Below are 118650 nucleotides of genomic sequence, written 5' to 3'. Positions count from 1 at the left end.
TAACACTGCTAAACAGAGTTGGGCTTAACATTATTCAGCACTGCAGTTCCGCTCCCGTCTTCTTCACTTGTCCATAGGGGACACGGACTACGCTAGGGTATAGGGTAGCAGATGGGTCTGGGCACCAGTTAATTCCCCCCCCCCCCCCCCATACCTCACCCCCAACCAGGGCAGACCAGTTTATTTTGGTGCCCCAGAAGCGTGCACCTATAAACATGGCTGCTGCTAATGTAGCCTCATTTTCTTCATTTTTATTTATTTCTACTGTAGCCTCATTTTCTTCATTTTTATTTCTACTGCGGGGTCCACAGGAGTATAGGCGACGGCAGTTGTCATCGGGCACCGCATAGTTAAACTTTAGTCCCAGGATGCACCGGGGCCCCCTCCCAGGCCAAGGCACCTTCAGTTTCGTAGGTGCCCGGCCGGAGTTGGTTCACTGCAGGAAGGGGCTGTTAGAACAGCCCCAGAAGATCTTTAGAGCGTGCTGCCACTCCGACACCACGCCGACGCCGGTAACAATCTGGGGATCTCGGCGGGCGTCTGGGGGTTTCCGCTAGCAGGAACCCCCGGGGGACTGTGACTGGGCTGCACGGGGTTCAACAGCGGGCGTCTGTGGTAGGCATCCGCTGGTGCACAGTCCTCTATTGTCCCCAGGGTTGGGGGCTCCCTGGGGACAGCAGCGTGTGTAGCCAGGCACTGAGCCTGCGCTACCACTGGACCACCAGGGATATCGGGCTGCAGCGTTGCGGAATATGCTCCCGGATGCCAGGGGATGACGCCTTCCCTGTACAGCACAGCCGGCTCCGCTCCCGCTGCACATCGCCTTTCCACTTCGGCCTGGAGGGCTGTGTCAGTGCTCCTCCGGGTCCGCCTCCTCTGAGCACTCCGGTGGCCATTTTAGAGCGAAAACACTGGTCTCATCGGAGCGGTGCGGAGCCTGGGTCCCCATGCATACCTCTAAGTAGTAATCAGAGATATATACATCCCTTCACAAGATGGAGTCTTTTTTTTCTCTTTTTTTTTTTTCCCCTTCCTGTTTTTTCTTCTCCAGGTAGAATGGAGATTGTGTATTAGATGACCTCCTCCTCAAGATAAGTTGACATGTGGAAAAATATATCCGTGTATAAATACTCAAATATAAATTCTAATCGCAATTTATAAAGCAGAGAAACCAATCTCCCCAAGACCCTTGTGGCTCAACAGCGTACCCCACTCACAGAAGAGACACAGTGTATAAACCTCAAAAGGTTTATTTGTAAGGTACCATCACCTGGAGATTTCAGAGAAATAGAGACAAAGGATATATCCTGCGTACCATAACTCACATTAAGGAGAATGGAAACAGTACATATAAAGGTTTCTTTGATGGAAAGCTATAGCAAGAGTACCAGGACTCACAATCAAAGATGGTGGTTATATACCCATGACGGTTTCTTTTCCTCGTGATTTGTCATATATAAATTATGTTCTACAAATGATGGGGTTGGTGGATACCGGATCAGAAAAAAGTATTTATTATAAATGTGGAAAGAAAATTCAATTCCACAAAATTAACAATTTTATAAACCTATAAAAATAAATAAAAGATAACAATGAGGAAAAACAAAAAAATTTTAATTATTGATCTCCCTTGTGGATAATGTGAAATGTAGAGTACTTTGGCAGAATAATCTCAATGTTGTATTCCAAGAGACTATTAAGACATACCTCAGCACAGGGGATCAAAAAATTAAATCACACTTCCTAGTCGAATCGCGCGTTTCGGCTCATGCAGGAGCCTTTGTCAAGACATGTGGGATAGTGTGAAGGGAGCTACTATTTAAACTGGAGTCCTCCCAATCATATCTTTTGTCTCTGAAATGTCCAGGTGATGGTACCTTACAAAGAAACCTTTTGAGGTTTATACACTGTGTCTCTTCTGTGAGTGGGGTACACTGTTGAGCCACGAGGGTCTTGGGGAGATTGGTTTCTCTGCTTTATAAATTGCGATTAGAATGTATATAATTGAGTATTTATACACTGATATATTTTTCCACATGTCAACTTACCTTGAGGAGGAGGTCATCTAATACACAATCTCCATTCTACCTGGAAAAGAAAAAACAGGAAGGGGAAAAATAAGAGAAAAAAAGACTCTCTCTTGTTAAGGGATGTACAGTCAGGTCCATAAATATTGGGACATTGACAGAATTTTCATATTTTGTCCTCTATTCACCACCACGATGGCTTTGAAATGAAACAAAAAAGATGTGCTTTAACTGCAGACTTTCAGATTTAATTTGAGGGTAATTACATCCAAATCAGGTGAACGGTGTAGGAATTACAACGGTTTCTATATGTGCCTCCCACTTTTTAAGGGGCCAAAAATAATGGGACAAACTAAACAATCCTAAATCTAACTTTCACTTTTTAATACTTTGTTGCAAATGTAAACTCTCACTAGCAGGGACCTCTTCCCTCATGTGCTTCTCTTTACATTTTCTTCTACTCTCTACTCCCCATTAGGGCACCTAACACGGGACCGCCAATTCCCGGCAGCTTATTGTGAGTGCTTTAATCACTATTTCAGCAATGTATATAAGTTGTGTCCTTGTCCTGTACTGTAATGTACTGTATGTTACTTGTTTCTTGTTCACCTATTAGTTCTATGCACTATGTAAGGTGCTGCGGAACACTTGTGGCGCCATATAAATAAAGGATAATAATAATAATAATCCTTTGCAGGCAATTACAGCCTGAAGTCTGGAACGCATAGACATCACAAGATGCTGGGTTTCATCCCTGGTGATGCTCTGCCAGGCCTCTACTGCAAATGTCTTCAGTCCCTGCTTGTTCTTGGGGCATTTTACCTTCAGTTTTGTCTTCATCAAGTGAAATGCATGCTCAATCGGATTCAGGTCAGGGGATTGACTTGGCCATTGCATAACATTCCACTTTTTAGCCTTAAAAAAACTCTTTGGTTGCTTTTGCAGTATGCTTCGGGTCATTGCCCATCTGCACTGTGAAGCGCTGTCCAATGAGTTCTGAAGCATTTGACTGAATTTGAGCATATAATATTGCCCGAAACACTTCAGAATTCATTCTGCTGCTTTTGTCAGCAGTCACATCATCAATAAATACAAGGGAACCAGTTCCATTGGCAGCCATACATGCCCACGCCATGACACTACCACCACCATGCTTCACTGATGAGGTGGTATGTTCTCTTCTCTTCCCATCACTCTGGTACAAGTTGATCTTTGTCTCATCTGTCAATAGGATGTTGTTGCAGAACTGTAATGGCTTTTTTAGATGTTGTTTGGCAAACTCTAATCTGGTCTTCCTGTTTTTGTGGCTCACCAATGGTTTGCATCTTGTGGTGAACCCTCTATATACACTCTTGTGAAGTCTTCTCTTGATTGTTGACTTTGACACATATACATCTACCTCATGGAGAGTGTTCTTGATTTGGCCAACTGTTGTGAAGGGGTTTTTCTTCACCAGGGAAATAATTCTTCTGTCATCCACCACAGTTGTTTTCCGTGGTCTTCCGGGTCTTTTGGTGTTGCTGAGCTCTCCGGTGCGTTCTTTCTTTTTAAGAATGTTCCAAACAGTTGATTTGGCCACACGTAATGTTTTTGCTATCTCTCTGATAGGTTTGTTTTGATTTTTCAGCCTAATGATGGCTTGCTTCACTGATAGTGACAGCTCTTTGGATCTCATATTGAGAGTTGACAGCAACTGATTCCAAATGCAAATGTCACACCTAGAATCAACTCCAGACCTTTTACCTGCTTAATTGATAATGAAATAATGAGGGAATAGCCCACACCTGTCCATGAAATAGCTTTTGAGTTGATAGTCCCATTACTTTTGGCCCCTTAAAAAGTGGGAGGCACATATAGAAACCGTTGTAATTCCTACACCGTTCACCCGATTTGGATGTAATTACCCTCAAATTAAATCTGAAAGTCTGCAGTTAAAGCACATCTTGTTTGTTTCATTTCAAAGCAATTGTGGTGAATAGAGGACAAAATATGAAAATTCTGTCAATGTCCCAATATTTATGGACCTGACTGTATATAGCTCTGATTACTACTTAGAGGTATTTCTACTTCAGGGTCCATAGGGGGTCCACATGGTTGACCTTGGGGTATAGCTGGATCTGGATCCACGGGCACCACGCAGTTAAAGCTTTGCTGCTCCCAGAATGCACTTGGGTCCGTCCTCCTCTATACCCCGCCCCCGAAGCAACAGCACCTCAGTTTTAGTTAGTGCCAGCCGGAGTCGGGTCACCCTGGGCAGTGGGGCTGCATAAGCAGCCCCATAGCTTTATTTTTATTTTATTTAAAAAAAAAAGATTTTATTTTTTACTATCTTCAGAGCGGCAGCATCAGACTGTCCATCTGGACGGCCACGCTGCCGCTCCAACAGCCCCGCTGGCGCTGCGACGCCAGTACTGATCTGGGGATCGCAGCGGGACCCCGGAGTCAGTACTAGCATCGCTCCGGGGCCTCCCAAGGACTGCTGCCGGACACACGGGGCCAGGTAAGCCGCGTGCAGCGCTACACGCGGGGGAATCAAAGGCAGTCTTTAGCCGCCGGTCTCTGGGGACAGACCGGCGGCGGGCTCCCCCCTCTGTGGCTTACCCCGCGTGACTGCTGGACCACCAGGGTGTAAGTCCCGGCGGGGAACCGGCTTCCCTGGGGGTTTTATTACTAGCAGGGGAGGCAGCCTTCCCTGCTTTAGCGGCTCCTCCCCTCAGCCCAGCGCGCCTTCTCATGTGTGATGGCGTTGCTGGGCTGTTATCTCCTGACCACTCCTCCTCAGGGCTCTATGGCGGCCATCCGCTCCAGGCAGCATCGCAGAGCTCCCAGGCGGTATACAGTGGACCAGTCCCCCTGCGTACCTCTCCCCCTACAAAGGACAGTGTTCGCAGCGCTATAGCCCTCCCAGACACTGAATCTGGGAGGTTGATTGTAGCTGAAGGTGCAGTGAGTAATACTTCTCTGCATGGTATGTGACTTTTGCTAGTGCTGCTGTCTGTGCTTATTTCTACTTGCTGTCAGCTTATGCCTATTCCTTTCCTTCTCCTACGGCCCACAGGTGCGTGGGGGAGGGGTGTTCTTGTATTTGTGAGGTCTGTCACATACAGCGGTGTGCTACTCCGTACCATATTGTGGGCTGTTTGTGTTGCATACTTGGGAGTGCGCAGGTGTTATACGCCTTACCTCGTTTCGGTGATACATTTTTATTGCAAAAGTTTTGTCATGTCTGATGAGGAGAATGAGCGCTCCGTGGCTCCTGTGTTGTTTTCCTGCCGACGCTGTTTGGCAGGGGTTGAGGGGGCGGATATGTCTCAGGACGGTCTGTGCGGGCGTTGCCAGCTGGTACCCTGGGTGTGAGCGTTGCCTCAGCCTACCATCCCCCATGTGTGATGCATCTGGTGCAGTCTCCTCCCGGGTCTCAGACTGTGGGTCCTTATGCGGGATTGCCTGTATACGTGCAATCTCCCACGGTGCCGCAGCAGTCGATGGTACCCTTTCAGGGGTATCCTCAACCGGTACCCCCTCCCTGGGTGGATGTCCTCTCCAGCTCTGTTCAGAGCCTGGCGGCTTCGTCATCGGCTTTTCAGTCTATGTTGCACAGTGATTTACCCCCAAAGGCGTCCAAGCGACCCGTTTCGGCTTCACTGGCGGCGCAGTTCACGGACACGGACGTGTCTTCAGATGACTGGGAGATCCATGAAGACTCTGACTCGGATGCCGGGGCCCAGGAGATGGAGGCTAAGTCCTCCATTAATGTGCCGGCATTGGTTAGGGCGGTGCGGGCCATCCTTCATATAAAGGAGGATGCGCCGGCTCCCAGGTCGAAGTACCCTAATTTTAAAAAGGCCAAAGTAGCTTCGACTGTTTTTCCCCTGTCCGACCAGTTGATGGATCATATGGCGGGGGCCTGGCAGTTGCCCAACAAAAGATTCCAACCGCAGAAACGGTTGGCTTCAAACTATCCTTTTCCTGAGGCTCATTGCAGGAAGTGGGAAACTCCGCCTGCGGTGGATTCCCATGTCACCCGCTTAATTAAAAGCGCTACGCTGCCTTTGCAGTCGATCTCCTCCCTGAAAGATCCCACGGACAGGAAAGTGGAGACTTGTTTAAAGTCTATCTACTCTCTCTCTCGGGCCATCTCTTGGGTGGCTAAGGCCATCGAGAGCTGGGCCAACACTTTGGAGGATACCTTTCCGGATGATACTCCGAAGATCCAGAGAGCGTTGATAGGACAAATGACGGATGCGGCTTCCTACATTGGGGAAGCATCGTTGGATGCAAGCCTGCTGACCTCTAGGGTGTCGGCTGCGGCTGTGTAGGTGCGTCGGTCCTTGTGGCTGAGGTCTTGGAGAGCTGACGCAGACTCCAAAAAGGGCCTGGAGGCCTTACCTTTTAATGGAGAGTTGCTTTTTGGTCCAGACTTGGACAAGATAGTGGATACTCTGGCTAAGTCTAAATCAGCCTTCCTCCCTTCGGCTTCTGCACCTACCAAGGTACGGAGCTCTGCCTTTCGGTCCTTTCGGGTTCAGGGCAAGGCCAAAGGTCAGTCCTTTCCCGAGGCAGTCGGCGACCATGGCCGCTTCTAAGCCCAAGAAGCAGGCCTGGAGTGCCAGGCGCCCTTCCAAGCAGGAAGATAACCTTCTGCCTGATGGGACGGGCCTCCCTCTGGGGGATCCCAGAGTGGGAGGCCGACTTCTTCTATTTGCCCAGTGCTGGCACAATACCACCACGGATGCCTTGGTTCGAGAAGTGGTCTCCCAGGGGTACGCCCTGTCTTTTCGGCACAGACCGCCCCACCAGTTTTTCTGCACGAGTCCTTCTCAGGACAAGACCAAGACTTTACAGATTCAGGAAGCTATAGAGTCCTTGCTGAAAGCAGGGGTCATTGTTCCCGTTCCTCAATTACAACGAGGGACTGGGTACTATTGTTCTCTGTTTCTGATGCAGAAACCCAATGGTTCTCATCGCCCTATCCTCAACTTGAAGTCTGTGAACAAATTCCTCTGAGTTCCCAAGTTCAGGATGGAAACATTACGTTCCATCATTCTGGCGATGGAACCTGTGGATTACATGGTGTCCCTGGATATCCAGGACGCCTACCTCCATATTCCGATAGCACCTTTGCACCAGCGGTATCTGAGGTTCACTATCCTTCAACATCATTATCAGTTCCGGGCGCTACCCTTTGGCCTCTCCACGGCACTGAGGGTAGTCACAAAGATTATGGTGGTCATGGCCGCACATCTTCGGAACCAGAATGTACGGTATCTGGATGACCTCCTGTTGCTGGCGAGCTCCCCGGAGGTACTGCTTCAACATCTCCACCTGACGATCGCTTGCCTGCAAGCGCACGGGTGGCTGATAAATTGGAAGAAGTCCTCCCTGATTCCATCACAGCGGATGGTTCATTTGGGAGCCCTGCTGGATTCTCGTCAGCAAAGGATCTTCCTGACTCCGGAGAAGGTCTCCTCCCTACAGCTGCGGATACACAGTTGCCTGAGCAGTTGCCGCCTGTCGGTCCATTCAGCTTTGAGAGTTCTAGGGTCCATGGTGTCGACATTCGACATGGTGGAATTTGCCCAGTTCCATTCCTGGCCCCTGCAGGGGCTGATTCTATTGGAATGGAACGGGTTACCTCACCGGATCCACTCTCAGATGCTAGTGTTGTCCCTGGATGTTCGGCAGTCTTTGGCTTGGTGGCTCCAGACAACTCATCTGGTCGAGGGGCGCCCCTTTTGGATCCCACACTGGGTCCTGCTCACAACGGCTGCCAGTCTCCGGGGTTGGGGGCAGTGAACGGCTCATTGTCGCTTCAGGGTTGTTGGTCTGCGGAAGAAGCACTTCTCCCCATCAACATCCTGGAACTGCGGGCAGTATACAGGGCCCTGCAGTCGTCCGGCCCCGCTCTTCACGGAAGGGCGGTTCAGGTGCAGTTCGACAACGCCACCACGGAGGCGTATATCAACCACCAAGGAGGAACTCGCAGTCGGGCAGAGATGTCGGAGGTGTCTCGCATTCTTGCTTGGGCGCAGTGTCACATTCCTGCGATATCGGCAGTCTTCATTCCCGGAGTCCTCAATCGGGAGGCGGACTTCCTCAGCCGTCACGATGTGCATCCCGGGGAATGGTCGCTACACCCAGAGGTGTTTCAGCTACTCGTGGACAGGTGGGGGCTGCCGGAGCTGGACTTGATGGCCTCCTGTCACAATCACAAGTTGCCCGTTTACGGGTCAAGGACAAGAGATGCAGGCGCCTGTCTGGTAGATGCACTGTCGGTGAAATGGACGTTTCACCTGGCGTATCTGTTTCCTCCGATATCCCTACTTCCTCGGGTCCTGCGGAAATTCAAGCAAGACGGTGGCACGCTCGTGCTGTTGGCTCCGGTGTGGCCCAGACGTCCATGGTACTCCGATCTGAGGAGCCTCTCCATCGACGCTCCGTACCTTCTTCCTCAGCGTCGGGACCTGTTGTCTCAAGGGCCCTGCCTTTACCCGGATCTGGGTCGGCTGTCTTTGACGGTGTGGCTCTTGAGACAGCCGTCTTGAGATCTCGGGGGTTTCTCCAGTTCGGTTATTGGTACCATGCTTAGGGCACGCAAGCCTGCTTCCGCACGTATTTACCACAGGGTGTGGCGCACTTACTTTCAGTGGTGTGAGTCCAGGAGCTATGATCCTCAGGTGTTCCGGGTTTCCAGAATCTTGGAATTTCTTCAATCAGGTTTGGACCTCGGCTTACGCCTTGCCTCTCTGAAGGTTCATGTGTCTGCTTTGTCCGTGTGGTTTCAGCGACGGATTGCTACACTGCCGGATGTTCACACCTTTTTCCAAGGTGTTCTCAGGATCCAGCCTCCCTTCGTGCCTCCTTGGGACTTGGCGGTGGTGCTACGGGTCTTGCAGGGTCCTCCTTTTGAGCCTCTTGAGTCGGTGGAGCTCAAGTGGCTGACGTTTAAGACCGTTTTTCTCCTGGCAATTGCTTCTGCCAGGAGGGTGTCCCAATTGGGGGCGCTTTCCTGTCGCCCTCCTTTTCTGATTTTTCACCAGGACACAGCGGTGCTCCACACTCGTCCTGAGTTTTTGCCCAAAGTGGTTTCAAAGTTCCACATTAATCAGGAACTTGTTGTGCAAGCTTTTCAGTCACCTGAACTTTCAGCTGGTGAGGCTTCCTTGGATGTGGTCCGGGCGCTTAGAATCTATGTGGACCGGGCTGCTTCGGTTAGGAAGTCTGATTAATTGTTTGTCCTCTTCGGTTTTCACAAGAGGGGTTGGCCTGCCAACAAACAGACGTTAGCCCGTTGGCTTTGTTCCGTTATTTGTGAGGCTTATGCACAGGAGGGTTTACCTGTGCCAGCCTCTGTTAAGGCTCATTCCACTCGTTCTTTGGGTCCCTCTTGGGCTGCTAGACGTGGCGGCCACTTGGTCTTCAATTCAGACGTTTTTGAGGTTCTATGCGTTTGACACCTTCGCCTTTCAGGATGCATCCTTCGGGTGCTGGGTACTCCTTCCAGCACAGGAGCGTCTCCGCCCTTAGTTGAACTGCTTTGGGACACCCCAAGGTCAACCCTGTGGACCCCCTATAGACCCTGAAGTAGAAAACAAGAGATATGGTAAGAACTTAACTTTGTTATCTCTGTTTCTATAAAGTCCATAGGGTCCACAGGGTGCCCGCCCGGACGCACCTGGCTTCATTTGGGCTGTGTGGCTGGTCACCGGTTTTCCGTCTCCCATTTCTGTGAGTATGGTTTCTTGTGTGTTCCAGTCTTCCTTCTCTCTGTTTAGTCTTCTCCTCCGGCCTTAGCTGCTTACCAACTGAGGTGCTGTGGCTCGGGGGCGGGGTATAGAGGAGGACGGACCAAAGTGCATCCTGGGAGCAGCAAAGCTTTAACTGCATGGTGCCCATGGATCCAGATCCAGCTATACCCCAAGGTCAACCCTGTGGGCCCTATGGACTTCGTAGAAACAGAGATAACAAAGGTAAGTTCTTACCATATCTCTTGTTTTTTTCTTAAGCGCCTAGGTGTAGCTCTTTTTACCATTTTGTGTATATTATGTGTTTGTGGGTGTGGTGACATCCAATAGCATTTAGAACTCCCTTTATTGGCTGCTGTGCGCAGATCAGGTGGAAACCCTTTATTCAATTTTTTGTATTGTACCCCATGCATACCTCTCCTCCATTAGGTCAGTGTATGTAGCACTATTTCTACAAGACTTTAGGTCTGTGCAGTTGATTGTAGTGCCATTAGTGCAGGTCATTCTGCATTGTATGTGATTTATGCTAGTGCTGTTTGACTGTATTTCTTTCTGTCAGCCATTTTGCTATCCCTATACCTTTCCTCCTCTCAGCCCTCACGGTGCAAGTACTGTCAGGGTGAAAATTTACCTCACAGTTATAGGTGTTTTGTTCTGTGTGGTGGGTCACATTCAGTAACTATGCCTGTGAGTGACGAATCTGTGCAGAATGGTGCCCCTCTCCTGCTTTCCTGCTCCAGGTGTAAAGCAGGTATTGGGGAGGGAGATGTACTTACTGGGGGCTTATGTACAACATGTTCTGCCCTTTCATGTAAACTTGCTGTTCCTAACTCTGCGCAGGAGCCTCCCTAGGCTTGTTTTGCACAAGCTTTAAATATCCTCGTGGGACGGTTGGCAGCTCCCCCCACATTTCCCCCAACTGGGCAGCAGGCGGTAGTCCAATCTCCCGTACAGGGGGTTCCCCGGCAGATGATGATGGCGCAGTGCCTCCCTCCACAGCCAGCACCTTCTCAGGTGTCTCTGGAGCCTATGTGGGTTAACTCCTTCTCTACCACGGTTCAGAACCTGACAGATGTTGCAGGGTGAATCCCTGCTTAGACCTGCTAGGAAACAACTAATGTCGTCTCAGTCAACACACAATGATGAGGATGATGGGGAGATACATGACTTGTCTGATGCTGAGCCCTCTCAGCGGGATGCTGAGGCTAAGTCTAAAATTTATGGCCACGGTCTCATACGTGCGGTGCGTGTGGTCATGGAGATTGGGAACGAGGCCTTTTAAAAGGATGTTAAAAGTACTGCTGCAATATTTCCTCTGTCTGATCAGCTGGTGGATCATCTAGAGGAGGCCTGGAAATCACCAGGAAAACGTTTCCAACCTCAGACGTTTGGCTTACACTTATCCTTTTGAGGAAAATTATTTCTCTAAATGGGAGACTCCCTCCTAAGGTGGATTCTCATGTGACACGCCTGTTTAAGAGTGCGACTCTGCCCATGCCATCCATGTCCTCTTTGAAAGATGTTACGGACAGGAAAGTGTTTAAAGTCTATCGATTCACTTTCAGGAGGGGCTTCCAGGCCAGCTATGGCCATCTGCTGGGTGGCCAGGGCCATGGAACGCTGGGCAAACTCACTGTAGGCGTCTTTTCCCTTGGATGCTACCAGTGAACAAATAGAACTGGTAGGTTATCTCAGGGATTCAGCTACATATATTAATGAGGCAGCTTCAGATGTTAGCCTCTTAACGTCCAGGATTTCAGCTGCGGCCATTTCGGCACGTCACTCCCTGTGGTTACCCTCTTGGAGAGAAGATGCTGAGTCCAAGAAGGGGTTGGAGTATTTACCCTTCAATGGGAAGGTTTTGTTTGGTCCGGTTTTGGACACAATTGTGGACACTTTGGCAGCTGCAAAATCTGTTTGTCTCCCCCCGGTCCCATCGGGATCTGGGACCTCGTCCTCTCGGAACTATTGTCCTCAGGGAAAACCTAAGGTCAGTCCTTTCCTAGGCCGTCAGGAGCCAAGAAGGTTACCAAGCCCAAGAAACAGGCTTGGGGCACCAGACGTCTGGCTGCCAAGTCTGATGATAAGTTCTCAGCCTGACGGGATGGGCATCACCTTTAGGGACCCCAAGGTGGGGGGCCGACTTCTTCAATTTGCCCAATGCTGGTGTCAGACCACCACAGACATTTGGGTAAGGGAAGTGGTCTCAAGGGTACGCCCTCTTTCCGCAGAAGGCCTCCTCATCAGTTCTTCACCACAGGACTTCAGTCAAACCAGGACAGAGCCTTGGAGATCCAGAAAGTAATACGTTTTATGCTTCAAGCAGTAGTTATAGTACCGGTACCGTTACCTCAGAGGGGAACAGGTTAATATTCCAACCTCTGTGCTACGAACTCACAGTTGGCTGATCAACTAGAAGAAGTCCTCCCTGACTCCTTCCCAAAGGATGCTCCATCTCAGGGCACTGTTGGACTTTCAACAGCAACGGATCTTCCTGACCAAGGACAAGATCTCTATTTTGCAGACATGAGTACGCAGGTGCCTGCACATTCGCCGAGTGTCTATTCACTCGATGATGCAGTTACTGTGCTCCATGGTGTCGACATTTGACATGGTGGAGTATGCCCAGTTTCATTCCCGGCCTCTACAGACATTGATCCTCTCCAGGTGGGATGGATCTTCTCTTTGGTTACGGACACAGACAATGGTGGTCTTTCTGGAGGTGCGTCTGTCCCACACTTGGTGGCTTCCGACGGGTCACCTCACCAAGGGGTGTCCCTTTTGGATTCCAGACTGGGTTCTCCTGACAATGGACGCCTGTCTCCGGGGTTGGGGCGAAGTGACTGGTCCACACTTTCAGGGAAGGTGGACAGAAGAGGAGTCTGCCCTACCAATAAACATATTGGAACTTTGTGCGGTCTTCAGGGCCATACAGCAAGCCAGAGTCATACTTCACGGAAAGCCCGTGCACGTTCAGTCAGACAATGGTGGCTTACATCAACCGTCAAGGAGGAACTCTGAGTCAGGCAGCTCTGACAAAAGTACAGAAAAAAGGGATTTACCCTCCAGCACACTGTAGCAAAATCAAAAATACTTAAATCCTACATGATAATAGAGATTCAGAGGTATTAGTTACATACATTTGCAAATATATGAATAAGCGCCAGGCCAATCGTCAAGGCTCCTCTATACTGGCGTCCCTAACATTAAGGGGTTCACGTCCGAGAAGCAAGGCACACCAGAAAATTCCAGCCAAGGGCCTATTATCATGTAGGATTTAAGTATTTTTGATTTTGCTACAGTGTGCTGGAGGGAAAATCCTGTTTTTCTGTGCTCAGTGTAAACCCCACCCTTTACAAGCATCTGTGGTATGTCATTGAGCAACTACCATCATTTTTGTTTGCAGCTCTGACAAAAGTGTCCCACATTCTGACGGGGGCGGAAGGAAATCTTCCCGACATATTGGCAGTGTTCATACCAGGAGTACTCAACTGGGAAGTGTGCTTCCTCAGCCATCACGCCGTGCATCCAGGGCAATGGTCTCTTCACCAGGATGTTTTTCAGCTCCTAGTGGACAAGTGGGGTCTTTCGGAGATAGACCTCATGGCATCTCGGCACAATTGCAAGCTGCCGGTGTTCGGGTCCAGGACAAGAGATGCCGAGGGTCTTCTTGTGGATGCTTTGTCGGTCAGGTGGACCTTCCGGCTTGCATACCTGTTTCCTCCGTTCTCCCTTCTTCCTCGGGTGCTTTGGAAGTTCAAAGAAGAAGCAGGCACAATCCTGCTGGTGGCTCCAGCGTGGCCCAGACGTCACAGCACACAGAGGACCCGAGCCAGATGCCGGGGGCAATGCAGAAATAGTCTCTCTGTTGAAGGGAGCTGCATCAGCGTGGCTTTCACTGCCGGTGTGAAGATCACCAACAGTGCTGACAAGAGGGGCGCCCGGGTCACCCACAGCCCTGCTAGACCACCAGGACACTTAGGCAGTAGGGGGTCTACAGTGCTGGTGGCATCACTGGATTATAGTGACCGCCAGCGGGGATAAGGAGGTCCCTTTGCTGTAGGCAGCCATTGCCCTGGGGGATCCATATCAGCAGGGAGATGTAGGCCCTCTCTGTTAGCCCCTCCCCCGGCCCTCAGTGTGTTCCCTCACGGAGGCTTCCCAACCACAGGGCTTCTCCTTCAGGCAGATGCTGAGTGGCTATTTTACACAGGTGCTGGCTATAGTTTGTCTCCAGCAAGGTTTGGCTCCTGTCTCCCTGTATACCTCAGGTCAGGTTATACCTGCTAGCTCCATCCAGCCAACTGGGGTTTTTTTGTTGAGCATTATTTGCCAATTATACTGCATTGAATGTGACTGTGTGCTTGTTCTCATTTTTCACACTATTGTCTCTGTCTATACTTCATTGCTATACCTGTGAAAGGGGTTAACTACCCTTCTGTTGCCCCACTCATTGTCAAATGTGTATGGCCCCTACATTCAGTGCACTGTTCCCTATTTCGTACCACTGTTATATAACCTGGTGTGTGGGACTTTTCTTGGAGCATGGTAACGTCTTCCAAGAAAAAAGCGCACAAAGAGAAGGAGGCTCCTTTGCTGCCCACATGTAGACACTGGTCTGCTTGTCTTTCCCCACAGGATGTGGACCAGGATGGTCTCTGTATCCGGTGTTAAGGGGGGTATCCACTTAGTGATTTAACCAAGCGATTGCAATAGTTTGCAAATTGTGCATGTATCGTGCATGTTTTGGCTGGAAGCGTCCAGCGATGCGCGTGCCCGCTGGTCGCTTCCAATATCGCCCATACATGCTGGTCAACCTGACGATCTTGTCAGGTTTAGCATGTGCGGGAATGAGGGATGTGCCTGGACTGAACGAGTGAACGTTCAGTGTAGGCACTTCACTAGCTATACAAATGAGAGCACGATAACAAATATTGTAATTGTGCTCTCGTTTGTATATCTATAAGTGGATACCCATTTTTACTCAGACACACAGCGAGACCTCCCTTCTACTGCTTCCAACCAAGAACCGACATGGACGGCCAACTTGTTGCAGGTAATGTCACAGTTGGATCGCCTTTACAGCTCCCGCACGTGTCCTTCCTACTTTGGGGGTCCAGACCGCCCCTATTATACAGCCTCATTTGCAGCTGCCTGTGCTGGAACCCCCATGGATGAGCACCTTCTCACGCAGTCAGTGCAAGGCCTAGCTCAGGTATCTGCCTCCTTTCAGCAAATGCTGGATAGGGACCGGACTCGGACCGCCCAGGCGTGAGAGCTCTGTCTTCGGACCAGGACGAGGATTCTTCCAGTGCCTCTGAGGATGAGACCTCGTCTGTTCAGGAGGTGCCTCTCCTTCAAGTAGATGTTGCCTTAGGGCAGTCAGATTGGTCCTTTCTATTGACTGCGAGGAACCGGCTCCATGACCCAAGGTGCTGGTTTTCAAACATCAGAAAAAAGGTCTCAGTAGAGTTTCCTAAATCTGAACAACTTGAGGAAATACTAGCGGAGGCTTGGGCCACTCCTAAAAGGTGGTTTCAGGTCTCCAGGCACATTGTGTCCTTTTACCTGCTCCCTGCTGAGGAGCATAGCAAATAGGAGTCTCCTCCTCCTGTTGATGCGCACATTGCCTGTCTCTTCAAGAGTTCTACCCTTCCCATTTCCAATACAGCTTCCCTCAAGGATCCGTCAGACAGGAAGTTGGAAAATTTCTTTAAGGGAATTTATACACATGCTGGTGCTATCGCACGTCTGGCCATGGTGTCTGCATGGGTGGTTAAGGCGATTAGCACTTGGGCGGATGTCCCGGAGGAGAGTCTTACTTCGGGGGCCCATGGTGATCAGCTACTACCTTTGGTGGTTCTTATCAAGCAGGCTGCTTCTTATTTAGATGAAGCTGCTCTTGACACCGGCATCCTAATCTTCCTTATACCGGTGACTTTCTATTTGGACCGGAATTGGATAAAATAGGTGCCACGGTGGTGGCTTCCAAGACAGTGTTTCTGCCTTCAGTGGCAGCCCCTAGAGCTGGGGCATAGTCCTTTTGCCTGCAAGGGAAAGCCAAGGGGCAGTGTTTTTCTAGGTCCCAGAATTCCGCTAAGACCTAAAACCCAAGCAGTCCTGGCCTATCAGACCCCGGCTACAAAACCAGCCGACAAGCCTACCGATTGACGAGGCAGACCTCTCCCTGGGGGACCCCAGTGCGGGAGGCCGGCTTTTGCTTTTCTCCGATGTCTGGATGACAACCACGTCGGACGCGCGAGTTCGCAAAGTAGTCTTGCAGGGCTACGCTTTGACTTTCAGGAGGCGTCTACCGGCACAGTTTTTTACCACAGGCCTTCTGGGAAATCCGGGAAAAGCAAAAGCACTGTGGGAGTCAATTCGCTCTCTACTAGCCTCCTAGGTAATAGTCCCTGTCCTTCAGGATCAGAGGGGTGCTCTGGCTTCTACGTTTCCAATCTCTTCTTGATTCAGAAGCCGAACGGCTCTTTCTGCCCAATTCTCAACTTTAAATCCCTCAAGTATTTGCGGGTTCCCAAGTTCCGTATGGAGTCTTTGCGCTCCATCAGTTTGGCTTTGGAACCGGGAGATTTCATAGTCTCCTTAGATATCCAGGATGCTTATTTACATGTGCCTATCTGAATCAGTCACCTGTGTTTCCTCCGGTTTGCAGTCAAGGAGGAGTACTACCATTTTTGGGCCTTGCCCTTTGGTCTTTCCACAACTCCTTGTGTGTTCACGAAGGTCATGGTAGCTCACTTGCGGCACAAGGGTATCAGAATTCTCCCTTACCTGGATGATCTTCTTATCCTAGCCAGATCTCCAGATATGCTCAGGGAGTACCTTCACCTCACAATAGAGCTTCTCCAGTCACGGGTGGGTCATCAATTGGAAGAAGTCCTCCCCGACTCCGGCCCAAGACATTCTCCACCTGGTCTCCACTTTCGACATGGTACACCCTGTTTCACTTCTGGCCTCTCCAGGTGGAGATTCTGACTCAGAATGGATCCCATCTCCAGATCAAGCTGCAGACAATAGTCCTATCTCGGGAGGTTCATTTCCCCCTTGCGTGTTGGCTCCAGAGCTCCCACTTGGACAAGGCTCGCCCCTTCTGGATTCTGGACTGGCTTCTCACCACGGATGCCAGTCTTCGCGGGTGGGGATCTGTAACCTGCCAGCAGTCTTTCCAGGGTCTATGGACAGCTCAGGAGAGTTGTCTCCCAATCAATGTCTTTGGAACTTCGAGCTGTCTTCAGAGCTCTCTGTCAGGCTCAGCAATTCCTTCAGCATCGCCCAGTCCAAGTACAGACAATGAAAGAGATCAGTTGCATACTCCGTTGGGAAGAGCATCATGTTCCAGCTCTGTCAGCAGTTTTCATTCCAGGGGTCAGAAAATCAGCTTCCCGATATTAAAGTTGTCAAGATGTCCACTCCGACAACTGGGCCCTTTATCTGGACGTCTTTCAGCTTCTAGTTTACCGTTGGGGCCTGCCGTGAGTCAACCTGATGGTGTCTCTGTACAACCACAAGGTGCCGAAGTACAGATTTGGCACCAGAGCCTCGGGGGTTCTTCTGGTGGACGCCTTGGTGGTTCGGTGGACTTTCAGTCTCATGTACGTATTCCCTCCGATCTCACTGTTGTCAAGGGTTCTCCGCAAGTTCAAGTTGGAAGGTGGCACCGTGATTCTGGTCAGACTGCATATCCAATCAGAAATATAGGCCAGTCTAATGGGAGTAGTCATAAATCTGGCCACTGATAGATTTGAGTGGCCAAACATGTTTTCTTTCTCTTTCATCCGCCAGGGGACACTGGAGCTCAAGACACTGGGGTATAGACGGTGGTAGAGTGAAGCCTGGCACTTTAAATTAATTTAGAAGTGTGACTGGCTCCTCCCTCTCTATGCCTGATCAGCCAGTTAGAGAAACTGAGCTGGAGAGCAAGACAACAAAGAAGGAGGAACCCAGACATAAGCAGTCCAAAGACCGAACAGAAGAAACATTGTCAACACACTGCAGACAAACATGCAGTTACACAACTGGAACAGAACAACGCAGGTAAAGCAGTGCTGGGTGGGCATTGAGTATCGGGTAAATGGATTTATCGGTAAGTACCAAAATCCTGTTTTTGCATCATAACATTTTAAAAGACTGTCTTCCTCACTGGAACTGATCTATCCACATACACTAAAGTGACAGAAATACTGAGAATCCTGTCTAGTAATGCATAGATCCTCCTTAAAGATTACAGATGCAACACAATGGGGCATGGACTCCACAAGCTCTCTGTAGCACTGTGTAAGTAGTGTACACCATGCCTCTTGAATAATTGGTCACAATTCCCTAATATTCCCCAGTGGTGAAACCCTGCCATTGATGCATCCAACATCTGTTCTACTGGGTTGAAATCCAGTAAACGAGAGGGCCAACTCAGGATGCCAAACTCTAGCCATAAACTGGTGGCTACAGCACTGTTCAGTAGCAAATTGTGCTGAAAGAGCCCACTCCCATCTGAGTGAATGCATGACATGAATTGGTGCAAATGATCCACAAAGATGGTAACATGGCATCCATCAGTGATGTTTGGTGGTCAATGCATACCAGCTGAAAATACCCCAGATCACATAGCCACCACCTCCCTGGACTGTTTCTTGCTGGGTCCATTGCCTCGTGGGGTTTTCTCCACACGTGCAATAGTCCAATTGCCCAAAATAGTTGGAACTTTAACTTGTCTGACCAAGATACACGCCTCCAGTCATTTTGCATCTTATGGCGGTGTTCACAAGTCCAGGTGATTGGTAGAGCCTTGTGTCGGGGGGTTAGCAATGGGATCCAAGTGGGTTACTGGCTCCTGTACTGCATAGAGAAAAAAAACGTAACGCTGCACTGTTGGAACACTGATGTTACTATTGGCCCTAGAATTAATTTTTGCTGTTATCTGTGGCAATGTCGCATGCAGGTCTGATGTTACAATGCGTGCCAGATGACACTGTCCACGATCGTCCAGATTTTTGTTCAGGCCAGAACTATGTTTCATGCTGGGTGTCTTCCCTGATGTTGCGTAGTCACGGTACACCCTTGAAATTGTTGCACGTGGTGATTGCAGAGATTGGGTGACTTCTCTCTCTGACACCTACCATGCCTCATTCAAAGTCACTTAAAACATGTTACGCTGCCTTCACTGAATCCAGCCCAGGTAGGAAAAAAAACTAGTCTATCCAGATTGTAGGTTCCACTAGAGCACCTCCACACTCCAGAATGTAGGTTCCACTAGAGCACCTCCTCACTGAGTGAGGAGGTGCTCTAGTGGAACCTATATTCTGGATGGACATTTTTTTTTTTTTTTTTTTTCTTTTCCTATCTGGGCTGAATTAAGAGGTGATTGCTAGGGATGCCTGGATACCTGTTTTTCATGCTTTGAAGTCTATTATTGCATAATAAACCATAACATCTGAAATTAAGGAGGAAGTACTGAAAGAGGCTCCAAAGTGGGTTGATATCCCTCTCCTGATATTGCACCTGTAGTCTAATTAACCAGTAGACACAATGTCGGAGAAAATTAATTGAAGATTTCTCTCTCCACTTCTATGAACTTGAATAACATCTACCTTGAAAGGAAAGTATTTAAGCTAGTGCTCAGTTGTTAACTATTGTGTATTTTTGATTTGGAAGAACATTTTCTTTTGATTTGATCTATGTGTATATGACCTTGTCAGAAAGACTTAGCCCATAGAATCATGGCTTCAACATCCATGCTGTTATATTCACCTGAGCTAAGTCTTGATGGAAAAGACATCCTTGACTTAATAGGTCTGGTCATGGGGAAATAAGCCACAGGGGTTCTGTTGCCAGTATGAGTATGGTGTACCAGAACCTTCGAGGCCAATTAGGCCAGCAAGACCACTTGAATGTTCTTTTTGATCACCTGAAGTGGTAAAGGGATAGGAAAGAGTTATGCACGACAAAAGTTCCAAGGTACTGCCATGGCACCCACCAGTGAAGCTTGCAGATCTCTGAATGGGCAAAGTAGAAGTTCTGCCAGGATGCCATTAGATCCACCTCAGGTTGACCACTAAGTATTACAAGCTGGTCAAACACTTCTGAAAGGAGAAACCACTCGGCTGGATGTTGTGTCGACTGCAAAGTTGGCTTCCCAATTCTGGATTCCTGGGATTAAGATGTCTGATATCGATGAGCCATGAAGTTCCACCCAGCAAGATATCTTGGAGAAAAAATAGTTATGGGTTTTGCGCTATAGAGTAGTACCTCTAGCAGCTGAGCACCAGGAAGGTAACCCCACCTTCTTTAATAGATTAATAATAGTACGATATGGTGTCTGCGCTCTGAGGTGCTTATTACGTCATGTGTTGTTATTAAACTTCAGGGTGTTTATGGGATATATCTGTTGCAATCCGTGAGTGGATTGTAGATGTTAGCAATGTCTGTGTTTGATTTGAGGGCTCCCCAAATTCAAAACTTTACTTGGAATGTCCTGGTGTAATTCACCTCATTGAAGCTGTAGGATGGTAGTTCTTAAAAACAGCAATCCTGGTGATGTTTACTGGTGGGCAAAAACTTTGGGCAGAATTTTCATCTGTGTATATACAAAGTTATTGTAATAATTGTTTTGAAGCTCTTGAATAATAGTTGGCGTGTATGGTCTCTGTCCTGGATAACAGCACCTCCACCTCAGGAATTCACAAAAAACACAAACGCAGTATCAGGTGCTGGTGGGCACTATGTTGCAGAGGTAAGTGAATGTAGGGACTTACCTGGGTCCCGACGTACTCCTGCTGGTCCACCAGATGTACCTCCTTACGCGTAGTGAGAAAGTGATGGGTGAAAAGGGCAAATGGTTGCTAGCCAATGTGTATGGACAGAACACTAGATATATGGATAGGGGGTAAAAAATCTAATTTATTATTCTGCACCTAGCCCAATTGGACAACAATCGGTGTCAGATAGTAAAATAACATTAATAACATGCGCAGACACCAATTGACATAGCGAGGTGTTCCTAGGTATGGCTATAACGCTTAAGTGATTGTGATCTCCGCTGTTGGTAAAAGCGGAGACTTTGTCTCCTACATGCGGGTGGCCATTTTTGGTGAGTTTTTAGGCATTCTTTCCTATACAGTATCGTGTAATGCTGAATCATGTGATGCTTGCTGTATTACAATGAGCTTTTGTGCATGGAACGATAAGCACATAAACCTAATTAGCCTTGGGTTCTGCAAGAACTTATCCATTAGATTGTGCTCTCCAATTTTTCTTTAAGTTAAATTAAATTATAATGGATATGATTATACATGATTAATGGGTTAGTTAGTTGCTGCACTGTAGCAGCACTGATAGTTAACTATAAGTTACAGTGTGATCTATTTCTAAGCCTATAGACAATGATTTATATTATTGACTTAATTGATTCCCGTCTTGGAGTCACCCCAATGTACTATTTCCTCATATTGTGTTGATTGATCTATATTGAGTGGGTGTTAAATCTATGTACCTGGATAATCAGAGCTGGTAGATGTGTACATTTGCTCAGATATGCAGAGGACATATAGGGATGCTGACCTGATATCATGGGTCTATATTGAGACCATCTGGTTGTAGTGTCTTCATTTCAAAGATCCAATGACTTTCTTTGTCGTCAATCTTGTTGGAATGGTCCCCCCCTCTCCAATTAGGTTCTACTAGTTCCAATCCTACGAACTTGAGGCCGTCTGGTTTACTGCTATGGATATTCCTAAAATGATCTGACACACTATGTCCGATAAAGGATTTCCTTATGTTGTTAATGTGCTCGTTTATTCTCACTTTTAGTGCCCTCGTTGTCCTTCCTACATATTGTAGTTTACACGGGCATGTTAAGACATAAATGATATTTCGGCTATCGCAGGTGATCATATTCTTAATATCGTAGGTTTTTCCTGTGTTAAACGCAACTAGTTGTTGTGTTGGTGTTGTGCTTCTGTAGCATAATTGCTGACAGGCTTTACAACGTCCACAGTGGTAGAACCCCGTCTTCACTATTTCGTTGTCTAGGGTTTATTGTTTTGGATGATGTTTATTTTTAATATGATTCACTACCAATTTTCTCCCCAAATCTGGAGCTTTTCTGAAAACTAAATCTGGTCGTGTGGGTAAAAGTGTATTGAGTTTCTCATCCATGTGTAATAACGGCCAATGTTTCTGCAGAATTTTTTTAAATTGGTTAGCTGAATTTGTGTTTTTTGTAATGAAGAATACTTTCTCAGTATCCATCTTTGAAGTTTTGTCTTTGTATTCTAAGAGCGGGGCTCGTGGGTTCTCGAGTGTTTTATTGAAAGCTTGTTCCACCTTAACCATATCATAATCCTTATCTCGGAAGAGTTGTATTAGATCTTTGCCTTGTTCTTTAAAATCTTCTATATTAGAGCAGTTCCTCCTCACCCGTATGACCTGGCTGAGGGGTACACTGTTCAGCCAATTGGTGTGATGGTTACTATCTGACCTAATATAGCTATTCACATCTACTTTTTTGTGATGCGTTTTCGTGTGTATCTCATTGTCGTGAATAAAGATGTCAAGGTCTAAAAATTTTACCCATTCTTTACTGTATTGTGTAGTGAACACTAGGTTGCAGTTGTTGGTATTAATGTGCTTCAAAAAGGTCTGTAAAGATGTTTCACTACCTTGCCATATAAAGAGCACATCATCTATATAGCGTCTCCATAGGACCAAGTTTGCCCCAAGCTCGTTGGAGGACCAGATGTTACTATCCTCCCAATGACTCATGAAGAGATTCGCGTAGCTTGGGGCAAACTTGGTCCCCATAGCTGTCCCACATTGCTGTAACTAGAATTCATCCTGAAACCACATATAATTATGTTTGAGGATAAAGTTCATTCCCCGGAGTAAGAAGTCTGATTGGGTGGTTCCTATTTCTGGATCCTGATCCAGAAAATATTTAATAATGGACAGGCCCTGGGTGTGATCTATTATAGTGTAAAGCGATGTAACGTCGCTAGCCAGTAGTCATCAGCCCAATTGATGTTCTGTAATATGTTCAACACCTGAGTGGTGTCCCTTAAATATGATCTTTGCTCTTTTACATAAATCTGTAAATATTGATCTATATATTGGGAAAGTGCAGATGTTAATGAATTGATCCCAGATGTGATGGGTCGTCCCGGTGGTTGTGTTATATTTTTGTGCAGTTTGGGGAGATAATAGAATACTGGTATTACAGGGTGGGCTGTATTTAAAAAATCAAATTCATGCTTCTTTAGAATCCCTGAATTAAAACCTTCTTTTAGTAGTTGGCATAATTCCTCATGATATTGTTTTGTCGGATCTCCCCTCAATTTGGTGTAGGGTGTTGGTGTCCCCCAAAATTCTGGTTGCCTCTTTAATATAATCATCCTTGTCCAGGACCACTATTCTCCCCCCCCCCCCTTATCGGCAGGTTTGATAATCAAATTTTGGTCTTCTTTCAAGCTAATCAAAGCTGTTTTTTTCTGCTTTGGTCATGTTGGTCTTAGTGTATTTGTGTCCTATTTTGATTTTATCAATATCCCTCATTACAGCCTATTCGAAGGTGTGTGTATATAGTAGGGATGTGCGTCGGACCATTTTTGCCGGATTTGGTTCTAAGTCGTCGTCCGGCTTTGGATTTGGATTTGCCAAACTGCGGTGACTGGATTTGGATTTAGATTTGGATTTTTTTACAAAAATTGACAAAAAAAGCTAAAATCACATAAATTGGTCTTTTTTTTCTTCCTAGAGTATTATTAACCTCAATAACATTAATTTCCAGTCAATTTAGACCATATCACAGCTTATAATATTGTTTTCAACATTATTGGCCAAAGGTTGCAGTGAGCTGACTGGTTACTAAGCGACAAAGCAGCGGCACAACGACACAGACACCACAGTATAAAGCACATCTATGACACATTGCCACACAGCAGTGGCAGAAATGAAAAGTAGTGCACCCACCCAGTGGGGTACGGCCAGCAGAATCACAGTACTTGTTTACATATTGGGCTACGGCCCAAGGAGTCACAGTGCACAATCTTATTCACATTACACCACACACAGTGCCCCTGATTCACATTACACCATAAAGTAGTGTCTCTTATTTATGTTACGACACACAGTAGTGCCCCTTTTACACAATGCCCACAGTAGTGACCCTTTTACACAATGCCCACAGTAGTGCACCTTTAATACAATGCCCACAATAGCGGTGTCCCTTACACAATGCTCCCAGCAGTGGTGCCCCCTATGCAGTCCCCTTAGTAGTAGGGTCCACTATGCAGTGCCCCCAGTAGTATGCCCCCCATTAGCAGGCCCCCCCCAGTAGTATGCCCCCCATTAGCAGGCCCCCCCAGTAGTATGCCCCCAATTAGCAGGCCCCCCCAGTAGTATGCCCCCCATTAGCAGGCCCCCCCAGTAGTATGGCCCCCCCAGGAGTAGGCTGCCCCAGTCACAGACCCCCCCAGTAGTTGGCTGCCCCAGTAGCAGGCCCCCCCCTGTAGTATGGGCCCCCCCTGTAGTAGGCTGCCCCAGTAGCAGGCCCCCCACAGTAGTACTAAGCCCCCCCAGTAGTATGGCCCCCCCCAGTAGTATATCCCCCCCCAGTAGCAGGCCCCTCAGTAGTATGGCCCCCCCCCAGTAGCAGGCCCCTCAGTAGTATAGCCCCCCCAGTAGTGCAGACCCCCCCCCGCACCCCCAGTAGCAGACCCCCCCCAGTAGCGCCCCCGGCCCTTGCACAAATAAAAAAATTAAAAACTTACCTGTATCCCCGCTCCCACGCCGTCCGCTCTGCTGTCACACGCTGAGGAGGGAGCCGGAAGACGGAGCTCATGTGTGAGCTCCAGCCGGCTCCCTCCGTGCAGCAGTCAATGAGAGTCTGTGTGACTCTCATTGGCTGCTGTAACAAACGCACAGCTGCCGGCTGTGTGTTTGTGTCTGTGTAGGGCAGAGCGCTATCACAGCGCTCTGCCCTACACAATAGGAGCCCTGATGTGGGATTCTCTAGTGAGAATCCGACATCAGGCGGCCGCCGTTCGGCCCCGAACGGGTATCCGAGTCAGGCGGTGAACACCCGAACAGGGTTCAGGTGGACTCGGATCCCCAATGTTCGGAGTGGTTCGGATTCCACAGAATCCGAACCGCTCATCTCTAGTATATAGTGTCCTTTCAAGTATGTAGGATTAAAACGAGATTGAGGTCTCAGGGATGTATGTTTGTATTTATCCATATTAGTAATGGTTGTGGTCTCTATTTTCTGTTCCATAAAATACTTCTTAAGGCTGAGTTTTCTTGTAAAGTTTTTGAGGTCTTTGTAAATGGAAAATTTATCTAAATGGTTATCTGGTGCAAATTTTAGGCCCTTGTTTAGTACCGACAGTTGTGGTTGCGTCAATATCTTGCTGCTTAAATTAAATACACCTAATGGTTGTTGAATGTCTGAATTGTCTCTTCTTCCTTTTTGTTTTTTTTGGTGTTGTTTCCTTTGTCCACCTCTACATCCACTTCTACCGTATTTAATTTCCTTTTTTGTGTTATTGGCATTCTGTTTTTTAGTATTGGTATCTGGGTCCCTAATTCTAAAACACTCTCCCCCCATTTTTTTGCGGATGTCAAATCCTCCTGTACTGCACTAATTAGTGACTCTGTTATATCGATATTTATTTGGGGAGGGATAATAGGGTTTGGATCTTCCGTTGATGTGTCCCTACTGTGCAAAGAGTCCCTCCAGTGTATAGAAAATTCGTCTATATCTTCCTCAATGTGTGTACTTAGATCCAATAAATCTATCAGTTCTTCATTGTCCGTTGGTTTAGTATGTAATCTGGTCATAAATTCTTGATATTTAAATTCAGGGTTTTGTAAATCGGTATCTGATTGTTAGTATCTGTTATTCTTAACGGGACAGGTTGCAATTGTCCTTGTTCTGTGTTTATTGATTTTTTAACGCCTTTCTGTGTAGTGGTAATCGCTTTTTTCGCTTTTCTTTTTGATGGCCCCTTTATGCCGTACTTATCCCTTAGGATCTTGGATTTTTTGGTTTTAATAATTGCCTCTTCCTCTGTCTAATTTTTGTTTAATTGTTCTAGGGTTTTATATTCTAGATCAGCCTTATATGGTTCCAATGTGATATCCAATGTGCAAATCTCTCTCGCTAACTCCTCTAATTCTAGCTCTCTCTCCCTGACAATAAGCTTCATCAATTGTGTCGAACATTCATGTAATATTGCTTCCCATTGCTTCATAAAGTTTTTGTTGTGTGGGTTTCTTTTTTATTTTCAAACCCTTAGGTATGATATTTTCTGCAATGTACCATTGTGTGGTGCGTTTGTCCCACCAGATTTTATTCTTTGTCTAATAATTTTTCTAGTTTCATGAATGCATGGCAAAATGTATGATTGGGGGAAACTGCGGTATTCCTATTGTTTAGTTCTGCTAATATTATATCCGCCCTATCTAAACGTGTTTTCCTTGAATCTAGAATCCCCATATGCGTTAAATGTCAGTATTTCTCTAAGCTGCAAATACCTCAGGGAATAAAGAATAGATAAAAATAGTTATGGGTTTTGCGCTATAGAGTAGTACCTCTAGCAGCTGAGCACCAGGAAGGTAACCCCACCTTCTTTAATAGATTAATAATAGTACGATATGGTGTCTGCGCTCTGAGGTGCTTATTACGTCATGTGTTGTTATTAAACTTCAGGGTGTTTATGGGATATATCTGTTGCAATCCGTGAGTGGATTGTAGATGTTAGCAATGTCTGTGTTTGATTTGAGGGCTCCCCAAATTCAAGACTTTACTTGGAATGTCCTGGTGTAATTCACCTCATTGAAGCTGTAGGATGGTAGTTCTTAAAAACAGCAATCCTGGTGGGCAAAAACTTTGGGCAAAATTTTCATCTGTGTATATACAAAGTTATTGTAATAATTGTTTTGAAGTTCTTGAATAATAGTTGGCGTGTATGCGGTAGGTGTAACCTCTCCTCTCCAATTGGTCTCTGTCCTGGATGACAGCCACTCCACCTCAGGAATTCACAAAAAACACAAACGCAGTATCAGGTGCTAACCAATTTAAAAAAATTCTGCAGAAACATTGGCCGTTATTACACATGGATGAGAAACTCAATACACTTTTACCCACACAACCAGATTTAGTTTTCAGAAAAGCTCCAGATTTGGGGAGAAAATTGGTAGTGAATCATATAAAAAATAAATATCATCCAAAACAATCAACCCTAGACAACGAAATAGTGAAGACGGGGTTCTACCACTGTGGACGTTGTAAAGCCTGTCGGCAATTATGCTACAGAAGCACAACACCAACACAACAACTAGTTGCGTTTAACACAGGAAAAACCTACGATATTAAGAATATGATCACCTGCGATAGCCGAAATATCATTTATGTCTTAACATGCCCATGTAAACTACAATATGTAGGAAGGACAACGAGGGCACTAAAAGTGAGAATAAACGAGCACATTACCAACATAAGGAAATCCTTTATCGGACATAGTGTGTCAGATCATTTTAGGAATATCCATAGTAGTAAACAAGACGGCCTCAAGTTCGTAGGATTGGAACTAGTTGAACCTAATTGGAGAGGGGGGGACCATTCCAACAAGATTGACGACAAAGAAAGTCGTTGGATCTTTGAAATGAAGACACTACAACCAGATGGTCTCAATATAGACCCATGATATCAGGTCAGCATCCCTATATGTCCCCTGCATATCTGAGCAAATGTACACATCTACCAGCTCTGATTATCCAGGTACTTAGATTTAACACACTCAATATGGATCAATCAACACAATATGAGGAAATAGTACATTGAGGTGACTCCAAGATGGGAATCAATTAAGTCAATAATATAAATCATTGTCTATAGGCTTAGAAATAGATCACACTGTAACTTATAGTTAACTACCAGTGCTGCTACAGTGCAGCAACTAACTAACCCATTAATCATGTATAATCATATCCATTATAATTTAATTTAACTTAAAGAAAAATTGGAGAGCACAATCTAATGGATAAGTTCTTGCAGAACCCAAGGCTAATTAGGTTTATGTGCTTATCGTTCCATGCACAAAAGCTCATTGTAATACAGCAAGCATCACATGATTCAGCATTACACGATACTGTATAGGAAAGAATGCCTAAAAACCTCACCAAACATGGCCGCCCGCATGTAGGAGACAAAGTCTCCGCTTTTACCAACAGCGGAGATCACAATCACTTAAGCGTTATAGCCATACCTAGGAACACCTCGCTATGTCAATTGGTGTCTGCGCACTGTCCACAGAGCATGCGCATGACACAGAACACATACTGTTAAGGTGGAAATCGTGCTCTAGCGGATGACGCAGAGGGCGCGAACACACTGAAAACCGGAAGTAACGGAGCGATTAACAAATAGACTCATTACACAAGGTATTTAAACCCTGCTTTTGGAAAGAACAGTTCACCTACCCTTGAAAAAGTCCCCACATGGGAAGAAACGCGTTGGTACATTACTAACTGATGTGCTTTTTACTTCATCCTTAGACTACATGCATTACATGTTCTTATTTTCTCCAGTGTAATATTATTTTACTATCTGACACCGATTGGTGCCCAATTGAGCTAGGTGCAGAATAATAAATTAGATTTTTTACCCCCTATCCATATATCTAGTGTTCTGTCCATACACATTGGCTAGCAACCATTTGCCCTTTTCACCCATCACTTTCTCACTATGCGTAAGGAGGTACATCTGGTGGACCAGCAGGAGTACGTCGGGACCCAGGTAAGTCCCTACATTCACTTACCTCTGCAACATAGTGCCCACCAGCACCTGATACTGCGTTTGTGTTTTTTGTGAATTCCTGAGGTGGAGTGGCTGTTATCCAGGACAGAGACCAATTGGAGAGGGGAGGTTACACCTACCGCATACACGCCCTCATATCAAACACAGACATTGCTAACATCTACAATCCACTCACGGATTGCAACAGATATATCCCATAAACACCCTGAAGTTTAATAACACATGACGTAATAAGCACTTCAGAGCGCAGACACCATATCGTACTATTAAGATATCTTGGAGGTTTCTGTCATTGCCAGAGAGCTGCGAGTGCCCTTTGGTGGTTTATATATGCCACTGCTGTGGCATTGATTGTATCCTCAGTGGTTTTAATCCAAGATGAGCCTGAAGCAACATATTGGGTACCCCTCAAAGCTCTAAGACCTTTATGGGTAGCTTTGATTTGGTCTTCAGAGACCAAAGTCCCTGAAGACAAAAGTTTATAGTTACAGCCAGGACTGCCATCAGAAATTGTGGGGCCTGGGACTGGGCCTGGCGGGGGTGCAGGCATCATTAAGTGCATCCGCCGATGCCGGTAACGATGAATGACGGCGGGGCCATGTTGCATTCGACAGCATGGCACAGTTAACAATATCCCCAGATTGAGCTGCACGTACAGACGACTGGGGAAATCATTAATGACCCCCGGGAGTGCGCATCGTTCGTCGTTTAGTTCATACACACTGGACGATTTGAACGATATATCAATCAACAATATCGTTCATAAAAATTGCCCTTAGCGCAGAACAAGCCAAAGTAAATATATTTATGACCAATCCTTCGCTGGAGCACAGGTGACTTAATTAGTATCTCAGTTATTTCGATTTAACCATCTGTGCTGAAGCATGGATATCACTAAAACTAGGACTGTTATACCCCTTTTACACCAGAGCTAAAACCCGGGTTATTGAAGGGTTAACCCAGGCAGCTCCCTAGTGAGTGACCCGGCAATCCAACCCAGATAAATAGCAGGGTTTAACACGGGCACAGCCTGTGAAACCCTGCTGTGAGAACAGCGCACTCCGGGTCACGGTGACCTGGAGTGCGCTGCAAGCCGGCCGATTGGTCTGGCTTCAGTGGCGCTTGGAGATGACGTCATCTCCAAGCGACCACTTACATGCCAGAAAAGCCGGGTCTATACAGACCCGACTCGGGAATATCCCGAGTTGGCGCCGGCAAAATTACGGGTCTGATCCGGATAGGAACCCTGTTCCAACTATTTAGTTTAGACGGTGGCTCCTCTTCTCCTTTGACGGAATCAGAGTGAGAGAGGTCTGCATCTTCTGTCTCCCCAGATGATATATCAGAATCAGATAACTGAGTGGACTGGGAAGATAACAGAGCACGTTTAGTAGGTAAATGCTTTTCCTTTTGTAGCAAGGTTGTAGAGGTAGTAGCCAAACTCTGTACTGAGGTAGACAGTATGTCAACCCATGGGGGAGGCAAAGGATTTGCTGGGAGTACCTGCTGTAGCCATCCCACAGGGGGAGCCCCCACGGGGACTGCTATGCGGTCCGCTAGTTTTGTCAGCATCTGTGAAAAGGCGCCTAGGGTGGGTCCTCGGGGAGAGACACCGGGGATGAGGGGCCTGTGGCCATGTAACAATTAGTACAAAGACCATCCTGAATGAGGTCCTCTGGGGCTAAGCCCACTGAGCAGGACTTACAGGACAACAGAGTAGGGGCAGCAGCCTCAGGCTGCTTGTTATTCTTTAATCTGCCAGACGTAGCCACAAAATAATAGAATACACAGTATGATACAGTGCAGTGAACACCCTGCAGTATGTGTAATATGGCACAATGTAGTGTGCAACAGTGCTATATAGTATGTGATAGCCCTCACAATTATATAGAATATGTGAGGTACAATAAACCCCCGATATGTCAGGATATAGTAGAAAAAAGGGACAGGTATAAACTGACTATACAAAATAGAGATTAGCGCTAGCACAAGTCACATACAAATGCAGAAAAAAACATTACATGTTTGCAATGGGCACTAAAATCAACTACACAGATCGCAGTGGCTGGTGGGATATAGCGCTGCATAACCTGGCCCGTGAGAGAGATATACAGGGAGACCGGAGCCAGCATTTCCTGGAGACCTGCTTGCATAAAATGGCTGGCGCGGGTCTCTGAGGGGGCGAATGGTGAGGGAGGAGCAGCTCAGGGAACACCAAGATCGCAGTGGAAAGGCGCCCTGAGCTGGGGGAGGGGCTGCAGGGAGAGTGCCTTATCCCCTGGCATTTATGTCTCTGCTCCAGTATATTTGTGCCCGTGGTCTAGTGGAGTCGTGAGCAAACCAGTGTCCACAACAGCGCCTCCAGTGTCTCCTGAGACCGGAAGCAAGACTGCACCAAGACACGGGTCCCTGCGAACGGGGTTCCGCCTGGATTCCGGGATGCAGTCTGGGGTTCGGGGAGCCTGCTAGCTAGTCCCCCTCGGAGCCCCGGCGGGAAAACCTAATGCTGCCCCATTATATTGGTAGTCCAGCTCCTGCTGGACACCAACGAAACTGAAGTGCCATCAAGCTGTGGGCGGGGCATCGGAAGGAGCCAAGCATCCTGGGATTGAAAAGCTTTGCTGTTGGTGTCCAGTCCTCCAGGTCCCACCTACACCCCAATGTCTCCCTGTGGAGCCCTATGAACCCTGAAGAAATAGGGATGCGCAGGCATTCCTAGTAGATGGTTTGACAGGACAGACTGTTGTGTCTTCCTACATTGTTCATATGTTTCCTCAGGTGCACAAGACTATCAAGTTAGACTGGGTTCTGGTACTTGTGGTGGCACCAGAGTTGGAAGACTATCATGATACACTGACATTCTAAGCATGATTGAAGAGCTGCTCTTGGTGGCTTTCTCTTGAGAGGTGACTTTCTAAGTCAAGGTTTTTCCATCAATACATGACTATCAGCATGGATGTTAAGACCATGGCTATGGGTTAACTTGGCTCTCGGAGCAGGCCCGTCAGGTCATAATCACAGTCAGGACACAAGTTTCTTCCATAAATTACCATGTGCTGTTGAAGTAAATAGCAGAAATACACCACTACAGGGGCTTGGAATCGATCAAAGGTTGACAGTTGGTTTAAAGTGCAGCTGCTGCTAGAAACTGTGTGCCCGCTTTCAGCAATAAGAATGCAGAGAATTTACGCCCACACATCTAAAAAGAAAAAGTATCTCTCAAGGCTTTTGTCATTTTGCCTTGAGTCATATACAGAAAGACTGCGCCAGAGAGGGACAAATTATAAGTAAAAGTTATATTTATCTGTTCATAAAATAAATGCAGAGAAGTAGCCTTTCTTAAATACACTTATTTAATAAACACAATTTAACTAACAAATTTAAATAAGCACACAATAGATAATACAATATAGAACCTTGAAAATTAGAGTTATGGTAGGCTTACCATTGATAACTCTTTTTCTTCAAAGTCCACAGGGATTCAGTATGATTTACCGCCTGCCATGCGGTTCAAATCCCGACAGCGGCATCGCGGGAGCACTGAAAATTCCGATAGTCCCCTTGTAAGTATTCTCTAACCTATTCTACCCTCTAACCCTCCCTTAGGGGTGCCTAACCCTAACCCCCCCTTCCCCTAGCCTAAACCTAACCTCCCAGGGGGGTGCATAACCCTAAGTCCCCCCGGGAACCCTAAACCTAACCCACCCCCGCAGCTGTACGCGCCCGTTGCCCGGCTTACCTTTGATCGGTGAGTCGGGTGTCGGGCTCCCGGCGTAGGGAAAATGAAGATGTCGGGATTTCGATGCCTGTCATTTAACCCTCGACGGGCTTATACAGTCGGGAAGCCGGTGGTCGGGATTTCATCCATCGGCTTCCCGACTGTTTCCCGTCCACAGGGATAATGTGGTTGGAATGATCCAGGCACCAAACAGTTAAGCTTTCAGCTCCCAAGATTCCTCTAGTCCTCCTCCACATATACCCCACCCCGGCCCTAGGCATTCAGTTGTGTAAACAAGCCCAAGGCAGGACAATTGAAAAGAGGAGAAGGAAGAACAATCGTACATCAGAAACACTCTCAGAAAAATTAAGGAATCCGTGCCCGAAATAAAAATTACCCAATGAAGCAAGGTGCGTCAGGGTAGGTGTCTTGTGGCCCCTGTGGACTTCAAAGAAAGAGAATTATCACTGGTAAGTCCACCGTAACGCTTATTTTCTTCTTCAGGGTCCATAAGGATCCACATGGATACCATGGGGATGTCCTAAAGCAGTTCTCCTAAGGATGGGGGACGCTCCTGAGCAGAAAGGAGAACTCGTCGCCCAAAGGAAACATCCTGAGAGGCAAAAGTAACAAAGGCGTAAAACCTATGAAAAGTGTGGACAGAAGACCAAGTGGCTGCCTTGCAGAATAGCTCCGCAAAGGGACCATGATGGCCCCACAGACCAGGTAGAATGTACTGTCGCCATGTTCGGGACAGGGAGATCAGCCTATATGTATACCTGAGCAATAGTCATATGTAACCATCGAGCCAGAGTCTGTTTGTTAGCTGGCCATCCTCGTTTGTGAAAACCATATAGCACAAAAAGAGCATCCGATTTGTAACCGAGATCGTACGCTCCACATAGATATGGACAGCACGAACGACATCCAGGGAGGCTTCACCTACAGAAAGATCTGAAGACTGAAAAGGTGGAACCACAATCTCTTCACTCACATTAAAACTGGACACTACCTTAGGAAGGTAACCCTCCTTTGTGTGGAGAACAGCTCTATCCTGGTGAAAATAAAAAATGGGAAACGACAGGAGAGTGCTGCCAAATCAGAGACTCTGCGTGCAGAAGAGATAGCGAGAAAAAGTGTCTTTGTAGATTTGAAATGGTTGACAGCAGAGTCCAGAGGTTCAAATGGGGGAGCCTGTAGCCCCTTGAGAACCAAAGACAAATCCCATGGTGCCACCGGTTGGACAAAGGATGGCTGCACTCGAAGAACACCCTGTAAAAAAATTCTAACATCCGGCAAGGAAGCAATCCTTCGCTGGAACCAGACTGACAAGTGCAGAAACTTGCACTCTCACGGTGGCCAGGCGGAGACCAAGGTCTAACCCAGCCTGGAGAAAAGCAAGTACTCAGGGAAACCCTATAAACCTTAGGGTTGTACTTTCTTTTGAAACAACATTTACCAAAAGAATGCCAAACTCTGTAATAAATGCGGGCAGAGGAAGATTTTCAGGGCCTAAGCATCGTTTGAATCACAGAGCTGGAGAAACCCCTTGCTCTTAAGATGGAAGACTCAAGAGCCATGCCGTCAAAGACAGACAGGGTAAGCCCAGATGTAGGCAGGGACCCTGCGCTAACAGATCTGGCCATAGACTCAGAGGAAACAATGTGTCTGGATAAATTATGTATGTCGTTGAACCAATGATGTCCGGGCCAAGCAGGAGCTAACAGTATTACTGTTCAGCCTTCCTGCTTAAATTTTCCCGAGGACCCTTGGAAGGAGGGAAATTGGAGGAAAGAGATACGCCAGTTTGAAGTCCCATCTTACTGCCAGTGCGTCCACTAAGGCGGCTTATGGGTCTCTTGTCCTGGACCCGCACCTGGGAACCTTGTGGTTTTGAAGTGCTGCCAAGAGGTCTATGTCCGGTAGGCCTCATTTGACTGGATCTGGATTGGCCTGGCCGGGAGCAGGTCCTGTACCATGATGAGTGCTTTGTATACTGCTTGAAGCGCCAGCATGTTTATGGGCAGATGACTTTCCTGATTTGTCCATCTTCCCTGAAAGGTGTGACCTGTCACTGCCCTCCATCCGCAAAGACTGGCGTCCATGGTGGGAAGAACACAATTTGGAATCCAGAATGGGCGACCTTTGTCCAGATGATCCTTTGTAGCCACAAGAAAGACACACCTCCGGAGTGAGAAGGATCCTCTGGGACTTTATTAGATGATACTGTCCGGTCCACCAGGAGAGAATCAATATCTGCAGAGGCCTGGAGTGGAACTGAGCATATTCCTATTCCACCTTGTTGAAGGTAGATACCATTGACCAGGACTTGCATTGCTGATAGAATGTATACCCTTCAATTGCGTAGCATTTTGCAAATTCGCAATGATAGGGCTGCAATCTTTTGTCCTCTGGCAGAAACACTCTTTGTGCCTGAGAATCCAGAAATGCCCCCAGATCTACCATCCGCTGTGTTGGAGAAAGAGGATTTCTTCCAATTGATGATCCAGCTGTGCATCTGTAGACAGGCAATGGTCAGTTGGAGATGGTGTTGTAGAATGGCTGGAGACTGTGCCAATATCAGAAGATCGTCCAGATATGGTAGTATTCCAATTCCCTGACGCCTGAGGTAGGACGTCATAACCGCCATTATTTTGGTGAAAACCTGAGCTCCAAAAAGTATATTCCCCAAAAAAGGTAAAGATTCCAGAGCCTTCTTTGACCCTGTATCTGCTTTCCAGGACCTTAACTAAAAGGACTCTATAAGCCACAACTGAGGCTGCCGCTGCCTTAGAAGCTAGGAGCCCAGGATCTATTGCAGCTTCTCCAAATAGGAGGCCGCTTCCCATATGTGGGATGTCAGCTGTTCTCTGGTAGCATTTGGTAGAGTCTCTTCCAATGCCCCCGTCCATTCTTCAACAGCCTTTGCTACCCAAGCCCCAGCCATAGCTGGTCGAGTAACAGCTCCAGATGATGAAAACACTGCCTTAAAACATGTTTAAATTTTTCTATCTGTAGAATCTTTAAGAGAAGATGCTGATGGAATAGGCAACGTAGCATTCAAGACTGAATGTGTCACATGAGCATCCACAGTAGGAGGGATTTCCCACTTATTACATTCAGAAGCTGGGATACAACAATGCTAATCTTTTCGTAACATGGAACAGTCTATCCGGGTTACACCATGCCTCTTCCATAAGCTCAGTAAGCTGCTTAGATTAGGAAACTCAGGTTTTACCAACTTCTGGTGTTTAAACACTGGAACCTTCCTTCCTTAGTGAAGGCGGTTAAATCCTAAATATACAGGATGATGAACCAGCTCCTAGAAAGAACATCCACTGTAGAAGGATGGTCCTCCTCTTCCGAACTAGACCCTGGAGAAGAACCCGGCGCATCATCTGATTCCTCTGAAGTTGCGTCTGAATCTACATGCTGAGCAGACTGATAAAGATAACCTCCGCTTAGGCGCCTTAGTGACTACCGATCTGTTTGTAACAGCTGACTGAGCCATACTCTGACTTGAGTGGGCATAAACATCCACCCAGGAAGGATGCATACGAGGGGCAAACATAGCATGCTGTGGGTATCACATTAAAGAAGGCAGTGAGGGCGTAGCCAAACAATCCACTAGCTGCGTCATCACCTAAGACAAAGAGGACACCCAAGATGGCTCCTGTACAGGGGCTGGTGAGGTGGTTCTTTATAACAGACAGCACACAAACCATCCTTTATAAAGCCCTGAGGGGACAACCCCGCCAAACAGGATTTACATGAAACCAGCACAGGGACCTCCACCTCCTGTTTCCCTTAAAATTTTAACATAGCAATTATAAAGCTAACAATACAATGTAATGTAATGGCCTACACAATTAACAAGTAAATATGAAGTACAGAGAAAAACCCCACACACCTGTTTAACAGAGGGATGAGAAAAACAGTGTTAGTTATAACTGACGGTCAGAAATAAAAGGCGGTATCACCCAGCAGATGGAAAACAGTCACATACAATGCCTATTCAATTTAGTTGCAATGGGCTCTGAATCAACTACTGAAAACATGAGGCTTGGTAGGATATAGAGCACTATATACCTGACCCAGGGGCAAGGTATACAGTGAGACTGACCAAAAGCCTCCTGAGACCAAACCGCTTCAGCAGAGCACCAGTAGGGGAATGTGAGCGTCTCATATGCACGAGGAAGGTAGCAGGAGCGACCCAGACGCGGGAAACTTTTGATGGATCTGCGTCTGGGTCAGAGCTGCCGGGAAAGAGCTGCATCAACCTGCTGGGTATGCTGGCCTCATGGTAGCAAAAGCGTCTGCTGCTGATCCCAGGCGTCAGACAATAAGGCCCAGTCGGTCTAGTGAGGATGCAGATGCACCGGGCCCTGACTACAGAGACTTCCGGTGCGTCTCCAGCGCTGGAATCAAGGACTGCAGTGCACAATTTCCCGTAAGCGAGGAATCGCCTTACTTGACATCTCCATGTGTCCGGTTGCAGTCCGGGCCCCAGCATCGCTGCTAGCAAGCTCTGCCGTGACCCGCCGAAATCACCAGAGACGTTACTGGTGTTGCAGCCCAGTGGAGGCAGATGGAGTTGCATTGCATGAGATCCCGAAGAAAATTACGATATCTTCAATCATAAAATATACAGTCAGGTGCATAAATATTGGGGCATTGACAGAATTTTCATATTTTGGCCTCTATTCACCACCACAATGGCTTTGAAATGAAACAAACAAGATGTGCTTTAACTGCAGACTTTCAGATTTAATTTGAGGGTAATTACATCCAAATCAGGTGAACGGTGTAGGAATTACAACGGTTTCTATATGTGCCTCACCTCTTTTATATGTAAAACCTGGCGTACTGCAGTGATTAATGCATCTACGCCCTGAGATGTAGGTTTGGACTCTTAAAATCTTTTGTAATCTGAACCTCCTCCTCTTCTGGCTCCTGCACCTCTTCCTCTGAATCATCCCAGCATAAGGGATTTTGAATCAGTCTCTTATTAGGGACATTATAAGATGAGGCTGCAGGAGGGGTCTGGGACATTACCTTAGTATAAGTCTCTCAACAGATCTGGCTAAAGAACGAGTCCAATCTGGTCCGGGTGATCTTTTTCTGATCACCTTCATCTCTGCGAGCTGCTTCTAGCTCTGCAGACAGTTTTGACATAACAGATGTCAATTGCTCAGACCACATAGGCTGAGCTGGTGTGTCAGCAGTCAGAGGCTGAGAAACACACTTGTCACACAGCAGGGAAGTGTTAGACTGTCCCTGTGTGAATTTCTCTGCACAATTTTTGCAGAAGGATTTTTGTGCAGCTTTGGAAGACATGTTGCAATACTCTGTCACACACACACACACAGTAGGTGAAGAGACAGATAATATAGAGACTGTACAATGTAAAGGGGCACAGAGGGAGATATGGTATAACCCTTGCAGAGCTAAATTAATAGTGCTATTAAATTGCAGATGAACCTGCGTTACTGGCCAGATCACAGAGCTGTGTGCAGTCTCCTCGTGCAGCAGGATGCTTAAATGGCCGACAGCATCCTTGATAGAAGCGCTGGGGCTGCTGGGAGGCAGGAGCAGAAGTCTGTCTTAGGCTCCGCCCCCTCCACTATGGCGCCCGATCTCAGCGCTAGCGATGCCTGCTTACTGTACCAGCCTGACATCCTGGCTCACCTGCTATTCAGGGAGTCAGGAAACACTAACCTTGAGGCTGCCGGCGGCAGGATTTATGCTGGGGGAGCCCACGACGTGCGCCGCATGCAGCATGTCTAGGGACTCCCCAGAGACTGAGGGGAGCGCAGACCGCAGTCAGGTCTCCCCAGCAGCTTCAGTGTTGCAGACAGGCAGGTGCAGTGAGCTGCCTGTCTGTATCCTCAATTGGATTGATTGAAGTTCATTTTATAGAGAGCCCTAAGGAGCATAGATCCAGCTCCCAGGGCATAAATTTTAGACTGAGCTGTGGAGGGGGGTATAGAGGGAGAGGAGCTAGCTACCATTCAAATTTTTTAAAGGTTCCAGCTCTCGGTTAACCCACTTCTATACCCCATTGTACTGAGACTCCAGTGTCCCCTAGTGGATGAAGGAGAAAACAAGAGATATGGTAAGAACTTACCTTTGTTATCTGTTTCTACGAAGTCCATAGGGTCCACAGGGTTGACCTTGGGGTTATAGCTGGAACAGGATCCATGGGCACCACACAGTTAAGCTTTTAGCTCCCAGGATGCACTTGGGTCCTCCTCTATACCCCGCCCCCGAGCCACAGGCACCTCAGTTGGTAAGCAGCCTAGGCCGGAGGAGAATATGGAACAGAGAGAAGACTGGAACACACAAGAAACCATACTCACAGCAATAGGAGACGGAAAACCGGTGACCAGCCACACAGCCCATTTGAAGCCAGGTGCGTCAGGGCGGGCGCCCTGTGGACCCTATGGACTTCGTAGAAACAGAGATAACAAAGGTAAGTTCTTACCATATCTCTTGTTTTCTACTTCAGGATCCATAGGGGGTCCACAGGGTTGACCTTGGGGATGTCCCAAAGCAGTTCAACTAAGGGCGGGGACGCTCCTGTGCTGAAAGGAGCACCCGGCGCCCAAAGGAAGCATCCTGAGAGGCGAAGGTGTCAAACGCATAGAACCTCAAAAACGTTTGAATAGAAGACCAAGTGGCCGCCTTACACAGCTGAACAGCAGAAGCGCCACGTCTAGCAGCCCAAGAGGGACCCACAGAACGAGTGGAATGAGCCTTAACAGAGGCTGGCACAGGTAAACCCTCTTGTGCATAAGCCTCACAAATAACGGAACGAAGCCAACGGGCTAATGTTTGTTTGTTGGCAGGCCAACCCCTCTTGTGAAAACCAAAGAGGATAAACAAGGAATCAGACTTCCTAACCGAAGCCGTCCGGTCTACATAAATTCTAAGGAAGTCTCACCAGCTGAAAGACCAGGGGACTGAAAAGCTGGCACAACAAGTTCCTGATTAATGTGGAACTTCGAGACCACTTTGGGCAAAAACTCAGGACGAGTGCGGAGCACCGCTCTGTCCTGGTGAAAAATCAGGAAAGGAGGGCGACAGGAAAGCGCCCCCAATTCAGACACCCTCCTGGCCGAAGCAATTGCCAGGAGAAAAACCGTCTTAAATGTCAGCCACTTGAGCTCCACCGCCTCAAGAGGCTCAAACGGAGGACCCTGCAGGACCCGTAGCACCACCGCCAAGTCCCAAGGAGCCACAGGAGGCACAAAGGGAGGCTGGATCCTGAGAACACCCTGGAAAAAGGTGTGAACGTCTGGTAGTATTGCAATCCGCCGTTGAAACCACACGGACAAGGCGGACACATTAACCTTCAGAGATGCAAGGCGTAAGCAGAGATCCAATCCTGACAGAAGAAATTCCAAGATCCTAGAAACTCGGAACACCTGAGGATCATAATGTCTGGACTCACACCACTGAAAGTAAGTGTGCCACACTCTGTGATAAATCCGTGCTGAAGCAGGCTTGCGTGCCCGGAGCATGGTACCAATAACCGAACCGGAGAAGCCCCGAGACCTCAAGACAGCTGTCTCAAGAGCCACGCCGTCAAAGACAGCCGACCCAGATCCGGGTAAAGGCAAGGCCCCTGAGACAACAGGTCCCGACGCTGAGGAAGAAGGTACGGAGTGTCGATGGAGAGGCTCCTGAGATCGGAGTACCAAGGACGTCTGGGCCACGCCGGAGCTACCAGCACGAGCAATGCCGCCGTCCTGCTTGAATTTCCGCAGAACCCGAGGAAGCAGGGATAGCGGAGGAAACAGATACGCCAGGTGAAACGTCCATTTCACCGACAGCGCGTCCACCAGACTTGCGCCTGCGTCTCTTGTCCTTGACCCGTAAACGGGCAACTTGTGATTGTGACGGGAGGCCATCAAGTCCAGCTCCGGCAGTCCCCACCTGTCCACGAGTAGCTGAAACACCTCTGGGTGAAGCGACCATTCCCCGGGATGCACGTCGTGACGGCTGAGGAAGTCCGCCTCCCAATTGAGGACTCCGGGGATGAAGACCGCCGAGATCGCCGGAATGTGACCCTCCGCCCAAGTCAGGATACGAGACACCTCCGACATCGCTGCCTGACTGCGAGTTCCGCCTTGGTGGTTGATATACGCCACCGTGGTGGCGTTGTCGGACTGCACCTGTACCGCCCTTCCGTGAAGAGCGGGGCCGGACAACTGCAGGGCCCTGTATATTGCCCGCAGTTCCAGGATGTTGATGGAGAGAAGTGCTTCTTCCGCTGACCAACGACCCTGAAGCGACAAAGAGCCGGTCACTGCCCCCCAACCCCGGAGACTGGCATCCGTCGTGAGCAGGACCCAGTCCGGGATCCAAAATGGGCGCCCCTCGACCAGATGAGCTGTCTGAAGCCACCAAGCCAAAGATTGCCGAACGTCCGGAGACAACACCAGCAGCTGAGAGCGGATCCGGTGAGGTAACCCGTTCCATTCTGATAGAATCAGCCCCTGCAGGGGCCGGGAATGGAACTGGGCAAATTCCACCATGTCGAATGTCGACACCATGGACCCCAGAACTCTCATAGCCGAATGGACCGACAGGCAGCAACGGCTCAGGCAATTCTGTATCCGCAGCTGTAGGGAGGCGACCTTCTCCGGAGTCAGGAAGATCCTTTGCTGACGCGAATCCAGCAGGGCTCCCAAATGAACCATCCGCTGAGATGGAATCAGGGAGGACTTTTTCCAATTTATCAACCACCCGTGTGCTTGCAGGCAAGCGATCGTCAGGTGGAGATGTTGAAGCAGTACCTCTGGGGAGCTCGCCAGCAACAGGAGGTCGTCCAGATACGGCAGCAGCCGTACATTCTGGTTCCGAAGATGTGCGGCCATGACCGCCATAATCTTCGTGAACACCCTCGGTGCCGTGGAGAGACCAAAGGGTAGCGCCCGGAACTGATAGTGGTGTTGAAGAATAGCGAACCTCAGATACCGCTGGTGTGAAGATGCTATCGGAACATGGAGGTAGGCGTCCTGGATGTCCAGGGACACCATGTAATCCCCCGGTTCCATCGCCAGAATGATGGAACGTAACGTTTCCATCCTGAACTTGGGAACTCTGAGGAATCTGTTCAGAGACTTCAAGTTGAGGATAGGGCGATGAGAACCATTGGGTTTCTGCACCAGAAACAGAGACGAATAATACCCCGTCGTTGTGATAGAGGAACGGGAACAATGACCCCTGCTTTCAGCAAGGACTCTATAGCCTCCTGAACCTGTAACGCCTTGGTCCTGTCCTGAGAAGGACTTGTGCAGAAAAACTGGTGGGGTGGTCTGTGCCGAAAAGACAGGGCATACCCCTGGGAGACCACTTCTCGAACCCAGGCATCCGTGGTGGTATTGTGCCAGCACTGGGCAAATAGAAGAAGTCGGCCTCCCACTCTGAGGTCCCCCAGAGGGAGGCCCGTCCCATCAGGCCGCAGGTTTATCTTCCTGCTTGGAAGAAGGGCGCCGAGCACTCCAGACTTGCTTCTTGGGTTTAGAGGCAGTCTTACTCGCAGTCTCGGGAAGGACTGACCTTTCGCCTTACCCTGAACCCGAAAGGAACGAAAAGCCGAACTCCGAACCTTAGCAGGCAGTGCCGCCGAAGGGAGGAAGGCCGACTTGGATTTAGCCAGGGTGTCCACTATTTTGTCCGAGTCCGGACCAAATAGTAATTCACCATTGAAAGGTAAGGCCTCCAGACCCTTCTTTGAATCAGAGTCCGCTCTCCAGGACCGCAACCACAAGGATCGGCGGCCAGACACTGCTGCAGCCGATACCCGCGAGGTCAGCAGACTAGCATCTAAAGAAGCTTCACCAATGTAAGAAGCAGCGTCCCTCATTTGTCCCAACAACGCCCGCTGGACATCCGGAGCGTCGTCTGGGAAGGTATCTTCCAATGCATTGGCCCACCCCTCAATGGCCTTGGCCACCCAGGAGATGGCCATGGACGGTCGGGCCACCGCCCCGGAGAGGGAGTAAATAGACTTTAAGCAAGTCTCAACTTTCCTGTCCGTGGGATCCTTCAGCGAGGATATCGACGGTAATGGTAAGGTGGCGCCCCGAGTTAAACGGGTGACATGGGAATCCACCGCCGGTGGAGTTTCCCATTTTTTACCATTTCGCCTCAGGGAAGGGGTAATTAGAAGCCAACCGCTTATGAGGAAGGAATCTCTTACTGGGCGCCTGCCAAGCTACCGCCATATGATCCGTCAACTGATCAGACAGGGGAAACACCGCAGAAGCCACCTTAGTCTTTTTGAAACTAGGAAACTTCGACTTAGGACCCGGTGCCTCATCCTCTATAAGAAGAATAGCTCGCACCGCCCTAACTAGTGCTCGCACATTAATGGACGACTTGGTATCCATTTCCTGGACCGAGGCGTCCGAGTCAGTGTCATCAGGGACCTCCCCATCATCTGAGGAACCCTCTGAGTCCGATACCTGATCAGCCCGTGTCATGAGTGGGCGTTTAGAAATCCTAGAAGGCATGTCAGTCTGCAACATTGACTGAAAAGCCGAGGAAGCGGCCGCCAAATTTTGCATGGAGTTGGAGAGCACATCCACCCATGGTGGAGGCGTCGCCATAGGGGCCTGAAAAGGTACCACAGGCTGCTGCGGCACAGGGGAAGCCTGTATATACATAGGCAACCCCGCATAGGGACCAACTGATTGAGACCCAGGAGGACTCCGCAATAACTGCGGGACACCCGGGGAATGGGGGATGGTCGGCTGGGGCACCGCCCTAGTAGGGAGAGCAGTCGGGACCGACAGACGTTCTGCAATAGACACCAGCACTTGAGAAAACATCGCCCACGGTGGTTCCTGCGCCAGAGAAGGTCTGGATGGGCCAGGAGCCACCTGGCATCGACTACACAGGCCATCCTGTGACAAATCCTCCCTATCTACTCCTGCAGAACAGCGTCCGCAGGAGGCCAACACCGGAGCCACTGAGCGCTCAACCTCCTCGTCTGACATGACAGAATATATTATATATCTGGCACCAGGGTAGAAGTAAAACGCACTCACCGGTGTGCTGAACAACAGCCCACAATATGGCACTGAGTAGCACACAACTGTATGTGACGGACCTCACAAATACGTGATCTATATAAGTGAGGTCAGTAGAAACGCACCACCCCCACACACCTGTAGGGCTTGTAGGAGAAGTAAAGGGATAGGTATAAGCTGACAGTAAGCGGAAAATAAGCACAGACAGGCAGCACTAGCAAAAGTCACATACCATGCAGGAAGATATACTCACTGCACCTTTACACTACAATCAACCTGCCCAGATTCAGTGTCTGGGAGGGCTATAGTGCTGTGTACGCTGTCCTTAATCAGGGGAGAGGTACACAGGGGGACCGGTCCGCGTGCTCCCTGAGATCTGCGCTGCCACTGGGAAAATGGCCGCTGGAGACCTCAGAGGAGTGGCCGAGTGAACTGCAGCTCAGGGACGCTAGACATGCAGGCTGAAAAGCGCGCTGAGCTGAGGGGAGGAGCCGCTGAACAGGGAAGGCTTCCTCCCCTGGCTGGCCATTAACCCCAGGGATGCTGGCTTCCCGGTCATCCCTGGTGGTCTAGTGGTCCCACGGGTTATGGGGGGGGCCCGCCGCCACTGCCAGCAGCCTCCGGTCTGTCCCCAGGACCGGAGGCTAAAGGACTGCATTTAAGGTATTCCGCGCGCCGCTGCTAGCCAGCGACGCGCGGCTTACCTGAATCCCCGGCGACTCCGGCAGCAGTCCTGGGAGGTAGACAGAGTCCGGCTAGTACGGACTCTGTCCTCCCGCCGCGATCCCCAGATCAGTACTGGCGTCGCGGCGCCAGTCGGGGATCAGAGCGGCAGCGTGGGCGTCTGTACAGACAGCCCTTCGCTGCCGTCTGTAGTAAAAAGAGAAACTAAAATAAATAAAATCTATTAGAAAATAAAAAGCTTCTGGGGGCTGCTCCTGCTTACACTGAGGTGCCTGTGGCTCGGGGGCGGGGTATAGAGGAGGACCCAAGTGCATCCTGGGAGCTAAAAGCTTAACTGTGTGGTGCCCATGGATCCTGTTCCAGCTATAACCCCAAGGTCAACCCTGTGGACCCCCTATGGACCCTGAAGTAGAAATACAAAAACAAATCCCACCAACAGGGTTCTGTTCTGCAAGATCTAAACTAGAGCCATATTTGGATCCAGAGCCTGGGGCCACAGCACTGTAATGTTGGCAGATGAAGCTCACTTGGCCTCTACTGCACCTCCAAGAGGCTTCTCTCCTTGTGTTCATCAAAGCACTTTGGTGTAAGAAGGCATTGTATAAATAATAACCATCCAAAATGGCTGACTGCTTCTGGCACTGCCAGTCTCCCATGGAGCAGCCACTTAAAAGCCTCAACCCCCAAATTCACTGCAGCGGCCCTGGGTAAGGGAACACAGAGGATCTAATCAATTATAGAGACAAGTCACTATATACCAGGTCTGATGTATGTAACAAAATGGGTTCCCCACAACATTCAGGTCCAGGAGACCATACACCTGATTATATATATATATATATATATATATATATATATATATATATATATATATATAATTACACATACACAGTATATAATGTGTATGTACAGTAGATGGTGCAATAGTTTTCTATGCCTATACCAGAGACGGACACTGTTAGCATTGGATGATCTGTGAGACCCCGTCCCACTCCCAAACGACTGCGACTCAGGGGGCACTGACCCAGGACCTGTCCTGTGCATGCGCCCCACCATCGGGTTTGCATACATCTCTGAATGAGGTCAATAGGCGGTACCACCAATCTGATGACATAGCACAAGCATCAAGCCCGTGTAACTGTACAGCGCTGGCGTGGGCAGAGTTGTGCAGGATTCATGAGCCTAATTAATTATATTTGAAATGACAAAATACTTTAAATAAAGTGACAGAGCCGGAGAAAATACTCTTTTTATTTGTCAGAAAAGGACACAAAAAAAAACAAAACAAAAAAAAACAAATATAAAGCTGCTAGGGGAGCTTCAGGGTGGGAAGAAAAAAAAATATATATAGTAAGACTCTGGACTTGAACATAGATGGTGAATGATTGAATACAGAAGTCCCTAATAATTCAAAAGAGCCTTAACAATTGTTCCCCTCTTGACCTAGGCAAGGGGGGAGTATATTTTAAATCTGATGTGACTGGGTGATAACAATAGTTGCTGAGAGAATCAGGGGTTCCGAGCTGTTGTTGCTCCCTCAGTATGGGAATCCCGTGTGTTTTGGGAATCGTTATTCCGAGTCTGGGGTCTGTCCCACGATCTTGGAGTCCAGCGTGAAGCATCAGGAGGAAGGGCCTGAGAGAGAAAACAGAGATCGAAATCACCGTGGAAGATACACCTGAATGTAAGCACTTCATATACAAGTAGCTACGTTCATACTCGTATTTCTTTAGGTAGCATTTCTATAGAAAATTATATACATTCACATCTCATCCTTTATCTGTGCTTTTCACCAATACCCGTTATATTGACCAATCGTAGCCATTTTTTATTTTTTTTTACAGATGTCTCCTCATACACTGTTACGCAACACCTGGTAAATAGCCCCTGTGTGCGTCAGATTACGGGAGACTCGGCCGTGCGTCTTTCTTGCTCAAAATGTGCGTCTTATTCAGAGAGAAAATAAAAACTGGGATTGACAAAACGACTCTGCTAGATTACACTGATCAATGTGATGTGCGACCTTGGTACATCTGTGTGCACCTGAGTCTGTATCTGTGTAAGAAGGGCTTCGATGCAGCGGACGCGGCTTTTTTCTCGCGCCCAGTTCCGTTGCGCTTCATCTGTGACTTTGTACGTGTTTAAAACTGATTACCATGTGGTTAAAGTGGCAGCCCCGGTACTGCTGCGTCTGCGTGGCGAATAAGACACACAATTCAGCACCCTGCTCCTCTCGGAGCAGCTCAGTCTGGCGCCCCCTGTGGAATATACACGCTAGGTGTAAGAGGACACATCTGCAGAGACACATTTATGTCAATATTTTCTATCCAAAAACCTCATCCGCATCACCTGACTGCTGCCTTTGGCTGGGTACACACTGTAAAATGTATTGTACGATATATATAGTTCTGACACGGATCGTAGTGATACATCATACACCTCGCACAGTGTGCACGCCCGATCTGTCATTCCCAATGATTGTTCATCGCATCTCCCCATCGGCTGTCTTGCGTGTCAGATGGGACGATGCAATGAACGTCATGGTGCAGTTACAAGCAGCATGTAATGACATATTGAACCGTTGTATGCCACATCCTGCAAGTGTGTACAGCGAGTGCGTTGTATCGTTATATTGGCATGGCCGCTCGGTCGCACCGTCGCATGGTGTGTACCCCAGCTTTGCTCTCAACCAAACAAGTTTGGCATGAAAATTAAATGGAGTCTCCAATACCTTTAATGACCCCAACATGGATGCCTTTACCAAACTGGAAAATACTCCTATTGACGGAGTGAAGAGGTCAGGAAAATACAAATGTTCAAGATATATAAATCATTCCACTAGGGGGGTAGATTAACTAAAGCTTCTGAATCAGACCAGTCGGGGTGTTATCCAAAGCAACCATTCAGATTCTGACTATCATTTTCTGGAATGCAATAAGAGAAATTATAGCCAGAATCTGATCAATCGGTTGCTATGGGCAACACATACACTTTTCTTTTTTACAAATCTTTCTTTGTCTGTCTTTAGCAAATCTACCTTGGGAACCATTAATGGTGCAAAATGCGGAGGTCGGCAGAGAAGGCTCCATGTACGTGGCGACTGCAGCAGCAGCAAGCGCCGGTCATGCCGATCAGGCTGGCTGAGGTTTTGCGCTGGCAGAGCGGTATTTAGGGGAACTGACGTATGATCTGAGTAAATGAGGAGCTCGGCTGTGAGTGGTGGTGATGGGGGAGGTTAATATGCGGGAATAAGGGCATTAATAGTAGGATGACAGGTTTATTTAATGCAACGCTTTGTATTAACCGGGTGATGCTCTATGTAATACTTATAGACAATGAGTTATGTAACACTTCACACACTGCCCGCATAACATTTCTGATAAGCGATTCCCAGGTAGAACATAATAGCATAGAGATGTACCTGCTGATAGACATCAAGGTGCTGGTTTCTGGCAGCTCCATAACTTGAATGTGAAGGTTTTATCCTAAACAAAACATATGACAGATCAGACATACTTTAGGCACACCTCCCCCGTTCATCAGCTGGGGCTGGTCCTCACCTCCCCCCTGGTATTTGGACACAAGCTCCAGCTCCGCCTCTCCTCTGATCTGCAGGCTGCTTTACATCAGATGAATGTGCTGAATACTGGAAAGAGATATACAGAGGATTTAATTAAGATGCGTCCCCAGGAACCTCTTTCTGCAAACAATCTAATCATTATTTAGTAATGTCCCCAATTACCTATCAATCATAGGAAATTACGTCAATAAGAATAATGATGCCACGTTTACGGCCCCATTTACAGTTGGACAAAATGAGAGTTATGGTAAATCTTACCTTTGTTTACTCTCTTTCTTCGAAGTCCATAGGGATACCATGGGGTGTAGGTGGTGGTTAAGGACCAGACACCAAACAGTTAAGCTTTTAACTGCCAGGATGCAACGGTCCCCCCCCCCCCCCCCTATACCCTGCCCCTAAGCCCGAGGCAAATCAGTTTAACAAGCCCAAGGCAGGAGGAGGAGAGGAGATAAGGAAGACTGGTACACAAAGGAATCACACTCTCACATCAAAGAGATAGGAAACCGGTGACCAGGTAACCCAGCCCAGAGAAGCTAGGGGCGTCAGGGCGGGCGCCCTGTGGACTTTGAAGAAAGAGTTAACAAAGGTCAGATTTACTCATTTTCTTCTTCAGGGTCCACGGGATCCACAGGGATACCAGCCCCATACCAGTATTCAATGGTGGGGATGCTCCTGAGCTGAGAAGAGTATCCTGCATCCAAATGAAGCATCCTGAGAGGCAAAGGTATCGAGTGCATAGAACCAAAACAAGGTGTGGACAGAAGACCACGTGGCCGCCTTGCAAAGCTGTTCAGCTGAGGTGCCAGGGCAAGCTGCCCACGACGGTCCGTCAGAGCGAGTGGAATGAGCAGAGATGATAGCCGGCACAGACAGGCCCTTCTGCGTGTAAGCATGTGTGGCCAGAGTGTGTTTGTTGGCTGGCCATCCCTTCTTGTGGAATCCATAGAGGACAAAAAAGGAATCTGTTTCCAAAGAGAACTTGTACGGTCCACGTAGATCCTGAGAGCACGGACCACATCCAAGGAGGCCTCACCTGCCGAGAGGTCTGGGGATTGGAAGGTCGGGACTACGATTTCCTCATTAATAAGGAAATGAGAAACAACTTTGGGAAAGAAGTCAGAACAGCCCTGTCCTGATGAAAGATCAGAAATGGGGAGCGACAGGAAAGCGCTCCTAAATCTGACATGCTACGGACGGACGCAAGAGCCAGAAGAAAGAGTATTCACTGTGAGCCACTTGAGTTCCACAGATTCCAGGGGTTCAAACGGAGGGTCCTGAAGAACCACTGACAAATCCCACTGTGCCACTGGAGGGACGAAGGGAGGTTGAATACGGCGAACACCCTGAAGGATGGTGTGGACACCCGGCATTAGAGCAATTCTGCACTGGAACCAGATGGACAGAGCAGAGACATGCACTTTCAGCAAGGCCAGGCAGTCCAAGGTCCAATCCTGCTTGAAGGAAGGCCAGGACTCTAGAGACCCTGAAAACTAGAGGGTCAAAACTTCTGGTAGCACACCACTGGAAGTATGTGTGCCACACTCTGTGATAGATGCGGGCAGTGGTCGGCTTGCGCACTCTGAGAATAGTCTGGACCACTGAGCTAGAAAATCCTTTGGACTTTAGGAGGGATGTCTCAAGAGCCACGCCGTCAAAGACAGATGGGCCAGGTTCGGATGTAGACATGGACCTTGAGACAGGTCTGGACGTTGAGGAAGTAGGGGGGAGGGGCGTCTATGGAGAGGCTGTGAAGATCGGCGTACCAATGTCATCTGTGCTTAGGCCGCAGCCACCAGCAGGACAGTGTCTCCATCTTGCTTGAACTTCCGAAGGACTCGAGGAAGAAGGGAGACTGGAGGGAATAGGTACGCCAGATGGAAGGTCCACTTCACCGACAAGGTGCCTATGAAGGCTGCTTCGGAGTCCCTTGTCCTGGACCTGTACACTGGCAGCTTGCGATTGTGTCAGGAGGCCATGAGGTCCACCCCTGGCAGACTCCACTTGTCCACTAGGAGTTGAAAGACCTCTGGGTGGAGAGACCATTCCCCGGCATGCACGTCGTGACGGCTGAGGAAGTCCGCTTCCCAGTTGAGAACTCCCGGAATTAACACTGCGGAGATGGCCGGGAGGTGACCTTTGGCCCATGTGAGAATGCATGACACTTCTGCCATTGCTGACCGCAGTCGCTTGCACTTTTGAATTTGTTAGGCATAGTCACACAGTATGGGATCAGTATGATTTACCACCGGCCGCATGGTTCAAATCCCGACAGCGGAAGCCCGGCAGTGAGATCCCGACAGGTAAGTATTTTTTTCTATTTACTAACCTAACCTCCCCCCCAACCCTAAGCTCCCCCCCCCAAGTGCCTAACCCTAACCCCCCCTTCCCCTAGCCTAACCCTAACCTCAAGGGGGGGTGCCTAACCCTAAGTCCCCCCGGGAGCCCTAAAACCTATCCCTCCGCGCCTGGCTTACCTTCGATCGGTAAGCCGGGTGTTGGGCTCCCGGCGTAGGTCTAATGACAGGCGTTGGGATTTCGACGTCTGTCATTAGACAGTTGCTGGGATTAAGCAGTCGGGATGCCGACGGTTGGCATTTAGACCGTCGGCATCCCGACTGCATCCCCAGAGTATACATTAATATGTGAAAAGAATACACCAAATACAAATGGCTATGCAAATGCTATTATGCGACAGTGTGTGCAAATGGGTATGCAGTATAGTGATCCTGCCTATGCTTAAATAAGCTGGAGAGCACAGCAAATAATATGGTACTGTGTAGAGTGCAACCAAACAGTATGTGACAGCCTTCACATTTTATAAGTAAAAGTGAAGTATAATAGACCCTGAATACACCAGTATGATAGGGTTATAGTGAGAGGAAAGGGAAAGGCATAGGCTGACAGATTAGAAAAATCACACAGACAGTGCTAGCAAAAGTCACATACTATGCAGAAAAACACTAACTGCAAAAGGGCGCTACATTCAACTTCTCAGACGCAGTATCTGGTAGGCTATAGCGCTACATACCCCGACTCCTGGGAGAGGTATGTAGGGGGGACCGGACCCAGCTTTTTCCAAAGAGCTGTGGCTGAGCCTGCAGAAAATGGCTCCCGGAGACCTCTGAGGGGGCAGGGTCCTAGGAGGAGAGCAGCTCAGAGCGTCCAGACCGTGGTGGAATGGCGCCTTGAGCTGGGGGAGGGGCCGCTGTAATAGGGAAAGCTGACCTCCCCTGACTGGATTCCCGCACCATATGTACCCTGGTGGTCTAGTGGATCACACGGTCGAGGCCGGTGTTCACTCTCAGCACCTCCGGTCTGTCCCCTAAGACCGGAGGCAAGACTACCGCAAGCGGTAACCCGCCTTACCTGTCCCCTGCGTCCGAGTTGCAGTCTGGGGCCCTCCACGGGGCTGGCTAGCAAGGTCCCCAGGAGCCCCGCCAAAATTACCAAGCAATGCTATGGAGTTGCGGCGTCCGGAGGGGTGATGTAGTGGCAGCACAGACGTCCTAAGGACAATCTGACGCTGAGCACTCAGTAATAAAGATAAATAAAATTAGAAATCATAAAAATAAAGCTTTGGGCTGCATAAGGCAGCGCACTATTATAAAGGTGATCTGAGCTCCTGCCGGACACCAAGCAAAACTGATTTGCCCCAGGGGAGCGGTATAGGGGGGGAAGGGACCGTTGCATCCTGTCAGTTGAAAGCTTAACTGTTTGGTGTCCGGTCCTTATCCACCACCTGCACCCCATGGTATCCCTGTGGATCCCTATGGAACCTAAAGAAGAAATGTCAATTCTGTTGGTGGAATTACTCTCATTTCCATAGAGCACAACAGAAATGCATCCATATCTTCATTTGTGCAATGCTTATGGCTGGAAAGGAGGAATGGGGGCAGGAAGGCCTAAGTGCAGTACTGTAATGAAGGCCTAAGTGCAGTACTGTAATGGAATGGTTATGTGCGTGCAGTGCGCCTCCTGGAGACGTGACCTAAGACTTGGATGCATCCCCAGATATGCTTCTTAGGAGGATAATCTATTGTGGGTACTGGAGGCTTTGTGTACAGGACACAACATTATATTGTGTACGTATAGTGTAAAGAAACGGTCACATTTCTATGTATCAGTTATAGGTATCTGTATGCAGAACACATTTTCTGAGATGGGTATATCTTGGGATCACCGGCTTCCTAGGTACTTACCTCATTTCTGACATTGTGTAAAAGTGTCCGGCTTGTGGCAGAGAGTTGGTGAAGTGGCTGCAGTGCTTGACCTACAGTAACTAGTGGAGGCTGCTGAGCTGCCGATGACAAGGAACCAAATCCCATTACTGGGAGCTGAGTATCCATCATAGAAAGAAGAACCTTTAAAGATAAATCAGAAATGTACTATACGGCAGCAGTGCCAGTCTCACCCTCACACACTACTACACCATGACATGTATACTGTACACAGCACAGGTACAGTATGGACGACAGCAGTGTCAGTCTCACCCTCACACACTACCACACCATGTATATACATAGCACATGTACAATACATATAACAGCAGTGTCAGTCACACCTTCACACACTACTACACCATGACATGTATACACAGCACAGGTACAGTACACACAGCAGCAGCAGTGCCAGTCTCCTCACACACTACTACACCATGACATGTATACACAGCACAGGTACAGTACACACAGCAGCAGTGCCAGTCTCCTCCTCACACACTACTACACCATGACATGTATACACAGCACAGGTACAGTACAGACAGCAGCAGTGCCAGTCTCCTCACACACTACTACACCATGTCATGTATACACAGCACAGGTACAGTACAGACAGCAGCAGTGCCAGTCTCCCCTCACACACTACTACACCATGTCATGTATACACAGCACAGGTACAGTACAGACAGCAGCAGTGCCAGTCTCCCCTCACACACTACTACACCATGACATGTATACACAGCACAGGTACAGTACAGACAGCAGCAGTGCCAGTCTCCTCCTCACACACTACTACACCATGACATGTATACACAGCACAGGTACAGTACAGACAGCAGCAGTGCCAGGCTCCTCCTCACACACTACTACACCATGACATGTATACACAGCACATGTACAGTACAGACAGCAGCAGTGCCAGTCTCCTCACACACTACTACGCCGCCAGGACATGTATACACAGCACAGGTACAGTACAGACAGCAGCAGTGCCAGTCTCCTCCTCACACACTACTACACCTTGACATGTATACACAGCACAGATACAGTACACACAGCAGCAGTGCCAGTCTCCTCACACACTACTACGCCGCCAGGACATGTATACACAGCACAGGTACAGTACAGACAGCAGCAGTGCCAGTCTCCTCCTCACACACTACTACACCATGACATGTATACACAGCACAGGTACAGTACAGACAGCAGCAGTGCCAGTCTCCCCTCACACACTACTACACCATGACATGTATACACAGCACAGGTACAGTACAGACAGCAGCAGTGCCAGGCTCCTCCTCACACACTACTACACCATGACATGTATACACAGCACAGGTACAGTACAGACAGCAGTAGTGCCAGTCTCCTCCTCACACACTACTACACCATGACATGTATACACAGCACAGGTACAGTACACACAGCAGCAGTGCCAGTCTCCTCCTCACACACTACTACACCATGACATGTATACACAGCACAGGTACAGTACAGACAGCAGCAGTGCCAGTCTCCTCCTCACACACTACTACACCATGACATGTATACACAGCATAGGTACAGTACACACAGCAGCAGTGTCAGTCTCCTCCACACACTACTACACCATGACATGTATACACAGCACAGGTACAGTACAGACAGCAGCAGTGCCAGTCTCCTCACACACTACTACACCATGTCATGTATACACAGCACAGGTACAGTACAGACAGCAGCAGTGCCAGTCTCCCCTCACACACTACTACACCATGTCATGTATACACAGCACAGGTACAGTACAGACAGCAGCAGTGCCAGTCTCCCCTCACACACTACTACACCATGACATGTATACACAGCACAGGTACAATACAGACAGCAGCAGTGCCAGTCTCATCCTCACACACTACTACACCATGACATGTATACACAGCACAGGTACAGTACAGACAGCAGCAGTGCCAGGCTCCTCCTCACACACTACTACACCATGACATGTATACACAGCACATGTACAGTACAGACAGCAGCAGTGCCAGTCTCCTCCTCACACACTACTACAACATGACATGTATACACAGCACAGGTACAGTACAGACAGCAGCAGTGCCAGTCTCCTCCACACACTACTACACCATGACATGTATACACAGCACAGGTACAGTACACACAGCAGCAGTGCCAGTCTCCTCACACACTACTGCACCATGACATGTATACACAGCACAGGTACAGTACACACAGCAGCAGTGCCAGTCTCCCCCTCACACACTACTACACCATGACATGTATACACAGCACAGGTACAGTACACACAGCAGCAGTGCCAGTCTCCCCCTCACACACTACTACACCATGACATGTATACACAGCACAGGTACAGTACAGACAGCAGTGCCAGTCTCCTCCACACACTACTACACCATGACATGTATACACAGCACAGGTACAGTACACACAGCAGCAGTGCCAGTCTCCTCACACACTACTGCACCATGACATGTATACACAGCACAGGTACAGTACACACAGCAGCAGTGCCAGTCTCCCCCTCACACACTACTACACCATGACATGTATACACAGCACAGGTACAGTACACACAGCAGCAGTGCCAGTCTCCCCCTCACACACTACTACACCATGACATGTATACACAGCACAGGTACAGTACAGACAGCAGTGTCAGTCTCCTCCTCACACACTACTACACCGTGACATGTATATACAGCACAGGTACAGTACAGACAGCAGCAGTGCCAGTCTCCTCACACACTACTACACCATGTCATGTATACACAGCACAGGTACAGTACAGACAGCAGCAGTGCCAGTCTCCCCTCACACACTACTACACCATGTCATGTATACACAGCACAGGTACAGTACAGACAGCAGCAGTGCCAGTCTCCCCTCACACACTACTACACCATGACATGTATACACAGCACAGGTACAGTACAGACAGCAGCAGTGCCAGTCTCCTCCTCACACACTACTACACCATGACATGTATACACAGCACAGGTACAGTACAGACAGCAGCAGTGCCAGGCTCCTCCTCACACACTACTACACCATGACATGTATACACAGCACATGTACAGTACAGACAGCAGCAGTGCCAGTCTCCTCACACACTACTACGCCGCCAGGACATGTATACACAGCACAGGTACAGTACAGACAGCAGCAGTGCCAGTCTCCTCCTCACACACTACTACACCTTGACATGTATACACAGCACAGATACAGTACACACAGCAGCAGTGCCAGTCTCCTCACACACTACTACGCCGCCAGGACATGTATACACAGCACAGGTACAGTACAGACAGCAGCAGTGCCAGTCTCCTCCTCACACACTACTACACCATGACATGTATACACAGCACAGGTACAGTACAGACAGCAGCAGTGCCAGTCTCCCCTCACACACTACTACACCATGACATGTATACACAGCACAGGTACAGTACAGACAGCAGCAGTGCCAGGCTCCTCCTCACACACTACTACACCATGACATGTATACACAGCACAGGTACAGTACAGACAGCAGTAGTGCCAGTCTCCTCCTCACACACTACTACACCATGACATGTATACACAGCACAGGTACAGTACACACAGCAGCAGTGCCAGTCTCCTCCTCACACACTACTACACCATGACATGTATACACAGCACAGGTACAGTACAGACAGCAGCAGTGCCAGTCTCCTCCTCACACACTACTACACCATGACATGTATACACAGCATAGGTACAGTACACACAGCAGCAGTGTCAGTCTCCTCCACACACTACTACACCATGACATGTATACACAGCACAGGTACAGTACAGACAGCAGCAGTGCCAGTCTCCTCACACACTACTACACCATGTCATGTATACACAGCACAGGTACAGTACAGACAGCAGCAGTGCCAGTCTCCCCTCACACACTACTACACCATGTCATGTATACACAGCACAGGTACAGTACAGACAGCAGCAGTGCCAGTCTCCCCTCACACACTACTACACCATGACATGTATACACAGCACAGGTACAGTACAGACAGCAGCAGTGCCAGTCTCATCCTCACACACTACTACACCATGACATGTATACACAGCACAGGTACAGTACAGACAGCAGCAGTGCCAGGCTCCTCCTCACACACTACTACACCATGACATGTATACACAGCACATGTACAGTACAGACAGCAGCAGTGCCAGTCTCCTCCTCACACACTACTACAACATGACATGTATACACAGCACAGGTACAGTACAGACAGCAGCAGTGCCAGTCTCCTCCACACACTACTACACCATGACATGTATACACAGCACAGGTACAGTACACACAGCAGCAGTGCCAGTCTCCTCACACACTACTGCACCATGACATGTATACACAGCACAGGTACAGTACACACAGCAGCAGTGCCAGTCTCCCCCTCACACACTACTACACCATGACATGTATACACAGCACAGGTACAGTACACACAGCAGCAGTGCCAGTCTCCCCCTCACACACTACTACACCATGACATGTATACACAGCACAGGTACAGTACAGACAGCAGTGTCAGTCTCCTCCTCACACACTACTACACCGTGACATGTATATACAGCACAGATACAGTACACACAGCAGCAGTGCCAGTCTCCTCCTCACACACTACTACACCATGACATGTATACACAGCACAGGTACAGTACAGACAGCAGCAGTGCCAGTCTCCTCCTCACACACTACTACACCATGACATGTATACACAGCACAGGTACAGTACAGACAGCAGCAGTGCCAGTCTCCTCCACACACTACTACACCATGACATGTATACACAGCACAGGTACAGTACACACAGCAGCAGTGCCAGTCTCCCCTCACACACTACTGCACCATGACATGTATACACAGCACAGGTACAGTACACACAGCAGCAGTGCCAGTCTCCTCCTCACACACTACTACACCATGACATGTATACACAGCACAGGTACAGTACAGACAGCAGCAGTGCCAGTCTCCTCCTCACACACTACTACACCATGACATGTATACACAGCACATGTACAGTACAGACAGCAGCAGTGCCAGTCTCCTCCTCACACACTACTACACCATGACATGTATACACAGCACTGGTACAGTACACACAGCAGCAGTGCCAGTCTCATCCTCACACACTACTACACCATGACATGTATACACAGCACAGGTACAGTACACACAGCAGCAGTGCCAGTCTCCTCCTCACACACTACTACACCATGACATGTATACACAGCACAGGTACAGTACACACAGCAGCAGTGCCAGTCTCCTCCTCACACTACTACACCATGACATGTATACACAGCACAGGTACAGTACACACAGCAGCAGTGCCAGTCTCCTCCTCACACTACTACACCATGACATGTATACACAGCACAGGTACAGTACAGACAGCAGCAGTGCCAGTCTCCTCCTCACACACTGCTACACCACGACATGTATACACAGCACAGGTACAGTACATACAGCAGCAGTGCCAGTCTCCTCCTCACACACTACTACACCATGACATGTATACACAGCACAGGTACGGTACAGACAGCAGCAGTGCCAGTCTCCTCCTCACACACTACTACACCATGACATGTATACACAACACAGGTACAGTACACACAGCAGCAGTGCCAGTCTCCTCCTCACACTACTACACCATGACATGTATACACAGCACAGGTACAGTACACACAGCAGCAGTGCCAGTCTCCTCCTCACACTACTACACCATGACATGTATACACAGCACAGGTACAGTACACACAGCAGCAGTGCCAGTCTCCTCCTCACACTACTACACCATGACATGTATACACAGCACAGGTACAGTACAGACAGCAGCAGTGCCAGTCTCCTCCTCACACACTACTACACCACGACATGTATACACAGCACAGGTACAGTACAGACAGCAGCAGTGCCAGTCTCCTCCTCACACACTACTACACCACGACATGTATACACAGCACATGTACAGTACAGACAGCAGCAGTGCCAGTCTCCTCCTCACACACTACTACACCATGACATGTATACACAGCACTGGTACAGTACAGACAGCAGCAGTGCCAGTCTCCTCCTCACACACTACTACACCATGACATGTATACACAGCACAGGTACAGTACACACAGCAGCAGTGCCAGTCTCCTCCTCACACACTACTACACCATGACATGTATACACAGCACAGGTACAGTACACACAGCAGCAGTGCCAGTCTCCTCCTCACACACTACTACACCATGACATGTATACACAGCACAGGTACAGTACACACAGCAGCAGTGCCAGTCTCCTCCTCACACTACTACACCATGACATGTATACACAGCACAGGTACAGTACACACAGCAGCAGTGCCAGTCTCCTCCTCACACTACTACACCATGACATGTATACACAGCACAGGTACAGTACACACAGCAGCAGTGCCAGTCTCCTCCTCATACTACTACACCATGACATGTATACACAGCACAGGTACAGTACAGACAGCAGCAGTGCCAGTCTCCTCCTCACACACTACTACACCACGACATGTATACACAGCACAGGTACGGTACAGACAGCAGCAGTGCCAGTCTCCTCCTCACACACTACTACACCATGACATGTATACACAGCACAGGTACGGTACAGACAGCAGCAGTGCCAGTCTCCTACTACACCATGACATGTATACACAGCACAGGTACAGTACAAACAGCAGCAGTGCCAGTCTCCTCCTCACACACTACTACACCATGACATGTATACACAGCACAGGTACAGTACAGACAGCAGCAGTGCCAGTCTCCTCCTCACACACTACTACACCATGACATGTATACACAGCACAGGTACAGTACAGACAGCAGCAGTGCCAGTCTCCTCCTCACACACTACTACACCATGACATGTATACACAGCACAGGTACAGTACAGACAGCAGCAGTGCCAGTCTCCTCCTAACACACTACTACACCATGACATGTATACACAGCACAGGTACGGTACAGACAGCAGGAGTATCAGTCTCACATTACATATATACACTGTAAGGTACAGTACAGACAGCAACTCAATAGAACTATAAACATTAAGTACCTGCTGGGTAGGAGCTGTAGGGAGGTATCCGCTCTGCCCCGCATGATGAAGGGGAGGAGAGTAATAGTCAGATGGAGATGTCATTTCCTGTCTGACCTATAGGGGGAAGATATTTTAATAGTAAAGGGCATACTCACCATTTCGTACCCAGGTAGTGCCAGCAAGGCTCCCCAGGGGCACAGTACATACATGCAATTAAAATAAAAAGATCCACAAGTTCTTCCTGACTCACCTGCAACAGCTGCTGTTGTTGGTCAGTGCTGACCTGGGCTGGGCAGTAATGTCCACCATAAAGGAAAGCTGGTGCCTGGTACAGTAGGCTGCCCGCAGGCACCTTGCTCAGGTCACTAAACTCCAGGTACTGGCCTTTCAGGGCGATGCCGGAGAGAAGAGCGTTTGTAGGCAGGAGGGCAGGTGATGAACCTGGAGAAGGAGCAGTGTGCAGGTACAGAGGCTGGGATCTGCCAGACACCAAGAGATAAAAACACATTGTGGGAGCAGAACCTCAGAGAGATCATAAAGAAACAATACACTGGAATGGACGGACAGTCTGACACAGGAATATCTCTGACCTGTAGGGCTGCAGAGAGGGGGTTCCAGGCCTGTACCCACTGCCCGTGCTTGTGACATGGACGTCCACCTGACACGCAATACAAGCAATGGAAATTACTACTCGGGTTAGAGGAATATTCCAAATATTAATAAAATAAAATAGAAATACACTCATGAAACAAAGATAGACAATGTTTTTGTTGACCCATGAGGCAAATCCTGTGTCTGATATACAGAGACATTACTTGCCATGAATTATACACAGGGAGACACTGCTCTCCAGGTACCTGTGCCAGAGACAAGGTGCGGCCATTGAAAACATGTGGATTCTTTTGTACACAGTTACCTGTAGACTAGAGTCCCCGGCTGTAATATGAGTGAAACAAAGTCGGCTTTTGTACCTGATAGTACTGGTTAGAGTACACTCTCTGGTTTCGATCCTCTGTAAAAAGAGGAGACACGTTTTTAGAGATAACAGATATTGTTTTTGAGAGCTACCGAAAAAAACGTAATGTGATGAAATAAAGCCTACAAACTACAGCACTAAAAATAATAACTCTCCATCACAAGCACAATACAGGACTGGACATCACCATGAGGATTACTGGCTCGTACCTGGCAGGTGAGATTGTGCCCCTTCCGGGAGGGCAGCTCGTAGCGCCAGTTGTTGAGAATCCAACTGGGGCTCAGATGGTGCTGGATGGGGAGGGAGGTTCCAGTACCGCGCCGGGGGGCCAGTCTGTAAGTAGGTAGAGTACACGAGTGTTGGAAATTCCACCAATATAGAAAGGACACAACAGTTGGAAGATATAAAGGAGCCAGGAAACATGATGGAAAAAAGAATGTATACAGTATATAGCTTAGACCCGGAACACAAAGTAGTGCAAGCATTCAGCTTTACCAGAGGTTCCCAAACACGGCCATCAAGGCACCCTAACAGTCCAGGTTTTAAGTATATCCATGGTTGAGCACAGATGATTAAATCAAATTGACTGAGGTACTAATTAAGTCACATGTGTTCAAGCATGGTTATCCTTAAAACATGGACCGTTAGGGTGCCTTGAGGGCTGAGTTGTGAACCTCTGGGCTATATAAAACAGTGGTGCCTTGGTGTCCTTACCAAGCATGGATGTTGGCTTGCAGTGCCTGGTGCTTCTCTGCCCTGCTTGGTGCTATCAGAGGAAACACACAGTTCCTGTGGAAAGAGCAAAAGAAAACAGGATTTGTAGATTATTTTCTCCGAATTCATTTGGTGTCACTGGATATTGGAGTGTAGATGCTCACATAAAGTCTTAAGTCCTCCCTCTCTTTGGGCCTCATTCAGAGGCGGTCGTAGGATGTAAGCGGTCGTTCTGAAACAGGGCGGCCGCTTGCATCCTGAACGGCCGCCTCCATGTCGGTCGTTAGGCTGTGGGTTAACACCCACAGCTCTAACGACCGCTAAGGGTGATGGTCGCGACCATCGGGGCTTACGACGAGACCCTAAGGTAGGGTCTCGTCAACCTTAAGCCCCAGGGAGCTTCCTGCTCTGTTTGAGCAGGAAGCTCTCCACTGACATCACTGATGATGTCAGTGGGGCCGCCCCCAAACGGCAAGCGTTCCGACAGGAATGCCTCCGTTTGGCCGGGCCCGCCCAGCAAACGGGGCGAGCTGTCACTTAACATCGACAGCTCGCCCCGTCTGCTACGAGACCCCTAACGACGGATCACCCGTCGTTAGCCGGGTCTCGCGCATGCGCACGACGGAGCCGGCTCCGACGTGCGCATGCGCACTGGAGCAACATCGACCCGGTTGCGAGCTCGTAGAGCTAGCGACCGGGTCTGAATAAGCTCCCTTATCCTGCAAGGAACCAGTTATTTTACTAACCAATCTCAACAGAAATGAAGAGGGAGACAAACATACGAGGAAGATAAAGTCCACCCACAACGTAAAAAGGGGAGAACCTTCCCAGATTTCCACACGAGTGAAAGCTACTTTGACATCTGTGAAGACCATGAACTCAGCCTGCTCCATGATTAGCTCAGGGGTTCCATCCTCAACCTGTTCACCCAAAGTTGGGCATTTACACATTTTAGGTTCAAAATGGATCGGAAAGTTCAGTTTGCTTTCTAGCCAAAGAAAATATTTAAATTGAAAACCAGCTTCTTCTCCTCTGGGACTGGCATGACCACCCCCAGGGAGGCAGACGGGCTCTTTCGGCCTGGTGTGTCTGGTCTGGGGGGTAGCTGTGACCTTGCACCTTTGATGGGGAGTTTTGTTTGTGGACCACAGATCATGTAATCAATTTCCTGGAACTCAGAAGTGATGATTGTTCTGAAAAGAGCTCAGTTTATTCTGAAGTTCAGACTGATCCGTATTTAAATCAACCATCACCATGGCTGCAGTATATATAAAATATCAGAGGGGAACCAGGAGTCCTCTAGCAACGAAGAGGCTTTCAAAATTGTGATATGGATGGAACAGTATTTTCCGGCAATATCTGCAGTATACGTCCCTGCCCTTGACAGTGTTCGGGACAAGTGGGGTCAACTGGAAGTGGACATGATGGCCTATTGACACAATCACAAAATGGACAGGTTAAGTTCGAGTAACAGAGACCCATGTGCGCCCCTAGTGGAAGCTATGACTTAGCTGTGGAATTATTTGGTGTATATCTGTTGCCAACAATGCCTATGCCTCTTTGTATTTTCAAGAAAACCAAATAGGAAGGTGCTCCCGTGATCTAGTTGGCTCCAGATGGGCCAAAAAGATCCTGGTACTTTGACATTCTGAGGTTTGTGGCATGTCCACAGTATAGTCTATATTAGAGTCCATTGGCCAAGATCCTGAGAGCTAAAGAGATCAAGACCATGTGTTAAAAGCCTGAAAGTCAGTGTTGGCTAGAATCACTTGTTTGGAAGGCACAGGATCCCTTCTTCTTTAACCACTTACTGTATATGGTGTTGTCGCATAGGAGGTGACTGCAGCCAGCTACACTTTCACTAACACTGTCGCATCCCATACGACTGTCTGCTGCTCCATCCCCCTCTGGTGATTTCAGTGTAGATTCATCCTGCACATGAGCAGAACAGATCTCATCTGACCCCCTGGCAGTGATGTAACGGAACCTGGAATTGCATGTTCAACCCAGGCAACAACACAGACGCCTGGAATTGCTTCTCCCAGGCTCCTACCACCGGCACCTGGAACTGCTTACTTCTGGTTAAGTGTGGTCACTCTGCTGCAACACCTCCTGGTTGGTGTCGGCTAATTCCCACCGGTCCTTCACTATGGGGTTGATGTATCAAGCAGTGAAAAAAGAGTTGAGAAGTGGACCAATGGAGATGTTCCCTATAGCAACCAATCAGCTTCTACCTATCATTTTGTAGAATGTACTTGATAGATGCTACCTCAAACCTGGTTTGGTTGCTATGGACGTTGTCTCCACTGGTCCAATTCTCCCCTGTTTTCTCTGGTTCATACATCATTCCCTATGAATTAGCCTGCACTGGAGAGGACCTGAGCTTCAAGACACTGGGCTCCACCAAGAGAAGGAATAAGGTTTGGCTCAAATTCTGGTGGTCACAGGATGCAAGTAAATGCCAGAGTCTTGAAGCAAGTAGATATTTAACTCCCAATAAGGACAGTATACATAACATACATATGTTCTTCAGATGGACACTATCTAGATATTCAGAGGATATACATAGCCATATACAATTCTGGCACATCATTTAGCAGGGGTAATCCAGCCAATTGTACTGTATATTTAGCCAATGAAGATTAGTTCACAAATCAAAATGTAGAAACGTTGTCTTGGAAGCTGCCACCGTGGCCATCATCTTATCTTATCCAATTCTGGCCCAGATAGAACATCACCGGAATAAGGTAGGGCCTCAAGGGTCTTCTTAGAGTCCGAGTCAACATGCCAGGAGCGCAGCCAGAGGGCCCTTCTGTCCGACACAGAAGAAGCTGACACCTTGGAAGTTAAGATGCCCATGTCAAGAGCCGCTTTATCCAGATAGGAAGCAGCCTGCTTGATATGCGCCACCAGGTAATAGCTGGTTGCCATGGGCCCGACGTACGGCCCACCTCTAGGGCATCTGCCCAGGTGCCAATCGCCTTAGCAACCCATGCAGATGCCGGGTTGCTAATTTCGTGTCCGTCGGATCCTTGAGGGAAGCCGTATTTGAAATAGGAAGGGTAGAACTCTTCATAAGAAGGGCAATGTGCGTGTCAACAGGAGGAGGAGACTCCCATTTGCTACGCTCCTCGGCAAGGAGCTGGTAAAAGGACGCCATGCGCTTGGAGACCTGAAACCACCAATTCGGAGCGGTCCAAGCCTCCGCTAGTATTTCCTCAAGTTGTTCAGAATTAGGAAACTTCACCGAGACCTTTTTCGGACGTTTGCAAACCGGCACTTTGGGTCTAGGAGCCGGGGAGTTTCTTTGTCCTCAATAGAAAGGACAGATCTGACAGTCCTAACTAAGGCAACAATATCTACCTTAGGGAGAGGATCGTCCTGAACAGACTAGGTCTCATCCTCAGCCGGAAAAATTCTCCTCCTGGTCCGAGGAGAGTTCCGAATCAGAAACCTCAACTTCTCACATCTGGACGGTCTGCGCCCAGAAGTACGGTCCCTATCCAGCATTTGCTGTAAGGAGGCAGACACCTGTGCTAAGACCTGCACTGATTGTGAGAAGGTGCTCATCCATTGGGATTCCAGCGCAGGCAGCTGCAAATGAGGCTGAGGGGAGGGGACCCCCAAAGTAGGAAGGCCTGGACCCCCAAAGTAGGAAGGACAGGTGCGGGAGCTGTAAGGCGATCCACCAACTGCGACAAGTTGGCCGCCCATGTCGGTTCCTGGTTGGAAGCAGTAGGTGGGACGTCTCGCTGCATGTCTGAGTAACACCGGATACAGAGACCATCCTGGACTGCATCCTGTGGGGAAAGACCAGCAGAATAGGGTCTACATGTACGCAGCAAAAAGGAGCCTCCTTGTCCTTGGGCATTTTGTTCTTGGAAGACATGTTACCGTGTTCCAAGAAAGGTCCCACACACCTAGTTATATAACTGGGGTGCGCAATACGGAACAGTGCACTGAATGTAAGGCCCACACAAATATAACAATTAGTGGGGCAACAGATGGGGAGTTAACCCTTTTCACAGCTATAGAAAGAAAGAAAGATAGACAGACAAACAATAGTGTGAATAATGAGAACAAGCACATGGTCACATTTAATGTAGGGGTGAGCGGAATCGGTTCTACTCGGTTCCGTTCGGATTTAAAAACCGAATCTTATTGGGTATCCAGCTGTCACGAGTTTTGGATAGCCAATAAGATTCGGTTTTTAAATCCGATCGGAACAGAGTAGAACCGAACCCGCTCACCCCTAATTTAATGCAATAATAGGCAGATAAACTGTATAACCTGACTTGAGGGGAGGTATACAGGAGGTATACAGGGAGACAGTAGCCAAACCTCTCTGAAGACTAACTGCAGGCAGCACAGCTCTGAAATGGCTGCTCAGCGTCTGTGCAAGGTAGGATAGATGAGGAGGAGTGGAAACCTCCATGAGGGATATCATGGGTCGTGGAGGGGCTAACGGTGAGAGCCTACCTCCCCCTGCTGAGATAGAGCCCCAGGACAATGGCCACATACAGATCCCCGCTGGTACTTACCCAATAATGCAGAGATGGGCCGCTGAGCTCTGCAGACCCCTGCTGCTTTGCATGCCCTGGTGGTCTCCACACCTGCGGTGACAGACGCGCTTGATAAGGCTGCAAACAGGGAACCGCTCTTACCTCATGTTGCCCCTGGCGCGGGTACTCCATGTGCAAAGAGGACCCGGCCGAGGTCGCCAACCCACTGGGGGTTGGTGGAGCGGCAGTGCAGGCATCCTATAAGACGCCGAGCGCTGCCTGCTCATGAAAGAAAGAAAAATAAAATGTGAGGCTGCATTAGTATCCTCACTACATAGGTGCACTCTCCTGCGGCACCAGACTAGACTGGCCTGCCTGGGGTATAGGGGAGGAGGAGCCTTGGCTGCACTTTTCTGAAGATTTTAAATGTTTGGTGTCCAGACACCTGCCAGCCTATACCCCATCGTAGTCCCTGTGTCCCCCATGGACTAGTGTAGAAGAAATACTATTTTGATGCATCAACACCTACCTTAGGACTTGGGGATGGAGGCTCCGATGAGAGACAGGAAGGGGAGCTGGGTCCGCATTCCGATGTAGGTTTCTGAGAACGTTCCATTCCAATTGGATCAATAGGAAGTCCTGCTAACTGTAAAGAGGTGACAGAATGATGCAGAGTAGGATAATAAAAGAACAATATCATACCAAAGGGAAAAGAAGTGCAGAATGTCTCAATTACCGGAATACGTCCATGCTGTGGCTGACCCGTAGGCCCGGATCTTCCCGGTCTCTTGCCTGCTTCAGGCTTCATACCTCCATCAGGAGAGCTACGTTGACTACAACTGCTGGAAGATAGCTGTGAATCACTGCTCAGATCCACTCCGCTGTCCGACTGACTCATCTAGAGAGACAGACAACAGAAAGGGGTAAGCCGCACTCCCCTTTCCAATCAGTCAGCGGCAACAACAGCTGTGATACCACACAACACAGGCAGTCATATGTACTTACCTCAGTGTTGATGGCATCCTCATAAGAATTCAGAGGCTCCATCCATGGTTCCAGGGGGTAAGAGGGACAAAGTTTTCTTCTGTCATCTAAGTTTAGCCAGGAGAAAGAAAATAGTGATAAAAAAAAGCCAAACAAGGACAAAAACAGGCAAAGGGAAAGATATAATACAGGTTAAAATGAACACTGGACACTATAGCGCAGAAAGAAACCAGAGCAGGAGAATAAAAAAAAGAACATAGGCTGGATAACAAAGGCAACACCAGACGAAAAACGACTTCTCCTGAATAATATGGTGGTTAGTGCAGATTGGGGGACGCCGAATGTAAAGATGACATGTACTGTCAGGTTTGGAGGGTAGCACTCAGCTCTGTAAAAATTACAATCTTATGAAGTTAGGTCCTTTTTTTTTTTTTTTAGTATACAGAAAATGGGTGGTAGGTGCCGTGAGCAAATCATCATTAGCTCCATTGTTCTGTCCTCCCAGTATGCGTTATTTGTTTTAAATGGATTGGGCAAACTCAATGCACTATTTTAGCAGACATTTCTGGCAGCAAGCACCAGAACTGGGGCTCAGTGGGTGGGCATGGGGTCTCCCAAGTTTTAAGACCTCCTGTAAGTAATATAACTCAAGTTTTTTTTTCGCTCACCCACAGGGTGCCTCTGGCAGTGTGGTGTTAATAATATGTAATTCATATTTTCGGCAACTGACACATCTTTCTGAGACATTTGCACAGCCTCCACAGTTGCTGTCCGCTCGCAAGTGGGTCGATGGTGTGCACTGCGCATGCGCACGACGGAGGGAGCTCCGTCGTGCGCATGCGCGAGACGCGACGAGCGAAGGATTTTCCTTCGCTCGTTGTGTCTGATCAAAGGGGGCGTGCTGTCGATGTTGATTGACAGCACGCCACCTTTGGTGGGCGTGCCTGCCAGACGGAGGCGTTCCCAAGGGAACGCCTACCGTCAGAAGCTGGCCCCACTGACATCACTAGTGATGTCAGTGGGAGTGATTTTGGCTCTGATAGAGCCAAAATCACTCCTGGCCTTGCGGTTGAAAAACTCAACCGCAGGCTTCTGTTCGCACTGGCGATGGTCAAGACCATCGCGACCATCATCCTGCACGCTCGTATAGGCTGTGGGTGGTGACCCACAGCTATACGAGCGTCCAGGAGGACGCTCCATAGTTATGGAGGTGTGCCCTGATTCAGAGCGAGCGCTCTGGTCAGAGCGTCCGGCTCTGAATCAGGGCCTATGTTTCTATTGGCTCCCCAGGTAGGAGAGTTTTGGATCTAGGGACTGTGGGCCTGATTCAGAGTTGGGAATAGTGTGAGATCTCTCTCTCAACTGATCATCTTGGTGAAACCATGCTGCACTGCAGGTGAGGCAGATTTAAAATGTGCAGAGAGATTTAGATTTGGGAGGGAGGTGTCCAAACTGAGTGCAGTGTAATAATAAAGCTGTGCAGTATTTGTGGGCTACATGTAAAAGCAGCCAGTATTTACCCTACATGCAAAAAAATTTATGTATTTACACCCCTTGCCATTGCAACATGGTTTGTCCAGGTACACAGTTACCTGCTATCTCTCTCTCTATTCCCAACTCTGAATCAGGCCCTGTGTCTTTTAGGTCTCCAATTCTCAGCTTTCATTCTTACAACTAAATTTTGCTTTCAGCATAAAGTGGTTCCCAGTTTCCATCATAATCAGGACATAGTGATTCATCTGCTGTAAGTTTCTGGAAGAAGGTGGCTCTCTTCACTCTGCTTATTGTTAAGGCTTTGATGACCCATGAAGTGTGAAGGATGGACCAACCTTTGGTCCTCTATGATACCCATAAGAAATGGGCCAGCGTCAAAGCAGACCACTGCTAGGTAAGATAATTCCTTATCAAAGTGACCAAGTTTACCTAAGGCAGGTAAAACTTGTTGCCAAAAACATGATGCATCTTTAAATTGGCGTCACATGGGCAGAGCCGTATGGGCCTCGGCTAGGGCACCTGTGTCGGACGGCCACCTGGTCTTCAGTAAATATGTTCAAAGTTTAAAGGAATCAACAGTATTGCTTCCAAAGAAGGCAGCCCAGGACGCAAGTCCCCGTGAGCGACAGTTACTGTTCATATCCTCTTGTAAGGTCAACACTAGGATATTCCCAAGATCCCCCACTGGAGAGTCTGGTATATAAGAGGTGGCACAAGGAGCCTGGGAACACTGGACGTCCAACCCTTCACACTTTTATTCTGGTTCCCTTGTTTATGATCTTGTTTCATGTTGTTAAACCTTGTGCTCTCTCCTCTCTCAATTTCTCCTGGTCAGTTTTTGCGGTTTTATTAAAAATAAAAAAGTACTGCGTAGTTGTAAAGGGGAAGGAGCTGACAATTTATTGCAGCCGTTACAACCCCAGAGGAAAGGATTTAATGCAAGTATAGAAAACTTTTTTTGTGTGTGCAGAGCTGCAACACTATTGAAACAATGTAAAGAAAAATATGCCGGAATCCCAGAGCCCGTTGAGATCTGTTGTGAGCAAGATCAGGAGTTTATATTTTATTACAAATATTTTTATGCTGATTGTTCCACCACAAAGTAGCAGAAAAGTCTGAAAAATTGCAAATCATCTCATCAATGGAAGAATGTGATTTTATCTACTTTTAAAATTTTGTACGGAGTCGCATTTCACTTCCATCCTTCTTTGGCTCTTAAAAGTAAATGCAGCAAGGAGGACGGGCTAATCTTGTACAACTTTGAAAACTCCTGTTAACTTACTGCTCTGCTCTCTGCCCCATACACCGGAGCTAAGGGGTTGTAGCTGGCGGTCTCGAGAACCGTGCTGGGTCCACGTGACTGCTGGCAACGCCCGGCCTCCATGGGGAAAATTCTGGAAAACAGTAAAATTTGTTCTTGAATAAAGTTCAAAATCTCACTAAGAAATTAACAGAATCTTGACTATTAAGTGTATTAGTCGTGCATTAGCTGTACATTTTCCCATACCTCATGGGAAGCCCCCTGTCCCCTCCGACACTGCACATTTCGTTTTACTAATGGAGCAGCAAAATTTTCACTTGCCGGGTTCCCGCAGCTGTCAAGGAGGGTGTCTGCAAGAGAAATGGTAGTTAATGTTTTCAATCCAAGTCTTGTGTTTTTGAAAAGAGCAAAATACATTTCATCAATACCATGGAAACGATATAGTTTGCTTAACACTCTTACCTGTCCTTGGTTGGCAGCGCCCACTGGGCAGTTCCATGCTTTGTTTGACAGGAACGGATTTGCTATGCCTTTGCCCTAGTTCATTGAGTGCCTGCTGTATGCCTGCAGGATTACTGTGAATCACCCGGTCTACACGATAGACAGCATTTGTGTTGGGAGGTGGATGAGGAAGAGGTACAGATGGAGGACGGTCTTCATTAGTTCTGCCACTGTGACCAGATGGAAAGGAATTAATAAAGAGACATAGAGGTGAAAAAAGACCTAAGTAATTAAAGAGCATTTACTTCATTAGGTACCATATTGACTCACCCTCTGTTCCTAGGAGAGGGCCAGCTTCTCTTCTCTCCATTCTTACCACCACCGCCTCCTCCCCGGCCTGGTCTTGGCCCACCAGGGTGCATAGGTCTGCGGTTTTGTCTCTCCAAGGCTGGCCTCTGATTGGAGAAGCTCCTTTTCGACAAATCTTTCCTTTGTTCTCTTCCTCCTGCAGGCGTTGGAACAAATCCACCGGTAGGGGTTGGCCCTAACCCTCCATTTTGTACTGGGACATGTCCCCCCCTTTCTTTCTTCTCAGTGAAGTCACTGCTTTCTGAAGCAGTTTCCCATTCTTCATTGGCCTGATCAGAATTAGCATTGCATGGCTCAGGAGATTTGTGCCCTCGACGGAGCACAACCCGTTCTTCTTCAGCCGGTGGTGGACGTTGATGTTGTTCTTGTGTTGCTGCCAACTGTTGATGAGGGGCTTGATGGTTTCCTCCATTTCCTGCCCGAGCGGCATTCTCTCTCTCCTGCTTCAGTCTCCGGAAACGAGGTGGTTTGTCCTGCTGCTGGGACCTTCCATGCCGTCTTCTCCGAGGAGGTGGAGGAACTCGTTCTTCAATGGGAACTGCAGGACTCACGGTCACTACTGATTTTTCAATTTTCCTCTCCATTTTGTTAGGTGGAGGTGGAGGTTGAGCTGATGGAATTTGAGGTGCTATTGGCTGATGCCTGGGGTGAGGATTCCAGGTCACAGGAACTGTAGATTGTCCTCCCCGCCCTCTTCTAGAAGGAACGCCTCTTGGTGTGAATATGCGCCCCCTACCAGATTCTCGTCCTTTTTCTTGATGCCGGAAATTATTGGTAACCAATACCTCTGCTTGTTGCTTTTGCAGGGAGAGTCCGCCCTTCCCAGGTTCTTTCTCAGAAGTGACTGGCTCTGTTTCACTTCCTGTTTCAGAGCCACGTTGCCGCCTTCTTTTGGGAACTTCTTCATACTCTGAACCCTCGCTTCGTGTTTCACTCGCATTACGTTCCCGTCCTCCAATTCCAGGTATGGTTTTACTTATTGTATCGCCCTCATCTCTGTAAAAAGGGCTCTCTCTTCTATATCCCCCACGAAACTCCCGGCTTCTGCCTCGGCCACCCCGACCACGGCCACTGTAGGCCCCCCGAAACCCTCGTCCTCTAGCAAAGTACTCCCCTCTGCCCCGTCCACGAGAGGAGGAAACCAAAGCTGGGGCCCCTCGAGCTGGAGTTGACAGCATCACAGTATCTTTTCTTCTGCGTGAAGGTGACCCAGCTGTCTGTTCCCCCTCCCTGCTAGACTGGGTCACTTGTCTAGGCTTCTGTGACTCAGATGCTGCAAGTGGTGGCTGGCTTGCCTTACCATCCTGGTGCTCTCTGGATACAGCATCCTCTCGTCTTACGCCCCTCTTGATAGGACCTGCCCGTCTCTGAGAAGGTGCCTGAAATGGGGCTCCAACTATAACAGAAGCCTCCTCTTGTCTTCGGCTTCCTCCTCCTCCAGGTCTAGGTCCCCAGCGAGTTTCAGTCTTGGACTCGCGGCGAGGAGGAGGTCTGTGGTATTCGGGTCTACCAGTTTGTCTTTCAGGCTTCGACTCCTCTTTTGCATTTTCCTTCCTGTCCTCCTTGCGTCGCCCGCTACTGACTTCCACTTTTGAAGGGACATCTGGCTGGGCTGGAGGGGTTGGTGGAACAGAAGCTTCTCTTCGGAGTATGACCAGTTCATCGTCTGCCCGACGTGGCTGGGACAAAGGAGCAGGAACTGGCGTAGGTTGAGCGGGAGCGGGTTCAGAACGTCTCTGCTCAATGGGAGGAGGTGGGGGTTGCTGCTGAGCCACAGTGTGGTTATGCTGCTGATGCCAAGTACGTTGCTCTTCTAATGGATAGCGGTGACCAACAAGAGAATGTTGGGAGGACGTAACAGCATTTTCTTGATAAGAAGTGATGTTTCCCAAGTATGGAGCAGGCTGGGACTGCTGTGGAGCAAGGGTACGGACAGGTGGAGTTTCACTTCTGAAAGCAAACAAAACAGAAAACATAAAAATATAAATGAGGCACAAATTTCCATATTTACTGTGACCACAAATTGAAAATAAAACTGAATGCCCTCAAGAGTTCCAAATGCTGACTCACTCACGTATTCATAGTGCTACCCACCTCATGTCCCTGTCCTCTTCCTCCTGCCGCAGAGGAGATGCCATTGGCCGCGCCTCAGGAGGATTGTACATCTCGCCCCCCCACATTAGTTTGGAGTCTGTTGGAGGCGTACCTCGTTCTCTCATCAGTGGTGTGTGCCGATCGTATCCATCTGACCCTGAACCTCCACTGTCTGACCGCTCCCGAGACAGGATTCCTGGATGGCAAATGAAAACATCAAATGAGAAACGTTAAAGTCTGCCAGTCACGATAGAATAAAATATATCATAAATGAGACTTCTCAACTCTGGTCATCAAGTATTCCAAACGTGTGTAAGTTTTCCACTGTGGACCAAGTTGGATAAATAAGGTATATACTAAAGCTGCATACACACACAACGATTTAGTAAATGATTTTCGTTAATTTTTTCAAGTGAAAAATGAACGAAAATAGTTTACTAAAATCGTTCATTTACTAAATGTAATGAACGATTTCTTTTTTAACTACAAACGATTTTTGCATATTCCCTTACTGAATCGTTGAATTGGTCAGTCTGACTGAACTACAAACGTGAACGCGCATGAACGATAATCGTTCATCATTTTAACTCAGAAAGTGAACGATTTTTTCAACGATTGAACGATATCGTTATCGATAATCGTTCAAAAACTCGTTGTGTGTGTATGCACCTTAATTCCTAAGTACATATCTAAGGAAACCTTGAAAAAAAAAAAAAAAGTGATCAGTTTGGGGTATTTGAAGGCCAGAACCCAAGAACCATATTGAAAGTAGTAGTCAGGTGTCAGGGTGATAGTGCGATATTATAGCCAAAGAGATCTGACATCCCCAAATGCTGTTTGAGAGAGAACATTGCTATGTTCTCAAAGGGTTTCCATGATCTCATCAAACAAAACCGCTTCTCCCTTCATCACATAATGTAGACATTTCTCTTCTCTATAACCATGTCCCCCTCCGTTTTGGCCCACCTGTAGGGTGCACTCCCGCTGTGGCAGGATAATAATCCATGGGCCTCCCCTGTATGATGCGTGGATCGATGAAAGGTGGCACCATCACCCAGCGAGGATCATAGCTAACATGGGGTGGTGGCAAAGGGGCTGGCTGCGGCGGCTGTGGGGTGGGCACAGGTGTTGTCCGCCCCATGGAACCTCCACCATAGTGAGTTTTCTGAGGTGGCTGGGATGTAGCTGCTGAAAGAGGCTGTGAGTGAGGAGGCCCAGCAGGGGAAGGCGGAGTGGGCACTCTGTTCTGCTGCCACTGTTTCATCAGCTGCTCCTATAACAGATTGGGAGGAATTCACTAACTCAACAAAAATTATTTTCTCTTAAAAAAAATAGAATCCTACTTAAGTTAAAACCAAAATTTCCTAGACGCATTATTTTAATGAATTTAATTGAATTAATCCATTCATTAGTAAAGGTACCTTGTGTGTGAGTGGTACTTCTTACAGATTTCATTATCTAAGATAATGCTGCTTAGCCATTTATTATTATTATTACCAGTTATTTATATAGCGCACACATATTCCGCAGCGCTTTACAGAGAATATTCGGCCATTCACATCCGTCCCTGCCCCAGTGGAGCTTACAATCTATATTCCCTACCACATGCGCACATACACACACTAGGGGTAATTTTTTGTTAGGAGCCAATTAACCTACCAGTATATTTTTGGAGTGTGGGAGGAAACCGGAGTACCCGGGGGAAACCCACGCAAGCACAGGGAGAATATACAAACTCCACACAGTTAGGGCCGTAGTGGGTATCGAACCAACGACCTCAGTGCTGTGAGGCAGTAATGCTACCATTACACCGTCTGTGCTGACTGGTTAAGCATTGCTAAACCTCAATCCAATAAAACCACTTTCTTTGCCACAGCAAAGCCCAGGTCCCAGTCCGTTGATTGCCACTGTATAAAATATGTAGCACTGAAAGCTCCTTCCTAATTACCTAACTGTACTCTTTACATGCCCAATCCTCTTACCTGCTGTTGGCGCTGAAAGCGAGGCGGGAGACTCTTCTGAAACTTGCTGTATCCTCCCTGCGAGGGTCCGGCTGCTGGCGGGCGGCTCACACTTGGCACTGGCTCCTGTTTGGGCTCTGGCCGTGGAGGTTGGGTTGGTTCTCCCGTAACCTGGGGAACTTCAACTTGAGAAGTAGCTACTGTGGGCTGTGGAGGAGCTTCAGGAACCGCTACTGGTTCTACCACTGAACAAAAAAAAGAAAAAAAGCATAAGGACACAAAAACTGGATTTTTTGTACCTGCATTAAATCCTTTTCCTTGATACTTTGAGAAACACTAAAGCTAGGAAATGGGGTCCACCCAGGAATTTAAGAAATATACTTTATATCCCCCTCCCTGTAGCGACACTGCTGTCTTTCTAAACAGGCCCAAGAATGGAGAAAGAAAATGGATAGATCAGGGAATGGACAGGAGTGCACACAGTGGGGCTGATTCAGAGCCGCTCGTAAGCGGCGGTAAACTCGTTCCGAGCGATGTTCGCACATCTGCGCATGCGTACGGTTTTTAGTACGCATGCGCGAACCAGTCAGTGCGGCCAAAAATCGTTTGTTCGCTATATAGCGAAGGCCTGCTATTTTGAGTGACAGAATGAGGCATATGTGGGTGGTAACAGGGGAAGGTGCTTGAAAACGGGGAGTGGAGATCCGAACGCAGGCGTGCTTAAAGGTTAAAGCGGGCGTTTTATGGGTGTGCATAATTAAAACAGCAGCGTCATTGACCACGTCACTTGGTTGTTTTATAGTCAGAACTGCTCGCAATATAGTGGTAGGAAAAACCAACCACAAAAATAGCGAGCAGTTCATACGCTGTTCGATGTACTCGATTAATCTATTAAATAGCGGACATGACGTATGATGCGAGCGGCCAGGGGGTGTTTTTATTAAATAAACGAACGCATGTTTTGATCGCTCGTTCAGACATGGAGGCGGCAACAGACCGCAAGGAGCGAACGGATCATTTGAATAGCCACCCCCTTTTTCTGAATGAGCGAGCGCTAATTGCGTCCGGCTCTGAATCAGGCCCAGTGTCCCTCAATGGATTCAGAAAAAAGGATTTAAAATTCAAAACTTCGGCATTTGCTCACATTTGGGGCAGATTGATTCTGGGAACTACTAAGATGGCAGGCCAGTTAAGTTAGCAAGCCCATGGCAGGCACGAGACAGAGTAGAAGGAAGACCAGCACACACATACATAAAAGGTCCAAACACTCAGAAACGCTAAAAGATGGACTGGAAGCAGAGTGAAAACCCTGCAAGCCAGGCGCGCCAGGGTGCGCCACCTGTATGCCCTATGAATCTCAAAGAAAAGGATTTAACCACGTAAGAACATAAATCTCCTTTTCTTCTTCACTCCATAGAGGACACAGGCAGAGACCATGGGACGTCCCAAAGCTATCCCATTACGGGAGGTGACGTGCTGGACCTGCACCGAGAACCCTTCGGCAAAAAGCCACGTCCGTGGTAGCGAAAATTGTCAAAATGAACAGAACTGGAGGAAAGTATGGGCGGAGGACAATAGAGCCGTCCGGCCCAAGTTAAAAACCAACCATGGGGAAGAGACAAGACAACGTGCCCCAGTGAGACACCAGACAAATATATATATAAAAAAAAAAAAGAAGCTAATCTTCTAGGCGCTCATTTGCTATAGAGAAAATATATTTCTATAATCTCAATACAAATTAAATTGGTGTACAATGTATATTTAATTTACAGCTGCATGTCCTCAGTTACGGGATTTGTGAATACCCATTAGTTGGACTAGAAATATAAAATGAAAGGACAGCGCTAATAATATTCACCGTTGTGAAATGGCAGAAGATTAGATATAGCAATCAAAACTCTGTTATAGTAAAAAATATATATTTAATAATTTACTCACAATTATTGATAAAACATCATATGCAAATATATGTTCATTGTACAATAGAGTATATAAGAGAATAAAAAATGTATGTAGTTTAACCACATGGATCTTGGAAATTACATAAACAATACAATAGTGGTTGCCACCGTATAATATATGTAGCATATATTTGCATATGATGTTTTATCAATAATTGAGAGTTTTGATTGCTATATCTAATCACCAGCCAAATGTCAACAGAATCCAAAGGTTCAAACGGCGCCGACTGAAGAGCTCGAAGCACCAAAGATAAACATCAAGGAGCCGAGGAACAATGACGAGAATACCTTGAAGGAAAGTTTGTACGTCAGGCATCAGAGCAATCTGTCTCTGAAAGGACAGAAAGTGTGGAAACCTGCACCTTCAAAGAAGAGAGACAGAAGGCTAAATCCAGACCCGCCTGCAGAAGGGAGAGGACCCAAGAGAGGGAAGTGCTCTGGGATTACAATTCCTGTCAGAACACCAATCAAAGTAAATCCACCAAAGCAGTGCAAAGGAGGGCTTACGGGCATACAGCATAGTATGAATGACCGACATGGAGAAATCCCTTAGCACTCAAGGTGCCAAGTGCAACGAGATGGGCCAGATCCAGATGGAAGCAGAGGCCTTGAGACAGAAGATACGGCAGCAGAGGAAGACACAGCGAATCGCTGATAGAAGATCTGCCTACCAAGTTCGCCATGACCAATAGGAGTCAACCTGGATTACCATGCCGCCCCCCTCCCCCTGTAACTTGTGGAGGACCCGCAGAATTCACGAGAGCGGAGGGAAGATGTATAAGAGATTGAACTCCCAATGGACCGCCAAGGTGCCCACCTGAAGGGCTCTGGGAGCCCACCTGAAGGGCTCCCAGATCCCTGGCACAGGAGCAGTACTTCGGAAGCTTGTGTTTGTACCAAGATGCCATCAAGGCGATGGCTGGCAATCACAGTGAAGAACTAGGATCAGAAAGGTGTCTGAATGAAGCACCCATTCGCCTGGGTGGACGCCCAGGCAACAGAGAAAGCTCTCTACCCAATTCTAGACTCTGGGGATGAAGACTACCAACAGAGCCGGAAGCTGACACACTGCCCAGATAAGAATGCGACTCACCTCCTTCATGGCGCCACGACTACGAGTGCCGCACTGACGGTTTATGTAGGCGATGGCAGTCACGTTGTCTGAGTGTACGTGGATCGGACCAATGCTGTAGGAGTGGCCGAGCCAGGCAGAGAACTCTGAAGATTGCTCAGAGATCCACAAAGTTGATCGGCAGTCGGCTCTCGGGAGTTGTTCACCGACCCTGGAAGGTTGTTGACATCTATGGTGAGGAGGAAGCTGTGTGAAATCCCAAAGGGGCGGGCCCCTGTCCAAGCGGGACTCCAACAGGAAGTGCCAAACCTCCCAGGAGTGGTGCGAGCTGTCGGTGGGACCTGTTCCACAGGGACACATCCTCCATCTGAAAAGGCCAGGAGTGAAACTGGGAATATTCCGCCATGTCGAAGGTGGAGACAAGCGAGCTCAGGATCTGCATGCAAGAATGTATTGACACTAAGCAATGACTTAAGAACTTGCAAATCCTGGCCTGTAGGTCCCAAAGTTTTTCTGATGGGAGGAAGACCCGCTGAACCCTGGAATCCAGCAAGGCCACCAGATGATACATCTCCTGCGATGGAGTCAGGAGGATTTAATTCCCCTGATGAGCCCTCCGTGGGACCGGAGGAGATCTACTGAGAGGCAGATACGTTCCTTGAGAACAGCCAGAGATCGGGCAAGGATCAGAAGGTCGTCTACAGAAGGCAGAAACCGGATACCCTTGCGGCATAAATGAGCTGCCATGACTTTTGTCAAAAGTTAAGGGGCCATGAAAAAACCAAATAGCAATGCCCGAAATTGGAAATGCTCCTCTCAGCCCGCAAGCCAGAGGAAACTCTGGTGACTGAGCCGGAAAGAAACCAGCAAATAAGCATCCCTGAAATATAAGGAGGCCCCGAGATCCCCCGGATCCAGTGCCAGAATGATGGAACGTAGAGACTCCATGCGGAATATGGCGAGACACAAAAAACCAGTTGAGAGTTTACTGGCCGGAAAGAACCCTCAGCTCCTGAACCAACAAGAGACTAGGCATATAAGACGAAGAGACTGGCATATAAGCCCTTGCCTCTCTGAGACAGGGAAATTGGAACAAGTACTCTGGAGGCCAGCAGGGTTTGAATAGAGTCCCCCAGTGCTTCCGTTATATGTCTGAGACCAACAGAAAGCCTGTGGAAAAAAATAGGTCCTGAGGCCTTTCCTGAAAGACTACGGCATAGCCCAGGAAGAGAACACCTTGCACTCAGGCAACTGATGTGGTTGCCATCTAGGTGTTGGAAACAGCAGAAGTCGGCCACCCACGCTGGGAGCCCCCAGGTGGAGGTCTGCCTGGTCAAGCTGCAAGCTTTCAGTAGGCCTGGAGGTAGGCTAACTGGTAGACCTGGGCTGTTTAGCTCGGGGCCTGGGACCCTTGAAAGAGTAACCCAAAGACCTTGGAAAGGTTGGCCCTTGGCCTTTCCCTTCGGACGAAAGGAGCAAAAATTAAAAATTTGTGATCTAGGTCACAGAAGGGAATTAAGGCCGTCCTGGACGCCGCCATCGAGGCTACAATGGTGTCCAAATCAGGACCCCAAAGAATGCCCCCTGAATGCGGAAGAGCCCCTATGGCCTTCCTAAGTCCTGAGTCAGCTCGCCAGAAACAAAGCCAGAGGCCTCGCCTAGCAGCTACCGAGGATGTTGACACCCTGAAGGCTAGCACACCAGTATCTATTGTTGCCTCTCCTAGATAAGAGGCCGCTCTCTGTTGTGCTTCCCTAACGCCAATAGCTTGTTCCTATGGGTACCCGAGCTGAGGCTCTCCTTACTAGCGTCTGTCCAACCTCTGATGGCTTCAGCTATGTAAGTGGAAGTCAGGGCTGGATATTCTGCACAATATGTCCCCTTTGAGGGAAGATCCAATGTTCTGTCTGTCAGAACATTAAGGGATTCTGTATTTGGACTAAGAAAGGTTATCGTTCTTGACTAGGTGGGCCATGTGAGCATCCACCTGAGGAGGAGGCTCATAATGCCCGGTACGCAGCAGGTAGAGAATTGAAGGAGGCAATGTGCTTAGAAACCTGGCGGCCCCACGCCTCCACTCACTGCACAAAAAACAGGAATTCTGCAGGAACCGTCTACTGACGTTAGCCTTAGGGGCCTGCTCGGCATCTTTGATCTGGTGAACAGCTCTCACCACGTTGAACAGGGCAGCCTCATCTATCTACGGAAGGAAGCCCTGCGGGAAAGGTGAATGTCTCAGCATCTCAAATATTAGACATAGGCCCTCATTCAGAGCCGTACGCTCTGAGCAGAGCGCACGCTCTGAATGAGGGCCGGGCTCCATTTTCATGGAGCGTCCTCCTGGACGCTCGTATAGCTGTGGGTCACCACCCACAGGCTATACGAGCGTGCATTGTGATGGTCGCGATGGTCGAGACCATCGAATTTGCGAGCCGGAGCCTGCGGTTGAGGTTTTCAACCGCAAGCTCCGGAGTGATTTTGGCTCTATCAGAGCCAAAATCACTCCCACTGACATCACTTGTGATGTCAGTGGGCCGGCTTTTGACGGGAGGCGTTCCCGTGGGAACGCCCCCGTCAGGGAGGCACGCCCCTGGCACGCCCACCAAAGGGGGCGTGCTGTCAATCAACATTGACAGCACGCCCCCTTTGATCGGACACAACGAGCGAAGGACTTTCCTTCGCTCGTCGCGTCGTGCGCATGCTCAGTCCATAACATCGACCCACTTGCGAGCGGACAGCCGCTCGCGAGTGGGTCTGAATCAGGCCCATAATGTCCTAGTGAGCTGAGGAACCTCAGAGTCCGACTCATAACAGGACAGGGGCGCAGAACTCTCTCGACTGGAGGATCTGCGTCTGGAGTGCGGTCCCTGTCCTGCCTCTGCTGGAAAGATGCCAACAGCTGCATTAAATGAGAGAACTACATCCAAGGCGTCCTAAGGCAGAATGCTGCAAGGTCCCCAGAGACGGTACAACTGGGGATGGCTGGGCCCCTGTATGGATACTAATTAGCCAACTGTAACCTTCCCTGTGAGAGAGATAACCTAAGCTGGTTCCAGGTGGAAGTCATAGCTGACTGACCATCTGGCTGCGAATTGGTGAAACACCGGACACAGAGCCCATCGTGGTCCGGAGCCTGAGGAGAAAGTACAGTGGTACAAGTCCTGCAGTTACAAAATAATGAAGTACCGCCATTCCTGGATGCTTAGCTCTTGGAAAACATCGCACCGCCATCCAGGGCACTCCCCACACACCAGCTAGGTAAACTACTGTGTGCAATAAAAGGTGGAGTGCAATGGATGTGCCCTCACTACCATAATAAGTGGGGCTTTACAGATGAGGGTTTACTAAGCCGATTTAAAGAGAACAGGTGAGAAATAAACTCTACTCCTTAACAGAAATACATGCACACAGAAACATTCAATGCCGTAACAATGGGCAGTTACTGCTCAACAGTCAAAACCCCACTCAGCAGGAAGGAGCTTAGGCCCTGATTCAGAGCCGGACGCTCTGACCAGAGCGCTCGCTCTGAATCAGGGCCCACCTCCATAAATATGGAGCGTCCTCCTGGACGCTCGTATAGCTGTGGGTCACCACCCACAGCATATACGAGCGTACAGGATGATGGTCGCGATGGTCTTGACCATCGCGACCATTGCCACTACGAGCAGAAGCCTGCGGTTGAGTTTCTCAACCGCAAGGCCAGGAGTGATTTTGGCTCTATCAGAGCCAAAATCACTCCCACTGACATCACTAGTGATGTCAGTGGGGCCGGCTTCTGACGGTAGGCGTTCCCTTGGGAACGCCTCCGTTTGGCAGGCACGCCCACCAAAGGGGGCGTGCTGTCAATCAACATCGACAGCATGCCCCCTTTGATCAGACACTATGAGCGAAGGAAAGTCCTTCGCTCGTCACGTCTCGCACATGCGCAGTGCAGACCATCGACCCACTTGCGAGCGGACAGCCGCTCGCGAGTGGGTCTGAATCAGGGCCTTAGTGTATAACCTGACCACAGAGGAATAGGAATAGACAGGAGCACTTTACTGCTCATCAGAGACTGACTGAAGCAGGCACAGGATAAAATGGCTGCTCAGTGCCTCATTTGGGAGAGGAGAATCCCTGTGGCATGGCTATCGCAGTGAGGGAGTGCGCAGAGGGAGCGCGCAAAGGGAGCAGGGGAGGGGCTGGTGGGGAGAGCTTACCTCCACCTTGCTGAACAAGATCCCCCAGGGCAATGGCTGCTTGTAATGAAGTACCCTATTGCCTGTGCCCTGGTGGTCTAGTGGAGGCGCCAGGCGGCCTGGCTGAGCGCTGTCAGAACCGCTTGTGGTCTCACACTGGAGGTGACAGCCACTGCAGCACGGCTCCCTGTAACCAGGGAGCAGCGCTTACCTTCTGAGCACCATCCGTGACCCCCCCCCACTCCCCCGGGCTGGGGGTACCTGGCGTGTGCTGGGGGACCGGTCGAAGTCACTGACTTGCAGAGCGTCGGTGGAGCGGCAGTGCAGGCGTCTAGAGCAGCCCACTCAGATAAAAATAGGTAAAATATATCAAATCAAATAAAAGAATCTCTAGAAATGTGCCTTGCTCCTGCAGGGCACCAAACAAAACAGGCCTGCTGGTGCTGGGTATTAGGGATGAGGAGCCGTGGCTGCTGGGAGAAGAAGCTAAACTAGTTAGTGCCCGGACTCCTCCTGCTCCAGCCTATACCCATGGTTTCTACCTGTGTCCCCTATGGAGTGAAGATGAAAATCTAGTGTTGATTAAAAGAGGAAGAGATGTGAGACCCAACCAGAAGCAGCACCGTCCCACAATAAAAATAAAAGGCTGCGTGCACTCAACCCAACTTGGTATTAATCCTGTCTGAGGCAGCAGGGCAATTTCCCACCATGTAGCACATAAGAAAATACCCAGTATTATATCATACCAGGAGGAGAAGGGGTTGGAGGATTCGGCCCCTCATTGGCCCCGCTCCTCACACTGGCTGCGGAGTCTGCCTCTTCTGGAGCAGCCCGGTGTTTCATGTCCAGACGCTTCAGTTTTTCCGCACAGGCAGCTCTTCTCTCCTCCTCCATCCTGCGCTCCTCTTCTTCTCTCCTCCTCCGGGCCCGCTCCACTGCTTGGGAAATCTCAGAGGAGGACTGTTTCCTGCGCTGACGCCATGCCTCATCCTCATCTTCCATGGGTACCACAGCTGGAGGTGCCGCTGGCTTTTCCTGAATAAAGAGAGCGGTAAGTGAGGTTCCCTTTGAATCACTTAATATGGAGCATCGCCTATTTGTCTTTATTGTAACAAATACCACAGAAAAAACGGTCAATATAGCATGGTCTAAACGTGTATAGATATATGGAGCTCTCAATACACTATTTTAAAATGAACACCTCATTATTGATATAACTATTAAGCCTTACTCCAAGTCTCCTTTATTTATATTTTATGTCGCATAAAATATAAGACGATAAGTTGGACAATACGAACGATAATGATATCGTTATCGTTTATCGCATTCAATATCCTCCAGTGTGTATGCAAGACATCGTTAACGTTGAGCACTCCCGCGGATTGCTAACAATGTCTTTCATCGCCCATAGGCAACCTGACAATATCGTCAGGTTCTGCAAGTTCGGGGATGAGGGAGGGTGCAGTAACTGAACGATATCATTCAGTGTGTATGCTCAAGGTCATTAACGACATTGAGCCCGGCAGTGCACCGGAAACACTTAACGATATCGCTCATGGAGCATATCGTTAAGTCTGTATGAGGCTTAAGTCTAATGTTAGATGTAGCAAACCACTCCTTACTTTGAGTTCTGGTGGCGGTCCCCGATGAGTGGTCTGTGCCCTTGGAGGTGGTGCCACAGATGCAGCAGGCACCTGCATGGGATCTGGAGTATGAGTCACCTCTGCCCAAACTGTCTTGACAATGGGAGGCTTCTCCTCTGTGGGCGAGACCTTCCTTGGATCAGAGGTCTCCATAGTCTTCTGAGGCATGGGCACAGATGGCTTCTCAGTACTAGAGACCGAAGTTTCCCTGCAGACATAGCGGAGGATAGAGAGCATGAAACCCCCAATTTGAGGAAATGTCTGTAGTAAACACAAGTTACTTTAAAATAATAAAACTTCCAACAAGTATACTGAAGCGCATACATAAGAATAGGAACAAAATAAAGTAAACAGTTCATCAGATGACGCACCTCTTTTCTTCATTGTCTGTGTCCTTCCCGTCCTCATCATCGCTGAATTTCAGCTTTTCAGTGTAGTCCACCTCTTCATGCGCCCCTAAAGATGACACAGTAACGAGCTGTAGACAACGATTTGCTGCTCCAAAACGGGAAAAACAAAAAAAAGTGATGAATTACTTACCGGCCCAACCATCATCTGCCTCTTGCTCCAGCTCATCAAATTCTTTAAGATCATCTTGCTTTAAGATGGATGGGCGACTAACGGGATCAGGCATCCTGGAGGCAGTCTGAGAATTACGTGGTGGAACCAGCCGTGGGAATCTATATTACAACAAGAGATATGGTAAGAACTTACCTTTGTTATCTCTGTTTCTACGAAGTCCATAGGGTCCACAGGGTTGACCTTGGGGTATAGGTTGGGAACCAAATCCGGGCACCACGCAGTTAAAGCTTTTAGCTCCCAGGATGCACTTGGGTCCACTCTCCCTATAACCCCACCCCCCAGCCAGAGGCACCTCAGTTTGTAAGTAGCCAAAGGCCGGAGGAGGAGAGAAAGAGAGAGAGAAAACTGGAACACTCTAGAACCATACTCACAGAAAAGGAGACGGGAAACCGGTGACCAGTAACACAGCCCATATGAAGCCAGGTGCGTCAGGGCGGGCGCCCTGTGGACCCTATGGACTTCGTAGAAACAGAGATAACAAAGGTAAGTTCTTACCATATCTCTTGTTTTCTACTTCAGGGTCCATAGGGGGTCCACAGGGTTGACCTTGGGGATGTCCCAAAGCAGTTCAACCAAGGGTGGGGACGCTCCTGTGCTGAGAGGAGAATCCGTCGCCAAAAAGGAAGCATCCTGAGAGGCAAAGGAAACCAATGCCTAGAACCTTAAAAAAAAAGGTTTGGACAGAAGACCACGTGGACACCTAGTAAGGCAAAACAGCCGAGGCGCCACAACGAGCCGCCCACGAGGGTTACATGACCCGAGAAAAAACAAGCCTCAACGACAGAAATGCCTACCTATGGGTAGGCCCCTGAGGAAGACATACGAGGCCATCCAGCCAACATTTCATTATAGGCCGGCCATCGTTTCCTGTGAAAACCAGAAACCGCAGACCACCAATAAGGAGTCCGATTACCATAAGGAACTTGAACGGATCATATAAAGCCAAAGAGGCCGGACCACAGTCAATGAGGCCACACCAGCCGAGAAGACTGGGGACTGAATGGCCGTACCATAAGTTCCAGAATAATATGGAACCTAAAAACCACTCTAAGAAGAAATACAGGGCGAGAGCAACTCACACCCTGACCTGATGCCCTCCAGAAGAGGGAGCCACATGAGAACGCTCCCAATTCAGACACTCTCCTGGTTGATTTAAACACCCTGAGAGAGAGAGAGCTTAAACAATAGACCATGTAATGGCTATCACAACCAGCAGTTCCATTGACTGTCCCCGGACGGAACAAAGAACCACTACTAACTCCCCAGGAGACCCTAGGGAGGACAAGTGGAGGCATAATCCAGAAAACACTCCAAAGGATGAACTGGATACCAGAGCGGAGCAATTCCATATCTTAACCATACCGACAGTGTAGAGATCCGCACTGTCAGGAAGGCCAGGCCAAGGGTGAAACCCAAGCCAGCCGGAAGGAATGCCAGAATATCTGAAAATCCTGGACACCGGAGGATCGTATCGACAAGTACGATACCATAAGAATTATGTATGCCACAGTCCGTGGCAGATCCCAGCAAAGTCTGGCCTATCTGCTCTAAACATCTCAATGAAGACAGAGCCAGGGAAGCCCTAGGACCACAGTAGGGGCGCAGTCAAAGACAAACGATCCAGGTCCAGGGAAAAACAAGGACCCTGAGACAACAGGTCCAGATAGTGAAGCAGTAGGAACGGAGTATCGATGAGGAGACTCCGAAAATCTCAGTACCAGTGATGTCTGGGACGAACTGGAGCCCCCAGAAGGAAAACCCCTCCGTCTCGAATTAAACTTCCGAAGACCTCGAGGAAGAAGGGAGACCGGAGGACACAGGTACACAAAGTGGAAGGACCACTTCACTGACAAAGAGTCACTGAAGGTAGCTTCAGTACTCCTGGAGCTGGACTGTAACACCGGTAATGTGTGATCAAGTCAGAAGGCCATGAGGATCAATCCCCTCAGGGAGGCCCCCTCTGCTCACCAGGAGTTGAAACCTCTCTTGGAGAAGAGACTAGTCCCCGGGATGCACGTCGCAACAGCTGAGGAAGCCCGCTTCCCAATGGAGAGCTCCGGGAATAAACACTGCAGAGTTGGCCAGGAGAAGACCCTTGGACTATGTCAGAATGGATGACATACCTGACATTGCCACCCAACTACCAGTGTTGCCTAGATGGAAGTCACTGTTGTGACACTGTCGGACTGAACCTATTCAGGTTTACCGTGACATATGGGTTAGACCAGAGTGAAGGTCCAAGACAGCCTAAAGTATCAACAAGTTAAGTGGCAGGACAGAAACGACAGACGTCCAACTGCCCCGAAACGAATGCGGACCAGACACTGTCTGTAGCAAAGAACACCCTGGACGAGATGGCCATAGCCACCCGGACAGAGACCAACTCGCCTCCGGAGAAAGTATCATCGTTCGAACAGCAATCCGATGGGAAAAACTCGATCCATCTGGAGGGGAGTCAATTATGGCAAGGTCTGGAATGGAACTGAGCACATTCCACCCTACCAAAAGGTAGACACTCTGGTAGACCGCGCATCACAAAGAGTAATGACATATGTCGAATGCGTAGATATCCGCACACTCCAAGTTGAAGAGTGGAGATCTTGTCTTACGCCAGAAAAATTCTCAGAGTCTGAGAATCCAGCAGTGCTCCCAGATGAAGAAAACCCTGTGAGGGATGTAGGGAGGACTTTTTCTCCGTTGACTAATTATCAGTGCCGAGAAGAAGCCACGGTTATCCTGACCTGGCGGTAAAGTACCTTGGTGATCCTGCTAAAAGCAGGAGACCGTCCAGAGAAAGGAGCATTCGGATACCCTGAACAGGTGAACTGTCAGAAAATCCATAAGGCTGGTAAACCCCGGTGGAGTTGAGGACAGTCCCAAAAGGCAGAGCCCGAAACTTACAAGTGTTGCTGTGGCACAGCAAACCTGAACCCATGCTGATGAGATGGCTCTGTACGTACCCGTAGGTACGTATCCTGAATACTCAGATATACCCTAAAATCCCCAGGTTCCAAACGTCGGATGATGGAGCATGGACGATTCCACCTGAGTCCAGGCACCGTTGGAATCTGATTCAGGGATTTGAGACAGAGTATAGGCAAATGAGGACCAGTCGGTCACCGCCCCAGAAAGAAAGTAGAACAACCAGTCCCTCACTGAGATAGTGAGGTTGGCCGAAATAGCTCTGCTTACCACAAAGACTGTATAGCTTTCTGGGATTGTAAGGCCCTGATCAGGTCTGAAGAAGGGCCCGTGTAACAATGCCTGTGAGGAGGCTGCCTGAGCAATGAGAGGCCGTTGAGAATCAGTACCTCACTCTGGAAATTCCCCAGATGTAGACCTGTCCCGTCAGGCTGAGGGTATATCCTCAGGTGTAGAAACAGGGTCGTCCGGAAGTCCAGGACTGCTCGGTACTGGATATGGTGGCCCCCATGGAGGCCGACAGCCTAGGAAAAAACAGGCCTTTAGGCTGACCCTGAGGACAAAACGACTTAACAGAGTTAGTCCGAATGTAGTGGGAGTAGCTAAAGACGGTATCTCCCCATTAGTGATACTGCCAATGATGCAACGATCTTGTCAAGGTCAGGACCAAACAAGATCTTCCCCATGGAAGGAGTGTGCACCTCTGCTTTCCCATAACGCAGCCATAGGGTACTGCGGCGGATACAGACGCCGCCGAAACCCTGAAAGTTAGAAGACCGGCATCCCATGAGGTAATCCCACATATGACCACTGCATATTTTATGTGAGCGGCAAAAGATATATGAACCTCAGGACGTGTTGGAGGGGAAAAACGTCACAAAAGCATCACCATGCGATGGCCATGGTAGGACGGGCAACAGGCCCTGAAAACGAGTACATTGAATTCAGGCAAAGTTACCACCTACGGATCCGTAAAATCCGTCCAGGCCGGGATGGGAGGCGTATTAATGCCTGTAACCCGATGATTAACATACAAATCCATCCCAGAAGGGGATTTCCATTACTTGTGAGGACCCTCAGGGAACGGGAAACAGGAGGCCTTTGTGACTCCTCGTATCTGGCGACAGCCAGACTCCCGCTATGAGATCCACCCTCTGGGCAGAAAACGGGAGATGTATGATACAGGTGCAGGATCGACATTCTCTATATCCAGAATGAACCTGGCTACCAGCCCCAAAGCAGGGATAATAATACTTGAAATCGGCTCCCCCCATGTGAGAGGGAAAGAGCCGAATATACCATCCAGTTCACGGCAGAGCCACTGGTCAGTAACCACAGGACGTATATCACGCCAATTAGTATTTCTATAAAACAACATCCACCAGGGTGGCCGTTGTGGTAAACCCTGCAAGGGGAATGACAGACCGATGTGGTATCGGAGGTAATTCATGTACTGTGAAAAACCCCGGCGGGGAGCGACAGTCTGTTGCACAGGGGTAAATTGCAAGAAATTGCGAGATACCCCGAGTTCAAAAGGGCAGTATGGTGAAGTAACTCCAAGCGAGTGACGACAATGGGGCCCGCCCGGCGATCCTCAAAGGAGAGGATCCTGAGAAATAAACCGCCCTTTAAGGGGGTCGTGCAAGGGGCCCGGCGCCAGATGGTGCCGCATACATAAACCTTTCTGAGTTAAAATCCTCCGCACTAATTCCTGCAGGCTATGACTTGCAGGATCTCAATAATGGGTGCAGTATCGTGTGCAATCTCCTGGTCAGATATATCTGACTATCTTGACGGAAATATTAAGCAGCGCCATACCGATCCTGACTGACGCTAAGATTAGCTGCAGGGACCCATTATCAGCGTATGCAACTCACAGTTCCATCTAAAATATGGCAACGTGCAGCACGCAACAGTATGTGACAAACCTCACAGATATTAACAAATATATATATGTGAGGTCTCAGAACCACCCCAGGTACACCTGTATTAGGGCAGATAAAGAAAAGGGATAGATATACACTGACAGGTGAGAGAAAAAGCAGACAGTCAGCACTAGCAAAAGTCACATACAATGCAGAAAAATATATATACATACATAAGCATGACATATAATATACTGCACAATGTCGCTACATTCAACTGCCCAGATTCAGTGTCTGGGAAGGCTATAGCGCTGTGTACACTCACCCAAAATGGCCAGGTACGCAGGGGGACTGGGCTCACTGTCATCCTAAGAGTTCTGCAGCACCACAGAGAGAAAATGGCCACTGGAGACCTCAGAAGAAGCATGGCCCGCGGAGGAAGCAGCTCAGCGACGCCAGACTGTATTATTGAAAGGCGCGCTGAGCTGAGGGGAGGAGCCGCTAGACAGGGAAGGCTTCCTCCCCTGGCTAGCAATTAACCCCCCGGGATGCCGGCTCCCGCTGCCGCTATAATCCCTGGTGGGCTGTGGACACGCGGGGTATGCCTCCATGGAGGGGGAGCCCGCCGCCACCGCTAGCGCCTCCGGTCTGTCCCCAGAGACCGGAGGCATAAGGCTGCATATTCACACGTGGATCACCGCAAGCGGTGACCACGCGACTTACCTGTCCCCGTCGATCCGGCAGCAGCCCAGGGATTCCTCCAGAGCCCGGCTAGTACAGACTCTGGGGTCCCGCTGCGATCCCCAGATCTGTACTGGCGTCGCAGCGCCGGCGGGGTGTAGGAGCGGCAGCTCAGACGTCCATTGGACAGTCTGATGCTGCCGCTCTGAAGAGTAGTAAAAAAATAATAAAATAAAACTCTTTTAAGCTTAGGGGCTGCTAAGCAGCCCCCCTGCAGTAACGGTGACCCAACTCCGGCCGGGCACCAACTTAAACTGAGGTGCCTCTGGCTGGGGGGTGGGGTTATAGGGAGAGTGGACCCAAGTGCATCCTGGGAGCTAAAAGCTTTAACTGCGTGGTGCCCGGATTTGGTTCCCAACCTATACCCCAAGGTCAACCCTGTGGACCCCCTATGGACCCTGAAGTAGAAAAAGACATAATTTTAGCACTTCAATGTATCTGGAGTAGCTGGAATAAAAGAGTGCGCTTTACCTTCTTCTAAATACCAACTGACAATCACATACCTGGGTGCATCCGGTCCATGAAAGCGGAAGGTCCCCTGTGGCCCATATGGAGGAGGGAACGGCAAATACGGGGGATACATCTGGGTGGGAAAAATTACAAATATATAATAAAGCCAGAAGAGAAAGGGCCTAATTGTTTTGTAAGACAAGGAGGTATATTTATCAAAGTGCAGGTTTTTAGAAGTGGAGTTATTGCCCATAGCAACCAATCAGATTGTATTTATCATTTACCTAGCACCTACTAGAAGATAATAGCAAGAATCTGATTGGTTGCTAAGGCCATCAATTTCACTTCTAAAAACCGTCACTTTAGTAAATATACCCCAAGGTGTGGAGTTAGCAGTTCGGCAGCCCACGAAACGGCAGGCGTTCTGCCTCCGTTTGTGAAACCACCCCCCCCTCCCCGCCTACTAAACGGGACGAGCTGTCGATCAACATCGACAGCCGCCCCGTTGGTAGCAAGCCCCGGAGCGAGAGAATTTCTCCCTTGCTCCGGGGCTTGCGCATGCGCAGTGCGGCCGCTGCGCGTGCGCAGGGCATAAACATCGACCCGCTTGCGAGTGCTCAGCGCTTGCGAGCGGGTCTGAATGAAGTCCCTAATGTGGTGATGAGACCTTTTCACTGTTTGTAAGAAGCAAACAATTTATTCTTAGGCCAATTTTGCATCCAATACGGCTCTCAGAGCTGAATCTTGTACTGCGAGTGTGGATAAGGGAGGACCTTTACCGAGTCCATCCAGCAGAAAGCCAACGGTGTGTGGAATGGTTTTGCTTTGGCTGGTTTTGCTTTAGATCCACATCATGTAATAAATCTCTTCCAACTTCTGTAACATATTATGGAAGAGCTGTTCTTTCTTGTCTATGTTAATTACTGACCGATTCTCCATCATCTCTGCAACTTCTGCTCAATTTCCAAGACCTTAAACATAATTGTTTTGTATTTGCACAAAGACACAGGGAAAGAGAAGGAAGCTGAATTATATACAGGTTTGGGGACATGTTATCTAATCTGTCTGTACCCATCTTAGAAAGGAGGCTGCTTCCCATTTTAATGTCTGCCAAGGTGGATTGGAGAAGAGAGAAAGAAAAAGAAGGGATCATGAAGGACAGCATTTTCAGTTAATACTCACAAATGGTGTAAGCATCCCCCGATACGGAGGGAACTGTTGGGGAGCAGGGGGAGGCAGCCCTGGGCGGGGGCCTGCCTCGCTGCTGGGGGGGTGTGCCGCGTCAGGGGGAGGCTCGTGGCCATCACCAGCCAGAGAGCCTGGACCAAGCCCCCCCCTCCCACCCCCGTCCCTCCAGCTCGTAGCATCTGGAGAAGGAAAAGGTTGCAGGGTCAGTATAATCAAATCTCAAATGCCAGGTCTCAGACACACACAATACCCCACAATAAACTTTGTATGTGTCTTACTCTGGGGGCGGAGGCTTGGTCCTGGCCCATACGACACAGCGGAGGTGCTCTGGTCGTGCCCACTTTTGTCCTGGTCCCCAGCCGCCTGCAGGGTTGGAAATTCCTCGCGAGAGAATGGCGACAGTCGGCTTGATGCCTTTCCACCTGATAAAGGACAAGAACACAAGATTGATGTATAGGGACGGGAACTCGGCAACTTACGCAGGTCGAATATGTCACAGTAAAACCAAAGTCCACCTATAACAAATGTTCAAATCCAAGCTCACTTGTACCAATTAGAAAATCCATGGACCATCCATGCCAAGGACACGCTCTCTTCACCAATTACTCAACCCAATAATTATTTACCGGTGCCAACGTCTGGGGGAATTCTGAATGCATGGAGTGTGAGGGTGAAAACTGCTGCTGATTGGATATCACTGTGCATATCACTAACACACACTATTTACTCCGGGGTTGCTGTCCTTAGAGGAGCATAGTTGCAGGAGCGAGTGGCGGAATCACTTTTACCATAGTAGTTTCTGGCCTGGGAATCCCGCTGTTACACCAGTTGGGGGGATGGTTTTAATGAATAAGAAAAATAATAATCTGACTGTGGTTCTCCTAAATATCCAACAAGTTGCCCGACACTACGCAAGTCACGTACCATCTCCTTGTGCTCCATGAGTGATACTGGCCTGTGCCCAGGTCTTTACCGCGACGACGACTGGTTGGGGGGGCTGAAAAGAGAAAATCAATATAGAGAAGTAAATCTGAATGTGATCCAAAAAATGATATCCAATAACACGGTCAATCACTGCAGAACTCCTATAGTGGGGATATGCACCTGGGTAGTTTCTAGATAAACCGTCTCCAAAAGGAGAGGACTGAAGGTGCGCCCCCCAACCCCAATTGTACTGCACAACTTTATTTTTCAATTTTAAGCAGGATTGTATCAGTCAGAGCTGAACTGGGGCTTACAGAGGCGACTTCTCTGTGATCATTAATCTACTTGCTTCTATTTCCCACCCCAAGCCAAAATTGCTGCATATACAATGTTTTAACTGCATAATATAAAGCCTGAGATATTAAGCACAGTAAACAACACTACAATGGTACAAAAGACTCTATTAAGCCACAAATATCCGGCATGTAACGCCGCCCCGGCAGCCGGCATGTAACGCCGCCCCGGCAGCTGGCATGTAACAGTCACACAGACATCAAGCAGACAATGTAGCCACCAGCTGAGTGACAGGCACTCTAGACACAGTAGCAGGTAAATGTATAACTTAACCTGGGTACACACTGGAGCGATGTCGGACCGATTTGCCGTCTCGTAACCACAAATTGCCTAGATCGCTCGGTGTGTACGGATGATTGCGCGCTGCCGCGGTTGCTAGCAACAGTCGCTAGGTTTGATGTACTGCACAACAAACCTAGCAATAACGCTAGTAACAGTGATCGTTTTGTCCTTCATTAACTTGTTCTAGTGTGTACGGGTAATCCCCGCTCTAAGACATTCATTCCGATGTCGGAACAAATGCCCGTCGCTCCAGTGTGTACCCACCTTTATTATTATGCTTTACTTCGTTTTAGCGTTTTACGTCTAGAGTCAGAGAATAAACAAAGATCAATCAGGCTTTTCAGAGGTGCCCAATTGGACAAGATTTGGCAATTTGGCCACTTTAGAAAACTTACTGAGTATGGATGGTGTTGGTGGGCACTAGTCTGGAATGTTAGATACCAGAAAGTTGGCCCAGCGCTGAAACCATGACCCTGGCATAGCTAAATAGCTCTTGCTCCAGTCTCTTTTGCCTTTCCACTTACTTTCCTCAAACCTGCAAGGATGCAAACTATAAACAAAGCTGTGCCCATATCACTATACCGCATAGAGCGCAGATTATGTGTCTGTTGCCACCCTATCACACTAGCCTGTGCCAAACACAGAACACCAGCCTGTGGCCAGCTGTACATTGTACCCAACTCCCTATAGAGCCAAAGCCACCATTCTAACATACATGCCAGCATACTCAGCATATTATACACAATAAGAAGGAAAACTGATCACATTCTAGACAGAAAACCTCCATTTATAATGACACCCATTTATGTATAAAGTCCAGGTTCTCCCAAATCTGCTAGCACAAGAATAACATTAAATTCAAAACAAAGCAAATAGGCCAGGAAATGCCGAAACCACATTACACAAGCATTTACCCAGTCACATTGGACCAGCTTTTAACCCTTCATTGTACCAGCTAGTGTACTAATTTCATGGTACCAGCCGGCAGCTGACTACCCTATATCCTTCCGGAACCCCTGCACCATGACCTGGTAGCCAATGTGCTCTATCCTGGAGGCAGACGCACAGACAGTGCATGAAAAGGGGCTTTTACCTATGTGATGACATCCTGTAGCACTGGCGGGACACAACCTTTATTACTAGGGCACTGGCTGAGGTCTCGCCAGCCAGGATGATGCCAGCTAATAGTACAGAGACTACAGTTAGGATAAGTATTTCCCCAACGTGTAACCAACACCCCCCCCCTCCTTCCCCTATCTCAAAAAGAATCTTTTCAAATGAAATACAAAAAATTGACAAATAGAACTTATAAAAATAGCAGCCCTATTGTCAGTAGCTAGAGCACCTTATCTCAGCAATAACAAGCGATGACTGGATTGGTCAGGTACTGTTCTTTACTTAATCTTTTCGAACAACAAGTTAACCTGTAATTGGCAAGAGTGATCCAACAAGGTGCGATTCACTACTCTAAATATTTTGGAGAACAATTACTCAATTCCTCTGTACAAACTCAATACACTGTAAAACTAAACACCCTCTGGGTGTACTTATGATCTAATCGCAGAGTACTGAGCAGACATAGGAAGTTTATACAAATGCATGGCTTTTTTTTTTTTATGACGGTCATATTTGAGATTTGGCTTGGAACTCAAGACAAAAACAAGAGATATGGTAAGAACTTACCTTTGTTATCTCTGTTTCTACGAAGTCCATAGGGTCCACAGGGTGACCTTGGGGGTATAGCTGGATCCTGGATCCTCGGGCACCACAGAGTTAAAGCTTTTAGCTGCTCCCAGGAGGCACTTGGGTCCAACCTCCCCTATACCCCGCCCCCGAGCCACAGGCACCTCAGTTGGTAAGCAGCCCAGGCCGGAGGAGGAGACGAAACAGAGAGAAGGAAGACTGGAACACACAAGAACCATACCCACAGAAATGGGAGACGGAAAACCGGTGACCAGTCACAGAGCCCATATGAAGCCAGGTGCGTCAGGGCGGGCGCCCTGTGGACCCTATGGACTTCGTAGAAACAGAGATAACAAAGGTAAGTTCTTACCATATCTCTTGTTTTCTACTTCAGGGTCCATAGGGGTCCACAGGGTGACCTTGGGGATGTCCCAAAGCAGTCCAACTAAGGGCGGGGACGCTCCTGTGCTGATAGGAGAACCCGGCGCCCAAAGGATGCATCCTGAGAGGCAAAGGTGTCAAACGCATAGAACCTCAAAAAGGTCTGAATGGAAGACCAGGTGGCCGCCTTACAGAGCTGAACAGCAGAGGCGCCACGGCTAGCAGCCCAAGAAGGGCCCACGGACCGAGTGGAATGAGCCTTAACAGAGGCTGGAACAGGTAAACCCTCCTGCATATAAGCCTCAATAATAACAGAACGAAGCCAACGGGCTAGAGTCTGTTTGTTGGCAGGCCAACCCCTCTTGTGAAAACCAAAGAGGATAAACAAAGAATCCGACTTCCTCACAGAACTAGTCCGGTCCACATAAACCTGGAGTGCCCTTACAACGTCTAAGGAAGTCTCCCCAGCCGAAAGATCAGGTGACTGAAAGGCTGGTACAACAATTTCTTGATTAATGTGGAACCTGGAAACCACCTTAGGCAGGAAATCAGGACGAGTGCGAAGCACCGCTCTGTCCTGATGAAAAATCAGAAAAGGGGACGACAAGAAAGCGCCCCCAAATCTGAAACCCTCCTGGCAGAAGCAATTGCCAAGAGGAAAACAGTTTTAAAAGTTAGCCACTTGAGCTCCACTGACTCCAAGGGCTCAAAAGGAGGACCCTGTAAGGCCCTAAGAACCACCGCCAAATCCCACGGGGCCACAGGTGGCACAAAGGGAGGCTGGATTCTCAAAACACCCTGGAAAAAGGTGTGTACGTCCGGCATAGCAGCGATCCTGCGCTGGAACCACACCGACAGACCAGACACGTGTACCTTCAGTGAAGAAAGACGTAATCCTAAGTCCAAACCGGACTGAAGGAAAGCCAGAATACGCGAAACTCGGAACACCTGGGGATCATAGTTTCTGGCCTCGCACCACTGAAAGTAAGTGTGCCACACTCTGTGATAGATCCTCGCGGAAGCAGGCTTGCGCGCCCTCAGCATGGTGGTAATAACGGAGCTAGAAAAGCCCCGAGACCTCAGGACGGCTGTCTCAAGAGCCACGCCGTCAAAGATAGTCGACCCAGATCCGGGTGAAGACAGGGCCCCTGAGACAACAGGTCCCGCCGTTGAGGTAGGAGGTACGGAGCGTCGATGGACAGGCTCCGCAGATCGGAGTACCACGGCCTTCTGGGCCACGCTGGGGCCACCAGGATCAGTGTGCCTCCGTCCTGTTTGAACTTGCGCAGGACCCGAGGCAGCAGAGATATCGGAGGGAACAAGTAAGCCAGTTGAAACAGCCATTTCACCGACAGCGCGTCTATCAGACTTGCGCCTGTGTCCCTTGTCCTTGACCCGTACACAGGCAGCTTGTGATTGTAACGGGACGCCATCAGGTCCAGCTCTGGCAGCCCCCACTTGTCCACGAGTAGTTGGAATACCTCTGGATGAAGCGACCATTCCCCGGGATGCACATCGTAACGGCTGAGGAAGTCTGCCTCCCAATTGAGGACTCCTGGGATGAAAACTGCCGAGAGAGCTGGAAGATAGCGCTCCGCCCAAGCCAGGACGCGGGACACCTCCGACATCGCAGCTCGACTGCGAGTCCCTCCCTGGTGATTGATGTACGCCACCGTGGTGGCGTTGTCTGACTGCACCTGAACGGCCCTTCCGTGAAGAGCGGTGCCGGACGACTGCAGGGCTCTGTATACTGCCCGCAGTTCCAGGATGTTGATGGGAAGAATCGCTTCCTCCGCCGACCAACGACCCTGAAGTGACAAGGAGCCTGTCACCGCCCCCCAACCCCGGAGACTGGCATCTGTCGTGAGCAGAACCCATTCCGGGATCCAAAAGGGGCGCCCCTCCAGGAGATGCGCTGTCTGCAGCCACCAGGCTAGGGACAGACGCACCTCCGAGGACAACACCAGCATCTGAGAGCGGATCCTGTGTGGCAATCCGTTCCATTCTGAAAGAATCAGCCCCTGCAGGGGCCTGGAATGGAACTGGGCAAACTCCACCATGTCGAATGCCGACACCATGGACCCCAAAACTCTCATCGCTGAGTGCACCGACACTCTGCCACTGCTCAGACAACTGTGAATCCGCAGCTGTAAGGAGGAGACCTTCTCTGGAGTCAGAAAAATCCGTTGCTGACGAGAGTCCAGCAGGGCCCCCAAATGAACCATCCGTTGTGATGGGATGAGGGAGGATTTCTTCCAGTTGATCAACCAGCCGTGCGCCTGTAGACAAGCGACCGTCAGGTGGAGATGCTGGATCAGTACCTCCGGGGAGCTTGCCAGCAAGAGGAGGTCGTCTAGATACGGTAGCAACCGTATCCCCTGGCTCCGAAGGTGAGCCGCCATGACCGCCATCACCTTGGTAAATACCCTTGGTGCCGTGGAGAGACCAAAGGGTAGAGCCCTGAATTGGTAGTGGTTGTGGAGAATAGCAAACCGCAGAAACCGTTGGTGCGATGTTGCTATAGGCACATGGAGGTAGGCGTCCTGGATATCCAGGGAGACCATATAATCCCCCGGTTCCATCGCCAGTATGATGGAACGCAAAGTTTCCATCCTGAATTTGGGAACCCTGAGAAACCTGTTCAGGGACTTCAAATTGAGGATGGGGCGATGAGAGCCATTGGGTTTCTGCACCAGAAACAGCGTAGAGTAATACCCCATCCCACGTTGAGACTGTGGTACGGGTATAATGACCCCCGCCGTCAGCAAGGCCTCTATGGCTTCCTGAACCTGCAAGGCCTTGGTTTTGTCCTGAGAAGGACTTGTGCAAAAAAACTGGCAAGGCGGCCTGTGCCGAAAAGACAGGGCGTACCCCTGGGAGACCACTTCTCGCACCCAGGCATCCGTGGTGGTATTGTGCCAGCACTGGGCGAATTGAAGAAGTCGGCCTCCCACTCTGGGGTCCCCCAGAGGGAGGCCCGTCCCATCACGCAGAAGGCTTATCTTCTGGCTTGGAAGAAGGGCGCCTAGCACTCCAGGCTTGCTTCTTTGGCTTTGAGGCGGTCTTGGGTGCGGACTGCCTCGGGAAGGACTGACCCTTTGCCTTGCCCTGAACCCGAAAGGAACGAAACGCCGAGCTCCGGACCTTAGCAGGTGTAGTAGCTGAAGGGAGGAAGGCTGACTTGGATTTTGCCAGGATATCTACTATTTTGTCCAGGTCCGGACCAAATAGTAATTCCCCATTAAAAGGTAAGGCCTCCAAGCCTTTCTTTGAATCCGCGTCTGCTCTCCAAGACCGCAACCACAAGGATCTACGAGCAGACACTGCTGCCGCCGAAACCCTAGAGGTCAACAGGCTAGCATCCAAAGATGCTTCTCCAATGTAGGAGGCGGCATCTCTCATCTGTCCTAACAACGCCCTCTGGACGTCCGGAGATTCATCCGTAAACGTGTCCTCCAAGGCGTTGGCCCACCCCTCAATGGCCTTGGCCACCCAGGAGATGGCCATGGACGGCCGGGCTACAGCCCCTGAGAGAGAATAAATAGACTTTAGACAAGTCTCCACCTTCCTGTCCGTAGGATCCTTCAGCGAGGATATAGACGGCAATGGCAAAGTAGCACTCCTGATGAGGCGTGTTACATGGGAATCGACTGCAGGCGGAGTTTCCCATTTCTTACAATGCGCTTCCGGGAATGGATAATTGGACGCCAAGCGTTTCTGTGGCAGGAAACGCTTACTGGGCGTCTCCCAGGCCACCGCCATGTGATCAGTCAACTGATCAGACAAGGGGAACGCTGTAGAAGTAACCTTAGCTTTTTTAAAACTAGGATACCTTGACTTGGGAGCGGGTGCCTCATCCTCAATCAGAAGAATAGCCTGCACCGCCTTAACCAGAGCCCGCACATTGATGGAAGACTTAGTGTCTACCTCCTGGACTGAGGCATCTGAGGCTGAGTCATCCTGTACCTCACCATCATCCGAGAACCCCTCAGAATCCGAAAGATGCGCAGCCTGTGCCATGACTGAGCGTTTAGACGCCCTGGAGGGCACGTCACTGCGCAACATCGACTGAAAAGCCGAAGATGCTGCCGCCAAATCTTGGACAGTGTGGGAAAGCGCATCCACCCAGGGTGGAGGAGCTGTCACAGGAGCCTGAAACGGCACCACAGCCGGCTGTGCCACAGGGGTGGACTGAATATACATTGGCAACCCCACATAGGGACCAACAGGCTGAGACCCCGGGGGAGTCTGCAATAATTGTGGGACACCCGGGGAATGGGGGATGGCAGGCTGGGGCAACGCCCTAGTAGGGGCGGCAGTCGGGACCGACAGACGGTCCGCGATGGACACCAGCACCTGGGAAAACATCGCCCATGGTGGCTCCTGCGAAATGGGAGGTTTAGACGTACCAGGGACCGCCTGGCACCGTCCGCACAGGCCGTCCTGTGACAAATCCTCCCTATCCACTCCTGCAGAACAGCGCCTGCAGGAGAACAATGCTGGAGCCCCGGAGTGCTCAATCTCCTCCTCAGACATGACTTAGGAAGAAAACGTGCGCACTCACCAGTGTGCTGAACAACAGCCCACAATATGGCACCGTGTAGCACACAACTGTATGTGACGGACCTCACAAATACGTGATCTATATAGGTGAGGTCAGTAGAAACACCCTTCCCCCGCACACCTGTAGGGCTTGTAGGAGAAGGAAAGGGATAGGTACAGGCTGACAGTAAGTAGAAAAAAGACACAGACAGGCAGCACTAGCAAAAGTCACATACCATGCAGGAAGATATACTCACTGCACCTTTCCACTACAATCAACCTCCCAGATTCAGTGTCTGGGAGGGCTATAGCGCTGTGTACACTGTCCTTGTCAGGGGAGAGGTACACAGGGGGACCGGTCCGCGTGCTCCCTGAGAGTATCCACGCTGCCAGTAAGAAAATGGCCGCTGGAGACCTCAGAGGAGGAGTGGCCCGAGTAGCTGCAGCTCAGCGACGCCAGACTCCGAGCTGAAAGGCGCGCTGAGCTGAGGGGAGGAGCCGCTGACAGGGAAGGCTTCCTCCCCTGGCTAGCATATTTAACCCCCAAGGTTGCGGCATCCCGCTTGCCGCTTAATTACCCTGGTGGTCTAGTGGTCTGGCGGGGTATGCCTCCGATGGAGGGGGGGGGCCCGCCGCCACCGCTAGCGCCCCCGGTCTGTCCCCTAGACCGGGGGCATGGGACTGCATATGAAAGGCATTACCCGCGCACCGCCGCTAATCAGCGGTGCGCGGCTTACCTGATCTCCCCGGCGTCTTCCGGCAGCAGTCCCGGGGGAAGCCAGAGTCCGGCTAGTACAGACTCTGGCTTCCCCCGCCGCGATCCCCAGTTCAGTGCTGGCGTCGCGGCGCCAGCAGGGAGAAGGAGCGGCAGCGTGGGCGTCTGTACAGACAGCCCATCGCTGCCGCTCTGGAGAAAAAGAAAAAACTGTAGTCAAAAAATAAATAAATTTAACTAAGTTAAAAAAAGCTTTAGGGGGCTGCTCCTGCAGACCCCCCCCGCAGGGTGACCCGACTCCGGCCGGGCACCATCTTAAACTGAGGTGCCTGTGGCTCGGGGGCGGGGTATAGGGGAGGTTGGACCCAAGTGCATCCTGGGAGCAGCTAAAAGCTTTAACTCCGTGGTGCCCGAGGATCCAGGATCCAGCTATACCCCCAAGGTCACCCTGTGGACCCCTATGGACCCTGAAGTAGAAATCAAGCTATTCCAGGCATAGCTCAATTTGCACGTTTGTTTATTTTCATAAATTTTTTTATCATAACTTCCTGTGTCCTGCAGTGGAGGATAGGTGGGTTACCTCTTGAGGAACCGGGGGCTGCTTCGGCTGGTTTGATGCAGGCGTCTGCGAAGCCAGCGGTGGCTGCAACTCCGGCTGCGGTGCTGGAGAGACATCGGTACTGAGGCGGGAGAGAGAAGATACAGATTAGATGATGGAAAGGTGGTAGGAGCAGAAGGCACAGCGTATGACGTTTGGTTGTGACAGTTTTCCCCTATTACCCCAAGAGGCCTCTATATTCTTCCCTCCATGCCTACATAGGTCTCTCTGATGTCCTTGGCTATACACTCCTACATCATACAAGTGCTACCATGGCCTCCTCACCTCTTTGGCTCTGGTGAATCCTGCTTGCTTGCCCATCCTGATCCGTCTTTGGGAACTAGTGTGACGTTTGGGTCATTCCCTTTGTTTTCTGCTTTCAGGCTTGGCAGGTTGGCTGGGGGGGGCATGCGCCGGGCAATGGCAACTTTACCGAGACTCTGCAGGCCATGACGGGGAGCGACTTGGGAAAGAAAAGAACAGTACAGACACTGTTCAGGCAGTATGAATGAAAGGTCGTCTCTGAGCAAGTCTCTCCCCCCCGCCCCCATATAAAAGGCAGTATAGATATTCTATCCACTTAGGCACTATCACACTCCGTTATCTGGTAAGGACTGTGCAAGATGAAACAGAACACAACTGTTTTATATTTTACTCTTACCTGCTGGTTTCTGCACCTCTAAGGACTTGCCCTTGTATGTATCAAACAGGTTGAGTGACGAGTACTTCTTGCCATCCTTCCCTTTTGCAGTCTGCCCCGGCCGCTCTGACATTGCGGGGGAAGCTCATTGAGTACGGACTGAGAGACAAGCAAGGCAAAAAAAGTGCAATTAGATGGCATAGAAGTAGCTAAAGTACAAACACAAACCTCAACAAACAACCTTAACAGTTGGAGCCTGAAGAACACCTGGATCGCCCGCCCCCCCATGTCACATCAGATGAGGCCTGGTAGATTCTACCCCCTGGTGTTGGATGAAATCATTATGCTCCTAAATGACAGCACATCAGGTAAACCCGAGAAGAGCATCACCAATGTATAAACGAGAGGCAAGTGTCTTTATACCAATAACAAGGGAAAAAGCCATGGTTACGTTATTAAGATCCATCTACTGGCCAGGTGTTTTATTCTAATTATTAGCGCCAGTCCCTCTGTAAAAGCGGGACAGCATCTGGCCATTAGGTGTATTATTTTGGAAACATCTTGTCCTACACGAGATGAGTAATTATGTGTTTGCAGGTTCATCAAAGAAATAACAAAAAGCCGCTGAAAGAATAAAATTGCTGACAGAAGGCAACAGCAAAATGTATCTATTTTCTAACAAAAAAGCAAATGCTTTGAATTTTTTTTTTTTTTTTAAATGACCATCTCATTTCACTTGTGAGTACTAATAATAACCCTATATTTCTATTCAGAAGAAAAAAGGGATGGGCAAAGTCAAGTTGTGCAAAAAGGTAATATCTACACATAGATAGATTCTATAGCTTGCTGTTTCTTACAATTCTCTTATATTAAACTTTTTGGGGGAAAACATAAACTTGACTATTCCCACTGAGTAAATTTTCCCAATTTCTTGGTCTTTTTGGGTTGGGTCTATGTAGGTTTTTGGAGTGGCAGTTACCATTTACAACGACCTTTCCCATTCAGAATTGACTGGCTTTTCTATCCATTCGTCTTATTTGCACTTACTGTTAAATTAATAGGACTACACTAATTAACTGAAGCAACAAAGTAACTGCGATGTTACCTAAAAGGAAAATGTCTGCTGTGGGAGTAACCGCACAACAAGTAGCAGCAAAAAGATGAAGGGGCGGAGCGGGAAACTATGAGTGATGACCACAGAGAACGTGATCACCATGCAAATATGAGTCCTCATCAAATTGCCCGTCACAGAGAAAACAATCGAAGAGCGAACAGAACAGCGGTATTATCAGGTCAACGCCTACAAAGTCCAATAGGTAAAAGACTGAGATTTACAGAAAAATGTGAAATATAAAGAAAAATTTGTGAACCAGGGGGGCGAATCAATTCAGCACAAATTGAATAGCGCCAGGAGTTATTCAATTCAGTGCGCTGTGTGTTTGGAGAATGCTGGTTATCGCAGTCATCGCGCCTTAACAAGGGTGTTGAGGCGCGGTAACCAGCATTCTCTGAAAAAAAGTGCCGGGCGCGTGGCTGTTAGCGCCGCGCTATGCAGAAAAACAGCCGCGCGCCCGGCACTTTGGTTGGATTTCTCTTCGCATGCCCAGGGGGGGTGCGAGAAGAAATCCTTAGCGCGCCCAAACAGCGCGGTGTATTGAATAGCTTCGGGAGTCCCCCCTGTCGCTATTCAATAGCGCGTTGAATTGAATTCCCCCTAGGAATTGTGTTACGTTTTGTTTTTCTTTTAAACCGATAGCTTATGCCACATCGTGGGATAAATGATGCGCAGCATTTAACAGTTACCAAAAAACGGCCCAACATGATCTTACTGTTATTTTTTTTGCGTCATTCTGACAGTCTTTTAACTAGTCTATATGATAACTCGCTAAGGTCTGTCCTTATATGCGCAGTGGAAGCCGGGCGCGCACATCAGGGGCTAATGGCTCCCACTGCGGTGATGGGACAGACCTTAGATGATGGAGAAGTACGAGTGGTGCCAGCACTGGGACAGAACGGGTGGGACGTGGCGGAGTGGGAGGCAGACAGAGATGACCCGGCATAGACACTGCAATTAACACGTTACTTCAAAATTAACCTAGCAAGCCACACAGAACACGTCTCTAACACTGCGGTCTTCAGTTGATGGCAGACAGGTTAGTACGGGACTTCTTTGCCCCATGTTGCCCATCATTTCCTAACCTGCTGTTCCTCCCAGTAAACAGACAGTGTATTTATGAGCATGCTCTTTGGATTTTACCAGTAATGGAGCGTACACACGGTCAGATTTGTCAGACTTGTCAGATGAACGATTGAACGATTTTACCAAAGTTTTGAACGATTTGAACGATTTTTGACTGCATTAAAATGAATGGAATCGTCCAAGTCTGACTGCAAACCCATCAGATGTCAGATATCGTTATCTGACAAACGGGAACGCGCATCGTTGATCGTCCAGGCATGTCAGATATGAACGATTTTCCTTCAGATATGAACGACTGAACGATTTTTAAATCGTTATCGTTCATATCTGAAGGAAAAATCTGATCGTGTGTATGCACCATTAGAAGTCTGTGGCAGGAAAGATTGAGTAGTCATTTTGATAGTTACTTATAACCACAGCATATTTAAAGTATGTAGATCATTTCCATGAACAATTTTTTGGGGAAAATATAAAAAGTGTCCCATGCTGTAGGTACTCCAAGAGAACTTTAGGGCTTGTCGCTACCAGGCCTCAACTTGTAAGGGCCTGAACTGTGAAGGGGGCCTAACCCTGATGATCCTGTCCATCACTTCACGGAGACTTCTCTTCACTCACCACTTGGATATCAAGTGTACAATCTGTTTGTCTCCAATCCTGAAGCCATAGTGGCAAACTAATTCACCTAGGTCATAGGGCACGATTCTATTCTATGCGATGTGAATAGCGCCGGGAGACAGCTCCCGAAGCTATTCAATTGTGCGCGGTGTTTAGTCAGAGAATGCCCGTTTTCGCGATTAAACGCCCTGTTTAAGGCGCGATAACTGGCATTCCCCGACCTAACTTCCCGGCGCGATGCTGTTTTCCCGGCGCTAAGGCCAGAAAACAGCCTCGCGCCGGGACTTTTGTCGGATTTCTGCTCTCATCCCCGGGGGGATGATCCTAGTCGAGGATAGAGAAGACGAGAAGAAATCCTAGTCGGACTTGGCAGCGCGGTCTATTGAATAGCTCCGGGAGCTCACTCCCGGCGCTATTCACATTGCATAGAATAGAATCGTGCTCATAGTGTATTTTCTTGGTCTCCAGAAAAATGGCTGCCGTTTGTCAGTAACAGAAAAACATGGTAAAAGCCGTATTCATCCACACTGGGTGCTAGTCTGTTTGTCTGTGTCAGTGTTGTGTTTGTGGCACAGGTGAGGTCCGGGACACAAAAGGTTACGTTTGGCCATGCGGGTTTGTTTCATTAGTTCTGGTGGCAGCCCTGATCTCTACTCAAAGAGTTTCTGTGCACCTAAAATTCATTAACTGGACCTGATGATGCTGTAGCTTTCCCCCAACACACATAAACACAACTCTTCAGCCAAGGGGACCAGTAATCCAGCTGCAGAAGTTGTTGACATTCAAGTACCACAGCACCATGAAGTTTGACTGAGCGGAAACGTGGCAGATTACCATTTTAAGAGGACAAAGTACTTTAATGTGATCTGTAACACAGGGTGACCTCACATCCGGAAAACTAGCATGGCTGAGGAATGGTGTGCGAAAAATCGGGGAAATGTGTGCAATTTTTCATAACGTTTTTGAAAACAATGAAATATATGCTAATGCATACCCACTCAAACGTAGTGATTTTGTCCTGCTTTTCACACACTGTCCTGCCGTCCTACCCCCAGGCCGCAGTGCCTGCATAGGGGGTGGGGATAGTTGGGAGGCAACGCTCTCATGAATGAACGATGCACATGTAAACACTGTAGAGAGAGATTAGGGCACGCTCCCAGTGTGAGGCACAGCAAGGGGGTGACGCTAAGCTAGGCTTCCTTTTCCTGCATGCACCGATGGAGTGCGCATGATATAAAAAGGCAATCATTTTGCCCAAGATTTCTGCTGAAAAATGACAGAACAATCCCCCAACAAGTATTACATTATAAATGATGCGCACAAGAGTGCTGTGTCAGCCATTCCTGCTTTATACATCACTAAGATCTCTGCAGTACAAGGAACATAAAACTCAGACAGAAAGCACAATCCCTGGTACCACTTACTGCAGCTTTGTGTTGCTCTATTTAGCTCCTTTGCAGCAGATGCCACGTTGGGAGAGATGTTTTTCTAACTAAGCAGCCAAAGTTTGAGTGACAGACTTGTAGACTTGCCATGCAGTTATGTCCTGTGGGGATTGTTGGATTATACACTGAGGCAGCGATATTGCAGTAACTTGAATGCCGGCAGAATAAGCCATTCGACCTCTAGAACATACTATCCTAAAGATAGAAGTAGGCCTTCAGCTGTGTAATGGAGTAGATGGATTACTTTGTAATAGACTACAGTGGAATACAAGGATAAAGGGGCCTATCCGTTAGCAGATAAATTTGAACGATGAACGATATATCGTTCAATTCATCTGTCATGGATAGGCCCTGAACGATGACAGATGCGCACTACCGCGGCCGACAAATTGTCTTTCGTCTCTCCAACATGTTGGTCAATTATCGCTTATCGCTGACAGATAATCAATATATCCGTCAGTTTATAAGCGGTAAACGACGAACGATATTTTTAATGAAAATTAATAGAAACTTTAAAAAAAAAAATCCACTCCCTGAATGATGTCATGCAATATCGTTCGTAAAAATCTGTCATGTACATGTCAGATATCTGTCACCGCAGCCCCAGGAATTTTCAAGGGATAAATCTTTTGTCTTTCATCGTAGAGAAAGATCTGCTACTGGATAGGCCCCTTAACAGTCCAGAAAGATTTTATTTTTATTACCTCAAAGGTTTATATAAAACAATAATTTGGGGTCTAGTTGACCTCTTCAGCTGGATACACACATTACAGATATATCTGCAGATAATGGTTGTTCATACACCCTGAACAACCATCGTGTCATCTGCCCGCGGGTTGCACTGGCCCGGGAGGGGGTTGCGCCCCCCCCTCCCTGCAGCAAGTGTTTGGGCAGTCGGCTGCCCGCCCGTACATACACTGCACGATGCCCCTATATATCTGCAGATGATGGTTATTCATAGACGTTGTGTCTGCATATATATTAGGCATTGGCTGTGCAGCACAGCCGACACGATATGTCTGTGAACGACGTCGTTCACAGACATATCGCTGGTACACACTGGCCGATGCGCACACAATATATTGATTGATCAATTGATTGGCCAATATATCTGCCCAGCACTACATACTTCCAGTGCATGAGGTCACATCTGACATACCCACAGCTTCAGCGTATGCTGCAATAGACTTCTGCAATGTTTACAAACCTCAATTAATATAGGAGAGTAAGACTATATTTACTCTATGCCGCAGCAAAATCTGAGCACTTGGCATAGAGTAAATATAGTACAGAAACATATGTAATATATTCCACAGCTGCACGTTATTATGGAAAAAAATATTGAATGTTCATTCTAGCACCCTACACCTGTCACAACCCAGAGAGTTCCTCTTTCCTCTCTGGTGCTACTAGCACACTCAGCTAATGCAACAAACTGTGATATACAGACAAGAGTGTGCTAGAAGCACCAGAGCAGAGAGAGACACCCCAGGCAGGAAATAGGAAATGCACGGGCTGTGACAGGTGCAGGGTGCTAGAATGAACACGCCTTATTGCACGTTTTTCTAAATCGCCTCCAATGTAAGTGCAATAATGCAGAATATTTTATTTCACACTTAAAGGAATCGGTGTCACCTCAAGGCAGCGTAATAGCGGTGTATTGGCTTCTCTAGATGTCACTTACGGGTATAGGATACCATTATTAGTAAGGTCAGGCACACACAGTGTTTGAATATTTTTTAACGCTAGCAAAGATGCATTAAACTTGCCTTTGTTACTAGTGTTTTGAGGTCATTGGCGGTCACAGTCGGTGCACCCAATACATTTATCCACAGGTAAATATATGGACAGAATAAAAACTTCACTCAAAAGGAACGCTAGTAAACGCCAGTGGGTACACAACTTAATTCTGCTAGTCTATGCTAACATAAAAAAATAATAAAGTGTCCTGGGAAAATGAGGGCAAATCTAGGGTTACCAGATATTTAAAACCTGCCATGATAAATAATCTGCATATACCGTTCCACACACCCTGTACTACCAACACGTTTCTACCGCTTCAGGGTAGAAACGCATTGGTTACAAGGTTTGTGGACCGGTGTATATTGGCACCTCCAGGCTACAGTGGTAATATTAGACCTATGAGGACTATAGAATTTTCAGACGATACTTACCCCCCCCCCCCCATTTCCACTTGGTCTGTTTTAGATTTGCCATACGTACCTTTATTTCATGTTGTCATCTTTATTTCGTTTGATTTTATAAGTGTATATGTTTTTATTAAAAGCCATTTTTTACCGACCCATCCATTATTGGCTTATTATACATCCACTGGCACATAATAGTGTCTCTTGGGAATAAGAACTAAAGAAACCCAGAAGTGAGGATTACAGTGTTTGGGCTCAGTGTGTACGGTACGCTTTATTTCTGTATGATGAATTGTGGACTCGGATGTCTGATGCTCGGATTTCTACACTACTTAAAGAAACCTTTATATGTGGACCTTCCTACATTCTGAGTTGGGTACGCAACTACTTTTCCACACGGACATAAAACAAATGTAAACACTCTATGGTGGCGTCCATATTTGATATATTAAGATGTGATGATATATTAGCGTTCCCGCTAGGCTGTTTTAGCGGGGCGCGGCACCCTGCCCTCCTTCTGGAGGGCAAAAAGCGCCCTGCCCTCCAGGAGGGCAAAAAGCGCCCTGCCCTCCAGGAGGGCAAAAAGCGCCCTGCCCTCACAGCCTGCGGGTGCAGTCTTCACCCGCGGGACACAGTGACCTGCGGGTGGAGAAATGTGCGGTGACCCGGTCACCGCCGCAGAATAGACGCCGGGCGCATCTATTCTCCCTGTCTGCAGCGCTTGGGGGCTGCCCGGCGTGTCCGTAATTGCCGGGCACGCCCCCAAGTATGACGAAAAGGGGGGACGCGTCTTATAGACACGCCCCCTTTTCTTGGCCACGCCCCCTTTTCGGACGCGCGCGCAGCGTTGCCCTCTCTAGCTCCGGCGCCATAGTGAACACTATGATATGTTTTATGTGTTTATTTCCTTGCATTTGATTTGACACTACGAGACAAGCAAGAACAATCAACTGTGAATCTCAGGAATAACCTATCGCATATTTAAGTATATTTAAATTTCATTTGATATTTGTATGGACTTTGCTGAGCGCCGTATGCTGATTGTTGTATAAAAATAAAGCAGCCAGTTTGTTGCTTCTATTAGACGACATGATATAATCAGGCTTCATACTCCAAGGTGATTGTCATATCTGCTTAAGATGCGTTGTCTGAACAAGATCAGAGGTCCAGCGCAGAGGGACTTCCTGTATGTATATATGTAGAGCCAGCATATTGCCTTGTGCTTTACACCATTTGCTCTTTGAGAAGGGCCAGTACAGAAAAACCGACTGCTGGATTTTGAAAGCTGAATAAACAGCTGTTATATAAAAAAGATACAGCATAGTGGTCTGTTATCACTACAATAACCAGATTAGACCGATCTTCCCATATTACTGCATGGGGGAACATGTACAATTCCACAGGGACTATATTATGCGACAGCCAACGTATAATATAAGGCCCCTACACACTAGACCATATTTTCAAGGATTTGGCCTATTCCGACGCATCGGAATGACAAATCGCTCTAATAGTCAAGTGTGTACGTGCTATGTGCGCTCACGCGGCGGCTTTTGGCGCATCTTCAAATCTTTTGTACATGCAGGAAGATCTGTCAATGTCATTAACGATTCCCCGCAGATCGCGCAGTGTGTACGCTCTACCGAATGACCAGGCGATATGGTTACATTATATAGTTAACGATCTAACCACCAAACTATGCACGATATATCGTTTGTTAGATTGCACAGTGTGTATGCACTAGATCGTTTGCCCGGTAGTTCAAAGGAAATTGTTGATGACATCGCATCGTTTGCAAGTCGTCTAGTGTGTACCTAGCATTAGGGTCTGTTTCAGAGATGGACGGAATTGTAGAGCCACACACACGCAAGCGGCTGCAATTCCGTTCATCTCAAATGCAGCAGGAGGTGTCTGTAGGAAACAGAGCCCTCCTTGCTGCATCTGCGATCCCAGCGCTGTCACAGACTGGGATCACCATCGCTACCAGCTGGTCCTTTGGCCAGACTGTAGTAGCTGAAGCTTACTGCAGCTGCGAGGACAGGAAATTGGCGTCTACTGACGCAGAACCTGGCCTCATCCCTCCCGGAAAACGGTGACCAGCTGGCTTGGGGGGGGGGGGGGGGTTGTCTGCAAGCAGCATGAGAGCTGTCAGCATGTTAGGAGAGACGCAGTGTTTGAGACAGGTCGGACGTGGCTTACAAGTTGCGTGGCTGTCCGATCTGCTTCAATGTTAGACGGATATCAGAAGGCTGCAGTGGACGTCCCTATGCTTGGCTAAGCTTTGGAATACATTAGCATATTTTAGCAACTGCGAACAGTAAAAGATCGTAAAGTGTTCCCTCTAGGTAAGGCGCAGGACCTAGAAAAAGGAACTTCTGCGTGGTCACAAGAAAAGGGGCGTATCTTTAAGACGCGCCCCCTATTAATAGCTCTTGGGGGAGTGCCCGGCACTTACGGACACGCCAGGCTGCCCCCAAGCTCTCCTGTCTCTGTGATCGCTGCACCGCCGTTTTTCCCACCCACGGGACACTGCAGCCCGCACGTGGGGACGGCACCTGCCATGTTGTTTTATCGGGAATGCTAATCGTAGTGGCGATTACATTAGCATGAGTCTCGGAATCACGCACCTAAGCTAACGATATCACCTGCACTGTCCAACAAATAGTACTTTAAACGAGACAGGTGGACCATGTGCTTATCTCTGACAAAGCAAACAGGTATGCAGGTGAAACGCATAGGCCTTCTGTTTTACCGAAGGCGGCCTTAAACAAGACTCTCCTGCAAGCGGGTCCCTTTGTGAGAAGATGCAGCCAAAACAGTGTTCATCTACAGAGGAAACCTCGCTAAAGCAGACTACTTACAGAAGAAACGGGGGAACAACACGCCATACCTCTCATCAGCGCCCAGATACGGCCACAGACCAATGTGAGGTCTCACTTAAAACAACGGACAATTATTGTAGGTATGGGAAAAGAGCACATTAAACTGGATGACAACTTTTACAGACCACAAATAGGACCATCCACAACAGATGTCCCACCTCATAAACTGCTCATTATTATCACATAAATAAATATAGCACAGCAATATCCACATTGCTATAGACCTCATTCCATCAGACATTAGCCATTATGTGATCAGGAAAACCTAATAATCTGTGGAGCAGGGTAGCCGGGTGTTTGGTACTTTTTATATACAGTCAGGTGCATAAATATTGGGACATTGACAGAATTTTCATATTTTGGCCTCTATTCACCACCACAATGGCTTTGAAATGAAACAAACAAGATGTGCTTTAACTGCAGACTTTCAGATTTAATTTGAGGGTAATTACATCCAAATCAGGTGAACGGTGTAGGAATTACAACGGTTTCTATATGTACCTCCCACTTTTTAAGGGGCCAAAAGTAATGGGACAAACTAAACAATCCTAAATCTAACTTTCACTTTTTAATACTTTGTTGCAAATCCTTTGCAGGTAACTACAGCCTGAAGTCTGGAATGCATAGACATCACCAGACGCTGGGTTTCATCCCTGGTGATGCTCTGCCAGGCCTCTACTGCAAAGGTCTTCAGTTCCTGCTTGTTCTTGGGGCATTTTCCCTTCAGTTTTGTCTTCAAGTGAAATGCATGCTCAATCGGATTCAGGTCAGGGGATTGACTTGGCCATTGCATAACATTCCACTTTTTAGCCTTAAAAACTCTTTGGTTGCTTTTGCAGTATGCTTCAGGTCATCTGCACTGTGAAGCGCCGTCCAATGAGTTCTGAAGCATTTGACTGAATATGAGCATATAAAATTGCCCGAAACACTTCAGAATTCATTCTGCTGCTTTTGTCAGCAGTCACATCATCAATAAATACAAGGGAACCAGTTCCATTGGCAGCCATACATGCCCACGCCATGATATTACCACCACCATGCTTCACTGATGAGGTGGTCTGTTTTGGATCATGAGCAGTTCCTTTCCTTCTCCATACTCTTCTCTTCCCATCACTCTGGTACAAGTTGATCTTTGTCTCATCTCTCCATAGGATGTTGTTCCAGAACTGTAATGGCTTTTTTAGATGTTGTTTGGCAAACTCTAATCTGGTCTTCCTGTTTTTGAGGCTCACCAATGGTTTACATCTTGTGGTGAACCCTCTATATTCACTCTTGTGAAGTCTTCTCTTGATTCTTGACTTTGACACATATACACCTACCTCCTGGAGAGTGTTCTTGATTTGGCCAACTGAAGGGGTTTTTCTTCACCAGGGAAATAATTCTTCTGTCATCCACCACAGTTGTTTTCCGTGGTCTTCCGGGTCTTTTGGTGTTGCTGAGCTCTCCGATGCGTTCTTTCTTTTTAAGAATGTTCCAAACAGTTGATTTGGCCACACCTAATGTTTTTGCTATCTCTCTGATGGGTTTGTTTTGATTTTTCAGCCTAATGATGGCTTGCTTCACTGATAGTGACAGCTCTTTGGATCTTATATTGAGAGTCGACAGCAACTGATTCCAAATGCAAATGTCAAACTAGAATCAACTCCAGACCTTTTACCTGCTTCGTTCACCTGATTTGGATGTAATTACCCTCAAATTAAATCTGAAAGTCTGCAGTTAAAGCACATTCAAAGCCATTGTGGTGGTGAATAGAGGCCAAAATATGAAAATTCTGTCAATGTCCCAATATTTATGCACCTGACTGTATATACAGGCCCTTATTACAGGAATTCTGGCTATTTGTATTTCATCTACACCAGCCGCCAAACATACCAATTCCATTCATTTATACCTAATCTAGGGTTAAAGTTATTACCAGTGGCGGATCTTACCTCCCTTGAGAAGGGGGGCTGCCCACAGGTTGCGGACTGTACTGGGAACTGCAGACTGCTCACTGTATGTGCAATTAATATCTCAGGCGCCGGGATGGGCGCACAGACACAGGAGCATGCACGCAAGCCCAGCTTCTAGGGACTAGATGAGCTGCAATCCCTAGGAGCCGGGTAATGCTGACAGGAAGGCAGTAGAGTGACTTCCCACTGGAAGCATGCTCTCAGTTAATCGCGACCCGGACTGGCAGCCCCAGGGGAAGAAAACATCTCCCCATTCAACTGCCTGTCGTCTGCGATTGGCAGGTAGCACTTCCAATGCCACTGCCAGTGAAGCATTGCAGTCACAGACTTCAACAGGCTCACAGGAGGTCGCAGATTTTACTGGTTGGTGTGGGGGGGGGCGGGGGGGTCCTTCAGCCCCTAGGTAAAATACGCTACTGGTTGTTACATTCTTGCGTGATCCAAGTGATATATTGACTGTGCTTTATCCATATGTCAAAGGAAATTAGGACATACAAGGCTTTGCATATTTGTGAATTTGCTCCTTTTATATTAATTACCAATACAGGTTGAGTCTCCCATATCCAAAATGCTTGGGACCAGCTATGATTTGGATAACGGAATATTCCGTATTTTGGAATAATTGCATATCATAATGAAATATTTTAGGAATAGGACCCAAATATACACACAGAATGCATTTATGTGTTATATACACACAGCCTGCAGGTCATTTTATACAATATTTTCAATAATTTTGTGCCTCAAACAAAGTTTGTGAACATACATGAAATTCATTTATGTTTTATATACACCTTATACACACAGCCTGAAGGTAATTTTATACAATATTTTTAATAATTTGAGCCTTAGACAGTTTGTGTACATTGTACCATCAAAAATCAAAAGGTTTCATTATCTGAGTCATGCCAAAGAAAAATCCGTATTTCGGAATATTCCATATTTTGGAATATTTGGATATGGGAGACTCAACCTGTATATTAATTATTTGGATTTGAATAAATAATTTTTTTATGAAATTTTGTGTATTGAAGGTCTGTGTAGAGATATATTATAATCGCCAGCTCTACTTGCTCTTATTTCTACTGCATCCAGTTATTGCTCTTAATAGTTCTTGCAGCATGACAGGATATCAGGAAAGCGCAGTTCGGTTACACACATTGGGGGTGATTCAATTCAGCGGGGTGTTGAATAGACGCAGGAGGGAGCTCCCGAAGCTATTCAATACAGCGCGCTGTTTGGGCGCGCTAAGGATTTTTTCTCGCACCCTCCCGGGGATGCGAGGAGAAATTCGACCAAAGTGCCGGGTGCGCAGCGGTTTTTCTGCTTAGCACGGCACTAACAGCTGCGCGCCCGGCACTTTGGTCAGAGAAAGCCGGTTAACGAGCCTTAAACACCCATGTTAAGGCGCGATAACTGGCATTCTCCGACCACACTGAATTGAATAGCTCCCGCCGCTATTCAGCTCGCGTTGAATTGAATCGCCCCCATAGTACCCAATCAGCGGATATGGCTCTCCGACTATTTCTCTGGCACCTCACGGACAATAACATTGTAGAGTTTACCTGGCAGCCCGCCATGCAGGTGCGCAGGATTGTGATGTTGGACTGCCGTGATTACCAGTGAGGTGCGCAGAATAAGGTCCCATAGGTGCTTTGCGTGATATGTCTCAGCGAGATGTTACTGTACTAAAACATTGCTTATGTCAGCTAAAATTAGATGTTTATAGTATCTTAAAATCAGAAACTGCACGCATCCTCATAACACGCCCGGCTTGTACAGGATCTTGCGCTTAATTGAATCAGCCCCTTAATCTCCTCACACATCTCACATTTGCCTTCCCCGAAGTACAACGTGGCTTTGCCAAGGTGAGAAATGGCACCTTCTGGCTGGAATGACTCCTGACTCTAGAGGAGACTCACAGTGTTCACTAACAGTCTGTTATTAGTAATAGGACACAAGACTTTTTATAGAACCAGTTCACAGAAATGCAGCGCAGCCATTATGGAGATGCTGCAATGTGGATATAGATTCCCAGACAGAATCTCATCTGGTTTATTCACAGTATATACAATATCCATCTGCAGTCACGTCAAACAGAACCTCTCGATGCACCAGGTCCCTTGAGAGTTTGCTAGCGCTGCGTCTTTTTCTTCTTCCAAAAATGCGTCTAATGGAGGGTACACACGGTCAGACCGTCAGAGAACGATCGTTGTCTGATCGTCCTGCATGTGCTGGTTCGAACATGCAGCAACCCCCCAACTACTATAAGGACCATGGTCTGCATGCACGGGCGATGGTCGATATCTATGCCCCTTTCAACAACCATCGTTTGGTTGTTGAAAGGGATAATAATCCGATCGATACAAACGATCGAACAATATCGTTATCGTTTATATCGACCAGAATATCTGACCGTGTGTACGCACCATTAGTTGCAATGCTAAGTTGCAACGTGTGCTACCGAATCCCTGAATCAGCATTCGCAGTGCTACAATGTAGCGGCCGCAGCTTTTTTCCACACCAAGTCCCGTTTATAGACTCATTTGGACACAGGTATACAAGTGTCACATAGCAAATTAATCGGCACAGTCTGCTGGTGCGTCCTTAGTCACATTGCATTGCAGGTGTCTCTTTTTGCATTTACTGCAAAAAGAGATGTCCGACGCTAGCAGAATTGCACGGGACCTGGCGGCTCACTCATGCCAGGCATCTTGCGTAGTGTATTGAGGCTAGATGTATGAGAACACATCTGTACATCTCAGAGGCTACAATTTGGTTACATGATTAACAATAATTAAGGAACAAAATAACTGTATACAGCTGCAGTAGGTGTGTACAGAATGCATTCATAAGATATCGGATATGTAGAGTTCACACAAGCGCTGGTAAGGGGGCAGGAGCGCTTGCCGGTGAGCAGGGCACTTTTGGGCGCACCCAACAAGGGTGTGTGGTCAATCAAAAAGGGGGCGTGTTCTTAAGATGCAGCCCCTTTTCATGACCTCAAATTATAATAATACTAAAAGAAAAGCCTTAATTGCACTTAGTGAAGCTCATTTACACTGGAAACGTGTTGCAAATTGCTTTGGTTTAGTCCCTTGAACACCAGACATACATTGAGGTGCATGTCTACTGTCCAGCCTTTGACGAAACTGATACAAAAGGTGTGCTGGGAGGTGGAGAGGCCCATTAGTACGACGTTACGTCAAAAGCCCAACAACTACCAATTCAAAACCACACAATCCATTCAATTCATTTATTTCCCACCTCAATCACTGCTCAGTTTTATGGTCCACGTTGGTGCACACAAAATTATAGCGGGACCCTTCTAAATAAATCTTTGCTAAGCAAATGTTAATAAATGCATTCCACTAAAACAGTGACTCTCAAACTCGGTCCTCAGGACCCCACACAGTTCACATTTTCCAGGTCACCCAGCAGGTGCACAGGTGTACTCATTACTCACTGACACATTTTAAAAGATCCAAAGGTGGAGCTAATTATTTCACTTGCGATTCTGTGAGGAGACCCGGCAAACATGCACTGTTTGGGGTCCTGAGGACAGAGTTTGAGAACCTGTGCACTAAAAGTACAAGATTAGAGCCAATATCCGCTGGCTCCGAACCAGGCAAAATTCAAAGTGTTTGAATTTTCGCATGTCCACTAAGCAAGCAACGCCTCCCAAATAAACCCTCTCCACCTCCATCTTGGAAATCTATGCAAAATTAAATCTCGTTTTTGCACTGCGCAGCAACATTAACGGCACACTGGCTCCGGGCTTAGGAAAAGAACGGACTGGCTCTGTCCAACGCCTCCTATTAAGGACTCAGCCAGAGATCGCAATAACAGTTTAGGCATCATAGACGCCTTTAAAAAACAGGGATACCATTTTGACTGGGTCTTGTGATTGGTTCTCCCTTTCCCTCTTCCCCCCAGTCTCTGGCTGGGGGTGTGAGAGAGAAGCTTGGGTGCTCCCAGCTAGGTGACCACGTTATACGCAGTTTTAAATCACAGACTGGTAGAGACTTAAAAATACAAAATACCACCAATACCAATTGCGGATAGAATATATTAATATACATATTTAAAATAAGAGAGAGCACTATGAGAGTGCCCCAAAATGCCATCCTAAATACACACGCTAGCACCTGACTCATTGCACAGAGATTTGGCCACAGAACGAGATAATCTGTGCCCGTGTGCAGACTGGCAATGTATCACCCCACTGGGTACACAGCATCCACAATAGCTGCCGATTACCAAGAGGATGCCACCGATCAGCTGCCTGCAGGATACAATGTAATTACCTGTGTAACCCAACGGCATTAACATACTTGCAATTAAGAATTTAATGAATAATAAGCATGTTCGCTATTTACACCACTTCGACAACCAGTAGGACGATTTGGTTAGAGACATGTATGCACTAAACGTGATCGTACAAAATGACGTGTGTCATAGCCTTTATGCAGAGTATTACAATCCCGGATCAATAGTACCCTGCCTGACCGAAACATTCACAAGGTAAACCAATGGTAAATCAGAAAGCAACAAATCTTCTGAATAGCATTAACAGTCAAATAAATGGTACATTTTGATATATATATATATATATATATATATCTATCATACACACATACATATTTTTTATGGAGTATTCCACCTAGTAAACAACACAAAATCAATCATCTGTTACAAGTGCTTCAAACAACAGGTTAAATGGTCACTTATCAGAATACATGTAACATAATTCTTGCAAAATGACATTTACTAAGCAACAACATGTTAGATATTCCCAGTATGCACCAGAGGGGAGATGCTGAGTACCTGGCATATGCACTGGGTAATGCCAGTAATAACTGATGTGCAGTCTGGGCTTTAATTGGCATTTTATTCTGCATTGATAAAAATATACCCCCCCCCCTCCAGCTCCTGGGCTGCATCCCTATATTTATATATAGGAGGTAATAGTAGCATAGGGTACCAGTGGGGCCAGTGATGGAGATGTGGATGGGGGAGAGGAGGGACAGGGGGTAATAAGCTAGAAGTGGGCATTTGGCCCCAGGTTACCCGGTAAGAGGGCCAGGGGCCACCTCACAGGAGGGCAAGGGAGGGGGTGAGTATGTGGATGTAGTAAGATGTGGGTGACTGAGCGGAAAACAAAATGGCGACACTACGTCTTATAGGACGATGCCAGGAGCACCCGCTTTGGTGGGGCGCAGCGGCGGCCACCCTGCTCCCGCGGACCCCATACCCACCTGGGCTCGGCGCGCCTGGTGAGGGGGTTCCGATGAGCGGCTTTTCGGGATGGGGAAAGGCTGCCGGGAAGAGGATGGCGGCGGATTGTCTTTCCCCCCCTGTTTGCCTGGTAGCTCGCTGGGGGAGGGGGACTAATGACAAGATGGAGGCAGGAGGCCCGCAACACCGTTGGCTAGGACGTCACCGCATTCCAGGCTTTCTGATTGGGAGGGGCGGGGACTGCGGCGGCCTGGACCCGGGTTGGTCGAGGAGTAAGGCGAGGCGTGGTTTTAGAGCGGCTCTTAGCCAGTAACGGGCAGACTGGATTGTCACCGACCAATCTGCCGCCTTGTCACTAAACGTGCTCGTCCCAGAGCGAGGCTTGGAATACAAATTAGACGCTTGGCTGTATTATTATTGTTCCGCGTTACTATTTTCGCCATCTTTGTTTTCCCCTGACGTCCATTGGTTACGTTATAGTGTACAGGATATTTTTTCTTCTGCTACTGGCTTCTTCCCAAGTTCCCACATGACATTAGCTGCTGGGACAGGCATATGGCACCATGCAGTGATATGGATGGGATGTGCTTGTCTTTCATGAGCAAACCTGTAGCAATGCTATGATCATTTCTACCTATGTTATAAAGTTTTACTTATATTTTCTATTGCAGCACAATTTCACTTTTTCGTACTTCATGTTACCGCAAAAAAATTCCTTATGCACCCATGTATGCGGAGATTCTGACACATTTTGCACCTCGGTCCCAATGCACTCCGGCATACAGCTGCGTTCTCTCTTCCAGCACCGTAGCCACAGTTGCCATACTTTAGAAAGTTAAAAAGACTTTACGTTTACGCTAGCTCGATGGTCTGTCCGATGTTGCGTCGATGGTGGAGTGGATCGGATCATCCAGCAGCAGACTTGAGTATTGTTCAGTAATGCAAAGGGGGCATCGCAGGGTTTGCTGAGTCTATCTCACTATACTGCACAAGGGGGATGCTTAAACTGGCATTTGCATATATACGCAAATGTGAATCTGTAAAATCGCATCCGTGCATGAATAGCGCCCACCTCTGAATCTTGCCCTTAGAGCATTTTAACTGTATCAGTGTTGTAACTTTAAAAATGCTTCTTTCCCAGTTTGTTTAAAATGATAATACCGATACAGTTAAAATGCTCTAAGTAGCATGTTACCCACGTTTACATCATTGCGTCTTCATTCCGACATCGACATTGTGATTGTCGATAAAACGTATCAATGCTGGCTGATTTTTTTACCCGATGTGCACTATTTAGATCGATCGCAACGATCAATCGTGCACATCGTGTGTGGTTTGGAATGCTGTACGGCGGCGATGCGCATCCCCGCCGTCGTACATCAGCATCATAGATCTTATGGAAAAACCATAAGATCTGCGATCCGTCATGCTGTTAAATAGGTAACCTAAGCATCTTGTAAGATGCATTGTTTACCATTCACAGCAGCATGCGATGCATCGGGCTGAATTTGAAAACGTACCGAGGTGTTGTATGTTTTCAAATCGCCCCGTGTATAGGGCCGCCTAACCCTCCCCTCCCGCAGCCTAACACTAAACCCCCCTTTCCCCCACAGCCTAACCCTAAACCTTCCCCTAGTGCCGTATCCTAACCCTCCCCCTAACTCTAATACATACCGTCGAGATGTCAGGGGT

At 48.3% G+C, this 118650-nt stretch overlaps 1 protein-coding gene across 1 annotated transcript; it reads right to left on the bottom strand.

Moving 5' to 3' along the window:
* Nucleotides 1-45278: 45278 nt before the first annotated feature.
* On the bottom strand, nt 45279-117140 carry PRRC2A (proline rich coiled-coil 2A). The gene is made up of 32 exons (XM_088481524.1): nt 116979-117140; nt 100501-100638; nt 100125-100302; nt 99822-99921; nt 91285-91357; nt 90639-90782; nt 90355-90539; nt 89226-89305; nt 83153-83292; nt 82984-83068; nt 82592-82820; nt 81716-82004; nt 73780-74003; nt 72764-73070; nt 71798-71993; nt 69665-71653; nt 69356-69564; nt 69140-69243; nt 68915-69026; nt 66160-66245; nt 65891-66052; nt 65684-65800; nt 60653-60727; nt 60148-60271; nt 59934-59974; nt 59553-59620; nt 59213-59441; nt 58981-59076; nt 51825-51986; nt 47606-47691; nt 47467-47530; nt 45279-45680 (listed from the first exon to the last, which is right to left on the bottom strand). Exons 2-32 carry the CDS (start codon nt 100610-100612, stop codon nt 45555-45557), a joined length of 6192 nt encoding a protein of 2063 aa, XP_088337650.1. The 5' UTR covers nt 100613-100638; nt 116979-117140; the 3' UTR covers nt 45279-45554.
* Nucleotides 117141-118650: the final 1510 nt, after the last annotated feature.

The sequence above is a fragment of the Taudactylus pleione genome, unplaced genomic scaffold (assembly GCF_031769625.1).
Source record: "Taudactylus pleione unplaced genomic scaffold, aTauple2 ptg000274l, whole genome shotgun sequence".
Lineage (NCBI taxonomy): Eukaryota > Metazoa > Chordata > Amphibia > Anura > Myobatrachidae > Taudactylus > Taudactylus pleione.
The sequence above is the reverse complement of the archived record's forward strand: the minus strand, read 5'-3'. Positions and strand labels throughout refer to the sequence as shown.

What these genes read in the sequence shown, in the direction of transcription:
- PRRC2A (XM_088481524.1), bottom strand. Translation starts at nt 100,612, where the DNA reads ATGTCAGAGCGGCCGGGGCAGACTGCAAAAGGGAAGGATGGCAAGAAG. An exon ending in GGCACAATCTCACCTGCCAG is followed by an intron (nt 59,975 to 60,147) that starts GTACGAGCCAGT and finishes CTCTTTTTACAG; the next exon opens with AGGATCGAAACCAGAGAGTG. An exon ending in ACCTTGATGTCTATCAGCAG is followed by an intron (nt 45,681 to 47,466) that starts GTACATCTCTAT and finishes TTTCTCTCTCAG; the next exon opens with GCCCTTCCTCCTGATGCTTC.